The 144179-nt window shown below is 35.1% G+C and overlaps 4 protein-coding genes and 1 pseudogene across 4 annotated transcripts; all 5 read left to right on the top strand.

Annotated features, from left to right (window-relative positions):
• The first annotated feature begins 54259 nt into the window (after positions 1–54259).
• si:ch73-311h14.2 lies at positions 54260–62550 on the top strand. Its single transcript, NM_001281973.1, has 4 exons — positions 54260–54537; positions 54704–54816; positions 55129–55223; positions 60880–62550. Exons 1-4 carry the CDS (start codon positions 54337–54339, stop codon positions 60993–60995), a joined length of 525 nt encoding a protein of 174 aa, NP_001268902.1. The 5' UTR covers positions 54260–54336; the 3' UTR covers positions 60996–62550.
• On the top strand, positions 61228–62251 carry LOC147833575 (uncharacterized; annotated as a pseudogene).
• A 2381-nt stretch (positions 62551–64931) lies between the features above and the next one.
• Positions 64932–82553, top strand: mrps22 (mitochondrial ribosomal protein S22). Its single transcript, NM_001098735.1, is given in 9 exon segments — positions 64932–65067; positions 65386–65543; positions 65748–65912; positions 67446–67589; positions 67671–67754; positions 70803–70948; positions 73892–74000; positions 82137–82247; positions 82359–82553. Coding segments are annotated over 8 exon segments (1023 nt in total). The 5' UTR covers positions 64932–64940; the 3' UTR covers positions 82227–82247; positions 82359–82553.
• A 2351-nt stretch (positions 82554–84904) lies between these two features.
• ech1 (enoyl CoA hydratase 1, peroxisomal) lies at positions 84905–104284 on the top strand. The gene is given in 10 exon segments (NM_001006068.1): positions 84905–85151; positions 89781–89949; positions 90208–90296; positions 90712–90836; positions 91446–91494; positions 92673–92737; positions 92916–92986; positions 93079–93150; positions 93530–93680; positions 103755–104284. Coding segments are annotated over 10 exon segments (927 nt in total). The 5' UTR covers positions 84905–85120; the 3' UTR covers positions 103860–104284.
• Positions 104285–123635: 19351 nt separating this feature from the next.
• Positions 123636–138692, top strand: prss16 (serine protease 16). Its single transcript, XM_087283564.1, has 11 exons — positions 123636–124175; positions 124420–124519; positions 130355–130484; positions 130558–130681; positions 131195–131272; positions 133540–133587; positions 133657–133932; positions 134301–134433; positions 137712–137891; positions 138275–138426; positions 138546–138692. The coding sequence occupies exons 1-11, from the start codon at positions 123933–123935 to the stop codon at positions 138597–138599; spliced, it is 1518 nt and encodes a 505-aa protein (XP_087139690.1). The 5' UTR covers positions 123636–123932; the 3' UTR covers positions 138600–138692.
• Positions 138693–144179: the final 5487 nt, after the last annotated feature.

Genomic DNA, 144179 nt, shown 5'->3' with positions numbered 1-144179 from the left:
CACTAGTTCCTGTTAGTATCATTGATCCGGTGACTTACATTTTGCGTCAGTCATTGTGGGTACTGAGTGGCATGTGAGTACTGAGTGGCTCAGAACGTCCTCCACGGCAACAAATCATCAAACATAGTATCAATCATGGTGGTTAAATGAGCTACCTGAATGAATATCCTGATGGAGATGCAAAATCCTTACTGCTGGATTCATGTGTGGCTGAGTCCTCTGTAATGACTGAGGTGTGGATCCAAATGCAAATTTATTTAAGAATAATCAGACAGGCAAGGTTCAAAACAGGGACAAATGGAAGCATAAGGGGAATCCACAAGAATAGTTGTAGTCATAGTCAAAGAGGTTGAGGCAGGTGGCAAAACAACGTAAAAGAGTAAACAAGCAATGGGTAAAACACAGCAAGACAACCCAGGGAAATTGCTTTTAATGTTTACTCTGGAAACAAGATCCGTCATTGCATAAGTGTCACGGTCAGTGGTGGGGAAAGGTTGATGACTCAAGTGCAGGACTAAATGATGGGTATTTATTATCAATAATATACAATAAACAGCAAAACAAACTCCCCTGATGGGGAAACATTAACAAAACAAATAAACAAACAAACTTGACTGGGAAGGCAGGCAGGGATCAGGGTGGAACACATGACAGTACAACACAAGGCAATAAATTACGACGAACTGGCACAGGACAGCAGACATGGTGAGACTATAAGCAGAAATAATTACCAAACTAACAGGTGAGCTTGATAAACTTATAATGTGATTTACAAGCAGGGTGGGACTAGACAGTAACCAGTGAGCACATGACACAGACAAACACAAGCCATGTGCTCACTTAAAACAAGACTAGAACACAGCCAATGAGAGAACTTATTAACCGCATTCACATGAAACACTAAAGCACAACCTCAATGTAGACACCGAGCCACATGCTTAGACAACACCAACATAAACACAACGCAAGACACGAGCACACAATAAATGAAAACAACGTGCGCTCACACATACTCCATGCATGTTTTGATTCCAGCAGCAACCGAAACCAGCTAAACTGGAGCACTGAGAATGAAACACCCAAGAAAACTTGAGCTGAGCACAATATATGAGACATGACATGACTAGTGTCTGGACTCTGCCACCAAAACAAGAATTAAAATAGGAGTGGCAGAATCCTGACAATAAGTGTGTGATATATATATATATATATATATATATATATATATATATATATATATATATATATATATATATATATATATATATATATATATATATACACACCACAGTAATCAGTAGGGATGTAACGGTATTGTAAATACCGTCATACCGCAATATTAATTTTTTTCGATATTAGCGAAGTCGCATGACTCGGTAAAACTATAGGTCTTCTGAGAAAATTTGCTCAGGCGAATGAAGCGAACGGGAGGTAGCGAAAACTACAATTCCCATCAGACCATGCTTGACCATCATCCCTTGCGGTCTGTTGTCGCTACAGATCCAGTAATGCGGAAATGGAGTGTGCTGCTAGAAGCGGGGATGAAAAAGAGCTGAAAAACTCTAAAGCGGGTGTTGTCGCGGCGCGCGTACTGAATAGCGGTGTTGTCGCGCGAGTTCTTATCAGCTGTGTTGTCGCGCGCGTACTGAATAGCGGTGTTGTCGCGCGAGTTCTTATCAGTTGTGTTGTCGCGCGAGTTCTTATCAGCTGTGTTGTCGCGCGCGTACTGAATAGCGGTGTTGTCGTTCGAGTTCTTATCAGTTGTGTTGTCGCGCGAGTTCTTATCAGCTGTGTTGTCGCGCAAGTTCTTATCAGCTGTGTTGACGCGCGCGTACTGAATAGCGGTGTTGTCAGCACACTGTTCAGATTGATGCAGACATGAGATCTCTATCTTACTCATGGTTTGTCCTCTCAAGTGGGGGAAAGACAATGCACAACGTTACCCACTGCTGTCAACCTGGGCCAAGTCATATCTCTCTTGTCCCAGAAACCTCAGTCCCAAATGAGAGGGTTTTTTTCTGTTGCAGGGGACATTGTAAATGCCCAGAGATACCAGCTTTTACCAGATTATATTTATATGATAATTTTCCTTTAAACCCATCTCTATCTAAGTGAGTGAGTGATTAATTGTTGAATGTGATGAGTTTTCAACAATACTAAATTGAAACTTTATTTTTTTTTACATGGTTTAATATTTTTTTGTTATTAAAATTGAAGTTCCTGTTTCTAAGCTTACAGATAGATGGCTAATTTGTATGTCATTGACACTTTTGGCACTTTTTTGGAGTATTTTCATAAGTTTTGTTTTTTCCTGTAAATGATTCAATAAATACCGTACCGTGACATTCATACCGAGGTGTTACCGTACCTTGAAATTCTGATACCGTTACATCCCTAGTAATCAGTAATGATGAGCCTAAGCTGTGTGTGTGTAATGAAATATGTAGTTCAGAAGAATGAGTGTTCTCCAGAAGCCTGAAAGGGCAACGGTGCTGGTAATAATAACAATTCTGCATACTATTTTATTATTGGTGAGTGCGGGGGGAGCAAACTGACATGATCTAGGTTGGATATGAAGTTAGGGGTTCAGGGACATATGCAATACCACAATGTAATGGCTCCAGTGTCAGACCTTTTTTTAAAGTAGCAGTGTTCTTATATACATCAAGTCAGTTTTCTGTATCTAAGTGTCAAAGGATTTCTTTATGAAGGGTGTCAATGTTTGTAAATCACTTTTTTCACATAGAATACTGACACGTAAACAGCCATCTCATCCGTAGATGTTTCGGTAACTACAGGTTTGCATTACACAATCTGCTATCAGTCATGTTTTCCCACACACAGTGCTAAAACAGAAATGCAGTTGTGCTTCATTAAAGAACAGACATGGATCTAAAGAGATGGATTCTGAAATGGACAGCCTCAAATCAAATACAGGTGCTTACACTTCCTGTTTTACCAAGCTCTTTCCTGTTCACCTTCCTATGGCTCTGTGCAGGAAGGCTTTTTTTTCTTTCCAAAATACTCTTTATGTCCATGGTATTCATCTTGTAACCATTTCCAACAATTTTGAGTTTAGTTCTTTCTTCTTAGTGTGGTTTGATGTATCTTCCTCTATTTTTTATCTGCATATAAATGACAAGATTCTGGCTGCAAACTTAGTGTATGCATGCTCAGACATGCACTCTCAGGAACATCTACGCCTAACCCCACGCCTAAGTAGCATGTAGTTAGTTTTAGGTCATCTCACAGAAACAAACGTCATAAAGTTTTGTTACCTCTATGCCACACAACCCACAGGTTTAATCATGCTGGCTGAGAATTCAACTGAATAAAAAATGATGATGATAAAGAAGTTTGAGTGTGTGAAAGCAGGCTCTCCCTTCTACTCTATCAGATTGTTGACATGTTCAGACACACACTGTCTATAAATATTTGTATGTTTGTGACACTGAGTATCCAGCTATCTTTTGCCTTTCCTTCACAATATTCTCAGGTCAGGCCTTCAAAGTATTCACAGGTCAGGCTGCTACTGTGCATGTAAAGGTTAGTTGCTGTTCTTGCTAGTTTATGAAGATTATAGTGGGGGTTAATGAAATTTAAAACACTCCACTGACACTGCAAAACATCCAGCTTATTTTTTAAATAGCATTTGACCGATACAATAAAAATAGCAGATTTTCTTCTTCTTTTTTTTTTTTTAGAAATAGATCAACTAATAAACAAGTAATTACATTTCTGACTACCTGAACTTCAGTTTGCTTCAAAATATAGAATTACTGCATGAGTGCATTCCAGCTCTTTGGCATTTTCATGAAAATAATTTAAATGTTTTACCGTAATGCTTTTTTATCCCTATTATATAAAGATAAACTAAATGATGCAATTTTGTATGATGCAAATCTTACAAAAATTAATAATAGTAATAATAATAATAAGTACATTGTAAAAAAAAAACATAATCCTTATTTCTTTGAGCTTTTTCCTGTTCACTCAACTTTTGAAACCGTCACCTGCACAGACTTTAAATTATTTATTAGTAATACAAAAAATATTTAGTTGGGTTCACATAAGATTATTAGTTCTCTGGAGAGGTAAAGTTGAACCAACAGAACATTTTTGTCTGCAGAACTGAAATGCCTGAAGTTGGGTGAAAAAAAATTAAAACTTAACCCTCATTGCCTTTGGCTTTTTCTCGTGTACTCAACTTTTGAAAGATCAGCTGCACTGACCTAAAATGTCTGAAGTTGAGTAAAAAACAAACAAAAAAAAAAACACCATAATCCTTATTCCCTCTTGTTTTTTCTCATTTACTCATTTTTTGAAAACGTCAGTTTCACTGAACTAAAATGTCTGAAGTTGAGTGAACAAAACTCTTTAGGAAACTTGTACTAAGAAATAATACATTATCAGAAAAAACTAACGTAGTTCAATAGAAAAAAAAAATGAATACATAAAACCGAGACAAATGTTAACAGAACATTTATTATACAAAGAATTAGAGACCAGACAGAAGGCAAAACAACAATCGGTAAGTAAGAAAAGGATCAAAACATGGCAGGGCAAACAGGGAAAAACAAGACTCAGCAAAGGGTCTGTGTGAATGAGGTATCTTTATAGTCCAAATCAGGGCATCATGAGCTTCTAGTTGTGTGTGTAACCAGAAACTGGTTTCTTCATTTGAATGATAGTTTGAGCATTTAGTTTGTCATTTAATTATTACAGGATTTTACTGAGTTGTTCATTAAAATTAAATATCAAATACATTTGATTTCTCATTTGAGAATGCATTTTGATCTATCCCACAGGGAAAGAACCTATATAAACATATATGTTTTAATATAGGTGTTGATATAGGTTTTAATATATGTGACGTAATATATGTGACATAACTTTTTTTAAGTTAGATTTTTTACAGTGTCTGACTGTTGATAGACTGTTTGGTAACACTTTACAATAACAGTACATGAATAAATTATGTATTAATATGTAAACTAAACATTAGTTTATTATGAATTAATAATGAATTAATGTATGCACTAATCATGAATTAACTTTAACTACAACATGAGTCACATGAGTTCATGTGTCAATGAAGGCTACCTTAATTACTTGTTAGTACATGCTTGTTTGTTAATTAATGAATGAATTACCACATTCGTTTATGCTTAATTTAACCATGATGAACTCATCATATGTTAATGTATAATTATGTTGTGACTTTACTTGAAGGGGCACATCGTCATTAACCTATTCTTAACTACTCATGAACTCCTTATGCACGTCCAACTAGCGAGTTTGCACTGAATAACAATAGAAAAGTGTTCCATCAACAACAACATGAACAGGAGTTCATGAGTGGTTAAGGATGAATTAATAGTGATGTGCCCCTCCAAGTAAGGTCATGACATAACTATACATTAACAGCTCATGAGTTCATGTTGGTTACATTTAGCTTAAACTTAAATGTTAATTAATACATTAATTAACAACATGTACTTACAAGTAATTAACGTAGTTGTTATTTACACATGAACTCATGTGTCTCGTGTTGCAGTTAAAGTTAATTCATGATTAGTACATACCCTAACTTATCATTAATTCATAATAAAGTAATGTTTAGTTTACATATTAATAAATCATTATTCATGTACTGTTATTGTAAAGTGTTAACGACTATTTGTATGTCAATTATGGGTACACATGCAAATGCAAAGGACCGGAAATGCACATGCAGATGATTAAAAATTGATACATCACAGTGTAATCGGCTGCAAGAAGATGCTGGTTTCAACCCATGTGGAGCTTGCATGTTCTCCCTGTGTCTGCATAGATTTTTTTCTGGGCTTTCTGGTTTTCCCGAATGTTCAAAGACATTGAGATATGGGTTAGAGTATGGTTAATTGGATAATCTAAATTGGCTGTAGAGTGTGAATGTGTTGGTGTTTCCCAGCGCTAAGAGTTGTCCTCTCAGGTCTGTTTTTTTTTTCTTTTTCCTGAGAAGTCTTCCTCTTTCAAAAAAGACACATGGTCTTCCACTTGGGGTAAAGTCATTATGTTGGCATTTAGATAAACAATAGATTTTAAAAGACTGGAAACTATTCCCTCTGAACGTGTCATGCAGGGGACCAGCACAGTCATGTATACAAGCAGTAATTCTGTGTTGATGATTAGATTTTCATACAGTACAAGCTTTACAAATAGCTGATGATTAACAATTTAGCACTGAGTGCTAAGTAGCAGCTGCCGTAGTTGCACTCACTGCACAGCTGACAGGTGCACAAAATGGCTGTTGACATGTTTTCCTCACTTCACTCTCTCTTGAAACGGCTGAGGTGAAAAGAGATAGTTTAAGTATGAGTGAGTGTGCGTCTGGATGTGGGCAGCAATGAAAGACTGTGTGAGTGGAGTGAATGGAGGGCCATGTCTGGTTCACAGGTTTTTTATTTCTTACTTATTTGGAAGGGAGGGGCTGGAGCGAGTAGGTGTTAACTGACAGACAGCACACTGACTTGATCTGTGTTTAAACAGGGCGATCCGGTGGCGGAAGAGAAATTGGGGTATCACATGTGACTAAACACATAGATTCTGACCCCTGACAATGAAGCGACAGACAGGTTTCAGTGAGACATAATCTGACTGGGCCCTGGTCCTAAACACACAGGCACGCAATACATGCCCCAGAGGACTCCCCATTACATGTGTCATGAGCTTTTTGATTATTTTTATCTGCAACAGGAAGCACCCCTCTAATAATAAACCCTCAGATCAGGCTGATGACAGATCCCAATTAGAGCAGAATGAACAACAAAGGGGAAAGAGAGGGATGTGCTCCAGTCTAATGATTCACTGGGTTGCTTGAAACAAGAAATGGAGAATGATTAGAGCTTTATGAGACCGGAAACACAACAGAACAATTAGGAAATGAATTAGGCACAGAAATAGTTTGGTGAGTAGCAGAAGAGAGTTAGAAAAGAAAAAATAGTGTGCTTCCAAAGACAGAGACTTTATGAAGAATGTTTTTCTAGGGGACTGATTGATTGTGTCAGTTGATTTTGTTTGATGGGAAAGGAAGTGAGTGAATGACGCAGCTCTCTGATTGGACATCCCGCTTGCATGCATGCGTGTGACAAGCCTCTTCCTCCAAACTTCCTCCTTCTCTTTTTTATTGCCTAATTCATTTGATCAAATATATATATATATATATATATATATATATATATATATATATATATATATATATATATATATATATATTCATTTTTATTTTTATAGCACTTTTACAATGCAGATTGTGTCAAAGCAACTACACATAGAAGATTATAGTCAATTGAAACAGTGTCAGTCCAGTTTTCAGAGTTTATGTTCAGCTTAGTTCAGTTCAGTGTGGTTTAATGTTCACTGTTGAGAGTTCAAACACTGAAAAGCAAATCCCTCAATGCGCAGCTCCATGGGTCCCAAGCTATGCAAGCCAGTGGTGACAGCGGCAAGGAACAAACTTCACCAATTGGTGAAACTGAAGAATTAAAAAAAAAAAAAAACAGAAACCAGGCTCAGTTGGGCACAACCATTTCTCCTCTGGCCAAACATCTTGTGCATAGCTGCAGTCTAGGCGCTGGAGGCTGGAGATCGCTGGACGCCCATCGCAGAGAAGCTGCAGGTGGGAGAGGTCAGCGGCTGGTGTACAGGCTGGCCCTTCAGGATCAATGTGAGGACTCGTCTGTCACTGGGGTCTCACAAGGATCAGTCTCATGGTTTCCACTCCTCCATAACCACCAACACAGCTGCTCAGGATACGGCCTGGTCCATGATAATGGAAACCTTGGGAATACAAAAAAACAGACCATCATAAGTGCAGATGCCGTTCAAATTATAATGTCTTTAAGGAAGTGTTCCCGGCTCCGGTTGCCTTAAAGACTAACAATCCTTTAGAGGATTTGGATTTCAACAACATTTGTGTGTTATGTGTATGCTAATGCAAAGAGATGTGTTTTTAATCTAGTTTTAAACTGACAGAGTGTGTCTGCTTCCCGAAGTGTGCTAGGAATGGGTGTTCCAGAGTTTAGGCTCCAGATAAGATCTACCACCTACAGTTGATTTTGATATTCTGGGAATATCAATATTAGGGAGCTATGCCGTTCAGGGCTTTGTGATAGTCAATAAAATGACTAGTACATATATATATATATATATATATATATATATATATATATATATATATATATATATATATATATATATATATATATATATATATATGTGCAATATCACATGAGTAGCAGTGCGATATGGCTGTATATTGGCACTGGTGGCCTCCAATGAACTACCTTAAGACATGTGCTCTTTATAATTGCAGTAAACTGGAAGGATTAAAAGTGTCCAAGATGTCCAAAATCTTTACATGCATTGACCCAGAGACTGTTTGGATGCATTTCACTGATGACCAAAATGGCTTTAAACACCCAGCAGGCACAAGACGTCAACATGACGTCAGATAGATGTTGTACCTTAATGTCATGGACATTCATTTTAGGAAATGAAAATCAGGTTGACGTCAGAACTTAACCTCAGGCCAACATCAATGTCGAACAACCAACCTAAAATCAACCAAATATCAACGTCTGATGATGTTACAGCTTGATGTTGTGTGGATGTTACCACTATGACGTCTATCAGATGTTGGATTTTGGTTACTATACCTGAAGAATAAATGTCAGTATTTGATATGACGTTGGTTTAAGATGTTGGTTCAACGTTGGATTTTGATCAATTTCTAACAACCTAAAATCAACCAAATATCAACGTCATTTGACGTCATTATTGGACATCCCGATTTTGGCTCGCCGACAGGTTTTGAGAAATCGCCGACAAATGCCTGAAATCACAGGCAAATCGGTGCTCATGCACGTGAGTGACAATCACACAGTTTGAACTATCAAAGACGCGATCTGAGAGAATCGCTGATGAGTCGCCGATGCCTGCGAGATATTTGGCGTGCTAAATATCTGGAGCTGTCGGCGATTCAAATCATGCCTTGTGAAATGAGTTTTGACTGAAAATAACATTGGCCATCGCCTACAGCAAATGAGAGAGCAGCATTCACTTGTGTGTGTGTACCTGCAGGCCAGCGGGAGGCTGGGGGAGAAGTTAAAAGTGCTCTTTTTTTTGATAATAAAATTTGTTTATTATCAACGTTGAGGAGAAATGGCTAATTGCCTATAAACCCAGGTGAGCAAATATGTACATTTTCTACCCCATTAAAGGCTTCTTTCTCATTATGTAGTTAATAACAAAAGATATACTATGTGTTTTTGGCTGTGAGACGTAGTTTGGACAAAGTTGTCGGCGATTCTTCCTATAGTAAAGTCATGCAATGTAAAGTCCCTGTCGCCGATCTATCTTGCAGTGTAAACAAAGCAGCGACGAAACGCTAGCCCAGATAGTCATGCGGTGTGAAAACATCTGTGACACGATTACTTAGAAAACCATGCAGTCTGAACTCGGCATTAGATGCTGGACATTGAATTTTGGTCACCTGACATCATAACCTAATGTTAACATCTTATGACGTTGTGTGCCTGTTTGGTAATAACTAGATGCACTACAGAATGTAACGTTTACACACACATGCACAAATTACATGTAAACGCATCAGCTTTTTACAACGTAATACTCACTACTTCTAAGAACTTTTGAAAGGGCTGAAAATGAAAGAGTAACATTCCAATTTGATGGTCCTCTTCGCCATTAGAATATGTATGTATTCACCCATGTACACATAACTCATTTATCTATTAGTTTATTTATTTGCACTAGTTAGAATAGCATTGCATAGATAAATTAACATTTGTGGATTACCAATTTCAGTCGGACCGGCTATTAGGAAAATAGCTCAAGCTTTGTTTGTATTTGCTGCAATATCAAATAAAAATTGTTATATTCAATGTATTTATCTGAATTATACAGGTGTCTGTTTGACATTGGTATGGGTGGAATGTTTACTCTGCCCACATCAGCCATGTATACAAGCTCTTAACACACAGAGAGACACACTGTCCACACCCCATTCAAACCAACACTGACAGACATCCCCCAAATAGCAAACACCTGGACTTGACACACACACACACACACACACACACACACACACACACACACACACACACACACACACACACACACACACACATTCAATCTCTTGAGGGAAGCTTGGGACTTAGCATTAACATCAAACATCAGAAATGAGTGAAAAGAAACCAGCTGCAATATGTAACTCAACAGAGAGGGAGAGAGAGGGTGGGAGAGATTTTAGTAACTGTTTACCTACATCTGTCAATCACACACGGTCCATTTTTAAGTCGTTATTTAGCCATATGTGATATTAAAATTCTGACAACATAGGACTAAACCTTAAAGCCTTGTTAACTAAAATGTAATTTTTTTTAGGATGGTAAAGCTTTTTAGTAACCAGGATATCTACAATATGATTTATTAATTTAAGATGTATGTGGATGCTAGTGTGTTTTAAGTAGATATAGATTTGTTCAGGATATTTGGATCATTGATTACAGTTTTTCTCATTTGTTTTGGCTCAATTCTTGAATTCTTGATTAAAATTGTTACATTTTTAAAGCAATAAGTTTAGATCTCTGAACAATTAGCTTATTGATCACTTCAGATTGGCATTTCAGATTGATTTAAGCAAATTGCAAATGCTTTGGCATGTGGGCGCAAACAGTAATTACAAATTTCTGTAGTTTGGAGAAAATCTGCATATGGCTTGTTGATAAAAACCGATTAAACAGTTCTCATTTAAACTGTCAAACTCTTCACAACTTCACAACTCAATCATTTTACATTGTGTAAACTATCACACTCAAAACTGTTCATTTACTTATCAAACATTTGTATATGCATGTTTACACCATAGATATCTGATGCTAACATTGTTTGTAATGTCTGATAAATTGGTAAATGACCTGTAGTTGCAATACAACTTGCGTTATCTACACTGTGAAAAAAAATCCGAAATTTTATGGTTTAAAAACTGTAAAATACAGAAATTTACCGTAAAATAACGGATATTAAATTACAGAAATTTCCTTCAACTTAAATTTCTGGTAAATTTCTTTAATTTAATTTGTGTTATTTTTTTCTTTTTTTTTCAGGCACCCCAGCTGTATGTATATATATATATATATATATATATATATATATATATATATATATATATATATATATATATATATATATATATATATATATATGGTAGAGCAAATAGAGGAAGGATAATCTCTTGCAAGGCCAACAAGAGTGACAGAATGTGCACCAAGAATAATTTTATATTATTCTTAATTATTAAAATATATAATTATTAATATTTTTTATATGAATCCTTGACTCTTGTGAACAAATATTCGATTTTTTAAACTTCAATTTCCATGGTTGATTGTCTTGGTGAAAATACTTCGATGACACTTTATAATAACTACACACTACAAATCATTTATTAAGCATTAGCTAATAGTGAATTCATTATCTGTTATGCATTATTCTACATTAATAACAGTTAGTAAGCAGTTTATAACTGCAGCTACAAATGCTCTATTCTTGACTTATAAGCACTTTCATAATGTGTGTAATAATTATATTTTCATACTTAGTTAATGATTTATTTTTCATGACTAAATTAAGTATTGCATTATTTACAAACCATTTGTATTTAAGAGTAGTTGAGGGTTTTTAGGATCATTCAGAATAAGTTAGTAAATGATTAAAAAACTATTGAAATCAATGTTTTTATAGCTTATTATTCAGGCCTATAGTAATGGTTATTATGTATGTTAATAAATGCTTTATTAACTCAACTTCATCTAGTTTTGTGAGCTAATCTAAAGTGAGGACTATTTATGTTTTATAAATCCTTTATATGATAAATGACAAATGACATGCTTTTGCAGGTTATCAACTAGGTTTTGCAGTTTGTACTAATTGGTTTGAGAAATGCATTAACTGTTGTGCAAATATAAATAGTGATGTGAGAAATGCACCAAAGTCACTGAGAAAAAATGTAAAGCGAGGACTAAATGTTTAAGGAGAGTAACTACATTTTCTAGACATTAAATAAAGTTTTGAAATTCCAGCAAACAGTTTTCAGATTTGCACTCACAGTTTAGAGAATGTTAAGTCTGTTTTGAAAAATGTGCCAAAGCAATTGAGAAAAACTGTAACGGGGTTTGCAAAAACAACAAACTTTAAAAAGAAATGCCCACTCCTAAATAACTTTCATATTTTATCATGTGTTTTATGTACATAAATTCAGCCACTGCTACGGACGATAAGCACCCTGGATTACTCCACATCCGTAGCACTGATTTGCACACTGATGGTAACATGAGAATGTCAATGTTGATATTCTGAACATAGTGAGCATTGATGCTACATGGTTTAAAAGGTGCACTGGGTAATTCTTCAGAATAGGGAGCTGATATGCTCCCTTGGGCACAATCTCAATTCTATACCTCAAATCTTTCCCTTACCTTCGTTTTACCCTGTCTGGTATAATGTTAATGTTGTTTTGGTGTGTTTACATAGATGAATATGGCCACAGTGTAAATGCACAGTACAGTTACGATCTTATTGCTATGATATCACTATGATAACATGATATCGTTGCCTTCGGTGATTTCCTGAAGATAAATACCAAAAAATAGTGCAAATGGAATAACAACAGCATTCGCGATCGTCAATCTTATATGAAGCAGGAGATAGTGATGACATATGATGATGTGTGCAGGTGTTGTAGTGCTGTCCCATTTATTAGGGCTAAATTTTGAAGCCCTTCCCCTTCACACTCTGTTTCAAGGGCCAAGGGAAAGTGGTACGGGTACAAAAATAGAATTGGGACTTGTTCTCTAGATATGGCCCAAATCCCACATCAATATCCGTCCTAAGGCTGATTTATACTTCTGCGTCAAACGCTGGCGTATGCTACGGCGCTGACGCATAGCCCTTCGCCGTGGCCATCGGCGTTGCTGAAGTGCACCTCTCAAAAATTGTAACTACACGTCGCAATGACGCGTAGCGCAAGCTCTGTGATTGGTCGGCTTGGTAGCTCTGACGAGTCTGGACGGGACCGAGAGCCGTGCGAATGGCGCGAGCTGGACGCAAGCCCAATGGAGCTATTGTTTACAAGTGTGGAGTCCCGTGAAGGAGCTCCTGATGGAAAGTTTTGTTTTGTGTTTACCTCATAGTTAAAGTTGTTGCACGTCCGCCGGTTCCTGCCTCAATATGAGCGAGTTTGAGCCACTTGTACATCCAGGAAGTGTTCAGGAAAAGCAAAACAGCAGAGAAGAAACTCGACACAGAGAAACATTAACATCTCACTGCCCACTAGCGTTGCTGAAGTGTTAATTCAGACCAACAGAGACAGCGAGCAGAAGTATAAATGCACAGATACACGCGTTGCATGCGCCGTGGGTCACTTTCCGCAGAAGTATAAACCAGTCTTAAGACAGTGGTTCTCAAACTGTGGTACGTGTATCACTAGTGGTGGTACGCAGGCTTCCTTCTAGTGGTACACGGAGGAATGAAATATGTCATGCACATGCTACACACATTTTAAAAATTGACCAAAAATGATGTATATAATATGCGATATATGACATATAGCCTATATTTCTGAGGTAATCTGCGTGCGTGTGTGCGTGTGTGACTGTATCTTGTTGGGCCATGTGTGTATACAGGACAGTGTGGCAGTGGGATATCACAGCTGGCAGAGATCTGAGAAAAACGTTCAGCGTTACTTACTCTAATCCAAAAGTATGGAGAGACAGGGATAATGTGTTTGAAAGACATGATTGAAAGTTACACTGTTATCATTTTGCAGGATTAATTAAAGCATTAATAAACCAACCAACGAAGACGGTATTCATCGCTAATTAGTCTCTGTATGTAGTTGTAACATAATAGTCATATGAAGGGGGAGGGGGTGAGTAGAAAAAGGAAAATAGAGCAATCTGAGGATAAAAGGATCTGGTTCAGTAAGAGGACAGAAATTTTCATGCTGGTATTCGTGAGAGAATCATATTCCAGTGCTAGAGCTAAGGGGGAAGGGAAGATCTTTTGTTGTAAATTATCAATGATACATGGAATTACACATTTTAATACCAATGCATCTGCTTAGTTTAGTTTGAGTTTTGTGGTAGAGAAAACAAAGTTTATATATGCTTTTGCATGTGTTAGAAAAACAATGTCTTAATAGTCCTGTGGCAGCAGGAATGAGCCCTGGTGGAGTGGAATGTCTTGGTGAAGAGTGAGAACTGCCATTTGATGTGTGTGTGTGTGTGTGTGTGTGTGTGTGTGTGTGTGTGTGTGTGTGTGTGTGTGTGTGTGTTTGTGTGCACGTGTGTGTGCGTTCCTCCCACTTGTGTGTGCAGTTATTGTTTGTGAATATGAACCTGCTGTGCAGTGTCATTTTAATAGGCTGTGTTGAGGTATTACTGTATAAATAACTTCCGAAGAAACAACCGCAGTCACAAACTGAAATCCCTGTTTCATAGTGATCATGTGGTACAACCTCAGGTGTAATTAGTGTAAACGATAATATTTTTCATGAGTGCAATGCCTAATTCATGCATTATAGCTACAGTATTTTAGCGCTGTTCATTTTCATGATGAATACAATACTGCAAACCCCAGCACACTCTTATTCATCTTATACTTTATGGACCTTAACATAACACAAAGGCACTAAGATAAGTTGCAAATGTTCTAATGCATTGTATAAAGGTATTAAAACAAGAGAAAATAATAAGTTGTTGATGCACTTTAAATGTACAGTTGAAGTCAGAATTATTAGCCCCCCTTTTTTAAATGTTACCCAAATGATGTTTAACAGAGCAAGGAAATTTTCACAGTATGTCTGAATATTTTTTCTTCTGGAGAAAGTCTTATTTGTTTTATTTCAGCTAGAATATAAACAGTTTTAAATTTTTTAAAGACCATTTTAAGGTCAAAAATCATTAACCCCTTTAAGCTATTTTTCTGATAGTCTACAGAACAAACCATCATTATACAATAACTTGCCTAATTACCATAACCTGAGTTAACCTAATTGACCTAGTTAAGCCTTTAAATGTCACTTTAAGTTGTCTAGAAGTGCCTTGAAAAATATCTAGTCAAATATTATTTACTGTCATCATGGCAAAGATCAAATAAAAAAGATATTAGAGATGAGTTATTAAAGCTATTTTGGTTAGAAATGTGTTAAAGAAATCTTCTCTACGCTAAACAGAAATTGGAGAAAAAAATAAACAGGGGAGCTAATAATTCAGGAGGGTTAATAATCCTGACTTTAACTGTACATATATATTTATATATTTACTTTATATATTATAACAGAGATGATTTTTTATCATCAATATTTGTTACTGATTTAGATTTCGTTATTCCTATAATTACTAGACAGTCTGTTATGACAGAATGAATGTATATAGATATATCAATGTGTGTCCTACATTTGGGAATGTTCAGTATTTTCGAGCTCATGTGGGTGTGGGTTTGAGAATGTTCGTGTCTGTTTGTGTGTGTGTGTTTGCAGGACAGTACGCTGTTTCAGCTGTAGGTTATTGTCGCACTGTGATTCTCCCTTACTGAGAAAATATTTTGGTACATCTGTTCACACTTAGCCTTACCACACACACATACACACATAGTGAGAGATTAGAGATCAGATGAGAATCTAAAATACTTTGGGGTGTTTTTATTGAACTGAGGCAAGAAATGATGATCCTAGCATTCACACACCATTAAATGTCATAATGCCCATAGAAACCACTGCCACACGTTACTGTATATAATATACAGTTAAAATGTACTTTAATTTAACCTGACAAAGCCAGACTGAATAAAATAAATAACATGTGTCTTGACCTGTTTGGATAAAAGCTACTTTGAAGGACACACAGACTAGAATTCATGATAGCTCCAAAAAGCTAAGAATATTCGTAAAGAAAGAGTATATTCTCTCTATTTTTGGACTTGTGAAGCTGCGCATCGATAGATTTGCTCTTCAGTGTTTGGACTTTCAGCAGTGAAAATTATACCACACCGAACTGAACTATACTGAAGTTCAACTCTAAAGACTGGACTGACACAGTTTCAATTCACTAGAACTTCTATGTTAAAGCTGCCTTGACACAATCTACATTGTAAAATCGCTATAGAGATAAAGATGGTGTAACACGAGAAGTGACAATGACAATTGAGGTTTGGATCCAAATGCAGGTTTATTTGAAGTCAGGCTAGCAATGGTAAGAATCGTAGTCAAACACAGGCAAGAGGTCAGAAGGCAGGCGGCTAAACAGGAGAACTGGATAAACAAGGCTAAGATCAAAACACGGGAAACCAAGACTAGGAGAACGCGTTGTAACGTCACTAACAGTAAACAAGACGCGGCAATGTGAATGTGTGTGTGCGCTGCTTAAATAGGCTGTTTCTCAATTCCAAGAATGCAGAGAACTGACTTGTGTTCTTGTGGAGATCGGTCTTGCCAGGTGTCAACAAGAACGAACTCATGAGACCGCGAGGGCAGAGAACGTGTCCTTTGAGAATTGAGATGCTGCGTTCTTTCTGATGGTCACGTGACCTTCACGTGTTTTAAATGGTAAATTATTTAAACATTACAGCCTTCATACAACGATTTATTGTTTTTCCCTTTTTCAAAATATATACTTTGCATAAAAACATTATAAATATATGTTGCACAATATAAATAAAACAAATTTTAATACGAATTTCAGCAAACAAACAACCTTAATTTGTTTATTCCTTTATTAAGATGTCCATGGTAATGTTTACTTTCACCGTTTCATTAAGGGAAACTCCTGAGGTAAATATCTATGAACTTTAATAAGTAATCTAGATAAAATGCAGCGCTTCCCACCTCCAGTCGCAATGACTACTGGGACTTCCAGAGCGAGTTCGGTGCTCAAGTCTGCATCGGTGCGTCCTCGATATCAAGAACACATCCGGGAAGTTTCACACGTCCTCCGTACTTGCCATCTTGAGTATTGGAACTGAACTTAGGCAGCTGATGATGACGTTTCACGAGAACACGAGGACGCAAGACCGCTGAAGAACGCATATTGAGAAACCATAGTGTCTGTATTCAGTCTTTGACAATCCTCAGGTGGTGCCAGTGTAATCAGTCTAAATGAGGAAGCAGGTGTGTGTGTGGGCGAAGTGCATGTATGAAGTTGTAGTCCATAAACTGGCGGATTTGTGGTTTGTATGTTATTGTGAGTGATATCCAGCAATCTTATGAAGTACGATCGCTGATAATCGTGACAAATAGATTGAATTGAATATTTTATTATTTCTTTTATCTATAATATTTAATTAATCGTATTTTTTTCCTTGTTTAAATCCACCCATACCCTGCTTTAGTACATTGAAAAAGTCCTTTTGTGTTTTTGTATTTATGTTATGGTCCATGAAGATTGTTTGCTGGTGTTTTTAGATTGATAGGTCTGATAGGAGGTCTACTTGCCATCTGTTAGCATTAAGAGTGGTATAGTAATTATTAAAGCAATTCTATGAAGCCTAATACATTTTTTCAAATAATGAAATGGCTAAAAAAAAAAATCATTCAAATAATGTGCAGTGCAGAGTCCTAATACAAACACGAAATCCTTGGAAAATACTCACCACATTTGCTGACCTACAAATCAGACTGGAAGAACAGTTATGTCCTAGACTAGTGATCTTTGTGAAAGACAACTGATGCCCAGTGAGAGATTATAGTGATGCCTTGTGAGAGACTACTAGTGAGACACTAGGATGTTAGATAGTAATGTTTTGTGAGAGAATAGTTCGATGAAAGCTTATTTATCTAGCACTTTTCACAACATTTATTGTTTCAAAGCAGCTTTAAAAAGGTGCACAGTGAAATTTAAAAAGGTTATTAGTTACCATAACTTTATTAGTTACTACTAATTTTAACTAATTATTCAGTAAGTAATAACTTTTAACAGTCAAAGTTATTATATACAAACATAGTTAACCTGCAGACAGTTGAAGTCAGAATTATTACCCCCCTGTTAATTTTTTCCCCAATTTCTGTTTATTGAAGATATTTTTTCAGCACAATTCTAAACATAATAGTTTTAATAACTCATCTCTCTGATTGATTTTATCTTTGCAATGATGACAGTAAGTAATATTTGACTAGATATTTTTCAAGACACTTCTATACAGCTTAAAGTGACTTTTAAAGGCTTAACTAGGTTAATTGGGTAAACGAGGCAGGTTAGGGTAATTAGGTTATTGTAAAACGATGGTTTGTTCTGTAGACTATATGGAAAACAAATATAGCTTAAAGGTTCTAATAATTTTGACCTTAAAATGTGTTTCAAAAATTTAAAATGGTTTTCTAGCCAAAATAAAACAAGACTTTCTCCAGAAGAAAAAAATATTATCAGACATACTGTGAAAATGTCTTTGCTCTCTTAAACATAATTTGGGAAATATTTAAAACGAAAAAAAAAAAAATCAAAGGGGGGCTTATAATTCTGACTTTAATAGTATATTGGTAATGTCTATGATGTTCTATTGTATTTGTGTATAAAGTGTATGTGATGTCCTCAAAGTTTTCGGTGGTTGGCATCGTCTCTTTGCAGGTCTTGGATCTCATTAAGTGGTGCTGCACAATCCCTTGAGGCCACAGGATGGGCATCTCCAGTTGGAAATAGAGAACAAAGAAAATAATAAGTTAGCTGCTGTTCATAATGTATTTGAACAGAAGGTAAGTGGAGGGATTCAGATGTATCTGGATAGTCATGTTATGATTAATAATGTGCTGTGAGAGACTAGAGAAGTTTAAAGCCACAGATGTGCTGCAGGACCTGTACATTTCCTACTGGTTTATTACTGCTGTGATCTAATTGTATTATTATTATTATTTTGTGCTACAGTTGTTGCTTTTCTCCAGTTATGTTCAGACTTATTCAACAGAAAGCTATCCCACTTGTGTTTAGTATATCTCCATATTCATTATATTAATTAATGTGCTAGTTAAAGAAACTATATTGAAGATTACTAAAATGACTTAACAATAAAGCCAGCTGACCTTCTTATTTATAAAGACTTCTTATAGACATTATAACTTTTATGCTGTGCAAACCGTCTCTCCTTACCCCAGCCCTACTCATAACTCTCACATAAAACATTCTGCATTTATACATTTAAAAATGCTTCATTCTGGAATTACAATACTTGTGTAGACATTTGTTCCACCTTTATCCTGCACACATGTTGGTTTCTATATTTGATGGGCACATCCTAAAGACATTTTGATTTTCGTATTGCAAATTCACTGTACACTCATCTTATCCCAACCCTGCCTGTAAATCTCTCTATATGTTATATGTGGTTATATAAATATACTATTATAAATACTAAATACACTATTATGATGTTATAAATGATTATAAAGTGATGTATTTATAAGTAATAAGATAAGCCTCTGGTTTTACTATACTTTTAGGAAAGAATACCAGGGACACACATACTGACCTCCATGTGTTGAGTGTATGAGGTGTCACAGCAGAATGACCTTCCTTATTTCAGATGTGGTAACTGTATCTGCACTGACCCCTTCAACCTTTCCAAAGCTCACCCCCTGCCATCTCTGCCGCTCTCACACACACGACCGGGGCAACCCAGTCCCTTATTTGTTCAGTATGCTGGACTAATTTTTCGCATGTAGCGAGTGCACAAGTTGTGCGGCTGACCGATCGCAGCCCTCTACTTACCTTATGGAGTTAGTTACTGTCACACACAGTTCAACCCTGACACTACCAATCCAATCATGCGCTCTGACAAAGAAAGAAAGAGATTGCTTGAAGGGTTCCAATGTCTTTCTAGCCAGTGTCTCACCCCCCTGTTTAAAGTTCTGATCCTTATCGTAATTAATTCAATAAACCCGCAATGTGCCGGCAACCTCTTAGCCCTTCTGTCAGACATGGACATGGATAGGCTTTCACTATTCGTGTGTGTGTGTGTGTTTGTGTGTGTGTGTGTGTGTGTGTGTGTGTGTACAAAAAGCAAGCTGCTCTCCAAGAGGAGTATTTAGTATGAGCTAGCATCTCAGCAATTGTGTCTAAGTGTGTAACTGGAATTGAATTGGGTGTGTGTGTGTGTGTGTTTGTGTGTGTGTCTATGTGCATGTTAATATCAGGGATAATCAGGAACAGACTATTCACCTTTTTCTTGCAGTGGGGCAAAGTATGAAGGTTTAATTACATTTATTTTAGACTTTAAAACGACTCACTGAGGTTTGTCTTAATAACTTAATAAAAAGTGGAAACCAAGGTCAGCGTCACTGCAAACATTTTCTGTGTGTTTACGTGTGCGATGTCTGCATGCGAAATGTTGTCTTTTTTTTGTATCCATAAAATATGCCTTGTCTTCTGAATGACTGTAGTTTTTGGAGATAATTTAGGTAGCTATACACAAATTACAAAAAAAATGAACTTGGTTTTATATTACCTGAATAAGCATCATGATGCTACTGTATACACTTTTTTTAAAAGAATAAAAGTTGACACAAACATGACTGCTGTGTCTCACAATTCATTGTGCTGATTTAGTTGTTCAATGCTGTTAATAATAATGTTCTGTTTCTGTTGCCTGCTTGTTTGTAGCTCTAGCTTAGATTTGCTCTGCCTGAAATTTCAAATTTATTGCCAGATAGCAACTACTTTTGGGCCAATTTTGGCTAAAATATGGCACTGTTGGCTTAGTCTTGGCAAAACCCTTCTGGCTGATTGATGCAGTTTTCGCTATGGGCCGTTGCTCTGTTGATTTGTTCTACCCTGTCAGATTTTCTTACCCCTCATTCCCTAAGTAGGTATCACATTTTGATGATGAAATATGCTAAAACTTGCAGTACAGTTTATAGAATTACTGGCGAGCACACTTTAAATTAATAATTATTGTGCTGTAAAACTAAGGCCTATTTAAACCAGTACCTTTTAGTTTTAAAATGGCGTTTTAGAATGAAAACGATCCGCGTCCACACTGGCGTTTCACCCAGTGTTTCTAAACAGCTCTCCGTCTACATTACCCCGCTGAAAACGCACATTGCGTGACCACACACACACACACACACACACACACACACACACACACACACACACACATACACACACACACACACACACACACACACACACACACACACACACACACACACACACACACACACACACACTCTGGTATACGTTGCAGCATATCTACCCAGATGAAAGCTGTGCTCGTCAGACTGATCATAAAGGATCTACCGCTGGATCTAGTCTCACTATATTTGTTAAAAGTGAGATCAAATTCATCTTGTTGTCTATATATAACAACATATTCCCAGACTTTGGTCTTTTGAATCAATTACTTGCTCTCAGGTAACGTGTTTCGGCTCGTTCGAGCGCAAAAAAAAGTTAATATATTAATGTAACCGGTTTCAAAACGCTCCGTTTTCATTGCACTGTAAACAGGGCCTTAAGCACATTTGTAATAGTTAATTAACAGTGCACTTGTCAGTAATACTGTAGTAATTTCCAAATAATACATTTTACAGCATTTTTTACGGTGTATGCTACCAATCAGATTGTGCCCAAACCCCAGCCTAAGAACCATTTAAATACAGTGTTGTTAGCAAAAACCGATGGTTAGGATAAGATGTCAGCATACTGGTCTTGTCTCAAAGCTGTTGTACGCATAATAGGTCCACTCTATGTGTAGTTGTGTGTATATACATTCAGTCGGAGTTTTTTTTTTTTTTTTACCATGACATGTCCGCTCTTTATGTAGTAATGTGTTTCTTTGGCTCGAGTTTGACATTTGAATTGTAATCGGTTTCAGGTGTTAGATTGAGCAAGGAGGATTCACTCATTGATCTGGCCCACGGACCAAGTCTGATAGTGTTTGTGCCACACTTGGGCTACATAAAACCTTATGTTATTTTAAAAGTGGATGAGCCAGATCCAGGATCTAAATATATGTATGGGTTTCTAATGGGTGTGCCTGTTTTGGGTTAAGGACCCAGGCAAATAGTGAGCCAAAACACTATGCCAAGTTATAGCTGTTAGGATTGGGAGTTTGCTCCCAACGTATTATCAACAACTTATTAGCAACATTGCCAGCAGCTAGCTCTAAGCAACTCTCACATGGTCGCCCACTGAAGCAAAGCAGGTCTGCGCCCGATCAGTACCTGGATGGGAGACCACATCAGAAAGCTTGCTGCTGGAAATGGTGTTAGTAAGGCCAGCCGGGGGTGTCCAATCTATGGTCTGTGTGGGTCCTAAAGGCCCAGTATAGCGACGGGGATACTATACTGCTTCAGTGAATGCTTCTTATCCAGTTTTTTGGATGAGTTGTTAAAAATCCCAGGATGTCATTCAAAAAAGAGTAGGAGTTTAACCCCAGCATCCTGGCCAAATTTGTCAACTGGCCTCTGTCCATCATGGCCTCCTAATCCTCCCCATATCATAATTGGCTTCATCACTCTGTCTCCTCTCCACCAATCAGCTGGTGTGTGGTGTGTGGTCTGGCGCAATATGGCTGCTGTCGCGTCATCCAGGTGGATGCTGCACACTGGTGGTCACCTACAGTGAAAAAAAAAACTTTCACATCCAGAGGACCATCATCAAAAGAGCACACATTGTTCAGTAACCTCTCTGAAACAGGGTAACTGTAGAGCCTAGCTCCGAAGCAGGCTATCTTCAGAGAGTAAGTTGTTAAGGTTACTTTCAAACCCCAACATTAACCTCTGTTTTTGGAACCCAAAACTAAGGTTATCCACCTACTTAGGCTACTTTTAAACTTACCTGGGTATGTCACATAACTTGCTTTCTGGAATACCACCTCAACAGCTTCAGCTGTGTGTGTACAGTCAAGGGCGAACTGGAACTTGTGTGAGTGCAGTGCATGACAAGATTTGTAGTTAGGTGAATACACACACACATACATACACACAGGTTAAGTCTTATTTACCTGTAATGGCCCGTTTCCTCTGAGTGGTGCGATACGATACGGTAGGGTTTGGCACGCTTTTTTGTTTCCAAACAAACTGCCATGTTTAACTATTATCATCACCTTTTAAACTATTATGAACTCGGAACGACAGAATTACTTTCTAACAAGAGGTTACATTTGCTGCTGAAGATTAAAGACAGATGGGAGGTTTGCACTGACTGGGCTATATGTTGCATGTTATTTTTGAACCAAAATGAGGACTTAATGTATGCTGTGTGTAGTTTTTCTGTAATTGGTAAAATATCGAAGACTGTAAGGGACTGTATGTGTTCATACATGTTGCATTTATTTATTTATTTTATAGAATTGCAGACGTTACAGTTGGATTTTTCATTTCAATGATCTGTAGTTATGAATAAATCATGATTATGGAAAAGTTAGTAATAAACATTTATACACAAGTATTTATGTGTATAAAGCCTTTGTTTTGTGACAAGTGCTTCTCATATGATTTGTGAACGACCCGTAAAGCTTTACTTTGACATTTCCTAGAGCGAGAATGATGGTGACTAAAACTTTCTGTTGTACACCATGCCCAACAAGCGTACCATTGGTACCCATTAGGCAGTGGAAACGCAAGCCTGTCTTGCCTTTCTGCATTTTTGACCTTTGCTTTGATTATTGTTTATGTTGTTTTGCCACCTGTCCCAACCATTTGCCTGTTTATTTCACCATTCGCCTGCTCCTGTCTGTTCCTGTTTTGACCTTGCCTATATGACCATTTTGTCTTAATAAAGCAGCATTTTAGTCCTCACGGACTCATTACACCTATAGAAATAAAGATTAATTAAATTCAATGCTTTTCGCTTTAAAAAGGATTATTTAACTCAATTAATATTATTGCTGTACAAAATAATAACCTGGAGATTAAGCTCTTAACAAGCTGGTCATGTAAAATGATTTGTTTATAATGATCATACCCACATGCCGCAGTTAATTACGGTACATGACTGGACCAAGTCTAGCTTTCAAACAAGGGCCAAACATGGACCAAGTGTCAGCCAAGTTAATAACCTATAACTAAACTGGGCTACATGTATTGGTGTCAGGACTGCAGTAAAATTTAAAAACTTCTTAAATCCCTGCACTTTAAGCCTGCTACCGGCTTGCTTTTTCTCGAAGCGAACTGATTAGTAGATTTTTTTCCTTATTTGAAAATAATTTAAATGTATTTTAAATGTGGGTCAAGATAGGCCAAACTTATATGGCCCACATATAATTTTTTCAACATCTAGGCCAGATTTTACATCTGTCCCAAGTATTTTGTGCCACCTTAAGGATGGTGCCACCACTGCCAAACCTGGGCCATATTTGGCCTACATACTGTATGCTAGTGCCGGATGAGTGCCTGCTGGGCCAGATTTATGCCAAATCTGGACCAGAATTCTTTACTTCCTGGGGAATGACAATGTGTATGTAATTTCATTATTTTACAAAGTATACAAATTTCTATCATTGGTTATAAAGCTAGGCGAGGCAGTGGCGCAGTAGGTAGTGCTGTCGCCTCACAGCAAGAAGGTCGCTGGTTTGAAACTCGGCTCAGTTGGCATTTCTGTGTGGAGTTTGCATGTTCTCCCTGCCTTCGTGTGGGTTTCCTCTGGGTGCTCCGGTTTCCCCCACAGTCCAAAGACATGCGGTACAGGTGAATTTGGTAGGCTAAATTGTCTGTAGTGTATGAATGTGTGTGTGTGGATGCTTCCCAGAGATGGGTTGCGCCTGGAAGGGCATCCGCTGCGTAAAAACTTGCTGGATAAGTTGGCAGTTCATTCTGCTGTGGCGACCCCGGGTTAATAAAGGGACTAAGCTGACAAGAAAATGAATGAATGGTTATCAAGCTGATTTACTGTATACTTGAGGTGGTTCAAATGTTACACTTTTAATAGGAGTGTTTATTTTTAAAAGGAGCTTCATTAAGAAAACAGCAAAAATCAATTTCAGTGCATTAGGCCTATACCATTCCACTGACTGCTGGTTTTGTGACGATTCACCTCACACAGTATATTTCCTATTTGTTGAGACCCTGCCAATATTTTTGGTTAATCACATACAGCACTTAACGTTTCAATCTTCTTTCAGGTTTTAAGACCAATGCTGATTAAAGCTCTGGTAACCAGACACACCAGCACCTGGCTTAGCCTGAGCACTTTGCAAAGGTAACTAAACACTCCAATAGCATTACCTATCAGGAAGGAAATCAGGCAGCACAGATGCATGCAGATCACCTCATGGCTACACCAAAAACATAAGCTACAATAATATGAACGTTTTTTATGTAAACAGACTGAATGTCATCAAAGAGATTTTCATTAATTGACAGGGTGATATGGATGAACATAGAACAAAGATAGTGTTATGCTTTGTTTTGCTAGGAAGTTTTTTAAGCTCTAGGTTTTGCTAGTTAGGTAGTGCTTTTTCTAGACAAGAAGCAGATTTGCTCAGTGCTCAGTGGAGCTTAAGTATATTTTGTTAAGGCTCAGAGTAAGCTGGGCAACATAAATCAAGCGCATGTATTTCTTTTGTTCAGTTTATCTGTTTACCTATAAATTTTACACTTTTGTTTAGATTTGTGTACGCATTTGTTTCTTTATTTCAGTTTAAGGCCAATGTTCAGTTTTTGTCCACAATCCATTACCAAAAGCAGTTCAGCTTAAAAGTTACCAGTAAATGAGAGCATTACTGCATTATCATTTACTTGAGCAATATCAGTCTGCAAATACTTTATGTGTACATCACACATCATGTATGTACAGTTGAAGTCAGAATTATTATCCCCCCTGAATTATTAGAACCCCTGTTTATTTTTTCCCCAATTTCTGTTCATCAGAGAGTAGATTTCTTCAACACATTTCTCAACATAATAGTTTTAATAACTCATCTCTAATAACTGATTTGTTTTATCTTTGCCATGATGACAGTAAATAATATTTTATTAGATATTTTTTTTTCTAGACACTTCTACAGCTTAAAGTGACTTTTAAAGGCTTAACTAGGTTAATAAGGTGAACTAGGCAGGTTAGGGTAATTAGGCAAGTTATTCTATAATGATGTTTTGTTCTCTAGACTATCGAAAAAAAAGGTTAGCTTAAAGAGGCTAATAATTTTGTCCTTAAAATGGTGATTAAAAAAATAATAACTGCTTTTATTTTAGCCGAAATAAAACAAATAAGACTTTCTCCAGAAGAAAAAATATTATTAGACATACTGTGAAAATTTCCTTGCTCTGTTAAATATAATGTGGGAAATATTAAAAAAGCAACAAAAATTCAAAGGGGGGCTAATAATTCTAACTTCAACTGTACCTACAAATCAACAACTATGAATTTCCCAAATGTAAGGTGTTGCTAATTCACTGCCAAGAAAACAGTGCAAGTGACAAAAATGAAATCTGTCCATAAAAAGAACACAAGTCAAATACAAGTTCAGTGTGATGCAGCCATTCTGCGGTCAGCATTTATTACATTTCCCGTTGACCCACGGCCCCACCGTCAGAGTGACCGCCATTGAATAGGGTACGGAAAAGGTTTTCGGGGGGCCAATGCACTCAGGATATTTGACCAGAATTTGCCCTCTGCTGCACCCCCACCCGCCCTGTCCTCTCCGTTCCCCCTCAGATCAGTCAAATTGGATCAAGATGACACCAATAATTGATTCAAGCTGCAGTCGTGCTCAGACCCAATGATCCATATCTGAATGCGTTTGTAGCTGGTGTCTGTGTTCACAAAGCTCCGTCGTGGCTCCATGCAGCCCAGTTTACCTTGGCTGGGCCCAGCTATCCTTTCAGGCTGATCCCCCTTAGAGAGTCCTTGCGCCATGACATCATGAGAGGAATGGTGAGGTTACAATTTTCACAGATATCTGAGAAATCTTTTCAGCAGCTTTTCATTTAGGCATACACATGTGTGCTCTCGAAAACGGACAACTGTGGTCATTGGATGTTTTGTGATGCAAATAGAGGATGTAAACAAAGAGAGCAGAAATTTTAAAGATTGAAAACATAGTGATACAGTGATGGCCTCACATAATGATATGGCACTTTGATATACTATTTACTACAGGATTACATTAGCCCTATTATTGCTCTATTGTATTGAAATGTTAAGGTTTGTCAGAGTGCATTACATTTACATTTACATTTAGTCATTTAGCCGACGCTTTTATCCCAAGCGACTTGCAAATGAGGACAAGGAAGCAATTTACACAATTATAAGAGCAACAATGAATAAGTGCAGTAGGCAAGTTTCAGGTGTGTAAAGTCTAAGAAGGAAAGCATTAGTAAATTTTTTAATTTTTATTTGTAGTAAGTGGAGGAGTCAGAGAGGGAGTTGCGTATTAGTAAGGAAAGTGGAGACTCAATAGTTGAGTTTTTAGTCGCTTTTTGAAGACAGCGAGTGACTCTGCCGTTCTGATGCAGTTAGGGAGTTCATTCCACCAACTAGGCAGTTTGAGTGCAAGCGTTCGGGAAAGCGTTTTCTTGCCTCTTTGGGATGGAACCACGAGGCGATGTTCATTCACAGAATGCAAGTTTCTGGAGGGCCTATAAATCTGCAGAAGTGAGAGCAAATAAGAAGGGGCGCAGCCAGGAATCGATTTGTAAGCAAACATCAGTCCTTTGAATTTAATGCGAGCAGCAACTGGCAGCCAGTGCAAACGGATGAGCAGCGGAGTGACATGTGCTCTTTTAGGTTCATTAAAGACCACTCGTGCTGCTGCATTCTGAAGCATCTGAAGAGGTTTGATAGAGTTAGCTGGGAGCCCGGCTAGTAGAAAGTTGCAATAGTCCAGTCTGGAAAGAACAAGAGCTTGAACAAGGAGTTGAGCTGCATTTTCAGATAGGAAGGGTCGGATCTTTCTGATGTTGTAGAGTGCGAATCTGCACGATCGAGCTGTTCTAGAGATGTGGTCAGAGAAGTTTAGTTGGCTGTGTCTGTGTTTTCCAGTGGTATTAAGTAACAAATTGCAAATACTCAAATTACTGTAATTGAGTAGTTTTTTTCATAAACTTTATCTTACTAAGTAGTTTTCAAAATGTGGACTTTTACTTTCTCTTGAGTACATTTTAGTGCAGTATCTGTACTTTTACTCCACTACTTTAACCTGCAGTCACTACTTTATTTTTTCTTGTCTATGGGGATTAAAAAAAATCAGTCCTGTGATTCCTGTCCAATCAAATCGCACATAGAAAGTAGATCGCATCATAATAAACATCCTCAAGACATGCTTTATAAATGCAGCAAACTGTTTGGAAGCATTAAAAGTGTCTAAAAAGATGTCCAAAATCTTTTACACACATTGACCCAGAGACTGTTTAGATGCATGTCACTGATAAGAAGATGACGGATGTTTACTGTATGAAGACCGAAATGGCCTTAAACACCCAGCAGGCACAAGACATCAACATGACGTCAGGTTGACGTTGCATTGTGTTTGGAAATGGAAATCGGGTTGACGTCAGAACCCAACATTTAAACTAAAATCAACCAATTATCAAATTCTAATGATGTTACAGCTTGATGTTGTGTGGAAGTTATCATTATGTTGTATATTGGATGTTGGATTTAGGTTGCCATACCTGATGAATAAATGTCAGTATTTGACAACAGTATGACGCTGGTTTCAGATGTTTGATTTTGGTCACTTTATAACACACAATAAAATCAACGTAATATCAACATCATTTGGTGTCATTATTGGACATTAAAATAATGTTGTCCTTAGACACTTGCTAGACAATGAATTTACCTGTTGTCATGACCTAAATCTAACTTTATATTAACATTATGTTAATGTGCCAACATTATGTTGTGTGCCTCCTGGGAAATACCTAAATGCACTACAGAATGTTACGGTTACACAAATCCACACCCACAAATTACATGCAAATGCATCAGCTTTTTACAGAGCAATACTCACTACTCTTGAGTACTTTTAAAAAGTCTTTTTGCTCATACTTTGAGTAATGTTCCCAACAGATACTTTTACTCTACTTGCACTACATTTTTAGGCAAGTAATGGTACTTTTACTTCCCACCATTGGTGTTTTCATACCAATGCCAATGCAATGTCATGAAACTCTAGTGCCCAAACAATTTTATCTGAAATTCTAGTTGCTCCAGTGAGAAAAAAAGGAGAGACAAAGTTCAGATAGTCTGTATAGATTAGCTTGACAGTATTTGTTCGGGGTTTCAAATATTTTCCCACCACTAATTAGCAATTTTCAGCCTGCTTGAGTCCAAGTAAAATGTTTTAAGTTGTAATGAACCTAAATTAAATAATAACAGAGCAAAGAGAGATATGAGAATGCTCCCTCTCTCTTTTTCTCTTTCTCACTCTCTCTCTTTCTTCCACATACATACACACACGCACGCACGCACGCACACACACACACACACACACACACACACACACACACACACACAATAAGAGTGAATGTGAAATCTTAACTGGCAATGACATATTTATTTTCATTCCACATCTTGACTACTGAAACCTTCATCACCCTACACTGCTGCTGCAACCTCAGGCTCACATATGCAGGGACACACATAGAACTGATTAGCTTGTTGGACGGTCATCATAACCACGTTTTGATGTGCCAGAAACATTTCCTAAAGATTTAGAATAAAGAAATATAAAAACAATACTTATTTTTTAAAACACAAATATATTACATCATATATCAATTGAAAAAATAGGAATCTGTTAAGGTTTTGAATTAAAACTGGCCTATTGTCATTTATTCGGCAAATAACAAACTGGCCGGCACACTCAACCTGCCTCAGTAAGAATTTGGGACGCAGAGTTTGTCACATCAAAATGGTAAGAAACACCGAAGCAACAGCCAACAAAGGATTCCGCTTGGTCTTAAAAGCTTTTTTTGATGGGTTATTGTCATATTGTCATAGTTATTATTTTTTTTACAATTTATTATGGCATAACAGTTAAAACAGGACAAATGAGCTCATGTATGGGATAAATTCTGGACCTTGTCAGTGATATATATATATATATATATATATATATATATATATATATATATATATATATATGTATATTAGGGATGTAACGGTATTGTAAATACCGTCATACTGCAATATTAATTTTTTTCGATATTACCGAAGTCGCATGACTCGGTAAAACTATAGGTCTTCTGAGAAAATTTGCTCAGGCGAATGAAGCGAACGGGAGGTAGCGAAAACTACAATTCCCATCAGCCCATGCTTGACCATCATCCCTTGCGGTCAGTTGTCACTACAATGCGGAAATGGAGTGTGCTGCTAGAAGCGGGGATGAAAAAGAGCTGAAAAACTCTAAAGCGGGTGTTGTCGCCGCGCGCGTACTGAATAGCGGTGTTGTCGCGCGAGTTCTTATCAGCTGTGTTGTCGCACGCGTACTGAATAGCGGTGTTGTCGCGCGAGTTCTTATCAGCTGTGTTGTCGCGCGCGTACTGAATAGCGGTGTTGTCGCGCGAGTTCTTATCAGCTGTGTTGTCGCGCGAGTTCTTATCAGCTGTGTTGTCGCGCGCGTACTGAATAGCGGTGTTGTCAGCACACTGTTCAGATTGATGCAGACATGAGACCTCTATGTTACTCATGGTTTGTCCTCTCAAGTGGGGGAAAGACAATGCACAACGTTACCCACTGCTGTCAACCTGGGCCAAGTCATATCTCTCTGTCCCAGAAACCTCAGTCCCAAATGAGAGGGTTTTTTTTCTGTTGCAGGGGACATTGTAAATGCCCAGAGATACCAGCTTTTACCAGATTATATTTATATGATAATTTTCCTTTAAACCCATCTCTATCTAAGTGAGTGAGTGATTAAATGTTGAATGTGATGAGTTTTCAACAATACTAAATTTAAACTTTATTTTTTTTACATGGTTTAATATTTTTTTGTTATTAAAATTGAAGTTCCTGTTTCAAAGCTTACAGATAGATGGCTAATTTGTATGTCATTGACACTTTTGGCACTTTTTTGGAGTTTTTTCATAAGTTTTGTTTTTTCCTGTAAATGATTCAATAAATACCGTACCGTGACATTCATACCGAGGTATTACCGTACCGTGAAATTCTGATACCGTTACATCCCTATATATATATATATATATATATATATATATATATATATATATATATCTGATTGGTTGATAGCCGTGTGATATTCTGCAATATCAGAACTCCTGCAGCCTCTTTACCCTTTGTGTATTACTCCGCCCACATACAGCCAGCAAAAAGCAGACACTACAGATCTTAAGTTTAAAAGATGCACGCTCAACTGTTAACTGTCAGCTTATAATTTGAATCCGGAAGAAAGTAGTTCCTCATACAAAAGGGTTTTTGAGACTCTCCATGTTTGATTTTGTTTTTATATACACAATTATGCCGTCAAACTGTTGTTTAAACGCAATTTCACACGAGTAGCAGTGCGATATGGCATATATATACTGACTGGCACCATTGGGTGAAAAAAACGCAGATTAACAAGATTGCTTAATATTGAACCTGTTTCAACTGATAAACGTAACAATATTATGGATAAATAATAGTAGCAATAACTGTCATGCTTTTGAGAGTCAGTTTATGAACAAGTAACAAAATTAAAAATATATCTAAATATATCAAAAATATAACGTGACCAGATAAAATAATAATAAAAATATCTTTAGTGAAGTTTCACAAACTAATTTTGAGAGGAGCACGTGATAGGATTGACTACAGCTGATCCCTATCACTAATCACTAACTAGCCAATCGGATCTTTCCAAATTTTATATAATATCCAGCTTAAACTTCATTTCTCATCTTCGTTTTGAACCCCACCAAGTTCAAATCTCAAGAGCAAATCTCTTGGTAATTTTTGATCCTGTTGTCCAGCTTAGATTTCTTTTCACAGTCTGGAATGTCCAGTCTGAACAAAGGTGAACATTACTGTTTTACTCAAAGCCATATACAGTACATATAACCCTATTTTGCCAGTATATGTGTTCCCTGGCTACTGAACCCATGACCGTGTGACCTCTAACCTCAGTATCAACCAAAAAAAGCTTCATTTTTTGTGTGTGTTTTGGTGACACTCATCTTACATCATAATGCAGTCCATTCTGATGTTGATACCACAACACAAAGACCATATCCTTCTATTGTGCACCCCCCATCCCCCCCCACACACACACACTAATACATAAAATCACACACACCCACACATGAACACGAACATGCACTCCAACATAGAGACTACAGTTAATGTCAGAATTATTAGCCCCCCTTTGAATTTTTTTTCTTTTGAAAATATTTCCTAATAGATGTTTAACAGAGAAAGGAAATTTTCACAGTATGTCTGATAATATTTTTTCTTCTAGAGAAAGTCTTATTTGTTTTATTTCGGCTAGAATAAAAGCAGTTTTTAATAAAAAAAAAAAACATTTCAAGGACAAAATTATTAGCCCTTTTAAGCTATATATTTTTCCATAGTCTACAGAACAAACCATTGTTATACAATAACTTGCCTAACTACCCTAACCTGCCTAGTTAACCTTATTAATCTAGTTAAGCCTTTAAAAGTCACTTTAAGCTGTATAGAAGTGTCTAGAAAAATATCTAGTCAAATATTATTTACTGTCATCATGACAAAGATAAAAGAAATCGGTTATTAGAAATGAGTTATTAAAACTATAGAAATGTGCTGTAAAAAAACTTCACTCTGTTAACAGAAATTGGGGAAAAAATAAACAGAGGTGCTATTAATTCAGGGGGCTAATAATTCTGACTTCAACTGTATATTATCTACTCAATGTGACTATAGGTCATGAAGATTTGAAAATAGAAATATTCAAATATTACATGTATTTGATAAACTCTCTGAACTCCCATCAGTACTTCTATTACAATTACCAATTAAAAATATTCAAGTCACTTTTATTTCTGAAGTGCTTTAACAATGTAGATTGTGTCAACGCTACTTTACAAGAATGAGAAGGAAAATAATAAAAGTCAGATAACAACATTTTATTTTTGCAGGACATATATAAAGCAGGCAACAAATAGTTTGCAGATTGCTGGTGTAGTTCTGGCTAGTTCAAATATTATTTAGTTTAGTTCAATACATTATAGTACAGTAGCCCAGGGGTTCCCAAACTTTTCAGGCCGCGACCCCCAAAATGACAATGCCAGTGAGTCGCGACCCCCAATATACTCTGAGGTGGTTATAAATACATAAACCTTGCATGCAATGGCGCACACACACCAATGGACCCAAGTCCATTCAGTCTTCTTTTAATTTTTTTAATGTATGAGAGCTGGAAATGGGCCACAAAGTTTAACCGGGTGTTATGAAATCTGCTGCATCTGACGCTATTGCTGTGTCTTTAATACAATGTAATTACCCCAGGGGTTGCAGTCCAATAGAAGTAGTAACTATAAGCTACTATAGTAAATATGGTATAAACGAATATTTTTTTTCTCTTCAGAAGGTTATGGATAAAATATGGTAATTCTTAAGGTTTAATAAAAATAAATAGATTTTTGGAAACCACCAGGCGACCCCCCTTCATTGTCCCGCGACCCCTCGGGGGGTCCCGACCCCCACTTTGAGAACCATTGCAGTAGCCTAGTAAAATATAGCAGTGTAGGCTAAGATATATATAATTTCACATCTTCTGTTTCCCTTCCTCTCTTCCATCAATGAATTTGATGAGTCCATAACTCTACTGCAGGGCAATACATTTCTAAACTTGTTCTAAACTGGCTTTCTATGTCTATAGGCAGGAAGTCAATATGGCGTCAGATGGGGATGTTGCATTTTGTTTGGAAATGAAAATCTGATTGACCACAGAACTCAATGTCAAACCAACGTCAATGTCCAACCTAAAAACAGCTAAATATCAACATCTAATGATGTTACAGCTTGACGTTGAGTGGATTTTACCACTATGACATCTATCAGGCGTTGGATTTTGGTTGTCATACCTGACGAATAAATGTCAGTATTGGACGTCAATATGACGCTGGTTTAAGATGTCGACTTGACATTGGATTTTGGTCATTTTCCGACGCTACCTAAAATCAACAAAATGTCAACAGCATTTGGCATCGTTATTGGACATCAAAATAATATTCTCCTTAAATGCTGGCTAAATCGAACCTGATATTAACATCCTATGACGTTGTGTGCCTGCTGGGCAATAACAAAATGTACTACAGAATGTTTCGTTTACACACATCCACAAATTACATGTAAATACATCAGCTTTTTTCACCATAATACTCACTACTCACTTCTCTTGAGTACATTCGAAAGGGCTACTTTTTACCGACACATTGAGTAATATTTACAACAAATAATTTTACTCTACTTTCACTACATTTTAGGCAAGTAATGGTACTTTTACTTAAGTAAGATTTTTCAGTACTCTTTCCACCACTGAACATAGCACAGCATATCTTGTCAAAAACTATATTGGCACATACAGGAAGTCTATGCTATCCTTTATATATAGGAGGCAGCACAGTGGCGCAGCGAGTAACACAATCACCTCACAACAACAAGGTATCTAACTAGGCAGGTTAGGGTAATTAGGCAAGTAGTTGTATAACAATGGTTTGTTCTGTAGAATTTTCAAAACAATTGCTTAAAGGGGGTAATAATTTTGACCCTAATTTTTTTTTTTTAACTGCTTTTATTTCAGCCAAAATAAAACAAATAAAACTTTCTCCAGAAGAAAAAATATTATCAGACAAACTGTGAAATGTTCCTTTCTCTGTTAAATATAATTTGGGAAATATTTAAAAAGAATAAAAAATTCAAAAGGGTTTTAATAATTCTGATTTTAACTGTGTGTGTGTTGTGTGTGTCTATATATACAGTTGAAGTCAGAATTATTAGCCCCCTTCTGATTTGTTTATTCTTTTTTAAATATTTCCCAAATGATTTTTACCAGAGCAAGGAAATTTTCACAGTATGTCTGATAATATTTTTTTCTTATGGAGAAAGTCTTATTTGTTTCATTTCGGATAGAACAAAAGCAGTTATTATTTTTTGTGACAAAATTATTAGCCGCTTTAAGCTAATTGTTTTATCGATAATCTACAGAGCAAACCATCGTTATATATACAATAACTTGCCTAATTACCCTAACCTGCCTAGTTAACCTAATTAACCTAGTTAAGCCTTTTAATGTCACTTAAAGCTGTATAGAAGTGTCTTGAAATATATCAAGTAAAATATTATTTACTGTCATCATGACAAAGATAAAATCAAGCAGTTATTAGAAAAAAGTTTTTAAAACTATTATGCTTAGAAATGTGCTCAAACAATCTTCCCTCCATTAAACAGAAATTGTGGAAAAAAATAAACAGGGGCGCTAATAATTCAGGGGAATATATATATTATGTATATATGTATGTATATATATATATATATATATATATATATATATATATATATATATATATATATATATATATATATATTATATATAGGGAATATTATATTTTTAAAACATATGCTTCATGTTATACTTTTCAGATTGCATTCATTTTTGAAGGTTCACACAACAATACAAGTCTATAACATAACAATAGCCTTTATAGTTGATGTCTTAGTTGAGACATTTGATATGTCTGCCTGTCCCACTCTGAAATGCACTCTGAGTCTTTCACTGAGCAGGCTCTGAAACACAAGTTGCCTTTTCAGTGTAAAAGTGCAAGACATTATCCTCACTCTTCTGTAGTTAAAGTTAAAGAGCAATTAAAACAACACTCTTAATTTGGAAATATTAATTCAGCATTTTAATTTATACATTTAATCTGAACCAATTTGAGCTTTCCCTTACTCTTACTTATGAATGAAGAAATAAGGGTTAATCAGTTCCACAAACCCAAACCCTTCCACGGATGACTAGGGTAAAGTGCCAAAGATCACAGCCACCCAAGAGCTAGCTTCTAAGGTTATGTCCCAGAGGCTGTTGCTTTGGCCACTCTCCACAGTCATAGCCATGTCACAAAGGCCAGCCACTTCTCTAGCCATGTCACAGAGACCTCTCCATTCCCTGTGTCAAAGGCAAGTTTACTCATGCTGCTAAATTCCCTATTCTGTCAATGTTGCTTCTAATCTATCTTACTTGAACACACATGTCTCTGAGAATATTCAAGATCCTTGAGTTCCTATCAAGGCTGATGCTTCCAAGGTTCCTGTAATGTCTGGTGCCCTTTTGAATTTCATGTCCCTGAGCTCTGTCTACACTAATATTTTGCTGTATAGGTTATGTTGGGATTGCCGCATTGTTCACTGTAGCCCTTATAAACGTCATAGTTGATGCAAATGCAGATAGCCATGCTTGATCAAAAACAGTTATCTTTTGTCATTAAACCTTAGCCAATATTCAAAGGCCAAAGTTCCACCATGGATAGTTCTACTTTAATGGAGTGTCATAAGAAATAAGAATGCTCAAACTCTGTCAAGGAACAACTAATCCTGTTCTTTCTAGACACTAATAACTGCACAGTATACGATAGACATTTCCAAAATGCTATTTGGCCATTGGTTCAGTAACTTTACTATATATTGCAAATTGTTTCTGGATTGTATGCTGTGATACCAATCATTACAAAACTCTGTGGGCCCTATCATACACTCGGTGTAATGAGGTGCAAGACGTATTTGACATGTGCTATTTTCAGACCAACGCAACCTTTATTTTCTCTTTTTCCGCCAAGTTGTTTATATAGAAAATATATTTGTGCCACTTTGTGGACTCATCATACACCCGGCGCAATGCAAATGTTGTTTGCTAATTTCAGCTTGGCGAAGAAGTCGTTTTGATGTTTAGCACCACGCTGTTTAAATAGCAAATGCATTTACGCTCATATGTGCACACATAGGCGTTTTGGTCTAAAAAAGGAGGTGTATTAAGGCGCATTGCTGGCGCGTTGCTATTTTGAGGAACTAAAATAGTCTGTTCAATAGACCAGATCAAAGCAGGTCTATAGTCCAGCGTAGAGCGCGTTAGTTGTGCGCCTCACTGACACATTGCTTAATACATACAGGATGTAAGCAATATGCAAATATCTTTACAAATGAAAAACTGTCAGGTTTTAGACCAAATGGGGCATAGCATGTGTATTTGGATATAACTCAGTTTTTTGACCACACTTCCTTATTGTTGTTCATTTATTAATTAAAACGGAATTTAGAAATAGTTTTGAAACAAATCTTTGCGCTTAACAAACGAAAATAATTATGTAGGCCGATGAATGTTTGTACATACAACTTTGTTTCTATATCCACGAAACACAGAAAAAGAAATTGAAAGTTAAGGTTGATTAGAGGAGGCTCATTCTTTATCCTCATGCTGCAGATGCTCTGTTTAACTGTTTTCTCACTGGTGAAGCATTCAGTTGTTCTACTTACAAAGTCCACCATGTAAATAGCAAATTCGCCATAGCGCAATGCAACTGACACTTACAGGGAATGGGAGACGAGACTCTGATTGTCACCCATAACTCATTAAGAGAATAAACACAACCCTGTTAGACCATGCGCCACAGCGTAGAGCGATTTTTTTTTTTTTTTTTTTTTTTTTTTTTCGTCCCTAAAACAGCAAAAATGGATTCGGACATGCCCCTTAATGCTTCTGCACTTTAGACTTTGCAAGATCGTTGAAATAGAGCCCCAGGACATTGGCGCATTCTGCAACCGTACATTCAATACAAGAACAATCCAATTCAAATATGGATGTATGCATCAGTTATTATTTCATTACATTCCACATTTTAGCCTAAAAAGTAGACCACTATGGGACTAATTATGAAATCACATTTATAAATATCACTACTGTTTATTTCTAGAGTATTTAGGGTAAAATCATTTTCCCTAAATTGTTTTGTACATCTGACCTTTGACCTTTGTTTGAATTTGCCATAACTGACTTTGTCCCATTAGGGTAAATAATTTTTGGAAACTTGTCTGAAATTCCCAACACAATCTAACGGCAATTCGTAACTTTTTGATTTAGTGGCTAATTCGTATGAATTAGTACGATCTAATTCGTACATTTTAGTATGATTTGCTCATCCCCCAATGACAGTTAGGTTTAGGGGTGGGGTTAGGTGCCACACCTCCTTTTTAAAATCGTACAATTTCGTACGACTGAACTCGTGCGAATTCGTACGAATTAGCCACTAAACTGGCAAAACGTAAAATACTTACGTTTTCTTGTGAGATCAGGCTGGAAATTCCACACATTTAAACAAATTTTCTCTATCTAGAAAGAAGTCAATCAATGTCTAATGCTGCGTTCACACCAGACGCGGAACGTGCGTCAAGCGCGAGTGATTTACATGTTAAGTCAATGCAAACGCGCGAATAGACATCCTGTGGCGCGATACGCGTGAATGGCGCGGAGCGAATGACGCGATACGCGCGAGGCAAATTGAGCTCGAGTTCGAAAATCTGAACTTCAGCGGACATTCGCGCCACGTTAACCAATCAGAAGCTTGCTCTTGTGTGGGCGTGATTGTGACGTAGAACCTGTTGATGGTGTCCCGGGGGAAATCCTCCAAGCGACACTGACAACAAATCATCAAACTGGGCTTGGCTCAGTCAGAGGCACCGCTGAAAGTCTCCGTCATCCAGGTTTAGTTTCTGGAGGAGTTTATGAGCTCACAGAGCTGGATGCACCTCTGAAAGGATGCAGTGGACTCAGACACGACCCTAAACGTATCAACGCTGTTTTTCAGTCTCCATAAAGCACATTAATACTGTTATTTTTTTAATAAAATCCATGTTAGCCATTTAGCTATGAAGCTAGAGTCACCGGGCAGACAGAAGCCCTGCCCATCACGTGAATCCGCGTCTGTTTTTGAAGTGAATTTGAATCGCGATTGAAGCGGATTTGACACACAAATGAAGAGGGGGTTGACGCGCGACTGAAGCGAGTAAACTAAAATGTTCACGCGGCTATTTACGCGCGAATATCGCGATTTATCCACGCGTACCGCGTCTGGTGTGAACACAGCATTAGTGTTTCAGAAATATGTCAAAAACTTTTTTTTATATTAAATTTCTTCATTTACCACTACATTTGTTTTAAAGCTTATGTAAAATTTCCTGGAATTCATCACTACAAACATAGATTAGTGTTTTAGAAACAGTTTTCAAACTATGTTGTAGAATTTTAAACAGTATTTAAACAATATAGTTTTGTTTCAAAATCAGTTGTAACCAATATATATTTTTAGTAGTGTAGCAGTGTCTTTTTTCAAACACAGTAGTGTAACAATGTCTTTTCACAAAAATTCATTCATTTTCCTTCAGCTTAGTCTCTTTTTCAGAGGTTGCCACAGCGGAATGAATCGCAAACTATTCCAGCATATGTTTTATGCAGGAAATGTCCTTCCAGCTGCTTTCTTCCACACACACTCAATCACACACACACTCATACACTATGGACAATTTAGTTTATCCATTTCACCTAAAGCGCATGTCTTTGGACTCTGTGGGAAACAGGAGCACCTGGAGGAAACCCACGCCAACATGGGGAGATCATGCAAACTGTACACAGAAATGCCAACTGGCCCAGCCAGGACTCGAACCAGCAAACATCTTGCTGTGAGGTGACAGTGCTAACCACTGCACCACCATGCCGCCAGAAGTGCAACACTCTTTTGTTTTACAAAAATAGTGTAACAGTGTCTTCATGTTAAAAATCAGTAGTGAACCATGTTAAAGGTGCAATAGGTGATTGTCTTCGGAAACATGTTTTGTTGTGCTGGTTGAAAGTCTCTTCACTTTCCGATAGTAATGATTAAAGTAAATGATCTAAGTGTATTTATATGTATTTTTATATTCTGAATAAGGCATAAAACTAAAATTTTTTTATCCAATTAAATATTGTCTGACCATCAAATAACTCAACTACAACAGGTATCTCAACTTTCATTCAACAGCGCAGGCTCTTTAAGCAGACAGATATGTCACTCACGCGCACACGTAAAGTAGAGATCTACAGCTGAGACAAACACATCATCCTGCAAACTCTGCATCAACCTGAACTTCTTTCTGAAAGACCAACGTGGCCTTGCATGAAAAGAAAGATTGTTTCTGATAGGGCTTCTGCCAAAAATGCAGAATCAAAACTTTTCTAAACCCTGAATCAATATCGGAATTACTTTTGCACACTGGAGGGAAATGATGTTATGCAGTTCAAAAAGCAATCTAAAGGGTGACACCACAGCTGAAGTATTACATTTAGACAGGTATGTGTTAAAACTATTTTAGCCACGCAAAGCTTATATAAACTGTGTTCTTGTATATGAATGGGTTTATATGCACGGAAGTGTTGTTCAGCCACTGAAAACATCTGGCAAAAGATTGGCTATTTTTAAGTTTATGTAGTACCTTTTATAATATAGTCGGTTAAATATACCTGAGCATTCGTTTAGTTGTTCAAGAAAAAGGAGATGAAAACAAGCGATGTACAAGGATCAGCAAGCACAATTGAAAATAAAAAGTCACCCGTTGTCTTGGTAACGCAAACATGAGTGTAATGTAAATAGATGACAGGATAGTTCTGTTTTTAGTATTCCTTTAATCTGATCTGATTTTTATTTAATTTAATAACAAACCATTAGTAAATGTGCTCTTCCGCCTAACCAGCTCTACTGAGGTGAAGTTTGATTTATATTCACACATTTGTTCATTTTTGAACAGTATATCAGCCTGTGACACAGTTTTGGGGATATATAATCCAGCACCTGCTGGCCTGTCAACAACTTCGCTTGATAAAGTGTGTGTCTCCATTGAGTTTTCTAACTGGTGAATGACATGATCTAGTGTTATATCTAATCAGTGCGCGTTCGCGGGTTCATGACTTAAGGAGGAGTGGCTTTGGACTGAAGAGGAGGGTCATAAATTAGCTATTATTCTAATGCTAGCATTCTGGCAGATTACCTACTGCACCTTTAAACAGATTTTAACATCATAAGTTTGTTTTAAAAAAGTGTAAATGAATTTTTCAATAACAGTAGTGTAACTAACTAACTAACTAACTAAATAACTAACTAAATCTTACTAACATCAACCTAACACAGATTTAAAAACTCTTACACTGCCTCAAAATACTAAACAATTTTGACTGCTATGGAATTATGTATCCCTAAAAGGACCTTGTCATTTTTACATAATGCACAGATTTTTGTGTTTTGGAGTTATTGTTTTTCTAAAATGTGGATAAAAAATTACACAAATCTTTAGAAAACGTCCAAAATTGTACAATATATTTTTTTATTTAAGATTTTATAGTTAAAAAATGAACTCACCATGCTGATGTCTCATTTAGTTTCTGTTTTCCAATTACTTAAAGCAAATGGCAACTATCTTTTAGTTATATTGGCTAAAGGAGATGTCATGTGACATTACTAAGATTGATTTCTATTGGTTAAATATCATTAGTTTAAAAAAAATGGAATCATCTTAGTGTCATTTATAATTGACGATGCCTATAACTCTACAGTACACATTGCATGTTACTTAGCCACTGAGAATGATCAACGACTAAAATTCTTCAGACCGCATGATCAGAGAGAAGGAGAGATCTAAGGAGGGAAAGAAAGAGAAGAAGGTCTCCTCCACACAGCTGTCTTATTATCAGTGTGTGTCTGTGTGTACAGTTTGCGCTTATCTTCAGGGTCACTGTGCACTGCTGAGATCCAGCTGTTGTATGTGTGTGTGTATGAGAAAGAGAGGAAATTCTGTGAAACAGCTCTTCACATAATAACTCAACTACTTCATTTTAATCATAACAACAATATTATACACGCACTACCATTTCCCTTTTTGTAGGTGTAATCTCATTCCAAAGAATTTCTGGAGCCGACAGTAATAAACGGGCATCCTTTCCTCAGTTTCTGACTAGTCTGTGAGAATTAGGCTGCATTTAAATGAGGTCTGTAATCAGCGACCCTCCCATTCATCAGCTAAATTTGCACTGTGTGTTTATATTTGTAAGAACTTTCCTGTATTGTGATCTTTTTGATTAGTCTTCCTTGTTGTCACCGAGTTACAGTGTATGTAACAGTGTTTGTGTTTGGACACAGCATGGTTTCTAATTCTGAATTTGCTGAGACTTTTTGTTCTTCGGGTTCAGTCATAGGACTTTTTCCTCATAGCCACCATATTTATAATGTTAGTTGCATGAAAACAATGGCTTAGAATTCTAAAACATTTGACAGTTCAATTAGGAAATAATGTTGTTCATTGTTTTTGATCTATACCAGGAAAAAAACTCAACAGAGACAGTATAGATATTGTCAAATATGACATTTGCAGATATGTACAGTATATTAATCCACAAATCATCTTTGTGTGTCAGAGATTACAGAAAATGTGAGCATTGATAACCCGCATACAGATTCCACATGTATATTTTGCAGTTTTTTTGTCAGAATAACCAGTCTGCATGAAGATTGGTTTTAAAAAAACACACAGAAGCCAGCCAAGCATGCTATTGCTAGACTGTAAAACACAAAAGTTAGGGTAACTCAAACCATTGAAGGAACGGATTTCAAAAAAAAAACATTTAAGTTCAACAACTAATCCTAACGAGTACTGTGAACTTAATCCATTTGAGTAAACAAAGCAATGTGTGCTCAGTAAAACCCAATAAATGAAGAGAACGCAAACCAACTGAGTACTGTAAAAACCTAATAAGTTAAGGCAACTCAAACTGTTTGAGGAAACTGATTGAAACAAACCGTTTAAGTAAAAAAAAATCTGTATGAATACTGTGAACTTCCTCCATTTTTGTTGGATTAATGAAGTATTTAAAGAGCCCATATTATACATGAAATAGGGTCATATCTTGGTTGTAAGGGTCTCCAACAACAGTCTAATATGCATGCAAGGTCAAAAAACACTTTCATGGTCTTGTAATCTGCATTTATTTTTACCTAATTATCCCAGCGACTCCTGTATGAATCGTTCAGGGATTCATTTGTTCCCAAACCCCTCCTTAGCACGAAGCTAATCTGCGCTGATTGGACCGATGACAGTCTGTTGCGATTGGTCGACTGCCTTCAGTCAGAGAGTGTAATGCCAAACAGCTAATCAGCAATATAAAAGTAATCACAGTTCATACATGTTTGTGGGTGTGTGTGTGTGTCTGGGTTTCTGCGTCAGAGGGCGGGGCCTCAGGTTTGAAATCTCCCGGGTTTGCGCGTGCACGTGAATAACTTGGTTTCGTTAGTACGTCATGGCGAAACACCTAACGACTCGGTATCAAGGCGACTCTTTTGAAGCACTATGAGTCGACTCTTTTTTTAGATGAATCAACCGTTTTAAACACTGTACTCTTACAGATTTAAGCCTTAGCTGGATACTTCACTTCACTTAGAGCTGTGTTACACACTACATGGAGGGGAATTTTCAAAAACCCATAATATGGGCTCTTTAATAAACTCATTACTTTCAACACGGAGTTTAAAACTCTTTTCAAATGAGTAGAATTAACTTTCAGTAATTATCTACACTCAGTTCATTTGATAAGTTGACTGCTGGCTTATATAGTGTATAATTTTGAATCACACATTAATTTATTTTATGTTGTTATTCGTTAAATAAGTGTCTATTTGCAATGTAATCTCTAACCAAATGAGTAAACAGTGATTAAGCGTTTACGGTTAAATGCAGTGACATGACATGAAACAGACTGGCCAAAAGCTTCAAATAATTTCATCATAAAATCAGAAATTATCAGGAGAAATGAACAATAAGGTTACGATAGCAAAACTTTTATTGTAATTAACTCGATTCTGCTTAATTAAATTATGTAAAAGTACATAAACATACAGTTGAAGTCAGAATTATTAACCCTCCTGAATTATTAGCTCCCCTGTTTATTTTTTCCCCAATTTCTGTTTAATGTAGAGAAGATTTTTTTCAACACGTTTCTAAACATAATAGTTTTAATAACTTCTCTCTAATAACTGCTTTATTTTATGTTTGCCATGATGACAGCATTCCCAGTGATAGTTGCGACTGGAAGGGCATTCATTCCGCTGTGGTGACCCCGGATTAATAAATGAATGAATGAATGATGACAGTAAATAAAAGTTTACTAGATATTTTTCATGACACTTCTATACAGATTAAAGTGACATTTAAAGGTTTAACTAGGTTAATTGGATTAACTGGGCAGGTTAGGGTAATTGGGTAAATTATTGTATGAAGATGGTTTGTTCTGTAGACTATCTGAAAAAAATATAGCTTAAAGGGGCTAATAATTTTGACCTTAAAATGGTTAAAAAATAAAAATAAAAACTGCTTTTATTCCAGCTGAAATAAAACATATAAGACTTTATCCAGAAGAAAAAAATATTATCAGACATACTGTGAAAAATTCCTTGCTCTGTTAAACATCATTTAGGAAATATTAAAAAAAAAGAAAAAAATTAAAAGGGGGTTTATTAATTCAAATTCACCTGTATTTAACTTTGCATGTTAGAGTCATTTTCACTTGCAGCATGCAATACTCTGTTTCAAGTAAATTTTATGCTGTATGTTTATACATTATAATCAAAAAGTATAGCACAGCTTTGATTTAAGATTTAGCATAAATGTGAGATTAATGCATAAACAACTGACAAAAAAAGCTAACTCATAAATGAATGCTATTTGTGGAGTGATAAGCTGAATGCAAGGTGATAACCATGTAGTATACTGGTGTCAAGTGTTTCACATAATAATTAAATAGGTAATGGACTAATAACATATGGTACAAGTCTCTGATTAAGCACTTCTTTCATTTCTTCTCCTGATTTTTTAGCTATAATTTATGCTTTTTTCCATTGTATATCAATATTTTTTTTTTATGAAAGTAGAACTGTAATGTGAAAGGGGTATGAGACTGATGGTAGTAAGAACTAGAAAAAAATAAGAGAGAGTAATTATGTTAGAAACTAGATAGAGGTTGAGTGTCACTATGCCCTTTTCCAATCTCTTCTTCACTTTCCTCCCATTGAAATGAGAAATACCGAAGCTCTAGTCCTTGAAGCTGTATAACTGCTTCAGATCACACGCACACACACACACACACACGCGCTCCTTTCTATTTTCTATGTAGTTTCCTGAAAACGTTTTTTTTTTTTTTTGGGCTAGTATGAACTTTTGAAACCAAAACGCCTATTAGGCTTCATGCACAATAAGTGTGCATACATGGGGAATAAGACAACCATACACATTCCCCATGCCGTCATTCATAGGTCAAGCTCTGACTTTCCTGGACACATAATACACACATAGAGACACATATGTTTGCTTACCTAAATGTGGACATTCCATAGACCTCTATTGTTTTTAAATACAGCTAGTTATAAATACTACAGCTTAACCCCAACAGAAAACGTTCTACACAAGTCCAAAAAGGTTTTAGCAGGTTTTGTTATAATGACCTAACAATAATTTTACCCGCTAAGCCTAAATCCTTACAGAACATATTATGAAGTATTTGTGATACTTTATTTATCTTCAAAAATATCAGCTTTTACTACTCTTAGGGACATTTGGTCCCCACAGTGTCTTAGCAAAACCTTGACCTCCCGTTATACCCACTTAAATAATATCTTAAATTCCGTAATCACATCATAATGCTGCGCAGAGATGTTAAATATGTGTAAAACGCGCGTGTGTGTGTGTGTGTGTGTGTGTGTGTGTGTGTGTGTGTGTGTGTGTGTGTGTGTGTGTGTGTGTGTGTGTGTGTGTGCACGCCTGGCTTAATACTGAGACAGCTGTTGCTTGTTGAAAGGCTAAGTCTTGCCTCTGGTGACTATCCTGCACCATTAACATGTTCACACACACGCACACACATGCAACCCCACCCACCCACACACACAGACACACACACACACACACACACAGACACACACACACATATTGTAGCTAACTTAGCCAGCTGACTTGATTCCTCGTATACATTTATGTGTAAAATTAAACTATAGCATAATTTCCAATATACACACTTGAATTTTTATTCAATTTAATTTATCATTTAAAAAAAAATCTTACACTTTCATTCATACTGTTACTTAATTGTTTCCATTATGCTCCTTGGTATTTATAAGTGGTACTTTATGCTGTTTATATACTGAAATTTAGTATTTTTAAGTGTTATATTTGCTGTTATTAAGCACTATGGAAATTGTCAGCATACATCAGCTAAAAATTATATGAGGAAGCATCAGCAAGAACATAGCAACAACCAAATCACTGCTTTTGCTTCATACAGACAAGCACATAGCTGATTTGTGCATACTGTGGCTGAAAAAGTAACTTGCTGAATGCCATAGTCAGCTGATTTGGACTTTTGTTAATTTAATTTATGCACTGTAAAACCAAACAGTCAACTTTATCAAATAAAACGAGTGTAATCTCAAATGAGTTAATTAAATACCTCATTACTCCAACTTAAATGGAGTACTTTCTTTGCATACCTGAAACTTGCCTACTGCACTTATTCATTGTTGCTCTTATAGTTGAGTAAATTGCTTCCTTGTCCTCATTTGTCAGTCGCTTTGGATAAAAGCGTCTGCTAAATGACTAAATGTAAATGTAAATAAGTTCACAGTACTCGTAGATTTTATTATTTTTTTTTAACTCAAATGGTTTGTAGCAATCGGTTTACTTAAATGGTTTGAGATGCCTTAACTTATTGGATTTTGCAGTACTCAGTTGGTTTGAGTTTTCTCCATTTATTGTATTTTACTGTGATCAGATTGCTTCGTTTACTCAAATTGAGTAAGTTCACAGTACTCATTAGGATTAGTTTTTGAACTTAAATGGTTTGTTGCAGTTTCCTCAAATGCTTTGAGTTAGCTTTACCTTTTGGGTTTTACAGTGTGTGTGACTTTACAAATTATACAGTCCTACACAGAGCTGTGGTGGATGAGCAGATATGTAGCTACCATAGATTGTATAAAATAGTTACTGTTTTTCCAACTGCTTACACACATTTTCAAAACAGGTCCACCTTTTTTCAAAACTGTACACAATTCCCAAAACTTCACATTAAAAATGTATCACATTTCCTTTTAAATGTAACACTGTATTCAAAATGCCATAAACACAAGGGTGTAGAATTAGCATGGACGGAGGGGACGTGTCTCCACTAATATCCACAACTTGTTAAAATGTCCCCTCCAATAATTTAATCGCCTCCAAAATAAAATAATGCTTTCTTGAAATTTTCCAGTCAGGCTTACTGTGCAAGAGTCGGTGAGACCGGCATATAAGCAGCTACATTTTAAAGAAAAGTGTCCATCACTTCAAGTTCACTGTAAGTCCACCATAATAGTAACCATGAATGTGCAATTAATAAAAAAAAGTTTTTTAAAAAACAATAATTGAGAAAAAATGGTTATTGTGCCATTTGTCTCCCCCTTTCCAGAAGTCTGCATTAATTCCTTGTCAAAGTAAAATCATGTAAATTTACTTTTGCACCATAAGACATGCTTGATTTAATGCTGTTTTCATTAATAATTGTATTGGATTAGTTAATTTATTAAAGTTTTTAAGTGCGAAACAGAACATGTGGTGTTCTGTGTGCATGCTCAGCGAAGGAAAAGGACATGGACATGTCAAATCATCTTTTAGCTTAAAGTGCGTAAATGGCAATATTATACTTGCATAAAGTGTTCAGATGCGGTGGTGATTAAGCACAAAAAAGAATAAGTCCTCAGTAAACAGAAGTCTTTACTAAACTACCTTTCTGTCAGACATTCCATTTAAAATTTGAATCTACATTTAAATTTTCTAATTGGTGGGGGTTGGTGTCAAATTAGGTTCCTACCAGTATCAAAAGCAAATCTACGCCCTTGTATAAGCGTGTCAGAATGAAGCATTTGCATCAGATGGCCAACACTTCTTTCTTATTTGTAAAGGTTTGAATACAGCATGTAAACACGGCTGTTAAAGCGCTTTGCTCTTCCATAGACATATATCTGTTACAATACAGTGTTCTACAGTGAGAGTAATCTGCTGAAAGGAGTAACAGGTACACTATAAACACAAATGAAGGCCTGAATAAACAAAAATATATATATATTTACTAGTCCAAACAGTACTGGTGTATACAGTAGCATACAACAAACTTACAATACACTTACAGAGAAGAATTGCTCTATTCTTTTTAGAGAAATTTAGAATTTTGAAAAGGTGAATATAGGGTAGGTACAAAATTGCACGTAGGGTGGCAAACCAGTCTTTATAAGTTTTTCCAGCTCCTTACACACAAAATCTTTTCATTTCACATAAATTCTGAAACTGCTCATTCAAAATGCAAAACTACACAGCAAATCTCCAAAACCAGAAGCTATTTCTCAGCCTTGAACTCATTATTAAATTGCATAAAACACTTTTTAAAAACCTTTACACACAGTTTTCTAACTAAAACACAAAATCTAACAGGAAGCCACTTGCCTTCCTTTTTCTAAACACAACCAATCAAAATGCTACACTTATTCACCAAGTCACACACACACACACACTCCCCAAATGTGGAAACACTCATTTCTGTACTGATCACCAAACAATCACTGCTTTACTGTCGTATAGGCCTATAAATGTCAAAGGTGACAGGACACTGGGCTGCTCTGGGCCAACAGAACAAAACCCTATTTACAATTTTTACTTTTGTACCTATACTCTCATATTCACTTTTTGTAAATACCAAATTCCTCTAAACAGAATGGAGAGAATTTGCTCAGCCTGGCTCTCTGTAAAATATGTGATTGCCAACCCTATGCCCAAATGACACTTCTCGAGGCAATGGACGCTTTTCTCTCTTAAACCCTACAAACAGTTGTGTTCTTTACTATATTCTAAACAATATACTTTTGCTTTACGTATATATATATATATATATATATATATATATATATATATATATATATATATATATATATATATATATATATATATATATATATATATATATATATATATATATATATATATTTTTTTTTTTTTTTTTTTTTTTTTTTTTTTTTTTTTTACATGTGTTTACAGTGTTTATGGGTTTGTTGTTTTCTATTGTACACAACAGTAATGAATGGCCAAATAAATATTTTCTGTTTCAACATTGCACTGATGTTTACAGTACATGTTCCCCTTCCCAGCAGATTATTTTCACTGTAGAGCTTATGAAAGAGCAAAAACCTTTAGATTTAAATTTAAAACAACAGTGTTTACACGGTATATTCAAACATTTACTATTATGAAAGAAGTGTTTGCAATATGATGCAAATGCTTGATACTGGCAAGTATGGCATTTTGAATGCAGTCTTACATGTTAAAGGAGATCTGAGGCATTTTGCATTTTGTGTGTGCAGTTTTGGGAAGTGTGTGTAGAGTTTTATATATAAAAAAATGTGACACTGTTTTGAAAATATGTGTAAACAGTTGAAAAAAGCTTTTTTTTGGATTAGAACAGCAGCATTTTAATTGGTTGCGTTGGTAAAGGAAAGCAAGTTTTAGGAAGAGAGTTTGTGTATTGTTTTAAAAAAAGTTCAGTTCAAGGCTGAAAAATAACTTCTGGTTTTGGAGATTTGCTGTGTAGGTTTTCATTTTAAGTGAGATGTTTCAGAAATCGTGTGACAAGAAAAGATTTTGTGTGTAAGCAGTTGGAAAAAAAACTGTAATACAAGCGAATTGCATACCTCTGGCGCCATCTGATGGCTAAACGTTTACATAGTTGTGGCAATATTATGTTGGCCCGTACTGGTACAGATGTGTGCAGGCCAAATATTTCTTTTATATTCTATTCTAAATGATAATCTAATACACTGTTACGAGTTTTAAGGTTTTTAAACGTTTCTAAAATATGTTTTTGCACTTGTTTGCATGTGTGTTTTTGTGACACACCAGGACACAAGTGTAAAAAATGACATGGGTATGACACAGATATTACAAGGATATGGTGATTTATGAAACAAATAAAAAGCAAACAAACAAACAAACAAACAAAAACACACTGTGTCTGTGTGGGTGTCAATTGAGATTAGACCTAGTTCTCGTTGTTAAAAATACAGCTGTATTGAAAATCCTCACTCTATCTATCTATCTATCTATCTATCTATCTATCTATCTATCTATCTATCTATCTATCTATCTATCTATCTATCTATCTATCTATCTATCTATCTATCTATCTATCTATCTATCTATCTATCTATCTATCTATCTATCTATCTATCCATCCATCCATCCATCCATCCATCCATCCATCCATCCATCCATCCATCCATCCATCCATCCATCCATCCATCCATCCATCCATCCATCCATCTATCTATCTATCTAACTTAGAAAAAATGCTTTAGTTTGGAACACCTTTACTGAAAAATAAATCAGGGACTAAAAAAAATTAAAATAAAAGAACGAATGAATGAAAGCGATGTTCTTAATTGTTGTTAATTTTTTGCTGTAGCACAACATCATCAACTGTGACTGAGAATAAGATAGCATTATTTTGTAATAAGATACAATTTTCAGATAGGAGAAATATAAGTCTAATATCAAGGGCTTATATATGCCATCATAAAAATTTTTGTTAATGTAGACTAGCCCATAAATTCTCAACCGGTGGGCCGCGGTACACTAGTGGGCCTCAGCAATCTTGCAGGTGGTCCGTGAGATTATACTTAACTCTCAAAATTATACTATAATTTTTGGATTTTATCATTACAGTTTTTCTCAGTGGCTTTGGTGCATTTCTCACAAGACTATTTACATTTGCACAACAGTTAATGCATTTCTCAAAACATTTAGTTCAAACCGAAAAACCTATAACCTGAAAAAGCATGTCACTTGCTCAAAATGGATAGCTCATAGCTCAAAAGCAAGTATTCGTGTCAATAAAAGTGTCAGTGCCATTAAGTTGAAAAGTCCTGACACCATTGTTTATGAACAAGATAGTCAAATGGCTTTGTCATGTTTTCATTATGACAGTTAAGAATTATCCAATGCAAAAAAGTCAGATTTTGATGACACATCCTGAAAATGTTCAAGACAGCACTACAGTACATGCACAGTCATTTGAAAACTACAATAAAGTTAGACATCACTGCATTTAGTGAGGTATTTGAGTACAAGAAACTGAATATGTTTTAGAAATATCAATTTATCTAGTTTCAAATCAACAATAAGCTACGTATAACTGAAAAGTTATATTCTTTGGTTTTTAATAATATCATTTCATTAACAGCCCAGCCATGAGAGACTTCTGACAACAGGATGAGCAAGAGTGATGCAAACGCTTTGGTCAGGCCTTTAACGACTCTGCCTTTGTCTTTGGGCCTTTTGTTGATTAACTCATCTTGTCAGTTGCTGGGCAGGTTTTTAACACCTACATGCTGGTTATCATGCTGACTCCAAAACTGAAGGCATTATAGACGGAACATCTTTGTCTTAATTCAGATTTGTGATAAAACTAGCAGACAGCAGACCTCCAGTAGACTCTTGCAGACACATGGACTTTTTGAAGACGCTGTATATGACTGCAGATTAACCAACACATCTCAATAAAGGAATTCTGCGTGTTCAAATCTCCTGAACTGGGTTCTCTCTTCTCTTCTTCAATTATTTTTTTTTTACAACAACGTGTTTCACATTTTTATATGCTCTCTGCAGTTCTAATTTATTTACAGAATTGTGCAAAAGAATAATGCAGCCTTATTTACAACAAACATAAAGTTCCTTTGGGTAGAGATGTGCACAACTGTAAACAATGTTGCAGTACATATTGCAACTGAACCTACAAAACACATGGGTCTGTAAATCATTCATGAAATTGTTCAATTTGAAGACATTTTCAGCAAAAAAAAAAAGATTTTTTTTTAATAAAATTTGCTAGAAAGAGTTTGAAAGTAGTTTAACATTTTTGTACTGTAATAACTCGAGTGATAAGGACTATTAGTTTTATATGAAACAACTATATAGCAGAGAATTGTATGGAAGCAATTGATGTGTGTCCAAAAGCATTTTGGAAGGAATGTTGGAAGGAATGAGAAACCGCTACTATAATGTGCACAAATAACTAATAGTTTTGAGAAAGGCATTAACTGTTGTGCAAATGTAAATAGTGTTGTGAGAAATGCACCAAAGCAACTGAGAAAAACTCAACATCATCAACTGTGACTGAGAATGAGACAGCATTGTTTTGTAATAAGATACCATTTTCAAATGGGAGAAATATAATAAGTCTCATAATAAAGGATAATATATTCCATCATGAAAAAAGATGTGGATTAGCCTGAGAGACGCTATAATACTAGCAAAAAGGGCAGAAGTGTTATCCTGTGCATTGGTATCACGGAACATCAAGAACAGTGCGATATGATGGGTTTCTCACTTGCAAAGAGTGTTAGTCTTGAAGGAGAATAACCACATTAATGTGTAATCAGCTAATCAAAGTGTTGCTTGCTGGTGTCTTAAATTTTACTTGATGTTGTTAAAACAAATCACAGATGTTTTCGTCTGTCTTTTAGATATTTAGCCATTGGTGAGTCATCAGGGCCCTGTTGGTGACGACGTTATAGTGCAACCTCTGCTTTGTGTCGGATTAATATTTGCTGATAGGGAAAATCTGTTCCCTTCTGCTATTTATACTTTGATTTGCAATTCAATTTATTAATTTCTTCCACTTAACAGTAAATTAGAATGGAAACTGTAAGAGCACACAAACATACTAAGAGTTATAGATACGGTACATTGTTATGGGTCAATGATGCTAATATTCTGCACAAATCCATAAATTTCCCCATTTCAGGCTGTTCTTTCTATGAATTAATGATGTAGAAGCTCTGTCCATGCTTGTTTCCTCGTCGGTTAGTAACGCTATATTTCATTGCACAACATTTAATATCAGGCTTTTTGGCTAAAAAAGGGAACTTACGGTTTAAATTGTTATTATTTGATTATTTTTAATTTAACCTCTCCTGCTGTGCATAAACTAAGCTGTTGAATGGGTAGAGTATGAGGCGGCTAGGCTAACCTAGCATCAATTTAGATTAAATTATTTTCTAATCATTGCGTATTATGTCGTGACTATACCCCTGCAGCGCATACTGTAGTCCTTTTTTGTCTGGCTTTCTCGGATATTTCACCTGTTCGCCAAAAACTAGTAACTATATGCCTGGGAACAGGGGCGGACTGGCCATCTGGCAATTCTGGCAAATGCCAGAAGGGCCGGACCATTTTTTAAATGTGGGCCGGTCAGCTATTTTATTATTTATTTATTTTTTATATGTATTGCTTTTACCTGTAGGCAGCTTTTGATTATGGTAATAGTAAGAATAATTATAATAAATGTTAAGCATTGGCCCAATCGGCAATGACCGGCTGGTTTTGAGATGGACCATCCTAATCAGAGGTTACGCGGAATGTAATCAAAATCTGGCAAGAATGTCAAACAAACAGTACGTGCAACACAAGCTAATTGTCAGAGATGGACCATAAAAAAGGAAAGGCAGTGCCGAAAAGCTCAAATAAAGCAAAAAAAAAAAAAGGCTCTAAAATCAGATATTGCCAAATGCATATCTGAACTGAACTATTCTCAAAAGGGGGCAGTGCAGTGGCGCAGTGGGTAGCGCTGTCACCTCACCTCATAGGTGAATAGGGTAGGCTTAATTGTCCGTAGTGCATGTATGTAAATGTGTGTATAGGGGTTTCCCAGTGATGGGTTGCAGCTTGGAGGGCATCCGCTGCGTAAAACATATACTAAATAAGTCAGCGGTTCATTCTGCTGTGGCGATCCCAGGTTAAAAAAGGGACAAAGCCGAAACGAAAATGAATGATTTCATATATAAATTTGTTATAAATGGGTTGTTTTTGTTCCAGTCACATACATTAAATGTTTCAATATCTAATACATATGGTACTGCTTATATTATTTTACTATCTGTACACCAATATAAGTATTGAATGTGCGTGTCCATGGATGGGGCTGTGTCAGTGTAGTAATGTGGGCTAGTGTGGCTACAGTGCCAGGGCTGATTTAAAGTCCCAGTCCCCTGCCTGGGAATGTCTGTCATGTGGCGCATACATGCCATGCACGAAAGCTTGACAGGCGTAACAACAGTAACTAAGGAGGGCGGGGCTTAGCGAAGGCCCTTCGCTAAGCCACGCCCGAAAACCTACAGGCCACCAGTCGTGCTACAGCTACAGACCAGTGGTTTAGCAGCAACAGCTTTCGAGCGACGGAAACATGCCGAAGCGTTGTGCTTATGTATTGTGCAAATCTGACACCAGGTATCCTAAAAGATTGGAGGGCGAGGTGAAATTTTTTCCCTTCCCAAAACCTAAAACTCAAGGGGAGAAATGCCGGGCTTGGATCAGGCAGTGTGGGAGGCCGCATTCACAACTAAACGTCGACAGGATTAACAAAAACACCTACATATGCTCCAAGGTAAGAACACTCTTATATTAGCTAACTAGCTATCAACACAGCATTGCTTAGAAATAATGACGGCTCTTTGTTTAGAAAGCCTATAATTAAACGTAAAATAGAACGATTAAAGGGAAGACGGAGGCTGGCTGACATAACGTTAACGTTGTTTTTAAATATATTTCAGCATTTTGTTAACGGGCGACCTACCCCCGAGTACCCCAATCCGATCGCAGCTCACCCGGAGTTAGATCTAAGAAGGGAACATCAAGGGGCTTGCTGGACATCTCCAATAAAAGAGTTGGTATCTTAATTAGTTCGCTACCAGTAGTCACTTATGTAGTGTCATAACTTACCTGTTTACTACCGTGTAGACCCTACTTGGCAGCAAGAATTTTTAAAGAACACTGCTTGCTTTAAAAAAAAAGTGCATTTCATTTGTTTCTGGAAAGAAACTAATACAAGAACAAAACCCTAACAAACAGTAGTGTTATAACATTTTATTAAATAGGGCTATCAAAACTTAATTTATTAGAATTCTGTGTTAAACCTTAAGGAATTTATGAAGACAACAACTTTTAATCTGATTGTTTAATAAATCATGTGTAACAGGGAGCCAGAACCCCAAACTCAGCAGGAAGCCAGCACCTCAAACTCTACAGTGAACACATTTTACAGTACATCACAACAGAGTGGCTCCAGCTATGGTAAGTGTAAACTGTTATTTGTATCTTTATTTATTGACTGATTTTAACTGGGAAGTAAGTAATCAAAGAAAAACAAAATCTAATTTGTCTTTCCAGGAGTCATACACATTTTTTACTTCAAAAATGCCAGGACTTTCAAGTAAATTTTCATGACCTAATGTTTCATGTAATGTCTACGTATACGTGGTAAATCATAAGAAAAAAACAATGAACATTTAAATTTATTACTGCATATCATAAAACATGCAACAATCTCTTTAGTTTCAGTAAATTGTATATATCTATGTAAAATTGATTATGCTTACACTTAAGGCTGGGCGATATGGGCAAAATATCATTATATCTTGTTATTTTTAGGAGGTATATGATATACATCTGGTATTTTCCCAAAAATGATTACTTAAAGCATTTATTAAAACTTTATTAAACATTTTTGAGCCAAATAAAATTCAAACGCAGGAGTTCCCCCCTGTCTACAAATAAACGGCTGCACAAAATCTTTGGTAAATAAAATACAGTACAGGTTTTCTCCTGCTTAAAACTATAAATTGCACAACATTTAAACTTGTATACAAAATCTTTGATAACTAAATACTGTACAGGTTTTTTTTCCAGCTTAACACTATACACAGTTCTACGGTGCTGTTGTGCAAATAACAAAGTAATCAGAACCACAGAAAACAGCTACCTCGTCAGAGCAAAAAAAAAAACACACACACACTGAAATAGTAGCACAACAAAAAGTATTGTTGGATAGAAAAGAACCACATTTAATGTAAATATGAAATGCACAGTATTGTGTCACAATTACAGGGTTGTTTACGGTGTAAACGATTAATTAATTTTGACACCCCTACATTCCAGTATATAGATATTTGTCAAACTAATTTTAGATTATGTTAACAGTTTTTAAACTAATAATAGTAGGTAAAACCACTATTGTAAAGCCGCGATCACACTGCACTTTTCGCACCATAGACTTCCATTCATAGGCATGCGAATGTGGCAGACCATAAACGCAAGCACGTTCGACAAGTTTCGCATTTCACTGAATTCGAAAGTTCAAGCTTTGTGAATTCTTACCTGCGAAATCACATCACATGATTGCGTTACAACTGTAAGGTCCACCCAGTTGGCCCCATGGCGGTGTCCACTTGTGGTTGAAGGTTCACTGCCTGTTCGGTCTTTCCAGTGGACAATGTTGATTTACCTCAAATTTAACTCAGATCTGACTCCAATTTGAATATGGGGTGGTTTTATTATATTAATATAGTTATCTTTCATTTTATTTGACTCCAATCATAAAACATTAAGAAGATTATATCAATATATAATTTAGATAAATGTTTGAACCTTTTATCTTCACGAGTCATAACTATTACATTTGTTCATTCGTGTTCTCATGTCGCTCAGAAAAATCGCCCCGGCCGATGGCATCCCTCACAGTCACACTCTTGTCAGTCTTGAATATTTAACAGAGGTAGATGATTACTACTTTTAGATGGTGGCTCCCATGCTTGCTCATTCTGAATTATTTTTAATTAGTCTTCCCGAGATGTACACCCTTGAGTAAAGACAATATAATTTTCATTCAGAGGTTAGGGCCATTATAATAAATGTAACCATCTGACTACTGTACTCTTTAATAATTTTGGTTTAGCCAAGCCCATGGTTTCCCATATGACCTTAATTTAGTATAACGTTACTTTCAAACAAGGGTCGGGTACCCAATCTAGGTTAGTCCTAGGGTACTCCTTGTTGTCCTAGATGGAAGTTAACGCTCTTCCACCTAAGTACACTTGAGTCAATATCAAGAATCAATCGGATCCCTAAAATACAATTAGTGTGCCCAATGCTCTATCTCAACTGGATTTTAGTCCGTCTACTGACCTGACACAGTAAGTGCGGAAACAAGGATACAGCGTAATCTACTAGAATGAATTATTACAGAATAAGCAAAATATGTTCAAACATAACAATTTAATAGTCAGTTAAATATGTATTATGCCAATTATTTATTCAATTCATAAACAATCAATACAAGACATCAAGTTCTTAAAGATAGATCCAAGATCAGATGATGCATACCTGACTTCAAAATATACATAGTATGGAGCGTGGAGCTCCACACTATGGGCTCATCTAGTTATAGAATCGCTCTGAACATTTAGAAACTTTCCTTTAAGTACAAAATCCAAGAATCCCCTCAAGGAAAGAAGTGTGTGAATTACAAAAGGCATGTGCATTAAGTGCAAGAGTTTCTGCCTATAGGAAAGGCACACTCTTCACAGTGGTTCAAAATATATCTGAAGTTATTTATCTATTGTTTTGATTATGTCTATTCCTGAGGGAATGAGACCATTGTACCAGTCGCACTGAGACATTTCAAATGATATCAAACATGATAGATAAAGTCACTTGTATTGAAAATTCATCCTTTAAAATGACCATTCTGTGTGAGTAGAGTAAAAAGGGGCTGGGTGACCAAGATGGGTTTCGGGAGATGTTTCAAATGTAAATGGAGGAAAGGAGGAGAGCTAGTTTTCCCGCATTCCCACCTGGTGGGTTGTTGAGCCGATTGTCTCTGTTTTCAGCTCATATTTGAATTTGTCAAAGAAATCAAACTATTTGTGGTATATCAAATGTCTTACACACCAATAGAAGACAATTTAACATTAGAAATGTAAAATATGGAGCAATCGCTCACTTTTATTAATGTCTAATCATATTGTCTAATACCACCCCTTTTCGCAGCGCCATACGACAGAATTTTGTAAGCTCTAGTGTGACCGCAGCTTAAGATACTTTGGACAAAAACGTTTGCTAAATGACTAAATGGAATTGTAATTTCCATGACTTTTCCAAAACCTTTTTCTGTTTTTCCAAAACTTTTCCAGGCCTGGACAATGCCATGTCAAAATTCCATGACTTTTCCAGGTTTTTCATGACCGTATGAACCCTGTCTTTTATCTTACTCCACTTTTCTACATTGAGGGTGCTTTCACACCTCTGAATCGATTCAGTTGTTCCGAAACAGAGATTAAAATTGTTACATTGTTGCTCTTTGCTCTTGGAGCGGTTCGCTTTCACACTGCAAAGTTTCTAATCGGACCGAAAGAGCTAAAACAAGTCACGTGCGAGTAAACTCTCCTTACATTGGTCAGAGTGTCAGGGTTTATTTTGCAGCGTCCCGCTCAGCTGTCAGGAGAGGTGGTGGTTTGGTGGTGATTGACAGGGTGCGCGCGCGTGACGTGTCTGAGGAGAGACACAGTGGGGAGGGGTGAGAAGGGTGCGCGACGATGCCTATTTGAGGACTGGGAGAGAGACGCGAGATTACCGGGAGATCATCACTCGTTTGCGGGCATCCGGAGACTCGCGAAACTTCCCGTCCTACTCATAATTCTCTCTTCATGTAGCCGTAAGCCTATTACATATCCATAAAACACTGTAATATAACCGCGCTCGGATCGGATCGCTTTCTCACTGCAATCGAACCGCTCCAGGGTTCGTTTCAATCGAGCCGAGACCACCTCATTCAAGCGATCTCGGAGCGATTACTTTGGCGCGGAACAGAGCGCGATTGCCCTGTTCACATATGCCATTCGAACCGCGCTAACTGGGCAAACGAGATACGTTCCGAAACAAAAGTGTAGGTGTGAAAGCACCCTGAAACATATTTACTGCAAGTGGTAGTCTTCTGCACACATTACAAAGAAGTCGCACCAAGGCATGCTGTTATTTGGTAGTAATATGTGTGGGATTCCTTTAGCTTGTAACTACCCTCTGCCTGTCTTTGGAGATAGGGACAGTTTTGGCAGCTATTCTTGCTGGACATTTAATTTCCTAAAGGCCAAAGCTTGTACTAAGTATGACTTTCTTGTCTGGGGGAGTGCCAAGGTGTGGAGCATGTGGGTTCACCACAAAGCCGTCGGGGTATACCAGATCAGGGGTTTTCAAACTGTGGGTCGCACACTGAACAAAGGTGGGTCACACAACGTCACATAGCGGCAGCTATATTTACATTGCGGTGAATCAAAACCAGTACGATTGACGGCAATAACTCAAAAACCTCTTACACTAAAAATATCGAAAGTGTGTTTCCTACAAAAAGACAAAGCTGGTTATGTTTCGCTCGACATTACGAGCACTGCTCCGTTTGAGCCCTCGCAATCTGCGTTTAGCTGGTAGAACTCACGCTGAGTGGAGGTCTCTGTAAGGGACCGTCTGAAAAGTCGTTCTTTTTTTTTCGTTTTTATTTTTTATTTTTTGCTCCGTCCTGCGTGTTTTATTTTAACCCTCTCAGGCTCAAATTAAGTTTTAGAAACAGGAGAAATCTGATATTTGGGGAAAATTATCATACGGGGTAGTACAATAGAATCCTGACTTCTTTTTTTTACAGAGACCTTCACATGCAAGGCGTTCTGAGATGTTGCAGATTTGCAACATTGGCCCAGTGTGGTAATTAGACACTGACGACTGAATATGATATGAACAATAACTTTTTACATACAACTTTTCAAACAATGTAACAAATAGCTTTTTTTAGTGGCAGAACGACAACAAAAACAATATGGGGTCCAAATCCAAAATCTCAAATCCTTATTGAGTAGGTCATGTTTCCAAGTCACTTTGTCATGTGGTACTCCAAGAAACAGTTTTTGCCTTTTGTGTCATCTGGTGAGGAAGTGGGGAAACTGTTGGTTGCTAATGGACAACCAAGTCCTGCAGTGGTACTTCTGAGTAAAAAAACTCATAAAATATGTATCTGGAGTTATAAGGTAGTTAATTTTTAACTGTTGCAAATCTGCAACGCCTGCCTTGAGAGGGTCACTTCTAATTTTCTCTTAAATGAGCACAAACAGTTAATAAAGTAGTCGAATGCTTTCATTATAGATCTTTGCATTCTAACATTAACAAAGGGGTTTGATCAAAGGTTGATCATATTCTCTTCTAAAAAAAAAGAAGAGTATCTTTTTCAACAAAAAAAATGATCACAGTTACAGCCAGCATCCCACAAAAAGCACTTTGAGCCTCATTTTGTGCATTTCAAATGGCAAAATCCAAAAAGCCACAGCCATATATTTTTGACTGCTTTGAATGGATACATTTTTTCACCAATTTTTCCATATTAAAATATTATGGTGGGTCTTGAGAATGAATTACTTGCCTAGGTGGGTCCCGGAACAAAAAAGTTTGGGAATCCTTGTACTAGATTCCCTGTTGCTTTTGAATATTGCTGCGGTGCCACAGATTCTAGCTCTACCCCTCTCCTCATTGTGATTTACTCTTGTTTCTTACAGCCAAGGAGTCAAAGTCTGCTTTCCTAGAGCACACTGTTTTGAACACACTTGATGTTAGTCTTGGTGCCCGGGCAAGATGCCAGATGTAATTTGTATCTTGTTGTCTGGTTTCTCTATTTAAAGCTAAAGACTGGGATGGTGTGACTGTCAATTTTCTATAACTACACATGCTTTTCATGCAGCACTGTACAGAAATTTAATGCCTGTGTTGGCAAAGAGGAAATCTGGGAATTCATTTGACGGCTGATTTGCAGATGATGGTCCTGCAGAATCAAGAAGAGGAAGCTGTAAAACAGAAAAAAAATAGCATGCATTTGTAACATTCCATGTTTCTTTTCTCTTTATTGTCATTACAGAAGAACATGATATGGGTGACCATAAAGAGGATCTAAAACCCCTGAAGGAAGAATTAGCCTATCAGGAGCAGGACATCTTAAATCTGAAGATTGAAATCAAGACAGAGGACGACTAACTCTATCATCTTCAAAAGGAACTTCCGAATCCACGCTCCTGAGATGCTTTAAAAGCAAACTCGTGTGTACTTCTCCACAGGGTTTTCATATGAGCAGTTTAACAGCTTGTGTCATTTTTTTGTGTCATTGTATCAACATTCCAGCTGATTCAAGTGCACAACAAACATTCCTCTCTCATACAAATGTATCAATTATGACATCGAAATTTGTCGATCTGTGTCAGCACACTGATCAACTCCTGGGTGGACTATATTTATATATGACAGTTTTTGGCCACACAGGGATGTTATTTCTGAGAACATGCCTGCTAAATTTAAGGAAGAATTTCCAAATACATTTGCCATCATAGACTGCACTGAACTGAAGATTCAGAGATCAAACTCATTAGTGTTGCAGAGTCAGACTCACTCCACCTACAAGTCTTCTATCACACTTAAGTCCCTAGTGGCCTGTGATCCACGAGGCGCAGTCATTTATGTTTCTGCCCTTTTCACTGGAGTAATTTCTGACGAAAAGATTTTCAATGAGTGCAACATCCTTCACATTTTGAAGGAGAACATTAAATGTGGAGTACATCTCAATGTAGGAGATGGCTTAATGGTTGATAAAGGCTTTCTAATTGAGAAGGAAGTTGAGGATTGGTTTGCAACTTAACATTCCACCTTTTGCAAGAGCAAACAGACAGATGCCACATGCAGATGCCACATGCAGATGCTACATGCAGATGCTGAAATGACCAAAAGAATAGCAAAGCGCAGGGTTCGTGTTGAAAGAGCTATTGCACAGATAAAGAAGTTAAAAATTGTGTCATGTCAATCCTGATTTTCCAGCTTGTGAATGTGAACATAAATCAGGAGCAGCATGGTGGTGCAGTGGGCAGCACAATCGTCTTAACAGCAAGAAGGTCGCTGGGTCTGACCCCCACTGGGTCCGTTGGCGTTTCTGTGTTTGAATGTTCTCCATGTGTTGCCGTAAGTTGGTGCTCCGGTTTCCCCCACATACCCAAAAATGTGGTATAGGTGAATTGGGTAAACTGAAATTGGCTGTAGTGTATGTTTCCCAGTGATTGGTTGAAGCTGGAAGTGCATCCGTAAAACATATGCTGGATAAGTTGGTGGTTCATTCCACTGTGGTGAACCCAGATTATCAAAAGAACTAAGCTGAAAAGAAAATGAATAAATGAATGAACATAAGTCAAATGTGGTATGTAGCCAGCATGCTGTCTAACTTCCAGCCACATATAATCAAAGATTAAGGTTGTCTGTGTGCAAAAGAGATGAGGGGTCAAGCAACATCATGCTATCGTCCTGCACTGCCTCGTTGGGTGAATTTTATATAACGTGCACAATACATGCACTTTAATACTGCCTCATCTAATTCTTTTACTTGATGGCTCAAACCACTTTCTAGTGGGTGTCTCTCGCCTCCTACAGTTATGTCAGCGGGGTCTGTTTACCAAGTAGCTGATGGGTGCTTCTGTCTGCCTTTTTAGTAAAGCAATTTTCTCTTCTGTAACTGAGAAAGTCCTGAAAAATAAAACACTATCAATACAAAGCTTTGGGTTTTATATGTTGAGATGTTTCTGTACTAACAAGCCTGCCTCTGTAATGTTATGATATGTATATTATAGTATTGCATCTTTTATTAGGCTCTAAATTTTATTGACATTATTGTTTATTATTTCTATTCTTAATGTGGTCTTACCAACATTTTAAACATGTTCATTGCTAATTGTAACTATCTTATTGTTTTTATTTACATGTCTCTTTGGACAAAAGCATAAAAATAATAATAATTTTAACGTACCTTTTTCTTGTATACTTACAGTCGATTGGTCCCCATGATATTGGCACTGCCCCTATTTTGTTCCCAATTGGCTTGTGCCACTGTTGTGGTGGACCTGTGCAGGAGGAATTTATTTGTGTATAGATGTCTCGGGTTAGCATTAGGCATGGGCTGGTATGACATTCTGATGGTATGATAACCTTGGATAAAAATTTTGGGGTATCACGGTATTGTGATCACTTCTCTAATATATATTGTTTTTAAATGTCTGGGTAAAAAACTGCAACATTTTTACCTATTGAAAACTATATATACATATTCATTTTACAAAATATTTATATTTTGGAACAGTAGCTTTTGATGTAGAGGTTGCTTTTCAGCTATAGAAAAGAGACTGTTAGAGACTGTTGCTCTCAAAAAACTAAATAAAATAGTTGTTAAATGTAAAAAAAAAATTATATATATACACATACATATACACACACACACACACACACATATATATATATATATATATATATATATATATATATACATACACACACACACACACATACATACATACATACATATATATGTATGTATGTATGTAAATATATATATATATATATATATATATATATATATATATATATATATATATATATATATATATATATATATATATATATATCATAGGAACGGTATAACAAAGTTTGTCAGTTTTAAAACCTTGACGTTTCCAAACCACGATAAACCTTGAAAATGGTTATCGTCCCATGTCTAGTCAGCATCACTGGCTCTTGCCAGGTCTAAGGTAAAGATTAGACCCACGATGTGTGAGCAGTAGCCTGATGCGCTAAAAACATGAGCTGGAAGATTTTACCGCAAAGTAACGTTAGTCAGGCTAATGTCTTGTATTTATTCCACTAGATTTATGGGTAAACTTTGATTTATAATTCTTAGATTAGTTGAATTTTTTACTTTTCTCAGTGAGTCGTTGCAGCTGGAAGGGCATCCGCTGCGTCAGACATGCTGGATAAGTTGCTGGTTCATTCCTCTGTGGTGACCCCAGATTAATAAAGGGACTAAGACGAAAAGAAAATGAATGAATGTTGTACTTACCCTGCTGTGCATGAACAAAGCTGTGCCTCTATTTGTGTTTCCCTGACTTGAATGGTCAGGGTATAGCTGGCTGCTGCTTGTGCTGTGACCTATAAGCTTCAGCTTCCATTTTGATTGAATTATTTTTTAACCGGTTGCATATAGTGGATATACCCCTTCAATGGATACTGCAGTCCCCTTTGTCTGGCTCTCTCGGATATATCACCAGTTCGCCAAAATTTTTTTCCTTGGGAGTCTGATACCGGTGCATACATACTATAATAGTCGTGACGGGCAAAAGCTTGACAGATGTAGCAACAGTAACCAAGGAGGGCGGGGCTTAGAGAATGGTCTCAGTAGGTAAATAGGGTCTATGGAACTTTGCTAAAGGAGATTTAATTTGACAGTAACCTGGTTTAATCGCTTCTGGTGAACTATGCTATTACAAAATCAGCACGTTTAAGGTCTGTTTCTTTAAAACTCAGCTATCTCTGCTTGCTGAGTTATATCTGATATAAAGTGGAAATCAGATTGTACAAGAAGCACTGCATTAAATAAAATTTTCCCCACCATGTCTTAAAAATATGTACATTTATTTTACCCCAGTATAGTTATTGGAGCTTTTGCACTAGCCTGCTGATTCTGATGGGGGTGTGGGTGTAAATGGCGTTGTGTCTCATTTTACATTTAAGCAACTAAATGAATACCAAAGTCTGTTTAACTGATTGTATTTTAATTACATTACAAAATCGATGCTATAAAAGGAATCGTATAAAAATGAAAAAGTCACAGTAACTGTTCACCGGAGTTTATCAGAATAGGAAAAACACTAGCTCCGCATATACCCTTATTGACCAATCACTTTTCTGATAATTGTTTTTCAGTAAATGACTGCTTTTATAACATGGTATAGATTTTAGGCTTTAAAACGTGTTAGTGAACGAGTCCCTACCATAGACCGATCCCTACCGGAGATTCTACTGGGGCCTTGTCCCCTTTTACTACATTTCCCAGCATTCCTAGTAGTTCTCTGAAAGGAGGAAGTTCGAAGCACCCGTAGTGATGTCATATACAGCATGGCTGCGCTCAGCGTTACGAGGTGTTTAGTACGGTCTTACTTCTGCGTTCAATCTGCTCATAAAAATGTGCAAACTTGTTTGCAGACAAGCACACGAATCTTCAGTGTGTCGACAACACGCAATAGTAAGTACAATCACTGTAAACGTGACGTTTACGGTTTCTTTTTTCACAATAATGTGGAATTGACCTTGTATTTCACGTTTGATGCTTAGTTGTGTCTTAAGTGTCATGCGTTTACAAAATATTGTAGTTATGAAATTATTGAAACAGATAAATACCGTGAATAACAAAAGTGCCACGATAAATTAACGATATTGTGTTATTTAGTCTTGCAATTAACGTTATCAATAATAACGTTATTGTCATGTTATGTACAACATAGAAACATAAGGAGAACAAAAGCATGTTAGTGTCATAATTTCTTTCTATTTGTGCACCCAGACTCTGAGAATGTTCTGAAAGCTCAGTTCACAGATAAAGAGGTTCAAGATATTCTGACTAAAATCACTGGTCTCAAACTGGACAAAGTATTTCGACCCATAATCCAGCAACTAACACCACCTAAATACAAGCTTTTGACAGACACTGAGTTAGAGGAGGTGAGTTTTTTTTTTACACGTGTTTTTTGTATTCATGATGGATAGGAAGCTAATGTTATATATGTAGGTATGAGAGAGCGGATGGAAATTGAAGGTAATATGGTATTTAGAAATAACGATTTTCCAGATTCATGAAATATATTTGATGTGATTGCGGTTATTCTACTAGAAGCAATCATAAGTTATTTTTAATAAATTTTCTAGGCAGTTCATAAGGCAGAGGAACATGCAAAACATTTGCTGGAAATGCCACCCATTCTGCCAGAGAGGAAGCCAATAGATGATGTGCTGGCTGAAGATCGAATACTGGAGGGCATGGACACTGCTAAATATGTCTTCACTGACATAAACTTTAACATCCCACATAGAGTAAGATAATGTTTGGTAACACTTTACAATAAGAGTGTATTAGTTAACACATAAACAGGCTAATTAGTTCATGTTTATTTACACATATGCTATTACATTACATTCATGGTTTCAGTAGCATAGCTAATTAACATGTTAGTTAACACATTATTCATTCATTTTCTTTTTGGCTTAGTCCTTTTATTAATTTGGGGTCGCCACAGCAGAACTGCCAACTTATCAAGCACGTTTTTACGCAGCGGATGCCCTTCCAGCCACAACCTATCTCTGGGAAACATCCACACACACTTATTCACACTCATACACTACGGACAATTTAGCCTACCCAATTCACCTGTACAGCATGTCTTTGGACTGTGGGGGAAATCTGAGCACCCGGAGGAAACCCAAGCGAATGCAGGGAGAACATGCAAACTCCACACAGAAATGCCAACTGACCCAGCCGGGGCTCGAACCAGAGACCTTCTTGTTGTGAGGCGACAGCACTACCTACTGCGCCAGATAACATTAGTTAATGCATTAGTTAACATGGGCAAGTTTTAGTACCACATTATATAATGTTGTGTAGGGTTCCTAATTCCCTTAACAAATGCTTTGCTTATGACAAATCAGGGTAGTAGTTAGTTAACAAACATGAATATCATGCTGCTTTTGGAGAGTTCAAATGGAAGCCGCATCTTTAACTTGCATTTTGTTCATGTTTAATAATGCTTTACTAACATGATTTCTGAATTAGGGATGTTATTGTAAAGTGTACACTCTTCTAACATTATCTAATATGTTACTAACATTTGATCATTATTTGGTATTATAAACTAATGCATTAACTAATGTGCTGCTAACTAATGAATTAAATAACACATTAATATATGTTAAGTTTACTCAACAGATTTAGTTTTGCTGAATAAATGTGTTGCATTTTTAGGTCATGCTATCTAATCCATGAACAAATGTAATGTATGTAAGTTAACATTAATAATTAGACTGTTAATGTAAAGAGATTAATTGGAATGTTAGAAAGGTAATCTAATGCTGAAGTCTTGGTTCACCATTAGTTCATATTAACTTATGCATTAACATGTTAGTTAACAATAACAAAGATTAAGTAATGTTTACCAGATCTGTTGTTTACTGTTAATTTATGTTAAATAACATTAACCAATACATCCTTACTGTAAAGTGTTAACAATTTTTTACATATCTGTGTAATGACCGTAAAGGATAGTTCACCCAAAACTCATTTACTTACCTGTCACTAGTCACAAACAAAGTTTTTTTTTTTCTTCTGTTAAAGTTATTTTGAAAAATGTTGGAGACTTGTAACCATTATCTTCCATAGTTTTCCTGCTATGCATCAATGGTTACTGGTTTAAAACTGTTCATTTTTTGGATGAACTTGAACATTTCTTTTAAATGATAATACATTTAATTATGACATTTTTTATTAATGTGATTTCAGATCTGATATAGTGTTAAGTGATATATCATCACTACTTTGCTTGCATTTCTGTTTCTTTTACTGTTATTCCAAAGGAAAGATTCATAGTTGTGAGAGAGCCGAGTGGAACTCTGAGGAAAGCGTCATGGAATGAAAGAGATAGGATAATACAAATTTACTTTCCTAAAGAGGGTCGCAAGGTCACACCACCACCTGTCTTTAAAGAAGAAAACCTCAGGGTATGAAAAACGTCAAAGCTTATTATTGTTTGACAATTCACAAACCTATACGTCTTTGACCATTTTTTCTTGTCTGTGCAGTTGGTTTTTGAACAGGATAGACATGAGGATGTGCTAAACCAATGTGTTGTCCAGTTTGAGCCAGACTCTGCAGAATTTAACAAAGTGAGTTTTTGTGTGTGTGTGTGTGTGTGTGTGTGTGTGTGTGTGTGTGTGTGTGTGTGTGTGTGTGTGTGTGTGTGTGTGTGTGTGTGTGTGTGTGTGTGTGTGTGTGTGTGTGTGTGTGTGTGTGTGTGTGTGTGTGTGTGTGTGTGTGTGTGCGCGCAAAATTTTAGTAAAACCTTATTAAAATCTCATCCAATTTCTGTGCTCATCTGATTGAAATTTAACAAGTAAATGGCACACATCAGATGTTGTTTTGTTAAAAAAATGCTGTAATGTGTTTGCAGAAATTAGTTTGGTGCAAAGAAATTTAATTTAAGGGTGCAGTAGGTGATTGTCTTCTGAAGCATTATTTGTTGTGCTGGTTAAAAGTCTCTTTACATTCCAATAGTAATGATTAAAATAAATAATCTAAATGTGTTTATATGTATTTTTATTTTCTGGGTAAGGCATAAGACTCAAAAAAATTTCATCCAATTAAAACTTGGCGGGCAGATAATTCCCATAATTCTAATAAGTAGCCCAAATTGCAAACAAATGTAGATTTTTACATCTGCGCATCCATGAGAGTGAGTGAGTGAGTTACAGCAGTAAAAAAAATGCTGACTCAACTTTTTAAAACCCTGAATCAATATTGGAGATACCTTTGCACGCTGGCGAAATAATGACATCATGGCTGAAGTATTTCTTTTAGACACGTTGTTATAAAAACTTTTTATTCACGCAAAGTTTATTTAGATTTTGTTGCTTTACGAATGGGTTATATGCACAGAAGTGTTATTCAGCCACTGAAATCTTCCGGCGAATGATTGATGTGTCTTTTCAATTTCATAAGGTACCTTTTACAACATCGATTATGCAGAATTTTTTTTTTATTTTAATAATAAAACATAAGTAAATAGCTCTAGTCTGCCTAGCATGCTTTACTGAGGTGAAGTTGGTTTTATATTCAAAGCACATTGGTTCATTCTTAAAAAGTGACAACCTGCGACACAGTCCCTAGATTGTTTACCATGCTACTTTTGATTATTCAGTCTGAAGTAGCATGCAAGTATGGTTTAGTCCTGCACCCTGTCGTCCAAACACTATAGTTGCTTTAGGAAAAAGCGCATGAGAGACTGAGACCAGTGGTCCTTGCATGCATGAAAGACTGCTACACCGCTGAAAACGTGATAGAGTTAACACAGTTTTTCATTCGGAATTAGTATTACAGTATATAGTATTATAGTATATAGTATTATAGAGTACTATAAAGTTTTTTAACTGGCAAATGATATGATCTAGTGCAGTGGTCCTTAACAACTGCATACCGGACTGGTACCAGTCCTTGGATCAATTGGTACCGGGCCACACAAGAAATCATTATTTCTGTTTTATTTTTTATTTGTCTGAATTGTCGTTCAGAGTCTGAACAATCTTTTGATCAGCTTCAACTTGTAGGGCGTATACACATTGTGGTAGACTAATTATCTCAGACAAACACAGAACACCCAAACACTGCCATGCTTTGTAATTTTTCTCCATAAATAAAACTTGTATCAGAGTGACAGCAATGTTTTGTCAGATTGTCATCCTCTGAGAAAATGGTTAATGGTTGCCTAGCAACCTACGATCCACCGCCACTCACCACCACCCATCCCGGTATGCGGTAAAATTGTCAAGCGTTGACCTGTTCATGGTGATAAGGTTGAGGACCACTGATCTAGTGCATTGTCTACTGTCATCTTTATGGTGCGCATTCGTGTTTCAGGAGGCATGGCTTTGGACGGCTAGGTAGGGACTGTGTTTTCAAAGCTATTATGCTAACGCATAGCATTTTGGCAGATCACCTACTGCACCTTTAAGTGGAATACTTCTAGTCAGTCTTTGCATGCCTCTGATTTTTTTGAGACCAAAGGATATGGTAGCATAGAATAAATCATTGTTTACAAAATGTATAATAATTTGGTAAGCTGTCATGCTAAAAAACAGCATTTGTATTGCAAATCATGCTCCAGTTGTTGTTGTTTCATACCATCTCAGTCATTGCCATAGAAACCAATGCAGATATTCTTTGAAATCGAAAGAATGTTTTAAGTCAAACTATTGCTGCACTGTTAAGGCTGATTTATACTTCTGCGTCAGGTGCACGCGTATGCTCCGGCGCAGCCATCGCGTGGTCGCATAGCCCTCGCCATGGCTGATGCTGACACTGATGCGCTCCTCTCAAAAAATTTATCTATACGTTGCAACGATTCGTAGCCTAAGCTCTGTGATTGGTCTGCTTAAAAACTCTAACAAGTGTGGGCAGAACCGAGAGCCGCACTAACCTGTTTGAGCGAGTGTTTATAAGTGTCGAGTCCCATGAAGGAGGTCCAGATGGAAACTGTTGTTCTTTGTTTACCTTATTGTTGTACCTTATAAGTTGCTGCATGTACGCCAGTTCCCGCCTCAAAATTAGTAAGTTTGAGCCACTTGTACATTAAGGCAGTGTTCAGAAAAACACCCGCAAAAAACTACACAGAGGAACATAAAAACCTCACTGCTTGCTAGTGTTTTGGAAGTGTTTTTGCAGAGCAACACAAACAGCGTGCAGCAATATAAATGCATGGCAACGCATAAAGCATGCGCCGTGGATCACGCCTACCACTTGAAGCAAAAGTATAAACCAGGCCTTAATCATAGCATATTTTGTGTGCATTTTGTCAGTAAAGCTGGCTCTGTAATCAGCAGTATGCCTCCAGCACACATATATTGGCGGTTTCCATGCGAAAGCGCCATCTGGCCTATGAAGAATATTTTCTACTCCTTACAGAGCCATGGTTTCCTCCACATGATTTCATTTCGATTAATTATGCAGCCCTAGATGAAACCAAAGAAATCCATACAATTGCAATAACACAGCTTGAACAGTCAGTGAATTAAATCTGAATAATAAATAAATAAAATATAGTTTTCAAATAAAGACAAAACTATTCAAAAAGTACATAATTGGATTTGTACTCTCAATGCTACATTTGAAATAGTTGTAGTTGGACTGACTAATAAAGGTTATTTGGTTCTGTGTAAAAGGTGTTCATGCTGACCTATGAAGACATTGACAAGCATGGCAAATACGATCTACTCAGATCCACGCGTTTCTTCGGTGGTTTGGCCTGGCATATGGTTAATGAACGCCGAATTGATGGCCTTCTTGTGGAAATGTTGCAGCGAGACCTGTGAGTGGTTTTTTTTTATTTTATTTTTTTTAACATTTAAAAGGAGAAGTTATTTACTTGAATTAATCCCTAGTTATGTCTTTAATGTTGAAATGACATGCATATAATTTTTTGGTCTGACTGCTTTTCTAGGTGCTTAAACTGATTACAGTACTACATTGCTCATTAATTATTCGATAGTTATGTCTCCAGTGTTGAAAATTCAGCTGTGACTGCTTTCTGTGTGGTTAAACAGATTAATATAAAATTATATTTACTGATATTCAATATTGCCAAAACTTTTGGGACTTTACATGCGCATGAATTTTAATGGCATCCTAATCCTAATATATAAAGTTTAATAGGAAGTCAGCTACCCTTTGCATCACTTATTTTGGTAAGGCATTGGAGTGTTTCACAAAATTCTTTAAGAGGCACATTTGTAAGGCCAGACAATAAGGGCGTACTTGCACTATGTACAGCTGCCTTGAACCGGGCCGAAGCCCGGCTTGTCCCCCCTCCCGTCTTCCCCGACGGCCCGCACTTACATTGCATTCACATGCTTACGTCATCGATGATGTGCTGTTCATTAAATAGCATTCTCACACAGCACAGTGGAGATTTCTTTAGTTATAATGCTTTAGTTGTTTGGGATGCGGTGAAACAGATCAGCCACTTTTGACGCTCATAAACAATCATAAAGTCCTCGTGCTGTAGGAATTAGGAGGTTTGCTAAAGGTGCAGCTGTCATGCAGTGAGGGGTTTGCGTCTTTAATAAACTAAGACCTACTGCGTTCATTGAACAGTAAGAATGATTAATAAATTTGTATGAAGCCCCTGAAATGTCACATGTCGACTTCAGTTTCGGGCTCAGGTATGCTTTGCACTCACACTACAAGCGCCCAAGTGAACATGCACACCTCTTCCAACCAGGGCCGGCCAACTGAACTGCGCCTGAGCCCGATTCAGAGCCCTCACACTTCTCAAACGATCCGGGAAACGGGCCTGGGCAAGCCTCAGATAGCATAGTGCGAGTGTGCCCTAACTTGAAAGCCTGGCTCAAAGAAAGACGTTCTTTCTACGTCCAGTCAAGTCACAATAAACTTGCTCATACATGGACCTTGGAAAAGGAAAGGGCTATTTCAAAACTGTTCCCTCAAAGAATGGTCCAAAAATATTGCTTTCCTTTCATTTGAACTAAGCAGCCAAGCGCAACCCCAGAAAAAACATCTCCACACAATAAATTCCTCCATCAAACTTGTCTGCAGAAAGACAAATACTTTTCTGACAACTGCCAAAACCAGACTTTTCTATCAGATTCCCATACAGAGAAACATGATTCATCACTCCAGAGAACAGCTCTCCACTAGAGTCCACCAGCGATCTGTTTTACGCCACTGCATTTCACGCTTTGCATTGCTCTTGATAATGTATTGTAAGGCTTGGATTAGGGATGCTCATTTCGATTAATTTTACCAACCGACAACCCCAGCTTGTTAACCGGATATTAACTGTTAGCCGTTAACAAATTAATATTTAAATATTATTTCATAAAAAAAATTATTGACGTGTCTATTTTGTGACACATTAAATATTGCATTTTGAAATACTGAATTATTTTAAAGAGAGCAAAGCATCTTCACGCACCTGCAGTGTTTCCAACAGCATAGAAAAAAGAATAAACTAAACAAAAATAATAAAATAAACAGGCCTGCCCTAGATATTTTTCACATAAATAACAAATTAAGTTTACAAAACGAAAACACTGATTGAATCCTTTTTAAGAACTGGCATAGGCTGTTTTTTACAATCATGTTTATTTTCTTCCGTCAAATAAAAATATCAGGCTATCTTAAATCGATCAGAAATATGCATTTAATTAATGCTCCACTGTTATTATTATTTCACAAAACCCCTTTCAACATTTTTAATAGAAGTCATTTGTTTAAAAATTATGTCATAATGACTTATTTCCTCCGTCTCACTCATGGTTCTTGTGCGTGCCCACTGCATGATGTATCGGTGCGTTTGATGATCGGCCCCTTATGTAGCCAAACAATATGAAGTTAAAAATATATAAAATAATATTTTGTAATCGTTTAACCTATGCCATTAAGTGGTTACAAACGCACCCTTCCGGTTAACGGTTAATCAGTTATTTTGAGCATCCCTAACTTGAATGCTATGCTTTCTATGGAAACCCATTTTATGAAGCTCTCTAGACCCTGTTCTTGAGCAAATCTGAAGGCCACATAATGTTTGGACTATAGCTATACTGACAGTAGAAAGTATGCAGCTTCTGCATACTGTGCACCTCACCTTTGTGATTTTACATGGCAAATCACTTTGGGGCTGAGTTGCTGTTTTTCTTATTACATCCATTTTGTTATACTACCACTTTTGTTATACTACCACAAACTAACTCACTGCTCGGGTGGCAACCTATTATTGTACCAAGCTTGAACTTTTGTATTTAAGAATCTTAAAGGGTAGTTCACCCAAACATGAAAATTGCTATCAGTTACTCACCCTTATGTCATTCCAATCTCCAAAGGCTTTGATTAATTTTCTGAACAAAATTAAGATATTTTTAAAGAAAACTGAGAGCTCTCTGATTCTCCATAGACATCAATAGTCCTGAGACATTGAGCCCAGCATAGTAAGGTGGTGACACGACGGCTTAGTGGTTAGAATAAAAAAGTTCAATAAAAATAGTTGGCTGTTCATGTTATGGTGTCGACCCCTAATAAATAAGAGACTAAGCCGAAGGAAAATTAATGAATATCTTGGGTTGAACTAACCTTTTAACTCCTGAGAGATATCACTGAAATAACTGTTTTACAATATCACACAGATTTCTGAATTAAAGATACTTTCTTTAAAGTAAAAAAATCTGATTCTTTAGTAAATTAAAGATTTTGTTATTTTATTTGTGTGATGCTTACTATGTTTTCATAATTGCAGAATGCAGGATGCGGTGAAGTTGGTGCGTCTTTTTAATTTAGTACATCCTCAGAGTGAATCTGCAGAGCATGCTCAAAGACAACAAGCCGCTGACCTGGACCTTCTAAAGGTGAGCACACATGCATGTAATCATTACATTAAAGACATTAACTGTCAACTGATTTGTTGTTGTTGCTGTACATTCCACATCCTTGTCTGCCAACACAAACTTCAACAGCACATACTGTAAAAAATTCAACAAAACTGAATATTGAGTGCATTACTGCCTGTCCAGATTTTTGACACATTGTTTCTGGCAATATTTTCTTTTCATACAGGTTGTTTTAAAAAGTGTTAGAATCTTGTACACTTTTATTTGAAGCAAAATAATATTTTAAAATCTGACTAAAATAACATTAGTAAAAGATTGTGTACTTAACAGAGTTAGTGAGAGAAGTTTGAAAAAAATCATAACGAGAATTAATAGTTTTTACTTCCAGAACCAATACAAGTGTGTCTGTTTAACAAAAACCTTCAGACTTGGGTTAAGACTTTGAGCCATATTATTATTTAATGTGTTCGAAAGTTATGTATTTTTGGTAACTAATTACAGTATAAGGATTATAAGTTGGTGGATGAAGTTTTACTGCGTGTTCTTTCTTTTAGTGCACAAAGTAATTAACCGTGAATATAATAATTACCCTTATAACAAACTTTTTATGACCTCAGGTTTTGGGTTAAAATGCACATTGATTGTTGATCTTTTTTTAAATAATTTCCAGTGCATTTGGTTATCTTTTTAGCTCCTTGTTTCAGATTTAATGTTGCTCACACTTACACATTGATCAGTCTTCAGAGTGTCCGTAGGGTTGTAAAACGTAGTAAATTAAATTAGCCAAAATTAAGGGCATTAAAAAGTAATAGACGTCATCTAATAAGGTATTAAATATTCGTTTTAAATATTTGTTTGCGTGCACGCTGAAACAAACTGGGTACCCGCTGACATTAAAGATGTTTTTGAAGATATTAAAAAAGGTAGTAAAAGGTATCAATACAACTTAAGAAGTTCTGTATAAACCCTGGTCTTGTTTATTAAACCGAAGTAATTGGCTAAAACTTTAGATGGCAGCTTTTGCTCATTCTTAAGTGTCCTGATTGGTACCTTTAGACCAGGGATGGCCAAACAAGGACCTGCAGGCCAAGTTTGGCCCACATTAACCTTTGAGTGAGGAAGAATAATGGGGATGGTTTAAAGGTTGTCATTTTAAATCTATTGTAACGTTTTGTTTGTTTGTTTATTTGTTTACTTTTTATAAGCTAACTGAAAAAAAAATGTTTCATTTAACTGGTGTAAATTAATCAGATTTAGTTTAAATGTACATACTGTCACCCGACAGAGAGGACAAATCAAGGCAAAGGCAGATTCTGCTTGAGTAGTGGATTCATCATGGACATCCACTGTGTTATAAATGTTTTACTGAATTAGTTACTCTGATTGAAAGTAATGCTTTCTGTTAACTTTTAAATCTTATGAAACAATTTTGAAAATTATATTTACCTCCGGCCCATGGCTCTCAATGATATTTTGCTTTTGGCCTTTTATACGAAAAAGTTTGTGCACCCCTGCCTTAGACGTACTGTACACCTATGAACTAAATTCAGACTTATTTCTTATCAGAGGTCATGACCAAAATTATAAATATAAACCAAACACTGTTCTCCATAATAATTTTGCTTTAGTCAAGCTCCTTCATTCCAATGTACTTTTAATTAAAATAACATTACAGTTAAAAAAAAGCAGGCCCGTAGCTAGCCTGGTGTGAGGGGTGGTTATTTTTTCTTAAAAGGTGGACCTTTTTACAGTTATTCGTCCAATTTTCTATTTAATAACTGAATTTAGGGGACATTTTAAGCAGTATTATTATTAAGCAGTTTTATTTTTAGCTGTATTAGCTTTTTAGATGGTCATTATAACCACACTTTTTCATGTACCAAAAATATTTCCTAAATATTTAGGATAAAGAAATATGATGAATATTTGTTTTTAAAATATAAATGTATTTTTATCAAATTATTATTATTATTATTATTATTATTATTATTATTATTATTATTATTATGTATTAATAGAAAAAAAAGTTTTCAATGATAAACTGTAGCCAAGTGTAATTTATTAAGCAAATAACAAACTGGCCAGTACATTTAACTTTCCTCAGTCAGAATTTGTCCATTTAAATGATAAAAAACTGAAACATAATCATTTTGTGCTTCACAATTTTTCTAGCCTCTCTTGTACAAGTGCTTCACACAATTTTTTGGTCATGTTTTCTTTTCATAAGGTCCAAGATTTAGAGAATAAAAGTTTTCTCTTTTTCAAAAACAATACAGTAATGAAAGATGACTTCGCTTATGTCAGATGTTTCTAGCACAGCTGGATGTTGGAGTCTTGAAAAATATTTATTTGCATTGACCAAAACTGATTAACTGAAATCACACTAGCATTCTGCTGGGTCTTAAAGCCTTTTTCAATGGGTTATTGCCACTATTTATGATGGCATAGCAGTCAAAATAGGATAAATGAGCTCATGTATTGGACAAATTCCGCACCTTTGTCTGTTCTTCTTAACCACCCGAACCCCCCAACCCCCTTCCCCACAACATCTTATTACCTTAGATGGAAAAGGAGTTATTTCCATCTAAGTACAACTGAACTAATATAAAGAGTTAGCCAGATATATAAAGATATATTTAGTCTGCCCAACACTCCATCTCAACTGGCCTTAGTTCCATTACTAATTCAATGCACAGAATGTGGCAATAAAGAAACAACAGTCAAAATTTGGCAGTATACCAGGATAAATAAAATGTAACTATTTATTAGCCACGTAAACATTTTGGCCATTATAGTAATCAATACAAAGATCCACTGATCCTTTTCAAATGGTATCAAACATGATGGTTAAAATCACTTGCATTGACTTTACTTTGTGAGTGAGCTGAGTGTAGAGGAGGGTGGCTGAAGGGAAAGTAGAAAGGGGAGACTGGTCAAATATAAATGGTTGTTTGGTCGATAAGCTGCATAATAGAACTGCAGAATCTGAACTGAATATTTTTTTTAAATAACTAGAAATACACAAACATTCAATCATTGCTAACTGCTTGATATTTTAAATATGCTCTACAATGTGAAATGTATGGAAGGTAAATCCTGCCAATTTTAAATAAATCAAGTAAACATTGGAAATGAAATGAAAATGAAAATCAGATTAACAGTTTCATTTTAAAACACTGTTTGCCAAATATCTGCCCACCGAGGAAGCCCGCGACTCCTGCTGCGGGACGGAAGTTTGAGGTTTGGTTCTCCTGTGTTCCCTGTTCCCTGTTCCTCTTGCTGTACCAATGCAGCAGCTGCTTCACGTAAAAGCTGACTAACAGTTTTTACCATTTTACCTCTGTTATGCTGTATTTACACTAGTAACTCACGCTGTCCCATCCATCAAAACTGTGCTTCTGCCCATCGGGCTCTGTGTGTGAAAGCACTCGACGTCACTTGAATACACCCCTCCCACTGATTAGCATAGGCTTTGCATACAGCTTAAAGTTGAAAATGAAATCGAAAATGAAAACTGAAATGAAAAAGTGACAATAAAAGGAAAGCTTAAATTTACATTTTCATTTGAATTGTGTCACTATTATAGCGTGAACATTAATAACTCGCTTTGTAAAAATTGTGTTTGCATTTTGTTTTTCAGTTTGGCTTTTTCAATTCAATTCAATTCAGCTTTATTTGTATAGCGCTTTTACAATGTAGATTGTGTCAAAGCAGCTTCACACAAATGGTCATAGTAACTGGAACAGTGTGGTTCAGGTATTAGTGTTTAAGTTCAGTTCAGTTTAGCTCTGTTCAGTGTGATTTAATCATTACTGAGAGTTCAAACACTGAAGAGCCAATTCATCGATGCGTAGTTCTACCAATCCTGAACCATGTGAGGCAGTGGCGACAGCGGAGAGGGAAAAAAAACTTCACCTGATGGGAGTGAAGAAAAAAAACCTTGAGAGAACCAGACTCAGTTGGGCACGACCATTTTAATTTCTCCGCTGGCCAAAAATCTTGTGCAGAGCTTCAGTCGCCGTGGTGGAGGCTGGAAGATGGCCTCAGCGAAGACTCGTCTGTCCCTGGAGCGTCGCTGGAATCAGACTCATGTTCTCCACTCCCCATGAACATCAGCGCAGCAGCAGCTCAGGATATGGCCTGGTCCCGGATATGGAATCCTTGGGATCATCTCGTCGCTGGTCTTGGATCCAATCAGTGACTCCGCATAATCTGAGGACCTCGGGATGAGTATCCCCAGCTGAAAATAGAGAATAAAGAGAATAATTAGCGTAGCTGCTGTTCATAGTGTATATAAACAAGATGCAGAAGCCTGTGTGGAACCCGCTAGGTGATGCATTAAGTGTATGCTTTACTAAACAGATAGGTCTTTGATCTAGTTTTGAACTGGGAGAGTGTGTCTGAGCCTCGGACGTTATCAGGAAGGCTATTCCAGAGTGTAGGAGCCATGAAAGAGAAGGCTCGACCTCCTTTACTTGATTTTGCTATTCTAGGTACTACCAGAAGCCCTGAGTTTTGAGATCTTAAAGAGCGAGTTGGTTTGTAGCGAGACAGAAGGTTGGTTAGATAACCAGGAGCTAGATTATTTAGAGCTTTATAGGTGAGAAGTAATATTTTAAATTCAATACGAAACTTAACAGGCAGCCAGTGTAAGGAGGATAAAATTGGGGTTATATGATCATATTTTCTAGACCTGGTCAGAACTCTGGCTGCTGCATTTTTTACTAATTGAAGTTTGTTAATAGAGGATGCTGGGCAGCCAGCAAATAGAGCATTACAGTAATTCAGTCTCGAAGTCATAAAAGCATGGACTAGCTTTTCTGCATCTGAGATGGATAGCATATTTCGTAATTTAGCGATATTTCTCAGATGAAATAAGGCAGTTTTTGTGACATGGGATATATGGTTTTCAAAAGTTACATTGCTGTCTAATATGACACCCAAATGACTTGACACACAATTTTTATTTTAATATTGGCAGTCTTGACGTGGAAATGCAGTGAAAATGAAATGTTAAATTGGCAACCTCATTTTAATTATCAATTTGACAGGGACGATGTGTTGTCAAAGTGAAAATGAAAATTAAAAATAGTTTCATTTCGTTTTCAATTTTGGCAGATATTTTGCGAACAGTGTTTTAAAATGAAATTGTTAATCTGATTTTCATTTTCGTTTCCAGTGTTTATTTATTTTATTTAAAATTGGCAGGATTTACCTTCCATAGAAATGTTCTCATCTGACTATTATTTAATAATTGCCTGTTGATCCTTGTACAGCAGCTTTGACACAATCTACATTGTGCGAATCACTTTATAGGCTGTCCGCAGGGTCTTAAAAAGTATTAAAAGTTGCTAAATAAATTATGAGAGTTTAGGCTCTTAAAAAGTATTAAAAAGTCTTAATCGTGTTTTTATAAGGTCTTAAGTTTTGTTCAAGCGTTGTTCAAAGTGTTTGACTCCAAAAAAGCAGAAATATATATATATATATTTTCCTCCTAATATTAACAACAGCGTGCTCCATCCACACGGTTGGTTCGGGCCAGGGTGCGTCTGACCAGGCTCCTCTGTCTGGGTAATGTCATTTAATTAGCGACAAACGCGGGGAGGTGATGTGACGCTCTCCACCTGTAGTGAAACCATTGAGCAAAACAGACGGCAAAATGGGAAAATGTACATTTGCGTACTCCTGTTTGGAGAAAGACGAGTTGTCGCTGAAAACAATCATGTAATTTATTCTTTTTAGCTTTGTTTCTTCCGAGCTTTTCTGAGTTCTGTTGCATGGATTTGCTCTATTGATTTATTAAGCTACAAACTGTTTATGAAGTTAAAGGTTTGATACTGAATAGAAGTAGAAGTGGCGATGAGCTCTTAAAATATTCTTAGAAGATCTTTAAAAAGTTATTGAAATTATCTTTAGGAATCCTGCATATCCCCTGCTATAGAAATAAAGGTGACTTCACTTAAAAAAGGTGAGCATTAACAATATGTGCTTTTGACAACTTTGGAAACAAGGATTCAGGTTCAGCCCCAGGTTACATCACTTCTCATTAGTTCATGGTTAGACCTTTAACCCATGTAAGGATGTCATTCAGAGAGAATAGAATAAAGAAGGCCTAAAATTCTTGTTGAATTTTGAGATGCCAGCAATAATTTGGTAGAGATGGTAGAGTGACAGGTTTTAATGTGTGTAGGAGAGAGTGTGTGTATTCAATTCCTTGAAAGGAAATGGGAAAGCATGGTAAACTTGATGAGGGGCCACAGTTTAGTCACGGTTCTTGCTTAGTGCACACTCTGCTTAACCTTATGTCTTATGTCACACTGGCCTTTTAACCCCATATCAGGAAGTTGAGCTGGTTGAGGAATCGAGTAAACTTCAGACTCAGAGGTGCTTTGAGTATTTTTTGCCAATTGAAATTTGACTGAAGGAAATTAACAGCACATTTACGAAATATTATGGAAGTTATTTAAGCTCACGCTGGACTTTTTTTTTGTAATTCTGCACAAAAAGGGTAATCCCCTGTATATTTTCATTGTCAAATACATAAAAATAAGCTACTATGTAAACTTGCAGCAGTTATTCCCAAAGTTAAATCTGAAGCAATAAAAATCATCAACTGAAATTTAATGTTTGTTGTAAAACAAAACTCAAAGTATTGTGAAATAAAAATTTCTCATAAACTAAATGAAAAAGCACTTTACTTTATGATATGTTTTGCTCATACACTTTAACCAAAGACTATAGAATACAAAAGATGTGTCACTCGTATTCTTTTGAATGGGGAAAACTGTAACTGTCAATATGGTGAATGAAGCCCCGCCTTTAAGTACACAAGCCAATCAGCAATCACTATATGGTGAATAAAGCCTGCCTTCTAGTACAAGAACTAATCAGCGATCGATACAGACTGACATTTCTCAGGGGGAGGGACTTGGTACAGATGTGAATTTTTGCAGAATTTGTGTGACACAAACATTAAGAAATGAAACTAAAGAGACAGTTGTTGCTTAATGTAATTGTTGTTTCATAATATGAGTTTTAACCGTAAGCTTGGCATGCAGTTTTGGAGAATTTGATGTTTTCCCATTCAAACAGAATAACCAAGCATACTGCCTGAGAGGCGTTTCAAAGATGGCCACCGAGTGAAAGGACTTGCCTTAAAGAAACTTTAACTCATGTAGGAATATGGAACAAAAACAATGCCAAAAGTATTGAAATAAAAAGTTTGTCGAATAGCACAAACTGAAAAAAAAAAATTCATTTAATTAACAGGTGCTTGCATTTTTGTGACTTGAATTGCCAGGGTTTGTATTTTTAGGTCCTGAAATGTAACTTAAGCTGCTTAAGCTGTGAATATTTCAATTAAACATATTTAAACACATTTTTATGCTTCAATAGTTCATACTCAACTGATTTCAGATTTCACTTCCAAAATATTCAAGTTAATTTTAAAATACGATGTATAATATTAAAATGGCAATTTACATTCAACATTACATCCGGGAACTGCAGGAAAAGCAATAAATGACAGATTGAGATCTCCAGCTGCTTTTTCTTCACCGTTCACTTGATTTGGATGTAAATACCCTCAAATTAAAGCTGACAGTCTGCAGTTAATGCACGTCTTGTTCGTTTAATTTGTTTAATGTTTGTCTGTTTAATCTTGTTCATCAAATCCACTGTGTTGGTGTACATGTATATAGATAGATAGATAGATAGATAGATAGATAGATAGATAGATAGATAGATAGATAGATAGATAGATAGATAGATAGATAGATAGATAGATAGATAGATAGATAGATAGATAGATAGATAGATAGATAGATAGATAGATAGATAGATAGATAGATAGATAGATAGATAGATAGATAGATAGATAGATAGATAGATAGATAGATAGATAGATAGATAGATAGATAGATAGATAGATAGATAGATAGATAGATAGATAGATAGATAGATAGATAGATAGATAGATAGATATTATTGTCTATACGGAATACACCACTGTTGTCCAAAGACTTGCCTAATTAACCTAACTTTTCAATTAACCTTGCTATTTTAGTTAACCTAGTAGTCATTGAGTTTGTACATGAACATGCATGTGCTTTCTGATGCATCTTCTTTCTTTGTGTTTCCCCTAATTTTTTTTAGATCTATGCCCAGTATGAGTCAAGTAGAGCTGGATTCATTGAGCTGGCTGTGCAGACCTATGAGCAGACTAAAGCACTGGGCTCTTTTTGAATGCCTCAAAGTGTTAAAGGGGTAATGCACACAAAAATATCAAAAATGTAAAAAAAAGTTAATAAATAAATAAAAACCGGCGTTGTGTTTAATTTTTTCATGATTTTTAATATCTTCTTTTGTGTTCGACAGAAAAGAGAAACTTCCCATGGTTTGGAACTGCTTGAGGTTGCCTAAATGAAGAGTGATATTTCAGTTTGAGGTGAACTATCCCTTAAATAAGGGGAGCTAAATAGTTGTTATGAATGGAATTATCTGTCATATTTCAAATGTTCAAGTCATTTGTATCGTTCTGTACATAATAAAGAACTTTTTGTATAAAAGCCATCTTTAATTATTGTATGTCCTAGTTTATCAAATGTAGATTGCTTATTCAGTATTTCCTCCCACACACTAACAGTAGAACGTATAGCTATTACTTTTTCTGTACATCAGGACTTGTTGAAAATGCTTGTGTAGAGTTGTTGAGTAAGTCAATGTTAGTCATTCTTGAAGCTGTAATTAAATTTAATTTACAAATGATTACAAGGGATAAGTAATTATTAACATAATGTCAAGGGAATATTGACTTAGGCTTATGTGCACTGTTTTTCCACTTGACTGCTGTTAGAGTTTGAATGAATTTGAATAAAATGTAATATTTTATGGATTGATGTAGCCAAGCCTTTTGGATCCATGGCTCAGATGAATACCTTGGGGGTAAAATGCAATGCCTATGAACAAAAGAGTACCATATTCAAAGTTGGGTAAGCTTGTTCTAGGGATAATTTGCTATTGCAAGTCTAGATCAGACCATAACGCCAAAGACTGTAATACTTTTTAGCAGCACAATCACCCCTAAATACATACAAATCCAACGAATGATGGTTCAATACTGGTTTTGTGTCATCTGTTGAGTAATTTTTCATTTTAAAAAATTGCGATAAAACTTTAAGAAATCAGTGGCAATGCAATAAAAGAGTATCAATTGTCATCTAAAATAAGGCATCACCAAAAAACTCCAGAAGGCATTTGTTGGATGTTATAAATAATGTGCTTTAAAAAAAATAATATTAATAAAAAAATTTTGGGTGTTGGATAATTTAGCAATTATTCTTTAATTCATGAAGCTAAACAAATAAATAAAACTGTACAAGAGAGGTCTAAAAATAAAATCTACAAGCTGAATGTAAACACAGAACCCCTTTCTGGATGCAGACCGAGTGCAATTCCAAGCTGAGATGCATGCAAGGCATTTAATGCGCACTCCTAACAACACCCCTAACCCTATCCTTACAGTGTTGTCACTAGCTCCTCTGAGTGCATTGTGTCTGACATATCATGTCCACTTGCAAATCCAAGTCTGTAGATACTACTGGCTCCTTCCCCTCCAAGCTTGCATACAAATTTGATATGTGCTTAATATACTAGGACTGTTGTTTATAAATAGGGGTCCAGAACTGCTTGTAGAAAACACACACACGCACACACACACACACACACATATATATATATATATATATATATATATATATATATATGTATGTATGTATGTATGTATGTATGTATGTATGTATGTATGTATGTATGTATGTATGTATGTATGTATGTATGTATGTATGTATGTATGTATGTATGTATGTATGTATATATATATATATATATATATATATATATATATATATATATATGTATATGTGTGTGTGTGTGTGTGTGTGTGTGTGTGTGTGTGTGTGTGTATAGTGTCCTTTGATTAAACAATTTTGGGAGAAAATTCTCAACTTTCTCAACTATGTATAGCATTAAAACAGGATATTTCCAAATGCCCAAAACTGTGTATTCTAAGTATTTTTCCTTCTACAAGTACTTTTACTAGTTCAGATAAGAAACTGTTAACTTTCTGTTTTTTACAGGCAAAACTTATAATAGCTTGATTTTGGAAAAATACAGAAAGCCCGCATTTTGGACAATGGTTGCGGGAATTGTCTTAATGTTTGGCTTTAGAAAAATGAACTTATATAGTCAAGAAAAAAAACAGAGTTTTTTTTAAAATTTGGAATCCCTTTCTAGGTGTCCTGAAGGAAGCTGATACTAATTTTTTCTCGGTATAACTTGTATTACCTGCTATTGATATACCGTTGTTGTTAGGATGTATCTTTATATTGTAGGTGAAAGTACATGCATTTACAATTATGTTTCTATTATTTTTATTACTACTCGTGTATATATATATATATATATATATATATATATATATATATATATATATATATATATATATATATAGTTTTATTTTTCATTTATTATTTTTATTATCATTTTGTATGTTTGAATCTGATTTCTGTTGTACATGTTAAAAGCTACTCAAATCAATAAAAACGTGTTAAAAAGGCAAGTAAAAATGTACAAATACATGTGTAAATAGAAAAAAATAATAATTGCATGAGTAGATAAAGATGTAATAATATAATATAATAGTAAATATGTTTGACAAATTAAATTATTACTTTTTTGAAAAACAAAACAAACAATGATATCATTAATAGCGTTAGTATGACATTAAATAAATAACTTAGAAAAACCGTGAAAAATAAACAAATGTTTTATAACACTGCTATTCTGTGATTGGTTTACAATGCACACGTGATTCGAGTTAAGCATTGTCCTTAACGAGCCACCGTACGTCAGGGGAAAAACGTGGTGACGTCTTATAGAAAAATAAAAGCTGCAGAATAAAACAACCATACATTATAAAATTGTGCCAGATTTGAACGGTTTTTTCATCTGATTGTGACGATAACTTTTTTTAACTCGTTACCACTATCAGATAAAGTTGCTGAAGCTAAGTTATATTATATTCATGATAAACAGGTCACCAACTCTTTGATTGCAACTATATTGGTCAAAGGGCACCGATGGCATTAGTGTTCAAGTCTGCTTTCAGAAGTAAGTGACAGTTTACGTGCGTTTGAAATACCCACATTAGCAATACTGAGCGTTTTTGTTGTTGTTGTTATGTTATTGTGTTTCGGTCGTAAAGAATCAAACGCACAAGTTTTGTAAACCATTTTGATGTAATAGACGTAAATTGCAATTGAAGAAAATACTACTGTGTATATGTTAGTGAATGTCATTGCACTTGCTAAATTTGGGTAACTGGGTGAAAGGTCAAAGTCAGTAATATGTTTTTTTTGTGTGTGTGTGTGTTAAATTACATAGGTTTAATAGATAACGTTAAATCAAATATTTAAAAAGTTCATTCCAGCAATGCAGCTTTTATCTCGTTTTCTATAATTGATTTGGGTGCTTGAATTTTAGCCAATTATATAAAATTAAGAACATGTTAGCATGAACTTAAAAAGCATCTTAAGCAGATCATTATACTTCGTTATGTTACTGTAATATAACTGTATGGTAAGGTAACTGTAATATAGACAGGATATCTTTCCAGAGAAGCATGTGGAAAATGTTCACCCCGTTTGTTTTTCGAATAATACGTGATTGAAACTATAGTAGTAAGTTTTGGGAACAGACTGCTTCAAGTTCAAAAACGGTGTGAAGGCACTGAATTGCATACGTTTTGCATGTAGTTTTCTCAGACTAAAATATTTAGTAAATTAACATTTTAATAATATGATTTTATAATTTAAGGTATATATTTTATTTTTTATTTGCATTTATACATATACTACCGGTCAAAAGTTTGGGGTCAGTGTGATGTTTTTGTGTGTGTGTGTGTGTGTGTGTGTGTGTGTGTGTGTGTGTGTGTGTGTGTGTGTGTGTGTGTGTGTGTGTGTGTGTGTGTGTGAATGAATTATTTAATCAAAAATACAGTAAAATTTGTAAAAGTGCGAAATGTCATTGCACTATAAAATAACTGTTCAAACGAAGTTTATAATTTTATTTAATAATTTATTCCAGTATTTTTAAAGATTCATTTTCACTACGCCAGTCTGAGTCACATGATCCTTCTGAAATCACTCTAATATTCATTCATTCATTCATTTTCTTGTCTGTTGGTCCCTTTATTAATCCGGGGTCACCACAGCAGAATGAACCGCCAACTTATCCAGCAAGTTTTTACGCAGCGGATGCCCTTCTAGCCGCAACCCATCTCTGGGAAACATCCATTCACACACACACTCATACATTACGGACAATTTATATTACCCAATTCACCTGTACCGCATGTGTTTGGACTGTGGGGGAAACCGGAGCACCTGGAGGAAACCCACGAGAACGCAAGGAGAACGTGCAAACTCCACACAGAAATGTCAACTGAGCCGAGGCTCGAACCAGCGACCTTCTTGCTGTGAGGCGACAGCACTACCTACTGCGCCACTGCTTCGCCCCACTCTAATATTAATTAATTAGTTATTATTATTATTATTATTATTATTATTATTATTATTATTATTATTATTATTATTATTATTAATATACAATCTTTTGATAGTGTATATTGTATTGCTTATAAAACTGCACAGGGGTTGGACAATGAACCTGAAACACTGGCCAATTAAGTTTTGGAGGGTTCATGGCTTAATTTGACCAGCCATGTGGCCAATGTTCCACCAGTAAGACCAGAGTGTGAATATTTAATTAGCGGAGTAATATCCAGGGTAATGTCAGCATACCAACAAGAAGGACGGACCAATCCCCAACAACAGAAACTGTTAGCAAGAGAAAGCTGTCTGAAAGGGATATAGAGGTGCTAACCCGAATTGTATACAGAAAAACATAAAACCACAGCTGCCCAACTCACTGCTGAATTAAATGTGCACAACTGTCTTGTGTGTCTGGAGCTCCACAGGGTTCAAATACATGGCCGGGCTGCCATAGCAATTTTGATCACTTAAGCCAATGCCAAACGTCTGTTTAAATGGTGCCAACAGTGAAAATCTTGGCCGGTGGTTGATGTGAAACATGTATTGTTCAGCTTGGGAGAGTTACGGTGTGGATAAGCCCCAAAGACGTGTACCTCTCAGAGTGTTGCATGCCCAGAAAAAAATTTTGGCTGCAATATCATGACATTCCATAGGCCTAAAGTTTGTGCTAGATGAGCACTTCACTGCCAAGGTCTACTGAACCATTCTGGAGTACCATGTTCACCTAATGGTCAATTATTGTATCCAGGTGGTGCCGTGAATCAGGATAATAATGCATCAATATACACAGCAGGACTGGTGTCAGAGAGGTTTGATGAACATAAAAGTAAACTTGAACATCTCTCATGGCCTGCACAGTCACCAGATCTAAATATTAATGAGCCGCTTTAGGTGTTTTGGAGGAGTGAGTCATGAAACCTTTTCCTCCACCAGCATCATGTAATGAACTGGCCACTATTCTACAAGAATGGCTCAAATTCCTTCTGGCCACTGTGCAGGACTTGTAGCTGTCATTCATAAGACAAATTGATGCTGTATTGGCCACAAAAGGAGGCCCAACACCATAGTAATGAATTATTATCGTCTAAAACCAGGTGTTTCAATCATTGTTAGCCTATCAATAATTATAATACAAATCCAATTCGATAAATCAAGAATATGGGACCTAGTTTTTTTCTTGTTTCTAACTTTTATTTAGTTGAAAAAAGCACAAATAAAATGAGTTCAATGGTTTTACTGACTAATAACTGTAATATTATGGGACAGAAGCAAGATAAAACGGAAGAAGTATAGAACATCTAAAATAAACCATTTTAAAAAAGGTGTACATTTTCATGTTTGTGTATATAAGCAGCTTTTCAGACTTTGCAAGTAAAGCGGTACAATTGCTGATCATTTTGTGGCAAAAGACAAGCTAATTAAATTATCAACTAAAATTAACATTTCTAATTTCAAAATTGTTAAGAATGTAGGTCATTCATCAGCTAACATAAGTTGAAGTAAGAATTATTAACCCTAAAAATACCTTTGATTAATACTTTTTTTTTTTAAAGTTATTTATTTATTTTAATATTTCCCAAATTGGGCGAGGCAGTGGCGCAGTAGGTAGTGCTGTCGCCTCACAGCAAGAAGGTTGCTCGGTCGCTGGTTCAAACTTTGGCTCAGTTGGTGTTTATGTGTGGAGTTTGCATGTTCTCCCTGCGTTCGCGTGGGTTTCCTCCGGGTGCTCCGGTTTCCCCCACAGTCCAAAGACATGCGGTACAGGTGAACTGAGAAGGCTTAATTGTCCGTAGTGTATGAGTGTGTGTGTGTGAATGTGTCTGTGGATGTTTCCCAGAGATGGGTTACGGCTGGAATGGCATCCGCTGCGTAAAAACTTGCTGGATAAGTTGGCGGATCATTCCGCTGTGGCGACCCTGAATTAATAAAGGGACTAAGCCGACAAGAAAATGAATGAATGAATGAATGTATTTCCCAAATTATGTTTAACAGAGCAGGAACATTTTCACAGTATGTCTGATAATATTTTTTTGTTCTGAGAAAGTCTAATTTGTTTTATTTCGGCTAGAATAAAAAGTGTAACATTTTTTAAAAAAACATTTTAAGGTCAAAATTGTTAGCCCTTTTAAGTTTTTTTTTTTTTTTTTGATAGTCTACAGAGCAAACCATCATTACACAATAGCTTGCCTAATTACACTAACTTGCCTAATTAACATAATTAACCTGGTTAAGCCTTTAAATGTCACTTTAAGCTGTATAGAAGTGTCTTGAAAAATATCTAGAAAAACATTAATAAAATAAAATAAATCAAGTATTACAAACGAGTTACTAAAACTATTATGTTTAGTGTTGTTTTGTTATGTGTTGAAAAAAATCTTGTCTCCATTAAACAGAAATCGGGAAAAAAAACGCGTTCTAATAATTCAGGGTGGATATTAATTCTGATATCAACTGTATGTAATATTGTGAAAAATTAAAGGAATCTGGAGAAATCTGTGTAAGGCAATGAGTTGAGGGTAGTTGATGTGAGGGGTTGTAATGTACCAGGACTTCACTCAAATACTGGGAAACCAAGTCATTTAGGGCTTTGTAAGTAGTAAATAAAATTTTAAATGTTTAATAGGGAGCCAATGCAAAGCCGACAGAACCGGACTAATATAGTCATAGTTTTTAGTTCTAGAAAGCACTCTAGTAGCTGCATTTGGAACCAGCTGAAGTTTGTTAATTAGGCCTACAAGCAACCCCGAGAGGTCATAAAAGCTAGAATAAGTTTTTCCACATTAGACATTAATAGCATATGTCAAAGTTTGACTACTGTTCATCAAGTGACTGATGAGCATCAGGGGTTCGTTTCAGAAAGCAGGTTAAGTAAAAAGTGAGCATGTTTAGTCTGAAATATGTAAAACGCTCTATTCTCCATTTCAGAATAGAATATAGTTCAAATCTGGGAAAGCAGTAAAGCCCATTTCTAAAAGGGTGGTAACTCATACTCAAAGTCAGTTGCCGTTGAGTATATATACCCGAAATTTCACCTGGTTTGTCTCTTCTTCAATTCACAATACATTTTTGAAAAATGTTCATTTAAAAACATTATATCTAACAGAAGATTAGATGGGTCTGTATGTGACAATTATCAGAATTATTCAGAAGTGTAAACCTGTGTATTTGACCTGTGTTTTGTGATTAGAACAGGGTCTGTTTGTACCGTTCCTGAATGCTGTGAGAGGAATGTCTTCATCAGGAGGATCCACCCCTGCCTTCACAACTCTGTCAATAAGCCAGCCACTTGACACCATCACTCATGTTGAGATCTCTCGTCCGGAGAAACGCAATGCCATGAACAAAGCATTCTGGCTGTATGACCTACACTTTGGTGTTCAATGAATCTTTTTGTATTATTATTATTGATATCATTGCTTCATTTCCTGTAACATTTCCTTTTAGACTTTGTAAACTAATTTCAGAATAGTAGAGTGGCATGAATAAATAGTAATGTTTATAAATGAAATTTGATTTCTATTAAGATTTTATGTCATTTCTATGGTCGTGTAAAGTGTTTTATTTGAATAGCAATACGTGATCAAAGTAATCAGTGTTTGTTTTTTGACCTACAGTGAAATGGTTGACTGCTTTAATCAGATAGCTGAAGACCCAGAATGCCGTGCTGTAGTTTTCTCAGGTGCTGGAAAACTGTTCACTTCTGGTAAATCTATCTCACGTTACTATTGCAACATCTTACAAATTATTACCAGTCAAAAGTCTAAACTGTTCAGTTTCAATTTTGCTTGTGATTTGTTGATTGGTTAGACTGTCTCTTATAATATAAAAATGTTTTAACAACCTCCTGCTAAAAAGCTAATTCCTCGTTGAACATTTAATTCATTATGTTTTTTATAATATCATCTGTGAGACAATACATGTGTGTCATTAAAAAAAAAGTTCACTCAGAAATGAAAATTTTGCCATGGCGACAGAAATTCAAATTTTGGGTGAAGTGATGTCCCTTTAGGACTTGAATTATAAATGTATACAGTGTATGTAAATGCTGCTGAATTAAATTTATTTTTTATTCAACTTTTTTATGACTACATGGCATTTATAAATGATTTATTGCAAAGGTATTGACCTCATGGGCATGGCCGGTGATATTCTGCAGCCTGTAGGTGATGACACTGCCAGGATATCATGGAATTTGCGTCGCACCATAAGTAAATACCAAGAGACCTTCTCTGTTATTGAAAAGGTTAGTATTTCATATCTTGAATACTGTATACTGTAAACCAATACAATAAATAAATATATATATACAAAACAATATATATACACACACACACACATATATATATATATATATATATATATATATATATATATATATATATATATATATATATATATATATATATATATATATATATATATATATATACATACATATATATATATGCAATTGTTTTGCTTGCTGATGATTACCCTGGCATTGTACAGTTCTGTCTTCTTTCCTTGTCTTTGGCTAGGCAGAACCTCGATTTTTAGCACTACATAGTTTTGAATCTGGTAATCAAGGAACATTATTTCTTATACATGACCACAAAGAACAAAACTGTAGGCATTCAAGGACTCTCTCTTGTAAAAACAATTTCAATAAGATAGTTGTATATTTCGGGCTGGATGCTTGGCCATTTTTGTTTAATTAAGTGAAAACTAAAAAGTTTATTACATCGATGTTCTCTAATTTTTGTGTGCTCTTTTTAAAAGATCTAAAGTTTTTTTAATACTCTGCTTCAGAATATTCCTAAAGTCATAAAATATGATAAAGAATTCATCTTGTCTCTTGTGTTTCTTTGCACAGTGTCCAAAACCAGTGATTGTAGCCATTCATGGTGCATGTATTGGAGGAGGTATGTTTCTGTGGACCAAGTTTCCAAGTTTTATACTTTCCATACTTTCTAGTTTTATTTATTGAAGAGACAGGATTTTGGTTTAGTTTGTTTAGTTTGTTTAGTTTGTAAACTGTTTTAATTAACAATTCTTAATCCTACCCAAAGCCAACTTCTACCTTACAAACCAATAATAAACAGCTAATTAGCAGTTTATTAAGCTAATAGTGTTAGTTGATAGTTTAATGCTGTGAATTGTGACCTAAACTAAAGTGTTGCTGCATTTATTAATCACAGTTCAACATTCATTCATTCATTCATTCATTCATTTTCTTTTCGGCTTAATCCCTTTATTAACCTAGGGTCGCCACAGAGGAATGGACCGCCAACTTATCAAGCATATGTTTTACGCAGCCCTTCCAGCTGCAACCCATCACTGGGAAACAGTTCAACATTAACTAATGTATTATTAAAATCCAAAGTTGTGCTTGTTAACCTTAGTAAATGCACAATAAGTTAACATGAAGCAACAATATTTAACTTAAATTACATCAACGTTAACAAAGTTAAATGTAATAAATGTTTACTAATTGTTTGTATTTACATTATCAAACAACGAATGGATCATTATTTTAAAGTGTTGCCAAACAATGAGACACCACATAGGCCCTATTTGAGTCTTAACCTGTCTGTATCATAAAATGACAGGTTGAGAACTAATTGATATGATTAATTGCACTCTCTTTAAACAACTTTGTACTAGTGAAGTTAGGTTCTAAACTATTTAGCTCCATATGAAAGAAAACAAATTGTTACCAATAAATTGTATGTGGGCGACGCAGTGGGTAGCACGTTCACCTCACAGCAAGAAGGTCGCTGGGTTGCTGGTTCGAACCTCGGCTAAGTTGACGTTTCTGTGTGAAGTTTGCATGTTCTCCCTGCGTTCGCGTGGGTTTACCCCACAGTCCAAAGACATGCGGTACAGGTGAATTGGATAGGCTAAATTGTCCGTAGTGTGTGTGAATGACTGTGTGTGGATGTTTCCCAGAGATGGGTTGTGGCTGGAAGGGCATCCGCTGCGTAAAAACTTGCTGGATAAGTTGGCGGTTCATTCTGCTGTGGCGACCCCGGATTAATAAAGGGACTAAGCCGACAAGAAAATGAATGAATGAATGAAATTGTGTGTGTGTGTTTTACAGGAGTGGACTTGATCACAGCATGTGATATACGCCTGTGTACACAGGATGCCTGGTTTCAGGTCAAGGTGGGATATTTTTTTGTAGATTGTTGTTGTGATTTTAAATGACAGCAATTATGTTAAGCTCCCTGTAATCACAATATGAACTCATCTGTGTTCATTCGTGTAAAATGATTTTAGAATAAATTTGCAAACTGCATATGTTCATATATTTAAATGCCTGAACTAATCTTTTTCTGTTCAGGAAGTTGATATTGGTTTGGCTGCTGATGTTGGGACTTTGCAACGCCTTCCCAGAGTTATTGGAAGTCGAAGGTATTTACTTAATATTAAAGTTTGTTAAAAATTCAGCAGCAGTTTTTGTTTTAATGCACTTAATTGTAAAATATGCTGTCACTCACTTTAAGTCTAGTGAACGAATTGGCTTTAACTGCAAGGAAGATGTATGCTGATGAAGCCAAGAGCTGTGGATTGGTCAGGTGAGATTTAAGCACGATGACATGCTATAATATAAATATAGTATGTATTATAAAAGCTTTCTTGAGGGCTTGGGTTTTACAATATAAACTTGAGCCTGAATACATCAAAAATGCATTGGAAAAAGCAGACTGTTTTTGTAAAAACAGACTGAACATAACTTATTTTTTTGGCTTGTCTCACATGAAGTACTGTAAATTTGTAATTCCTCTACATGATTGCTCAGAGTTACTGTAGAAAACAGAAAATTTGTCATGCACTTTACAGAATTTTACATAAACGAACAGCAGATAAATCACACACTACATCAAGGTAATGTACTAAAAAGAGCAAGGACATAATGCATTTTAGTAGACATGGGTTCTTTCTTCTTCCATACAGCCGTGTGTTCCCAGATAAAGAGACTATGATGGCTGGAGCTCTGGAGATGGCACAAGAGATTGCCAGCAAAAGTCCGGTAGCAGTCCAGGGAACCAAAGTCAATCTCATTTACTCCAGAGACCACAGTGTTCCAGATTCTCTGAATTATATGGTAAGATCTGAACTGTTAGTTAGATCATTATTACTAATAAAAAACATTGAGTAATAAATGAACATTAAACATTCCTTTATAATAACTAAATAAATAAAAAAAGTAAAGGGACTAAGCAGAAAAGAAAATGAATGTATGAATGTGTGTGTATGTGCCATCGATCCGTCTCTTCTTGTCTTGTTTCTCTGAATTAGCAGGATTTGAACGCGGGTAACATAAGACAGTCCAGTGATGTCATTTCGAACATGTTTAATAACAACTTAACTGAACTATAATACACGGTCAAAAAACTGTCTTGCTTCCATCTTCATGACACAACTTCTTCCTTACCGGAAGTGACATCAGCATATACTCTATATTAAAAATTAAATTACTTTTAGTAATATATTTTCAAGTTGCTTTTTACATTATTATCAATTTAACATAAATAAAACAATGAACTTATGGCTCTTATATATCCGGCCCCTAATTGTATGGACAGGAGACCAAACAATTATCATATACATATTTAACTTCTAAGAGCCATTAAAATTTAAACATCAATAAGAAGCATAGAAATTCAGTCATTCTGTAAATGTAGTCCTTTCACATTGTCTTTGTTTCACCTATTCTTCTTAAATTGCTTCTTGAATCAAGCACAATTTGTTTACAGGTCTCTCTAGAATGCTTGTTTTGGTTTGTAGCTTCACACGGCGTACAGCTCCACTGGAGTCAGGCAAGGTTTGAACTACTTTTCCCATTATCCATGAATTGCGGGGAGCAGAACTCTCCACAATTAGCACTACATCGCCTGGCTCAAAGTTCCTTTTAAGTTTTGTCCATTTACTGCGTTCTTGAAGAATGGGCAGATACTCATGAGTCCATCTGCTCCAAAACAAATCAGCAATATATTGGACTTGTCTCCAACGTCTTTTCATATACTGGTCTTCTTTTTTGAAGACGCCTGGTGGCATGTTGGGTTGAGTTTTTAACAGTAGTAAATGGTTAGGTGTCAGAGGCTCAAGGTCATTTGGATCCTCGGATGTGGTAGTTATTGGCCTGTTGTTTATAATGCTTTCCACCTCACACATGATGGTATGAAGACTGTCATCGCTGATAGATTGTACCTTTAGGAGAGCATTAAGTATCCTTCTAACTGTACGGATCTGACGCTCCCAAACTCCTCCCTGATGGGAGGCAGCTGGGCTGTTGAAGATCCATTTAATGTTTTTCTGCAACATGGCCTGTTCTATTGTGATGTGGTTCAGATTTTTCAGTGCTTCTCGCAACTCTCTTTCTGCACCAACAAAATTTGTGCCGTTATCTGAGCGCATGACAGCGACTTGTCCTCTTCTACTTATAAAACGCCTTAAAGCGTTAATGCAAGAGTCAGTGTCCAAACTATCAGCCACCTCAATGTGAACTGCTCTAATCGTTAAGCAAGTGAACAACACTCCGTACCTTTTTACAGTACTCCGGCCCCGTTTCACTTCAAAGGGTCCGAAGTAATCAACACCCACGTTTGTAAAGGGAGGTTTATCAGGTAGCAGACGGTCCTCTGGCAAACTTGCCATTTTCTGTTCTCCAACTCTTCCATTAAGCCGGCGACAAACTGAGCATTTATGTATTAATTTTCGAATGGCTGAATTAGCTTGGGGAATCCAGAATTTTTGTCTGAGAATGGACAATGTGTAGTTTCGACCACAATGTCCGTATCTTTGATGAATGTCACTTAAAATGAGTGTTGAAATTCTGGAGTATTTTGACAGAATTGCAGGATGCTTGGATTCATTTGGCATGGCTGCTTTGTTAAGTCTACCACCCACTCTTAGGATCCCATCCTGGAGCACAGGGTCAAGCCTGTACAGCTGACTTCTTCTCTTAATAGTCACATTTTGTTTGATAGCCTCAATTTCTTCCAGGAATTGTTGTTTCTGACTGTGCTGAATAAGAAGAATTTCTGCTTGGTTTAAATCTTCCAGACTCAGTGACCTTTTCTTTATTTTTGATTTGAATTTTTGCATTTCAGTTTGTAGAAGGGATGCTTGTTTTTCTGGGTCTTTCTCAGATGTTTCAATAGACGCCTGAAACTGTTTCCTTGCCCTACATAACTGTAGGAGTGTCTCTTTTAGTCTTAGCATCCATGCCACTGCCCTTTTCAGACGAAACCAGCTCGAGTAGTAGTCAGTTAACCTGCACAGGATGTCGTTTTCATTGACATTAAGAATGTTGACTTTGGTTTCAATTTTAATTTCAGGGTCTTTTTGTTGATATTGATTAATCTGATCTGGTCTTTGTGGCCATTCTTCTTCTGATTTCAACAAAAAGTTTGGGCCCTTTGTCCATGTTTCTGCTTGTAGAAAGTCCTTTGCCTTAATACCTCTAGTAGCTTGATCTGCTGGATTCTGAGCTGACCTGACAAACTTCCACTGTAACGGAGTGGTGGCATCCCGTATTAGTGAAATCCTGTTGGCTACAAAGGTTTTGAAGCGGGCGCTCTCATTTTCAATGTAACTCAGCACCGTTGTGCTGTCTGTCCAAAAAATAGATGGCTGCAGTGGCATTTGTAGTTCTTGTCTTAGTATCTTGTCCATTTTGACTGCTATGGTTGCGGCGGTCAGTTCCAGTCTAGGAATTGTGATTTGTTTAAGTGGGCTTACTCTTGACTTCCCCATCAACAATGAGCAATATTTCTGATTTTGTTCATTTGTAAGAACCAGATAAGTTGCTGTGCCATAAGCACTCTCACTGGCATCAGAGAAATGATGCAGTTGAGCTTCTGCTGTGATGCCAAACTTCTCTGGCTTTAGACACCTTTTGAACTTGACATTTGAGATCTGACTTAAATCTTCTAGCCATTTAACCCACTGATCAGCACGCTTGTCGTCAATCTCATCATCCCAGCCATATCCTTGTTTGCACAGATCTCTTAAAAGTAACTTAACTGGTAGTATGAGTGGAGCCAGAAAGCCAAGAGGATCATAGATTGAATTAACCACTGAGAGGATACCTCTTCTACTCGACGGCTTCTCTTGGACTTTGATATGGTATGTGAAGGTGTCATCATCTGTGCACCACTGCATACCCAGTGCTCTCTCTATAGGCAAAGAGTCCTGATCCAAGTCAAGGTCTTTTACTCCACTGGCCCTTTGATCTTCTGGGATAGACAACAATACTTTCCTATTATTGCTCACCCACTTCGTCAATCGAAAACCTCCTTCCAGACACAAATCTTGAATTTCCTTGACAAGGTTGATTGCTTCTTGCTCATTGGACACTGATTTTAAACAGTCATCCACGTAGAAATTGTTCAGAACTGTGTCCACAGCCTTTTGCGATGCTACATGTTTTCTGTCCTCTGCTGTCTTTCTCAGTGCATAGGAGGCACAGCTAGGAGATGAGGTGGCACCAAATAAGTGCACCGTCATTCTGTATTCCTCTATAGGTGCATTCAAATTGCCATCTGGCCACCAAAGAAAGCGAAGTAGATCTGTGTCTTCCTCAGGAACTTTCACCTGATAGAACATTGACTCCACATCTGCCATCACAGCGATCGGTTCTTCTCTAAATCTGGTGAGTACACCAATAAGTGTGTTTGTGAGGTTTGGACCTTGAAGCAATTGGCTGTTCAGAGACATACCTTGAAAGGAAGCAGTACAATCAAAAACCACACGAATTTTGTTTTTCTTCGGGTGATACACCCCATGGTGTGGAATGTACCACACCTTGTTGTCGTTGAGATTAAGATGTTCAGTGGGAACTCTGACAGCATATCCTTTTTCTATTATGCTCTTCATGAACGTAGTGTAGTCATCAAGCAATTCTGAGTTCTTTTGAAGCTTTCTTTTTAGGTTAGCTGCACGTATTTCAGCAACACATCGATTGTTTGGCATGTCAACTGTTTCATCTCTCAAGGGTAGCTTCACACAGTAATGTCCATTCTCAAATTTAGTCTTTTCCTGCATTAACTGCATGAATCTTTTGTCCTCCAGTGACTTTTCCTCTTTCTCCTCATACAGGCGTTCTGGAAAGTCTGAGTTATATTGCTGAATCAACAATTTTTCGATTTCCACTACTGAGAGACGATTAACTGTATGATGTGGCAGTTTGGACCTTTCTGCATTGTTTGTTTTCTTAATGGTGCCATTTACTACCCAACCTAGTGCAGTTTTAACAGCGTATGGTCCATCTTGTTGGCTGTTTATAATGTGCCATGGTTCCATTGCCTTTGGATTGTTTGCACCAATCAGAAGCCCCACATTTGCATCAATACAGGGTATGTTCACTTCACTTAAGTAAGGCCATTTTTGAATGTCTTCCTGTTTAGGAATGTTCTCATTTTGAACAGGAATATTGCTGTGTGTAAAGACTTTAGGTAGTTCAATATACTTGGTGTCGTCTAGCCCACATACTTCCAGGTCGGTGAGGATAAAACTGCTCACTAACTTCTGTTCACCTGGCTTGTCTTGACACATAGTGCTCAATAGAATCTGAGTTGGCTTTCCTTTCAGTTTCAGTTTATTTCGCAGCTCCTCTGTGCAAAATGTTGCTGTACTTCCAGCATCGAGGAAAGCATATGTTTCCACATATCTGTCACTTTTATTTGACTTGACTTTAACTGGCACTATTGACAGCACACAGTTATCTCCTCCAGACTCTGTGTAGTTGCATGATTGGTGACTTAGGGAGATCTGGGCACATGAGATCTCTTTGTCTGGTGTCTCAACCTGCTTCGTCACTTTGCGATCTTCCTTCATATGTAAAATGTCTGGATGCCTTTGAGAGCATTCTTTACATTCAATTCTCTTTCTGCACATCTTACTCAAATGACCTCGAGTTAAGCATCCAAAACATAAGCCTTTTGACTTCAAAAAGTCCACACGTATACTATGTGGCTGCTCTTTGATTTCAGTGCATGACTCAAGAGTGTGACTTTTTGAGCAAAACATACATGGCTTTTCAAAAGCGCTTACCATCTTAGCTGGACTGGCAAGTTTACTTGATGTATCTTGAGGCCGTCTTTCCTCCATGCATATGTTGGTTGCAAAGCTGCTCTTTTTTATTCCCCTAGTAGCAGGAAATTTCTCCTTCTGATTCACCTTTGCAGTTACAGCATTGCGAGTGTCCAGTATGTCTCCAAAGAAGGGATCTGTGACCACTTTTGCTTGACGATCAATAAAATCCACCAAATGAGTAAATCTAGCTCTTACTCCTTGTCTTTCCTTGATGTCATATGCTTCTGATCGCCACCTTTCTTTCATTTTGTATGGTAATTTTGAAATTACATCTCTCATATTGGTGGGACTGTCCATCTCCTCCATGGACTCCCCATCTTCCAATGTATTGCGACATCCAATTAGGAATAAAGCATAAGCACTCAAGGCTTTGCCATCATCAGACTTGATTTGAGGCCACTTTTGAACTTTATCAATAAAAGCTCTTGCTATAATAAGCTCGTCTCCATAATGCCTTTCGAGCAGTCGCTTTGCTTCTTTAAAACCTCTGCTTAACGGCATATATTCACAGCTTCTGACAATCTCTTGAGGCTCTCCTGCAGTGTATTGTTCAAGATAATACAACTTGTCTTTTTCATTGTCTGTTTTATTTTCAATGGTATGCTCAAAAGACCTGATAAAGGATCTATAGGTTAATGGATCCCCTCTAAACACTTGTATATCTTTACTAGGAAGCTGAATTTGTCTTTGTTGTCTCACCAACAACTCAGTCAAGTCATTTTGTTTCTGCATAACTTGAATAATGCTGTTGTCTGCTTGTGGATAGTCACTGTGTCCAGGTACTTGTATGTTCAGTTCTGTTGCTGGATGTATCTTTGGACTTGAGACAGACTTTGCTTTATCCTTCGCCACAGTAGAATGAGAAGGTGAGCTTTCTTTCTGCTCTGTTTTCAGTTCAAGCTGTTTATGGTGGATTCCTTTTCTTTTCTTTGACCGCACACTACTTTTTCCATCCTCTGAATGCTCATATTCTTTCAGAACCTTTAATTTGGCATCACTTTCTGCAAGCGCTGTTTCTATTTCAAGTTCCTCCATTTTTGCCTTTATCTGCATCTCTTCAATTACAAGTTGTTGTTTTTTCTTTAATGATGCTGCCCTTGCTAGCAAAGCTGCACGTTTTGATTCTTCTTGTGCATATGCAGATGATACAGAGGAGCAAACAGATCCACTTGTAACTGAATCACACCGCTGCTTAAGCTCATTTTTGTTCAAAGATACCTGTGAGGCACTGTCATGAGGCATAATATCATCCTCCATTTCCACATTGTCATTTTTCTCATTTTTCTCAGCTACAGCAGCTATCCAGTTTTCTGTTTTATTCCTAAAAATATTCACAGAGTCCATTTTAGGCTGAAACCAGTTTTGTTGGTCTGCAATCCTTTCATCTTCAGACAAAAGATCTTGAACTTGAACATTTAAATCATTAAACTCTGCTAACAATTGTGCAAAGTCAAGTTGCATTAAATCGTGCACATTCTGCAGATTTTCATCATCATTCATCAACCTTTCTAGGGTTTTTATATTACTGGTAAGAGCAGATAATTTAGCTCTTCTCAATCCAATAATTCTGTGCAATTTCTCCTCTAAAGCCTTTTCAGTAGGTTTAGGCGCCCTCTTGTGTTCGAAAGCTGCAGTTTCACTTTCGCTTCCTTCAGCCATCTCCATTTAATCAATGCACAAACTGTTTGCAGACGATTAAAAGTACACGCAATACTTTTCTGCATCAACCGTATGCATTTCAGCTTCTTCAAATATGCATTGAGTCATCATATAGCCGAATCAGAGTCCGTTACCTTACTGTTATGCAACGTTTCATACGTGTCAGTCACGTTCCTTCCTGTAAAACAGCTTTAAATCCACCGGAGAAATATCATCCACTATTTATAATCCACGATCGCGAGTCATTTCAGATCACTCAAAGACGATAGTTTAGAGATGAATCTCCGTCCGTCATAACGTGCCACGTGCGCTCCTTCATTTCCATATCCATAGAGCAAGTTTTTTGACTAAATTGTATGTGCCATCGATCCGTCTCTTCTTGTCTTGTTTCTCTGAATTAGCAGGATTTGAACGCGGGTAACATAAGACAGTCCAGTGATGTCATTTCGAACATGTTTAATAACAACTTAACTGAACTATAATACACGGTCAAAAAACTGTCTTGCTTCCATCTTCATGACACAACTTCTTCCTTACCGGAAGTGACATCAGCATATACTCTATATTAAAAATTAAATTACTTTTAGTAATATATTTTCAAGTTGCTTTTTACATTATTATCAATTTAACATAAATAAAACAATGAACTTATGGCTCTTATAGTGTGTATGTATGTGTGTGTATAATTGTTTTTGCCATTATTAGGGGCCAAGAACCAAAGGTGTGTAGGCACCTATTGTATGCTATCTTTTTCTTCTTCTTCCTTCTTTCTTTCTTCTGCGTCTTTTTCTTCTGCTCTGGGAGTCTTTAGCACTGATAGAGGACAGTCTGATCTTCAACCACAACAAATATAGACTCTCTAACTCAAACTCACTAACAAATTTCACTAATGTTTATCTTTATATCTTTTGATCTCAATAGGCTACAGTCAAAATTCTTTTTCCTCTGATTCCTTGGCTCAGTCTAATTCCTCCTATGATGTCATTTCCCATCATGAAAATTTTTTCGAGATTTCGAATTTTTGTAAAAAACTATTTGAAAGAAATCGTCCTAGGCCTTTTGACCGATTTTCACCAAAATTGAATCACATGGGCGAGGCAGTGGCGCAATGGATAGTGCTGTCGCCTCACAGCAAAAAGGTTGCTGGTTCGAACCTTGGCTCAGTTGATGTTTCTGTGTGGAGTTTGCATGTTCTCCCTGCCTTCGCGTGGGTTTCCTCCGGGTGCTCCGGTTTCCCCCACAGTCCAAAGACATACAGTACAGGTGAATTGGGTAGGCTAAATTGTCTGTAGTGTATGAGTGGGTGAATGTGTGTCCCATGGATGTTTCCCAGAGATGGGTTGCGGCTGGAAGGGCATCCGCTGCTTAAAAACTTGCTGGATAAGTTGGCGGTTTATGCCGCTGTGGCGACCCCGGATTAATAAAGGGACTAAGCTGACAAGAAAATGAATGAATGAATTGTATCACATGATCTACAGACCATGCTGACCAAAAGTTATGGAATTCAAGGAGATTAGACAAACCGTTTTCAATTAACTTGCGAACAAATTTGACATAGAGCTTGTGAAGGTTTACTTAAGTTGTTTCCTTCATAACGCATTGATGTATTCACACCAAACTTGGTATGTGTTATCACAGCCATGGTTTGGAGTGAGCTTCAGTGTTTTGGTGCACTGCCCCCTAGTGGTCGGGAGATTTTTTTTTTTAAAAATGCTTTTTTTGCATATAACGTCTCAACCCTTTTTCAAAATTCATAAATTTGCTCTCTTTACATCTGACGGAGCATGTCAAATTAAAAGATGTCTGATTTTCCCAGGTCAGTGATTTTAGAATAACTTTAAAGATTAATATTTTGTCCTGGCGAATTGTTATGAAAAGTCAGTATGTGTCTTCGGGACTGTGCCCTAAAGGTGCTCAAAAAGTTTGTCACAGCACCACCTTTTGGTGAAACGTTATAACGATATTTCTAAAAATTGCTAATATCTTTGGATTAATTATGCCTGTTGTTATGTAAATTGTCTTGATACATTCCTTGGGTTGTCCTGAGAATATTTATACCATTAATTAAATTAACTTCCGGTCCACCATAGCCTTAAGTGAAAAACTCCTACATTGTTTGGCTGATTTAATTCGGATCATCTTCAGACCATGCTGACAAAAGTTATGTAATTTGTGTGGATAGAGGGGTAATGGTTTTTGGTTACTGCACCGACAAATGTGCTGGCATGATGCCAAACTACATCTAAGGCTCTGGGATTAAATAAAGATAATGACACTAAATTTTAGGTCTGTCATTTTTGCCTCACACTGACCACACCATAAAAATTTGGTGACAGCACCTCATATGGGCCAAGAGTTCTAAGACATTCATTAGCCATCATTATATAAATGTCTCAAATTATTCTTTGGTTCTTGCCGACAACACAGATACCAATTATGCCATAATCTGCCAAATGTTCTGTCTGCCATTTTGATTTTGTTCAAACCATTATTTTTTAACTCCTCCTAGACCGTTGGTCCAATCTTCATTTAATTTGACTTAGAACATCTTCAGACCATGTAGACCAAAAGTTATGGAAGTCATATCAATAGACAAAACTGTTGTCATTTAGCATATGCGCAAACTTGATGTAATGCTGCCAGATTACATTACAGGCTGAATCACAGCAATGGTTTGAAACCAAACTTAATATGAGTGATCTTGTTCTGACTTTGACCAAACTACGTCAGTTTGCGCCACCTTCTGGGTAAAATGGACACAATTAATATCAATAGACTACTATTAATAGAACTTAAACTATCAATAGAAATTATACAAAATTTATCAAATGACTTTTGAATAGTTTTGTTTATTGTTATGAGTCAAGATTCCTTGGATCGTACAGAGAACATTGATATAACTTATTCCCTAATTGACACGACTTCCTTTCCATCAAGTTGAATTCGTTTGAAAATCTGTTGTTTTAAACTCTGTTTGCCCAATTTCTACCAAATTTTTCTCAGACCTTGCTGTAAAAAAAGTTCTAGAATTTTCCAGTTGCTCTGTAGATTGTTGCCTTGCTTGTTAATGATGTGGCCGATGGACTGCTTGGCCTCGATAATTGCTGTTTGCAGCTATATTTATTATTATTAATAATAATAATAAAAAACACCCCTCAACAAGGCAGCTCATTTTAATCATTTAAACTGCAAATAGGAGAAACGCATACAGCAAAAATAATAAACAATGTTGGTGGGTTAGTCAATCATACAGTGTTTTTTTTAAAACAGTTAGTGTGTGCAATATACACTACATATGAAATTATGAATATGCTCATTTAATGCTGTATGTCAAATCAAATTATAAGACCTGTATGAAATGATAACTTTTATTTTTTTATGTAATTATATCTTTGTGTCCTGTTTCTGTTTGTTTCTGCAGAACACTTGGAATATGAGCATGCTTCAAACCCAAGATTTAATGAAATCAGCTCAGGCAGCGATGGAGAAGAAGAACCTCAAAGAAGTTATTTTCTCAAAGCTCTGAGATTCCAAGCACCAAAAAAAAAAAAGATTATAAAGTTCATTGAACGCCATGTCCTGAGATCAATTTGATCTGCTCATCTTAATTAACATGATTTTTACAATTGAAACATGTCTATAGCGATGACATATTTACATTCTGTCTTCATTTTCACTGAGTACATATCTGCAGTTTGAAGATAAGTCTTTCTGGGTCAAGCAAGATGAATGTTTGATTTAATATTTTAATGGTTGCCTTCAATACTGATTCACAAATGTTAATTAACCAAAAAGCTGCTAAGCCCCTAAAAGCTTAACACCTAGATAAAGATTCATACATAATCAGATTTTAACTGATTTTGTGATTCAAGACTTCGGCATCAAACATGTAAAACTGTGATGTTTTCAATTGTGATATTTTTTGCATCTCAATAAAAAAGCTAATGCTCAGTTTAGTGTATAGTCAGCTGAATGGAGAGAAACTAGCTTGGTCTTGTAATATGCACATGATTGCAGCGTGGATATCATATGGGCTTCTGTGAGTCCTGGTTTCAGGTTTTCATAATCATACATTATAAACGCTATAGAGGCATGTGCAAACTTTGGACATCATATCAAATTATTGGCTACACAGTTGGGTATAAAAATGCTGATCCAACTTGTGTATTCTAAAATCGTCCAACACAACTAAACCAGAGGGATCTTTTAGACATCTGCACGATAATCAGCAATCATGTCTGTGATGAGCTGCGTAACTGTGATTCTGCTGATCGACCTGGTTTGCTCTGGTAAGATTGGTTCTGCTACCTTAAACTCTCAGGAATGAACTAGAATGATAGTTTTCATAATGCATATTTTTAATTAGACCAGAGATTTCCAAACTTGGTCCTGGAGGGCCGGTGTCCTGCTGAGTGTAGCTCCAACGTGCTTTAACACACCTGCCAGGAAGTTTCTAGTATATCTATTAAGAGCTTGATTAGCTGATTCAGGTGTGTTTAATTAGGGCTGGAGCTATACTCTCCTGGGCCCGGTTTTTCAAAAGTAATCCACTAGGATTTTGGATAAGGGATTGGATCAAATCTTGAAAATGGGTTTTTCAAAAGAAAAAAACAGATTACATAATCGGATTAGATCACGTAATCCAATCTTGGTTTTGATCCGGATCAAACCTTTAGTTTGGGTTTTTCAGACCTTTCTTTTTAGGATTTGGATCACTTTGATCCAAAAAACCTGGATTAAACTGATCCCATCAGAAGGGTGGATTTAGCATGAATTTCATGCCCAAAATGTAATGAAAACTGAAAAAAATTATTAAATAAAAGTTTGGCCTCATAAAATAATCCCCCAAACAGCTGTCAAAATTTACCAACAACAATACATTTTATTCTGTTACTAATTGATAATTTTTATATATATATATATATATATATATATATATATATATATATATATATATATATATATATATATATATATATATATATATATATATATTCGTATTATACGTGGATTGGTCAGGTGAGATTTAAGCAAGATGACATGCTATAATATAAATACAGTATGTATTATAAAAGCTTTCTTGAGGGCTTGGGTTTTATAATATAAACTTGAGCCTGAATACATCAAAAATGCAATTAGTATTATATACTAATTGATATATATATATTTATCACAATGGAAAATATTTTTATGTTTAGAATATTTATTAGTGATGCATGCAATGATTACGGAATAACAAAAAAATGCAAAGAATGGCAATGCCGGATTTTTGAAATCACTTTCAACAATTGCAAAAAGAGACTGGGCAGAAGTTCAGCTTCATTTGGCAAAGGAACAACTGACCGACCAAACTGCAGCAAACCAAGACCACACTTGAGATCTGCCTCCGAAAGAATACGCTCAGACAAGCTGCTCCCTCCACATCAGATGAGGAAGTCTGACATTATTGTGGAGGTTTCAACATTGTCTTTTTTTTATTCAATACATCTATATTTGAAACTTATTATAAATATCCTCAATGTACAGTGTTGTAGATCTCGGATGAGCGGACTGCTGGAAGAGGATGGGGTGGGGTTTTTCTTGCTTTTATTATTTATTATTATAATTATTTTATTATTTATACAATTTTCTTAGTTTTCATTTCAAATAAAAATAAAGTTATATTTACCCCACACTGGCTATTCTACTTGTTGCTCTTTACATAGGCCTATCTATCCATCTACGTTGTGACTGAGCACTGGTAATCCAGATTTAGTGATCCTGAAAAGTTCCTATCCGGATCAGATTGATCCAATCCAATGTTGCTTTAAAAAACTGGCTCAAAAAGTAAGCTGGATTACATGATCACGGATCGCAAAAACAGGATTACTAAATCCGGATCAATTTTATCCGGATTAAACCTTTTGAAAAACTGGGCCCAGGACACCGGCCGTCCAGGATTGAGTTTGGACACCCCTGAGTTAGACCCTCCTTCAGTCTGAAAGAAATCAGCCATGTGTGACCATTAATTCAGTGTACAACTCATTTTGAGGTTAAACAAACAAACTACAAAAAGCTCATTTCAAAAATGTTTATAGAATTTCTCATAGTGGCTGCTCAGTGGTTACCACTGTTGCTGTATATGGGTGTTTCCCAGTACTGGGTTGCAGCTGGAAGGGCATGCGCTGTGTTAAACATGCTGGATAAGTTGGCGGTTCATTCCACTGTGGTGGCCCCTGATGAATAAAAGGACAATGCAGAAGAAAAATGAATGAAATTGGCCGAAGTGTTTGCATGTGTGTGTGAATGAGTGTTTATGGTTGTTTCCCAGTATTGTGGCTAAAAGGACTTCCACTGAGTAAAACATATAATGGAATAGTTATCGCTTCATTCCACTGTGGCAACCTCTGAAATGGAGATTAACCTGAAGGAAAATAAATTAATTTCTCATACTGTCTAATCTGTTTTTGTGGAACACTACTCTCTAGTGCATAGGTCTCAAAATCAATTCCTGGAGGGCCGCAGCTCTGCACAATTTTGCTCCAAAGCAAACCAAACACAGCTGATACAAATAATCAAGGTGTTCAAGACTACTAGACACTATTACGCAGGCGTGAGTTGGAAGTCGTTGGAGCTAAACTATGCAGAGCTGTGGCCCTCCAGGAATTGAGTTTGAGATTATTTCTCTAGTATATTGTACATCACTGTTTATAGCTTCAAAAAGGTGTAGCTATCATGTGTTAAAGTTATTGTATACCTAGCATAAACAGTTTAATCATGGTTGACAGAGTTGGGACAGCCACTATCACAAAATTCATTTAAAAGCTTGTCATATTAACAATGTACAATTTTATTTTATTACAGTTTCAATGTACTTTAATTTCAAATAATGGATTCTTTGATTAATTAATTCATTTCAAAGTTCAAAGAAATATTTTTGTAAAGGTTTAGTCTAGATATTGTTAAAATATTTTTGTTCAGTTTTTGATAGGTCTGATAAATGACTAAAACATGGTTGCTGCTTGTTCTTTTAGAAGTCTGTATTTATATGACTAATTTAACCAGTTAGTCACCTCAGAATTATAAGATTCTATGTGACATTTCTTTTGTCAAAATTGAGTTATTCACTTATAAAATAACAAATAATTTAAATTGTGAGGTTTTTTATAAGTTGTTTACAATTTTAAGACTTTTTATTTAAAAACAAAAAAGGTGTTATCTACAAAGTCAAACTTTAGCTTGGCTCTAAAAGGTTCTTTCTATTAGCCAACCAGCATTTCATATGCATGCACGAGGGCCAATCATGATCAGCTTTCTTTATCATTTGCCGCATTGCTCAGTGGAAACGAGAACAAAGAAAAACAAAATTGATGGACTAAATAATGCCGCACCAAATACAAATAAAAGAAACCTGAAACAAAAAAAGTTTAAATGTGACGATTTAGAAGCGTTTTTCACATTGAGATTTACATTGTTGAAAAAGAAACAGTTTTAAAATGTAATATATTAAATGTAAAACATTTTTGTTTGAGTATATAGTCAGTGCAACATTTTTCTGTGTTTATTAAACTCATTTGCTCATTGTCTGTTTTCTTTTAAAGAGTTTTCATTTCATAAAAATTTTATATAAAGTATATAGTTATAATAAGTATATAAGTATATATTAATGACATAGAATTAGCTGCACTGGACAAATATTAAGCACAGCCTTATATGCTTAATTTGAACAAGAAAAAATATTTATCCTAAAACATTAATTAAATGTTATAGAAAGCAAAAAAAAAAAAAAAAAAAAAAAAAAAGAGAGAGAGAGAACTTTCTCTAACATCAACATATTGTTAACCCAACAATTTTTTTTTATCTTTTTTGTTAAATTAATAAGCAGACTGATTGTGTTTCTTGATTAGTAATGCTTCAATGATGAAGTGAACCTTATAATTCCAAGTGGAAAATGACTCTTTAGAAATAGAAGCTTCTATCTACATTTGCTCTGTTTTTTATACCCCAATTTGTAAATTTAAGAAAATTTTGATAATTTACATTTAGAGTATATTTAGGGTCTCTGTCATGTTAATGTATGAAATAGAACTGTCACATGCATACTGTTTGTTATATGGAATACATAAACTTTAAAGCTCGATATCGCAAAATCATTTAGAACGCAAATAGAACCTTATAATTTTAAGGCGATCATATGCAATAACAAACTTTTATTTTGGATTTATTGACATTGTAATAACATTGTTATAACATGGTAATAACATCTGAGATTTAGAATGTAATTAGATTTTTATTCTAGTATGTAATTACTGTGTCATTACATTTTAATTACTATGTCATTATGTTGTAATTACATTGCTATTACATTGTAATTATATGCAAGATTATATTTATAACCGTTTCTTTGTATATTTCAAGTACTCTGTGTATTTATATGCAAGTATAAACAGTTCATATGTAGTTACAAACTTTTAGTTTGGATGTAATGACATTGCAATTAGATTGTTATAACATTTTAACTACATTTGAGATGTAATATGTGATTACAAGTTTTTGTAATTGTACTTACATCTAAGGAAATATTTCTAAGTTTGTATTTTTATTTTTCCTGTTTTTCATGTACATTATTTGTGTATTTATACTTAAATATTTGCAGTAAATACGTAATTACAAACTTTTTTAGATGTAATTACTAGGTTTTTTATTGTAATTATTACATCATTACATGTAATTACATTGTAGTTACTTTCAAGATAACATTTATAAATGTAATTATTTCTTTGTATATTGCATGTACAGTATTTCTTTGTGTTTGTCTACAAAATTATATACAGTACACGTGTATTACAAACTTTTATCTTGTGTTCAATTACTGTGTTGTTACATTGCTATTACATTGTAATTATATCCAAGATAATATTTAAACATGTTTCTTTGTAAATATCAAGTACTGTGTTTGTGTATTTATACGTACATATATGCAGTACATTTGTAATTACAACCTTTTAGTTTGGAAGTAATGACATTGTAAATACATTGTTATAATACTGTAGTTACATCTGAGATGTAATACAAACTTGTCTTGTGTGCAAGCACTGTGTTGTTACATTGTAATACTATGTCATAACAGAGTAATTACATTGCTATTATATTGTATTGACATCCAAGCTAATATTTATAGCCATGTTTCTTTGTATATATCAAGTACTGTATTTGTGTATATGCACAGTACATATGTATTTACAAACATTTTAAATTTGATGTAATGACATTGTAATTAGATTGTTATAACACTGTAGTTACATTTGAGATGTAATATGTAATTACAAGCTTTTGTCTTGTGCAGAAATACTGTGTCGTTACATTGTAATTATATTGAAGTTACATCCAAGATAATATTTATGCATGTAAATGTTTATTTGAATATTGCATGTACAGTAATTGGTTATCTATAGTTGTATGTGTAAATATACTCAGCTTTTACAAACATAACCATGTCATTAATTTGTAATTACATCCAAAATAATATTTATAGCTTGTGTTTCTTTGTATATTTCAAGTACCGTATTTGTGTATTTATACGTAAACATATGCAGTACATATGTAATTACCACCTATTTTTGTAACTATACTATGTAAAAACATTGTAGTGATGTTGTTATAATATTGTAATTTGGATTACTACATTGTAGTTACGTTGTTAGAACATTGTAATATGTAATAAAAAATTATCTTGGACATAATTACTTTGTTTTCACATTGTAATTACTATTTAATTACATGTTATTACATTGTAGCTACATCCAAAATAATATTTATAAATGTAAATATTTCTTTGTATATTGGATATACAGAATTTATTTATATTTGTATACATAAATATACACAGTACACATATAACAAACTTTTTTCTTGTGTGCATTTACTGTGTTGTTACATTGTAAATATGATGTCATAACAGTGTAATTACATTGTTATTACATTGTAACTACATCCAAGATAATATTTATAAAGGTTTCATTGTATATTTCAAGTACTGTGTTTGTGTATTTATATGTAAATATACACAGTCCATTTGTAATTACAACCTTTCATTTTGGATGTAATGACATTGTAATTATATTTGAGATGTAATATGTATATACAAACTTGTCTTGTGTGCAATTACTGTGTCGTTGCATTGTAATTACATTAGTTTTACGTTGTAATCACATCCATGATAACTGTTTATTTTTTTGTATATGTCAGTACATTGTAAATACATTTACATGGTTACATGTTAATTACATTTTAGTTACATCCAAGATAATATTTTGAATGTAAATGTTTCTTTGTATACTGCATGTACAGGATTTGGTTATCTATATTTGTAAACATAAACATACACAGTAAACATTTAATAACAAACTTAATTACCATGTCATTACATTGTAATTTCATTGCTATTGCATGGTACTTACATCTAAGATTATATTTATAAGCTGTAGTTACATTGTTATAACATTGTGTTTTGGATTACTACGTTTTAGTTACATTGTTATAACATCATAATATGTAATTACAAATGATGCAATATTATATTATTATATTATGTAATACTTGAATGTTATTACTATGTCTTTACATTGTAATTACTATTTCATTACATGTAGTTACATCCAAAATAATATTAAAAAATGTAAATATTTCTTTGCATGTTGCATGTACAGTATTTCTTTATATTTGTATATGCAATTATATACAGTACACATGTAATTAGAGAATTTTATCTTGTGTGCATTTACTGTCGTTACATTGCTAATTACTATGTGCTAACAGTGTATATACATTGCTATTACATTGTAATTACATCCCATAATATTTATAAACATTTTTCTTTATATATTTTAAGTACTGTATTTATGTATTTTTACGTAAATATATGCAGTACATGTGTAATTAAAACTTTTATTTTGGATGTAATTTCTATGTAATAGCATTGTATCTACATTGTTTTAACATTGTATTTTGGATTATTACATGGTAAATTACACTGTTATAACATTTTAATTTGTAATTACAATCATTAAACTTGGATTTAATGCTGTGTCTTTACATTTATTAATATGTAACTACATGTAAGTAATATATATTTTTTGTAAATATTTCTTTGTATATTGCATGTACAGTATTTATAGTTGTATACGTAAATATATACAGTACAGATGTAATTACAAACTTTAATCTTGTGTGCAATTACTGTGTTGTTACATTGCTATATCCAAAATTATATTTATAAACATGTTTCTTTGTATATATCAAGTACTGTAATTGTGTATTTATATGTAAATATACACAGTACATATGTAATTACACACTTTTAGTTTGGATGTAATGACATTGTAATAAGATTGTTATAACATTGTAAATACATTTGAGATGTAATGTGTAATTACAAGCTTTTGTCTTTTACGCAATTACTATGTCATTACATTGTAAATACATTGTAGTTACATCCAAGATAATATTTATGCATGTAAATGTTTCTTTGTATATTGCATGTACAGTATTTGGTAATCTATAGTTGTATAGATAAATATACATAGTACACATATAATTACAAAACTACCATGTCATTACATTGTAATTACGCTATTATTGCATTGTACTTACATCCAAGATAATATTTATAAGCTTGTGTTTGCAATACATATGTAATTACAAACTTTTATTTTGGAAGTAATTACTATGTTATAGCATTGTATTTACATTGTTACAACATTGTATTTTGGATTACTACATTGTGAATACATTGTTATGACGATGTATTATGTATTTACAAACATTTATCTTAGATCTATGTCTTTGCATCATAATTACTACATCATTAATTACGTTGTAGTTACATCCAAGAAAATATTTATAAATGTAAATATTTTTTGTATATTGAATGTTAAGTATTTTATATTCATAGTTGTATACCTAAATATATACAGTACATGTAATTACAAACTTTTATCTTGTATGCAAGTTATCTTGTGTACTGTGTCTTTACATTGTAATTACTATGTCATAACAGTGTTATTACATTATATTTGTGATTATATTATATTACATTATATTTTACATTGAATATTATTACATTATATTTGTGTATTTATATGTAAATATACACAGTACAAACTTACAAACTTTTATTTTGGATGTAATGACATTGTAATTACATCTGAGATGTGATATGTGTACAAACATGTCTTGTGTGCAATAACTGTGTCGTTACATTGTAATTACATCCATGATAATTGTTTCTTTGTATATGTCAAGTATTGTATTTGTGTATATATAGGGTAATATACACACTTCATATTAATTACAAATGTTTTAGTTTGGTTGTAATGACGTTGTAATTAGATTGTCATAACATTGTAATTACATTTGAGATGTAATATGTAGTTACAATCTTTTGTCATATGCGCAATTACTGTGTCGTTACATTATAGTTACTATGTCATTAAAATGTAAATACATTGTAGCTACATCCAAGATAATATTTATGCATATAAATGTTTCTTTGTATATTGCATGTACAGTATTTGGTTATCTATAGTTGTATGCGTAAATATATTCAATGTAAAATATATAGTACACATGTAATTAAAAACTTAGTTTCCAAGTCATTACATTGTAATTACATTGCTATTTAATTGTACTTATATCCAAGATATTTATAAACATATGCATATTTCAAGTACTGTGTTTGTGTATTGATACGTAAATATACGCAGTACATATGTAATTACAAACATTTAATTTGGATTTAATTACTATGTTTTAGCCTTGTAATTACATTGTTATAACATTATAATATGTAATATTCTTTGTATATTGCACGTACAGTATTTGGTAATCTATCATTGTATACATAAATATACACAGTACATATGTAGTTGCAAACTTAATTACCATGCCATTACATTGTAAATACGCTGTTATTGCATTGTATCTACATCCAAGATAATATTTATAAGGTTGTTTCTTTGTATGCAGAACATATGTAATTACAATATATTGCTTATGTAATTATTATGTAATAACATTAGATTTACATTATTAGAACATTTTGAAGATGTAGTTACATCTATCTTGGATGTTACTGCTATGTTTTTTCATTGTAATTACTATGTCAATACATGTAATTACATTGTGGTTACATGCAAGACCATATTTATAAATGTAAATATTTCTTGGTATATTGCATGTACAGTATTTATTTATATTTGTATATGTAAATATATGCAGTACATATGTAGCTACAAACTTTTATCTTGTGTTCAATTACTGTCATTACATTGCTGTTACATTGTACTTACATCCAAGATAATATTTATAAACATATCTTCCTATGGATATTTCAAGTACTGTGTTTGTGTATGTATATGTAAATAAACACAGTACATTTTTATATACAAACTTTTGTTTTGGATGTAATGACATTATAGTTACATTGTTTTAACATTGTAGTTACATCTGAGATGTAATATGTAATTGCAATTTTGTTTTGTGTGCAATTACTGTGTCGTAACTTTGTAACTACTATGTCGTAACAGTGTAATTACATTGTTAATACATTGTAATTACATTCAAGATAATATTTGTAACCATGTTTCTTTGTATGTTTCAAGTACTTGTGCATTTATATGTAATTATACACAGTACACAAATATTTACAAACTTTGAGTTTGGATGTAATGACGTTGTAACTTGATTGTTATAACATTGTAATTACAGTTAAGATGTAATATATAATTACAAGCTTTTGTCTTGTGCACATTTAATGTGTCATTACAGTGTAATCACTATGCCATTACATTGTATACAGTTACAGTTACATCCAAGATAATATTTATGAATGTAAATGTTTCTTTGAATATTGCATGTACAGTATTTGCTAATCTATAGTTGTATACATAAAAATACACAGTACATATGTGGTTGCAAACTTAATTACAATGCCATTACATTGTAATTACGCTGTTATCGCATTGTACTTACATCCAAGATAACATTTATAAGCTTGTGTTTCTTTGTATGCAGTACATATGTATAACAAACTTTTTTGGATGTAATTACTATGTAATAACATTGTACTTATATTGTTTTAACATAGTATTTTGCATTACTACATTGGATTTACATTGTTATAACATTGTATTTTGGATTACTACATTGTGATTACATTGTTGTAACACTGTAATATGTAATTACAAACAATTATTTTAAATGTAATTACTATTTCTTTACAACATAATTACTACATCGTTACATATAATTACGTTGTAGTTATATCAAAGATAATATTTATAATTGCAATTATTTCATTGTATATTGAATGTAAAGTGTTTTTTATTTGTAGTTGTATACATAAATATGTACAGTACACATGCAATTACAAACTTTTCTCTTGTGTGCAATTACTGTGTTATTACATTGTATTGACTGTTAAAACACTTTAGTTACATTGCTATTGCATTGTAATTACATCCAAGATAATATTTATAAACATGTTTCATTGTATATTTCAAGTACTGTATTTGTGTATTTATATGTAAATATACACAGTACATATGTAATTACACACTTTTTAGTTAGGATGTAATGACATTGTATTTGCATTGTTTTAACATTTTAATTACATTTGAGATGTAATATGTAATTACATTTACTGTGTTGTTTTATTGTAAATACTATGTCATTACTTTGTAATAACATTGTATTACATCCAAGATAATGTTTATGAATGTAAATGTTTCTTTGTATATTGCATGTTTAATATTTGGTTATCTATAGTTGTATGCGTAAATATACACATTTAATTATCATGTCATTACATTGTAATTACATTGCTATTGCATTTTACATATATCCAAGATAAAATTTATAAACATGTTTTGTTTTTTTTTTGCATATTTCAAATACTGTTTTTGTGTATTTATATGTAAATATATGCAGTACTAATTACAAACATTTATTTTGGATTTAATTTCTATGTAATAACATTGTAAATACATTGTTATAACATTGTATTTTGGATTATTACATGGTATTTACATTGTTATAACATTGTAATATGTAATTACAAACATTCCTGGCTTTAAATACTATGTCTTTACATTGTAATTACTATGTCATTGCATGCACTTACATTGTAGTTACATCCGAGACAATATTTATAAACTATTTCTTGTTATAGTAACTATTTCTTGGTATATTGCATGTACAGTATTTATTTATATTTGTATATGTAAATATAAACAGTACACATGTAGCTACAAACTTTTATCTTGTGCTCAATAACTGTCATTACATTGCTTTTACATTGTAATTACATCCAAGACAATATTTATAAACCAATCTTTATTTGGATATTTCACGTACTGTTTTTGTGTATGTATATGTAAATAAACAGTTCATATGTAATTACAAACTTTTGTTTTGGATGTAATGACATTATAGTTACATTGTTTTAATGTTGTAGTTATATCTGAGATGTAATATGTAATTGCAAACTTGTTTTGTGTGCAATTACTGTGTCATTACATTGTAAATACTATATCATTACTATGTCATAACAGTGTAAATACATTGTAATTACATTCAAGATAATAGTTGTAACCATGTTTCTTTGTATGTTTCAAGTACTTGTGTATTTATATGTAATCATACACAGTACACAAGTATTTACAAACTGAGTTTGGATGTAATGACATTGTAAAAAGATTTAACATTGTAGTTACATTTGAGATGTAATATGTATTTACAAGCTTTTGTCTTGTAGGCAATTACTGTGTCGTTACATTGTAATTACTTTGCAGTTACATCAAAAAAATAATATTTTTAATGTGCATGTTTTGTATATTGCATGTACAGTATTTGGTAATCTATAGTTGTATACATAAATATACACAGTACACAAATATTTGCAAACTTAATTACCATGTCATTACATTGCAATTACACTGTTACTGCATTGTAACTACATCCAAGATACTATTTTTAAGCTTGTGTTCCTTTGTATGCAGTACATATCCAATTACAAACATTTTTGGACGTAATTACTATGTAAAAACAATGTATTTACATCATTGTAACATTGTATTTTGGATTACTACATTGTAAATACATTGTTTTAACATGTCAATATGTAATTACAAACATTTATCTTGGATGTAATTATTGTGTCTTTACACCATATTTACTACATCATTACATATAACTACATTGTAGTTACATCCAAGATAATATTTATAATTGCAAATATTTTATTGTATATTGAATGTAAAGTATTTTTTATTTGTAGTTGTATTTGTAACTATATACAGTACACATGTAATTACAAACCTTTCTCTTGTGTGAAGTTACTGTGTCGTTAAATTGTAACTACCATGTTCTAACAGTGTAAATACATTACTTTTACATTGTAGTTACATCCAAGATATTATTTATAAACATGTTTCATTGTATATTTCAAGTACTGTATTTGTGTATTTATATGTAAATATACACAGCATATTTGTAATTATAAACTTTTGTTTTGGGTGTAATGACATTGTAATTAGATCGTTATGACTTACATTGTTATGACATCTGAGATGTAATGTGTATACAAACTTGTCTGCAATTACTGTGTAGTTACATTGTAACTACATTAGTTTTACGTTGTAATTACATCCATGATAACTATGTTTCTTTGTATATGTCAAGTATTGTGTTTGTGTATATATAGGGTAATATACACACTTTATATTTAATTACAAACTTTTTAGCTTGGATGTTATGACATTGTAATTACATTTGAGATGTAATATGTAATTAAAAGCTAGTTACTATGTCATTACATTGTAATTACATTGTAGTTATATCCAAGATAATATTTCTGAATGCAAATGTTTGTATATCGCATGTACAGGATTTGGTTACCTGTAGTTGTAGACTTTAATACAGTACACATGTATTTACAAACTTAGTTACCATGTCATTACATTGTAATTAAATTGTACTTATATCCAAGATAGTATTTATAAGCTGTAGTGTTATAACATTGTATTTTGGAATACTACATTGCAATTACATTGTTATAACATTGTAATATGTAATTACTAGGGCCAGACAAAATCTGCGGCAGTTTTTTGCTATTTCTGCGGAGAATTGTGATAAAAATCTGCAAAATTATTTTGGGAGTATCATAACTAAAATCTTAATATACTAAATAAAAATAATAACTTTTTAATTTTTATTTAATGTTTAAAATGTAAATCCAATTAGATTCACTTTATTTGGTAAATAAAGCAAGTTTGTCATATAATATATCTTGTAAAAGACAGAAAATATTACTGTACAAACTGCATTATACATAAATCAGACGAACATTTTCACATTAGTCAATAATATTAATGAAGTTAATAAAAAAACTGAATAAATATAGTTTACACACATTTACTCAAGTAAATAAATAGAATTATTGATGGGCTAAAAATCTGCGGAATTGCGGAATTGCGCACGCAAGTTCCGGGTGGGCCTAGTTATTACAAACATTTATCTTGGATGTTATTACTATGCCATTACATTGTAATTACATCCAAAAATAACATTTATAAATGTAAATATTTCTTTGTACACATGTAATTACAAATTTTTATCTTGTGTTTAATTATTGTGTCGTTACATTCCAATTACTATGTCATTACTATAACATTGTAATTACATCCAAGATAATATTTATAAACATGTTTCTTTGTATATTTTAAGTACTGTATTTGTGTACTTATACGTAAATATATGCAGTACATATGTAATTAGAAACTTTTATTTTGGATGTAATTACTATATAATAGCATTGTATTTACATTGTTATAACATTGTAACTACATTTGAGATGTAACATGTAATTACAAGCTTTTGTCTTGTTTGCAATTACTGTTGTTACATTGCACTTACCATGTCATATTTTAATTACATTGTAGTTACATCCAAGATAATATTTATGGATGCAAATATTTCTTTATATATTGCATGTACAGTATTTAGTTATCTATAGTTGTATGCTTAAATATACTCAGAACACATGTAATTGCAAACATGATAACCATGTCATTTCTTTGTAATTACATTGCTATTGTATTGTACTTACACCCAAGATAATATAATAAGCTTACGTTTCCTTGTATATTTCAAGGACTGCTCTTGTGTATATGGAAAACTATGCAATACATGTGTAATTAAAAACGTTTTTGGATGTAATTACTATGTAATAACTTTGTAATTACATTGTTACAACTTTGTATTTTGGATTTTGTATTTTGTTAAAACATTGTAGTTACATCTGCAATGTAATATGTAGTTACAAACTTGTCTTGTGTGCAATTACTGTCATTACATTTTAACATGGTCAAAACAATGTATTTACATTGCTATTACATTGTAATGACATCCAAGCTAATATTTATAACTATTATTCTTTGTATATTTCAAGTACTGTATTTTTGTATTTTTATGTAATTATACACATTACATATCTATTAACAAACTTTCAGTTTGGTTGCAATGACATTGCAATGACATTTTTATAAAATTGTAACTACATTTGAGATGTAATATGGCATTACAAGCTTTTGTCTTGTGCACAATTACTATGTCATCACATTGTAAATACATTGTAGTTACACCAAAGAGAATATTTATGAATGTTAATGCTTCTTTGTAAATTGCATATACAGTAATTCTTTATTTATGTTTGTATACGTAGATATATACAGTACACATATAATTACAAAACTTTTGCTTTTTGTTCAATTACTGTGTTGTTACATTGTAATTACTTTGTCATTACATTACTATAACATTGTAACTACATCCAAGATAATATTTATAAACATCTTTCTTTGGATATTTCAAGTACTGTATTTGCCTAAGTATATATGAATATGCACAGTACATATGTACAGCAATTACAAACTTTTAGTTGCGATGTAATGACATTGTGATTAGTTTGTTATAACATTGTAATTACATTTGAGCTGTAAAATGTAGTTACAAGATTTTGTCAATTACCAATTACTGTTGATACATTTTAATTACTAAGTCAATTTGTTGTAAATACATTGTAGTTACATTCAAGATAATATTTATAGATGTAAATTTTTTTGTATATTGCATGTACAGTATTTATTTATATTTTTATACTTAAATATATACAGTACACATGCAATTACAAACTTTTATTTTGTGTTCAATTACTGTGTCATTACATTGTAATTACATCCAAGATAATATTTATAAACATATTTCTTTGTATATTTTAAGTACTGTATTTGTGTATTTATATGTAATTATGCACTGTACATATGTATTTGTAAACTTTTAGTATGGATGTTATGACATTGTAATTGCATTTTTAGAACATGGTCATTACATTTGACATGTAATATGTAATTACAAGCTTTTGTCTTGTGCACAATTACTGTGTCGTTACATTGTAAATACATTGTAGTTACATCCAAGATAATATTTATGCATGTAAATGTTTCTTTGTATATTGCATTTACAGTATTTGGTTATCTATAGTTGTATACATAAATATACAAAGTACACATGTAAATACAAACTTAATTACCATGTCTTTACATTGTATATGCATTGTACTTTCATCCAAGGTAATATTTATAAGTTTGTGTTTTTTGAATATTTTAAGTACTGTATTTGTGTATTTATACATAAAGTTATGCAGTACATATTTAATTACAATCTATTTTAGAAGTATTTATATGTAATAACATTGTAATTGCATTGTTATAACGTATTTTGGATTACTATATAATTACATTGTTATAACATTTCATACAAACATTTGGAAAGTTTTTACATTGTAGTTACTATGTCATTATGTTGTAACTACATTGTAGTTACATCCAATATAATATTTATAAATGTAAATGTAAATATTTCCTTGTATATTGCATGTACAGTATTTCTTTATGTTGTAAACATAAATATATACAGTACACAAGTAATTACAAACTTTTATCTTGTGTGCATTTACTGTGTCGTTACATTGTAATTACTATGTCATTGCATTGCTATTATGTCCAAGATAATATTTATAGCCATGCTTCTTTGTATATTTAAAGTATTGTGTTTGTTTATTTGTATGTAAACATACACAGTACATATGTAATTACAACCTTTTATTTTGGATGTAATGACATTCTATTTACTTTGTAATAACATTTCTTGATAATTGCATCTGAGAAGTAATATGTAACAATAATATTGTCTTGTGTGTAAATAATGTGTCGTTACTTTGTACTTATTATGTCATTACATTTTAGCTACATCCAAGGTTATATTTATAAATTTGAATGTTTCTTTGTATATTTCATGTGCAATATTTGATTATCTAAAGTTAAATACGTAAATATACACAGTACACATGTAGTTAAAAACCTAATTACAGTTTCATTACTTAGTAATTACATTGCTATTGCATTTTTCCTATGTTCAAGATATTTATAAACCAGTGTTTCTTCATATATTTCATGTACAGTATCATGTCATGTATTTGTGTATATGTAAATATACACAGTAAATTTGTTATTATAAACTTTCAATTGGTATGTAATTACTATGTAGTAACACTGTTATAACATTGTAATTACATTGTTATAACAATGTAATAACATTGCGATTACTACATGGTTATAACATAATAATTGCATCTATGATAGTATTGTAAGTGTGTTTTTGTATATTTCATATACAGTACAGTATTGTCACCTTAGAATTATAATAAATATATAATACAAAAGTTATTCACATAATCTTATTAAATGACATCTTATTTACATTGTGATGTTTTTTTTATAAATTGTTTAAATTTTAAGACTTTTATTTAAACAAAAAAGGTGTTATCTACGAAGTCGAACTTTAGCTTCGCTCTTAAAGGTTCTTTCTATTAGCCAATCAGCATTTCGAATGCATGCACGAGGACCAATCAGGTTTCTTTGTCATATGCTGCATTGTTCTGTTGACAGTGGGAAAGACCAGAAAGAAACACAAAATCAGAATGAACTAAATAACGCCGCACCACATAAAATTAAAAAGAAACCTGAAACTAAAAATGGGTTTAAATGTGAGGATTAAGAAGCGTTTTCCACATTGAGATTTACATTGTTAAAACAGAAACAGCTATTTAAAATGTAATATATTAAATGTCAAATATTTTTGTTTGAGTGTATATAGTCAGTGCAACATTTTTCTGTGTTTATTAAATTCATTTGCTCATTGTCTGTTTTCTTTTAAAGTCTTTCAATTTAATATTAAGCCTTTAAGGGCAAATACTATTTTATGGGGCAAATAAATCAATAAATATAATTTTGTAATTCACATAAAGTATATAATTCATATTAATTACATAAAATTAACAGCTGGACTGGACAAAATATAAAGCACAGCCTTGTATGCTTAATTTGAACATATTTGAAAAAAATATTTATCCTAAAACATTAATTAAATGTTATAGAAAGCAAAAAAAAAAAATAAAAAGAAAAAAAAACTTTCTCAAACATCTACATATCAAACAAAACCAATTTTTTTTAATTATTATTAAATTAATAAGCAGACTGATTGTATTTCTTGATTAGTAATGCTTCAGTGAATGATCTGTCAAATAGAACTTTATAATTCCAAGGGGAAAAATATTTTTTAGAATTAGAAGCTTCTATCTGCATTTGCCGTTTTTTTTTTTCCCTATTTGCAAATGTAAAAATTTTTTGGTAACACTTTATAATAACTACACACTATAAACCATTTATTAAGCATTAGCATCTAGTGAATTTATTATTTGTTAAGCATTAACTCTACATTATTAAACGCTAGTAAGCAGTTTACAACTGTGAATACAAATGCTGTATTCTTGCCTTACAACCACATGTATAATGTGCTTAATAACTGTACTTTCATACTTTGTTAATGATTTATTTTTCATTACTAAATGAAGTTTTGAATTATTTACAAACCAGTTGTATTTAAGAGTAGTTGGAGGTTTTTAACATCATTCAGAATTAGTAAATGATTAATAAACTGTTGAAATCAAGGTTTATACATCTTAATATTCAGGCATATGTTAGTATGTTAACAAATGCTTTATTAACTCAACTTCATGCAGTTTTGTGACCTAATCTAAAGTGAGGACTATTTATGCTTCATAAATCCCTTATAAATGATAATTAAAGGTTTGGTATCAAATGAACAATAATCACTGCAATCTTTTCTGAATTAGATATTGTAAATATTGAACATTGCTGAATAACAGGAGTGTCAAAATACGACATAAAATTGTATAAAACAACAACATTATAATAATTCAACAATAAAAAAAAAGATGCAATGTTTAAACTGTACAGTCATTTTATTTTAGATCAGGTTGCACAGATTTACTTTTCATTTGATACAGTTTTATTAGTGTATCTTCAAATGAAAAGAAATTAATAATGTTGTTTATGTACTTCTTTCCTTTTTAGAATTTAACTGACTCTTCAATTATCATTTATAAGGCATTTATAAAGCAAGAATAGTCCTCACTTTAGATTACGTCACAAAACTGGATGAAGTTGAGTTAGTAAAGCATTTATTAACACATTAGTTAAGTATAAATATTTGCCTGAATAATAAGATATATAAATGTTGTTTTCAATAGTTTATTAATCATTTACTAACTCATTCTGAATGATCTTAAAAAACCACCAACTATGCTTAAATAACTGGTTTGTAAATAATGCAATACTTTATTTAGTAATGAAAAATAAATAATTAACAAAGTATGAAAGTACAATTATTAAGCACATTATAAATGTGGTCGTAAGTCAAGAATACAGCATTAATAGATGCAGTTATAAACTGCTTACTAATGTTTATTAATGTAGAGTTAATGCTTGACAGATAATGAGTTCACTATTTGCTAATGCTTAATAAATGATTCATAGTGTGTAGTTATTATAAAGTCTTACCAAATTTTTTGATAATTTACATTTAGAGTATATTTAGGGTCTCTGTCATGTTAATGTATGAAAGAGATATGTTACACGCATACTGTTGTCTGTTTGGAATGCATAAACTTTGAAGCTCAATATCTCAAAATCATTTAGAACGCAAATAGAACCTTATAATTACAAGGTGACGACTTTACATGGTCTGTTTGCCAAAAAATCTAAATAAAATCCAACCTGATATTTTAGAATTTTTTTTTATTATAACATTTCAATAAATGTTGCAACTGTCCCTGTGAGTAACTGTCCCTTTACTTGTGGACCCCAGCTTGAGGTCAGTTAATATAATACTGCATATGTTATCATATATATACACACATTATAGCAATGTACGTTGGTGTTGGATAGATATGGGTTCATCATATTAAAACTTGCACAAAAAAAAAAAAAAACTGTCTCTGAGAAACTGAAGGAAATGCAAAAACTGTTGCAACTGTCCCAATATTAAAAACAATCAACCATGCACTGAAAGCTTTGGTAAGCCAATACAAGCCTAATTTACCAGTTTATAAAAAGTAGCTTCTACTGCAAATCCTAAAAAAATGGCTGAAGCACTTATTTCTGTTCTAGCTGAAGCAAATGTTTTTATTCTCATCCCACCTTACATAACCAAACTCTATACCGTATATATTTTAGGTCAAGTTCTTTGGAGAATAAAGGATCATGTGCATAACATACAGCAAGCCAAAGTAAAACAGCATTTGACACACGCTACTCCAAAAAAAGGCACAATTCACCAACCCGTGGACCACTTTGACAGGCAAAATGACAAAACCTTACCACAGGTAATAAATACAATCAGACATGCCTTGCATTCACAGTCTACTTTAAATGTCATGGTTTTTTTAATATGATCAAGGTGGCTCAAGACCTAATGAATATTTCTAGAACAAATATTTCTAATAATAGTCTAATAATAGACTATTATAATGAACAACCTGTGATTCCTTTATATTAAAATGAAGAAATGATTTGTACCTGTAAACTTCTATTGACATGATAATATATTGTTTTTCCTATTCTGCACAGACATATTTTGTGAATGACGTGTATTGGCAGCGTTCAGACGGGCCAGTGTTTCTTTATATAGGAGGAGAAGGCCCTCTATCCAAATTCTCTGTGTTATTTGGTGAGCAACAGTTTTTCTTGCTTCAAGTCCCAACATTACAATATCCATTGCTAAAGCTGAAATACAGTTTTCTACAATTGTTTTGCCACAAAATTCAGAACCCTGGTGTCAATTTTCTAAACTCGAGACACAAAATTCACAACTATTCACAATTAATATTGCACATTTTTGTAAAACTCTTAATTTTTTTTTCCCAAATGCTGGGATACAGTACACAAAGCTTGATACTTTGTTCACTGAACTAAGATCACCTTTTCAAAGTAACACAATTAAACATCAAATTGATCCCATCTTAAAACGCAACTTACACATAACATTTGAAATAACGGTGTGTTGGCGAGGCAGTGGCGCAGTAGGTAGTGCTGTCGCCTTACAGCAAGAAGGTCGCTGGGTCGGTGGTTCGAACCTCGGCTCAGTTGGTTTTTCTGTGTGGAGTTTGCATGTTCTTCCTGCCTTCGCGTGGGTTTCCTCTGGGTGCTTCGGTTTCCCCCACAGTCCAAAGACATGCAGTACAGGTGAATTGGGTAGGCTAAATTGTCCTTCAAGAGTTCACACTTAGCTGATGATTGATAATAAAGCTAGTTTGGCATGCTGTCCTGGGAGAGAGCCCTAAGCTTATAAGATCTTCGAGCCCTGGGTTCCCTCCCGTTGCAAGGTGAGAGGGGAGTGTGAGCTCAGGTAGATCTCGATGACTCCCCCTCTTGCTTGTTGTAGCCAAGTGTCAGATATGGATGCTGAAAGGTGAACTCAGAGTTTAGCTAAGGTATTTGGATTAATTGTTTAGAGTGCTTGTTTTTGAACTGTGGGAGGAAACCGGAGGACCCGGGGAAAACCCACGCGACCACGGGGAGAACGAGCAAACTCCGCTCAGAAATGCGGTCTGGATTGGAAGGAATTAAACCAGGGGAATTCTTGCTGTGAGGCGACAGCGCTAATCGTTGGCCACCGTGACGCCCGTTTGAAAGGAGGGAAAGTAGAATTGGGTGGGGGGGTTTCTTCAAGACGAAGATATTGAGATGAGAAAAGTCTGGTTATTTATAGTGAGTTAAGGATCGTCTGATAGGATAATCAGTCGTTAGCTAAAGTTGGAACAGCTGTGAACAATCATAAGCACGTGATCCTCTCGAAATTTGTTTATAAATAAACTTCACGTAGTGTATGAGTGTGTGTGTGTGTGTGTGAATGTGTGTGTGGATGTTTCCCAGAGATGGGTTGCGGCTGAAAGGGCATCCGCTGCGTAAAAACTTGCTGGATAAGTTGGCGGTTCATTCCGCTGTGGCAGCCCTGGATTAATAAAGGGACTAAGCCGACAAGAAAATGAATAAATGAATAACCGTGTGTTCATTTAATTACCATGATGTAACTATCCACTGATACAACTGTTGCATTACTCCTGATGCATGTTTAGATGATGAACGTTTCAGGATAGATAAAATAACAGCCATTACCACAGAAGATGACCCAACTGATTTCATCATTCCATATTTATTGTTTCTTTGTCCCATGTACACTTTTACAGACAGCGTTTTCATATTTGGCTTTACTGTATGCAAGCAAGTACATTCAAAGCATACTGTAAGAGCAGACCAGTGTCAGGCCTGGGTTTACAGTGACAGAAGTTCTTTCCATGATACTTGACTAATGAAAACACCACTGTAATGTGGAGAACCTGTGATCAAATCCACAAGACCAAACTGATGGAAACACAGATGCCAAAATACAAATCTGACATATGAAAATACGGATTTGCAAATTACATTACATATGTAACATACTAGTTCAGATAGATTTCACAGATATAAAATATTTCATTTTTCTTTTCGGCCCTTTATTAATCAGGGGTCGCCACAGCGGAATGAACCAGCAACTTATCCAGCACAGGTTTTATGCAGTGGATGTCCTCCAGCCACAACCCAACACTGGGAAACACCCATACACTCTTGCACACACTCACATACAATACGGACAATTTAGCTTATTTAATTCACCTGTACCGCATGTCCTTGGACTGTGGGGGAAACTGAAGCACCCGGAGGAAACCCACGGCAACACGGGGAGAACATGCTTCACACAGAAATGCCAAGTGAGCCAGCCGTGGCTCGAACCAGCGACTTTATTGCTGTGAGGCCATTGTGCTATCCACTGCACCACCATGCTGCCCTATATAAAATATGTCATGTCAAAATGTTAAAAGAGTATTACCTTTTTTAATCATTAGAATTACAAATATGTACATGTATGTTACGTAAATATATTACCTATAATGTTATATATTTTATCTATGAAAATATTACGTATACACAACCACACACACATATTTGCATATATGTACATATATAGTCTGTGAAAATCCAATTGTAATTTGCATATGTTGCCATATATCAGCCTTCAATATGGAGACATGAAGTAAGAAACACTTTGGTTAACATTTTTTTAACAGTAAACCTACATTATGATTGAATGAATAAAACTTTTGTTCAGTGTTTGTACCATTCCCTCTACATTTATGTATAAACCATAATGAAACCAATATCATATTTTTAACAACAATATTGAATTATTGTGAATGATTGTTTTTATAACACAACACACTCAAAATCATTTTTATGACTTGTTCAAACTATTTAAAATGAGCTGAAACAACACAATCCTTGAGATTTCATTGGAACAACTTAATTTTTTTAAGTTCAATCAACATAAAATAGTTAAAAGTGTTAAGTTAACTTAATCGATTTGTGTTGGTACAACATGAAGGAATTGTGTGGGACCCTGCATTTTTTACAGTGCATGCAGAGTTTTGAATACTGGAGAGTCTCTGATAAAAGTTTTGGATTTTTGTGTCTAGCACTTTGAAAATTGACATCAGGGTTCTGAAATTTGTGACAACCATTTTAAAAAACTGTAACAGTAAACCTACATTATTACTATTATATTGAATTAATAAAATTAAAAAAATTCCCTCCACTTTTTTAAATGATTGTTTATTGAAACGATGTGTATCTTGAGTGCTGGTTATCTAAAGTGATGTTCCTGTAGTATTTGTATGATAAAAGGATTACAAAAAACTGTAATTCCCCCTCCTAAATATCATTGCTGCGTTCATTTGAAATGTCCACCGGGTGGCGCCAAATAGCAGTTTTGTTCGTGTGGTTTGAGTAAAGCCAGCAGTGGAGGAGAAGTGTAGTCTACAGATAAAGTCTGCTGGGGCGGTGCCTTCTTAAAATGTATCTTTTTTTTTTTACACAAATAAGCACCTGTTAAAAAAGTTACCGCCCCAGTAACAGGTTTTGTAGCTTTATTTCTGAGAGTGTGTGGGTCCTTAAGTCCCAGTAGTGATGGGGACATTATAATCTTTTATGAGACATTAAACCAAGGTCCAGACTCTCTGTGGCCATTAAAAACATCTCGTGGCACTTTTCGTGAGGGTGTAACCTCGCTGTCCTGACCATATTTCCTCCATCAGCCCTTACGCATTATTGAACTTAATTGAATCTCCGTCTCTCCACCTGCAGATGAAGTGCACTAGAGCCGTTGTTTTGTAGCTTCCCTTTGCATCATCCAGCTGCATGCTGCACACTGGTGTTGATGAGGAAAGACCCCTCATATGATTGTAAAATGCTGATGGCAATACACAGTAAATTGGCCAAAAAATTTATAATCTGCAGCCTAAAAATCCTTTAGAGGATTTGGATTTTGAAAGTTATGCGTGTTTTTTGTGTACGCGAATGCAAAGATATGTCTTTAGTCTAGATTTAAACTGTCTGCCTCTCTGACTATGCTGTAGGAAGGCTGTTATTGAGTTTAGGTGCTGGATATGAAAACAACTACAATCAGTTTTGATTATAGGAATAATCAGTTGTCCATAATTAGTTGAGCGTAGCAAATGTGAGAGGCTGTAATACACCAGGAGCTCCCTCAAATACTGGGGATCTAAGCCATTTAGGGCTTTGTTGTCAATAAGATTTTAAAATGTAAATGATGTTTAGAAAGGAGCCAAAGCAATGCTGAAAGAACCGGAGTAAAATGATCAAATTTCTAAATTCTAGAAAGCTGCATTTTGAACTGGATATGGGTTTTTAAATAGGCCTCCAAAACAACCACTTAGTAACAGTAATTACAGTAATCTAACTGAGAGGTCATAAAAGCATGAATAAGTTTTCCGTATTAGACACTGATAGCATATGTCGAAATTAGGCAATCTTTTAAGATGAAATGACACATTTCAAACAACTGTAAACCTGTATTGTCATAAATCACCTCTTACTTTTTGACTGAAGAGAAGAACTGAACTGCAAAGCCATGAAGGGTGAGACAGTATTCTAGGTTTTTGCATGAGAAGTTTTGGGCTCTAATAAGCAAGACCCCAGTTTTAAGTTTTTGGTCATCCAGTTATTCATATCATCTACACAATCTGATAATTTTGTGAATTCATACAAATTATCAGGCTGAATGGAGATGCAGAGTTGTGTATCATCGACATAACAGTGCAAACTAACTCCATGTTTTTAAACATAGATATATACACTAGATATCGCATAGGGACCCTGAGCATGCGTCAATAGCACCGCCACATTGGTACAGTGCTCCCAGGACAAATGTCATTCAACCGCACTAGTCAAGACAGTGTTATTACGTGAAGACCCGGGACTTTAGCGCTGTCTACAGGTGTAGTAACGAGCAAACAAAGAAAATAAAGCACAAAGGCAGAACATTTCATAGGTAATATTATGTTTTTTTCTGTTTTTGTTTGTTCTGAACTTGTGTGCAAATCAGGTAACGTTATTGAGGATAACAGTCACTTACTGCATTCACCATACGGCAAAGCAGCTCCAACTCGCACTAAACACTCGGCTTATGCTAGTTTTGTTAAATAAAATCAGCAAACAATGCAAAAGAAATATGACAGCGAGATGCTGCGCTGCCAGAAACTTGTATTATTGTCGGCTAACGTTAGTGAAAGAGTCGTTCGGGGGATTCATTCACAAACGAATCGCTCACTCCGTCAGTATGAGAAGTGAACGCAGGAGAGGAGGTGTGTTTCAGGACATGATTAGATTATATTTAACAGGGAGGGTGAATAGTACATTTCTGTACACACAAACACAAGCTTTTTGTCAGGAATGCCCGTGAGGTCACTGATCCATCAATGTAGAAAAGTGATGTAAAATTATAATTTTCGTAATTAGAAAAAAAAATTACATACTAACATCCAGGAAAACTCCCGATCATAGATATATGTGTATATGTGTATATCTCTGGCTTTGCATGGCCACAGTCCTCAACTGTACCTTAGTCCCGCATTCATTTCAAAGGGAGCGCTACCCTGTAGCAAGATGGCGGCGCTATTGAGGCATTCCGTCCGATAGACAACAATAGGCCAGGCGACATCTAGTGTATATATCTATGGTTTTTAAAGATATCACCTAGTGATAGCATATATAATGTGAAAAGTAAGGGACCAAGAAATGAGCCTTGTGGGACTCCACATCGTAATCAAAATGACACTTCTTTTTTTAACTAATACAAATTGATAAACATCCGATAGGTAAGACCTGAATCAAGCCAATGCAGTTCCTGTAATACCAACATCATTTTCAAGCCTATTAAGGAGAATATTATGATCAATAGTGTCAATCAAATGCAGCACAGAGGTCCAACAGCACTAAGAGAGAAATGCAACCACGATCGAATGACATAAACAAAGAGAAAATACAGGGATAAAAAGATGGTTTATAACAATTTTTTGAGGTTCTACTATAGAATCAGGCTGTTTTAGTTATTTTTGATAAATGATGATACAGAAATCATAATTCTTTCTGTTGAATCATATTTCAGGTCATCATGTGGAGATGGCAGAGAGACATGGAGCACTGCTGGTGGCTCTAGAGCATCGGTTCTACGGGGAGAGCATCAACCCAGATGGTCTAGAGACAGACAAATTGAGAGATCTTTCCAGCCAACAAGCGTATGTGATGGTGACAGACATTTCTATCACCACAATGACATTTATAACATGTTTCATCTCCTTCCTGTCTCAGTTTGGCAGATTTGGCTGCTTTCCATCATTATATCAGCCAGCGTTTCAGCCTTTCTCATAGGAACACCTGGATCAGCTTTGGGGGTTCCTATGCTGGAGCTCTCTCAGCTTGGTTAAGAGGAAAGGTTTGTTCTCCAACCTCTCATCGTTGTTCAGTTTAAGAATTTTACAATGGTTTACTTTATCTAGATTTTCAGCTCAAATAATCCATATTAGAGTATGAAATCTCCACCAAGATTTATTACCAGAATCAACAAGGTAAGATTTCACAATTGATTCATTTATTCATTCATTTTTTTTTTTCAGTTTAGTCCCTTTATTAATCAGGGATCGCCACAGCCGCAACCCAACACTGGCAATCACCCATACACTCTTGCATTCACACACACACACACACACTACAGCAACTTCAGCTTATTTCATTTCACAGTCTTTGCACTTTGGGGAAACCGGAGCAACTGGAGGAAACTCACATGAACACAGGGAGAATATATCTATAGATTATCTTACAGTGCCCACGTTAGACATCTTTATTTATTAATAAAATAAAGACTTAAGTTTTATCAAATTCTTTTATCAGTGTAACCCTGAACAATTTATATATTTTATTCAATAACTTTTTTTTGTTTCTCTGGTAGTTCCCTCATCTTATCTATGGAGCAGTGGCATCATCTGCTCCCGTTTATGCTGTTTTGGACTTTAGCTCTTACAATAGGGTAAGTTTTCATCTTGCAATGCCAGGAGATGTTATCCATTTGAGCATAAAACTTACAGTCGTTATTGCATTATTTGTACAGTTTAGCATTTTTGTTTAGGCATCGGCATTTAGAAGTTTAGGTCTCCTATGATTTTTATAAAATCTTATTTGTTTTATTTCGACTGGTAATATCGTACAGATAGCAGTGCGATATGGCTGTATATCAGCACTGGTGGGAGGCGTGCATTGGCCTTAGTGTCCCACCAGTGCTGATATAAAGCCATATCACATGGCTACGAGTTGGACGGCACAATCGTGTATATAAATAAGAAAACTAAACACGGAAATTCTAAAAATCCTTTTGTATAAGGAACTACTTTCTTCTGCCATTCATTCACATCTGCAGCTGACGTCAAAACAGTAGAAGCCTTTACTAATTCACCAACGTCACTTTAGATCTAGTATTTGAATGACTCTCTATAGTGTATTGTCTAAAGTGATGACAAGGCAGCTGATTTTGCTCACACTGTAAGATTATAAGGCTGAACGTGACATCCCAATTGCAACAGAGAAAACTGTAGACTGTGGCATTGTAAGAAAATATCTCTGTAGATGGATGGCATTTCATGTCACGTTCAGCCTTATAATCTTACAGTGTGAGCAAAATTAGCCTTCAAGAAGGCAACGCAATCACTACCAGACTGCTGTTGTGTTTGAGATAAGAAAAAACGCTTAACACATGCAGGCTTTCACATGCAGACATATATTTTTTTCTTTCTGCCAACACAACACAAATTCCTGATATGTGAACAAATCAGCATAAATACAGCACTACAACATACATACATACAAAAGATTGACTTAGATTAGCCCCTTTCACACATACAGACCTTTCCACAACAAAGGTTGTATGTGTGAACAGGTCCTTTTTGAAAATACCGGTAAATTCGTTCTGGCTATTTTCCGGAAAGAGAAGTTGTAACATTACCGGCAATTTGCCGGAATGCTGCGCTGTGTGAATGCAGAAGGAAGATTGCCGTAATAAGCGCGTGCACGTCTAGAACGTGCTGACGTGAGGCGTCTGCTTTAGCCAATCACAACAGTCAGACGCATTTACGTCCACGCTGTTTGTGAGAATAAAAACCTTTGAATATTTTTCCAGACACATTTAGCTGCTAGAAGTTAGTCAGATCACGTTTATATGTTCTTCTTTATGCCAACTGTGTAAATAATCATCGATGAGATGCTTATGATAAGCCGTTGTTTGTTTACCTTCAAGCTTTGCGTGTGCCTGTGAAAGAGCCTGTGAGCGCCTGCACACGCACATATTATAAACATCTCGACATGCGAAAGTGATCCTGCGAAAGTTGTTCACAATATTGATCATCCACAGAGTTTGTAATTTAGTCAAATGTTTACAAATACAAGCGCAGCCGTTTAAAGCTCATTTGTGGTGAATGATGTCAGAATTTACCGGTATTTTGGAATGGATGTGTGAATGCTCTTTTCCAGAAAATTTCCGTAACGTCCTCGCCTGTGTGAACAGCGCTTTTTTGAATATACCGGTAAAGTCGTTCCGGAAATTTTCCAGAAATTTACCGGTATCACTGTGTGAAATGGGCTAATATCACTTACCACCATACCTGCCAACATGTCTCTGAAAATCCGGGAGACCGGGTGTTCTGGGATGAGGTCTCTAAAGGATGCAGCGGGTTTGGGTGGCCACTACGATCGGGTACTGTACTAAAGTTAGCAACCTGGGGGTGTTTACATACTGCACCAAAAAGGGGGGTGAAATTATGGGAGTTGTCCGGAAGAAATAAAAAACGGAATGGTTGCGGGAGATTGGTCTGAAATACGGCATATTCCATGAAAAACAAGAGTGTTGGCAAGTATGCTTACCAGCTTACCAGATTTCTCAGAAATTGTAAATATTTTAAATAGGCATTATCCTTACAATTAAACTGCATAGTTGCAATCGAAATAACTACATTCTCGACTAAACAAGGCTCAAAAGTACACAGCAGTAATATTTGTCAAACTGTAGTTTCTCTCTGGTCTCTGACTCTATGTGGGCGGAGTATTTCACAAAGGTGAAGGCTGAAGAGGCCTTTGTGTGATGTTACTGGCAAAATATGCACGACTATCAGCAAATCAGATTCAAGAAGCAGACAGAACTGTTGTATATATATAAACAACTATATATATATATATATATATATATATATATATATATATATATATATATATATATATTTTTTTTTTTTTTCTTTCTTTTTCTTACAGGTGGTTGGTCATAGTCTAACAAATGAGGCAGTGGGTGGCTCTAAAAAGGTAAGAGCACATTTAATGTCATGCTGAATTTGTGTTTGTTTGCCTATGCATCTGAGTGTGTGTGTCCAGTGTGTAGCAGAAGTGAAGGGGGCATTTGCAGCAGTAGAAGCAGCTCTGCTTATGGGAAATGAGACAGAAGTGGGAAAAGAATTTGGCTGTTGTGAGACTCCTTTGAAACTGGAGGACAAGACAGAACTTCTGCACAGCTTGGCCGATGTATTTATGGGAACTGTCCAGTACAATGAGCAAGGTGTCGCATTCAGCATCGCGGAGCTTTGTGACATCATGACCAATAAGAGTGATCCAAGGGAGGAGGCTTATGACCGTCTGGTCAAACTAGTGATGGTAACAACTTTCAAATTTCAAAGTGTGTGTGTGTGTTGTTTCAATGACATTTAAGGGCACACATTTAAATAATAATATGGGTATGTAGTATTTTTTCCAGAAAGTTTCCTAAGGGATTGAGTTAGGTGTAGTATAAGTTTAATACAGTATAAAAATCAGTTCACTTATTGGAAGTTGGCATAAAGATGTGTGTGCATAATTCAGTGTTAGTAATGTGTGTTGGTGTGTGTGAGTGAAGCCCAGTTAACACTGATTGTCCTCATAATCCAGTGTTGTTTGTGTGTGTGTAACACTCATGGCTGTCCTCATAATGCATGGTTAAATCAGAAATGCCCATTTTTCTATGTTTGGCATACATGTATCTTCAGATGTATCGTGCCAGAGAAAATCTCCCATGTCTGGATGTCTCTCATGAGAAGCTTTTTCTTGAACTCAACAACACTACAGCTACATCTAGTTACAGACAATGGTTCTACCAGACCTGCACTGAGTTTGGCTTTTGTGAGTATTGGAAGTCTATTCTTTTTGGTCATTATTTAATGTCTAGTTCTCAAACAAATACCCAGTTATTCAAATATTCACACACACACACACACACACACACACTCACACACACACTCTATGAAGAGATGTCTCGCAGTCATCACACAGAAAAACATATAAACATTGAAGCTGGAAACAGAAAAAATTGAAGCAGCCCTGGTTTAGGATTCAAATTCATGGCGACAAAGTTGTGGCTAAGAAACCATAGTCCATGTAGAGTAAAAGAGACTGAAGAAACGCTGATCAAGATCCCATCAGAGGATTGTATGATATTATTGATGTCGGTGAGTGACTAGTGATAGATCTGTGAGAAACTATTAAACAGTATGTATGTCCTGTGAGAGATTAGTGATGTCTGTGAGAAACTAGTTATGTCTTTGAGAGACAATCTTAGTTGGACTGGGGATGTGATGGCAACAGAAAATAATTGATTGGTGATGTGCCATGGCTAGAAGAAGAACTCATCTCCTTAACCAGGGGTGCGTTTCCGACAACCATCGTTTGCCAACTAAGGTGGCAAGTAGCGTCTTTACAAACATAGTTTGTTGATTTGGCATTTGGCATTCGTTTGGCAAAATTTGCTTTCAACGCATTTTTAAAGTTCAGTTTCAGCGAACTTCATGTTTATAACTGCTCTCCCTTCGCAGTAAACACTGAAAACATTGATTGATGTCATTTTGAACACAGCCGTGGCTCATGATGAAAGCTATAGGTGACCTCTGATTTAAAAGCAGAATATATGTTATGTCTTCAAAGCTTGTGAAAACAAAAAACATAGTAAACGTTAATCATTTATATTTATAGTAGGTTATTCATAAAGTATCTGTATGTATATGTCGTGGGCCTGTTGGCTTAAAAAAAGAAAAAAATAAATAAATAAATAAATATATATATATATATATATATATATATATATATATATATATATATATATATATATATATATATATATATATATATATATATATCCTACTCAATAATAATATTAATAATAATAATAATCATCGTCATCATCATTTAAATTATTATTAAAACATGATTTTTTAAATTTCCAAATAAATAATTAATATTACATTTCATTTCTTAATAAATAGCCTCATAATATATTTATATGATTTATATATGAGGTTAGAATTTGTGTTAGCTTTTGTAAGTGGTTTTATGTTCATTTAGATTAGAATTGGTAATATTCTCAATAATATTAGTAAAGGAAACACAGGCCCTTTGTGTGGCATTTACATATTATTCAACTAATATAGAAAGTGAGTGCATGTTTTTACCAAAACTAATATTGGATTTTTTTATGCCAGTGGGTGTAAAACAATATAATTTGCACAAAGAAATGATTGGGTTCTTCTCTAAAAAAGTAGTTACTCCACCCTGTTTAGAGCATCATTATGGGCGTTTCATGTTATAACTAACGTGGCTCAAACGATGGATATGCGACAGAGAAACTACGGGTTTTGGAAAACACTCGTCACAACATCATTCTTTTCCCAAGTGATGCATCATATGATGCATCAATAGTTTAGCCGCGAGTTATGTTGTTGTTTAGGATACGCACCCCAAAATGGCTAATGACTTAACAAAATCAAGGTAAAAACTAGAAAAAGAGAAGTTAATTTGCATAAGTCAAATATAACAATGAAAGGGGACAAAATAACAAACAAAATAGAACCAATTCCTAAGAAAATCTCTTAAGAATCTGAAAAGAAAAAACAAAATCATAAACTAACTTACTTTACTGGCAGAAACTGGACAAAAATAGTTATTCAAAACAAAATGGCACCCATACTCAATTCTTAAAAGAAACAAAGTAAAGATAAATCAACCAAACTCACTTCTCTTTGCGTGAATTGTTAGATGTTGAAACATCATTAACAATAGAAGTTCTACTTCAACAGTCTCAACATAAATGAGCTACTTAAGCTAAATCAGATCTTTTAAGCGCTGGAACACAACAGGTCTGGATGCAAAGAAGAGCTCAGCCCCCACATTACCTGGCCACCACCAATGCTGGCTTGAGAGGCAGCTCAGGTTAAATACGCTCTCTCCTCTCCTAACAGCCAATAACTTCAAAGATCCAATGATCCCTACAGGGTGAACACAATTACCTGCAGGGAGACCGAAAGAGAGAGGGAAAAACAAAATTAAGCACACTAGTTATGTCCTTTGAGAGATTATAGTGATGTGCTAAAAAACTAGTGACGTGCTGAGAGACTAGTGATGTCTGTGCAGGACTAGTGATCTAGTCAAGACTAAAATACAGTTCCTACTTATTTAGGATTCTTCAAAAAGGTCTAATGTTATCTTTCTTTCTGTTACAATCATTACTGTTCTCTAAATTTGATCACAGTTAGTGCCTTGCTTATTTTGTAAAAAACATTTCACAGCGTAGTACAAAAAAAGAATGATCAATATTTAAATCTTCTGGAAAAAAAACCACATGTTTATTGTTTTGATTTCCACTGTACATAGTCTTTATCTTGAATGGTGAATCTGTTATAATCATTGCTTATAATTTATAATCATTGCTTATAATTTGTGTCGGTGTTACCTTTAAAATAAATGCCATTTCAAGAGTTTACACTTAGCTGATGATTTAGAAAAGTTAGTTTGGCATGCTGTCCCGGGAGAGAGCACCGAGCTCAAGGGATCCTCGAGCCAGGGGCTTCCTCCAGTTGGCAGAGCGAGAGTGGAGCCTGAGCTCGGTGGATCTCAGAACTCCCCGGCTGCGATATCGAAGGGAACAAAAGTGGTTAGACAAATGCTTGATTGTTATGCATGTTGAATGTCTTTGGATGGTGGGAGGAAAACAGAGAACCCGGGAAAACCCATGCGGACACGGGGAGAACATACAAACTCCTCACAGAAACGCCTGGAAAATGGGACCAGGGCCGGCAGTGTTCTTGCTGTGGGGCTCAGTGCTAACCACTGGGCCCCCGTGCCGCCCGATCAGAGGTAAAGGAGGAGAATAAGGGAGGAATGGGGGTTTCTTCCAACCGAAGATAAAGTGAACTGAAAACTGTGGTTATTTATAGTAGCTTAGGGCTCATACAATTGGAAGATAGTGATTAGCAAATACGAGACCGGCCGTGATAAATCATAAGCACGTGATCCTCTTGAAATTATTTCATGAATAAACTTCACTTATTTTTACATCTAATGCAATGAAATTGAATAATGCCTGTTAAGAGTGAAGTAACTGTGTACCTTTTTATTGATTTATGGAGCAGATCAAACATGTGAGGACGATAGCTGCCCATTCTCCCGTAGGTTCACTCTTCAGTCTCAGACTGAGCTCTGCTCTCGACTCTTCAACATCTCTCAGGACAGTCTGCTTGTCTCCATTGACTTTACCAACCAGTACTATGGAGGAAACCAGCCTCAAACTCAAAGAGTGCTTTATGTCAACGGTAAACAGGGTTGTAAGGGCTTTTTCAAAAAAATGTTTACGAATTGTAAAAAATAAAATAAAAAGGTCTGTTAAAAAATATGAGCAAACTAAGAAGAATTTAACTCACCTTTTATGGTTGTATCAAGTAAGAGTAATGATATTTAATGCTACTATATCATGACTGTGATTTTATATAGAACAACATATGCTGTACTGCCATAAAATATGCATCTAATAACAATAACAACATAAAAATAATGAATAAAACTGTAAAGAAGTATGTTTGTGATAATTCTGCCTTACAGTATGTATAATTAGATCAACTATAAAATATATGTTTGAGTTAATTTCTTTAAAAAAGTACATCATCAAAAGTCATAAAAAGCTATTCTTCTGATCAAGGCAACATTGATCCATGGGCAGCGCTAAGTGTGGTCTGGAATGAAACTATGGCGGACAATGACAGAGTCATTTTTATTAACGGCACTGCTCACTGTATGGACATGAACTCAGAAAAATCAGTGAATAAACCTGCACTGCACCAAGCCAGGAAGGTAAAAACATAATGGAGTTTATAGAAAAACACAGATAATGGAATAATTAGTCATTATTTTAATTGAGGAAAAGAGCTGGGATGCCTTTCACACAAAATGTTCCTTTTGTTTTTCCATAGAGGATTGAAGAACGTGTGACTACGTGGCTCAAAAGTGCAGCACTGAAGATTTAAACACATGGACAAAACCCTTTTTGTTTTTATTCAAATACGTTTTATGGATTTTCATTACTATCATGTTTGTTTTTGCCTTTTCATTCATTCATTTTCTTGTCAGCTTAGTCCCTTTATTAATCCAGGGTCGCCACAGCGGAATGAACCGCCAACTTATCCAGCAAGTTTTTACGCAGCAGATGCCCTTCCAGCCGCAACCCATTTCTGGGAGACATCCACACACACACACTCATACACTACGGACAATTAAGCTTACCCAATTCACCTGTACCGCATGTCTTTGGACTGTGGGGGAAACAGGAGCACCCGGAGGAAACCCACGTGAACGCAGGGAGAACATGCAAACTTCACACAGAAACGCCAACTGAGCCGAGGCTCGAACCAGCGACCCAACAACCTTCTTGCTGTAAGGCGACAGCTCTACCTACTGCACCACTGCTTCACCTCTTTTCATACAATGTTTGTTTATTTTTCAAATATATATTTTCCATTTGATTGTTAATCATTAGGTCACAAGATAATATAACTTCTGTTATAGTTTTTAAATATACATTCATATATAATTATGTAATTAATTACCACATGACCAACTACTGCTTACTGCCAAAGCTTCATTTTAGAAATATAAATATATACAGTTAGAGTCAGAATTATTAGTCCCACATCAATTTTTCTTTATTCATTTTTTTCGTTTTTAATATTTCCCAAATGATGTTTCATATTTTTTTCTTCTGGAGAAAGTCTTATATGTTTTATTTCAGCTAGAATAAAAGCAGTTTTTAATAATAATAATAATAAAAAAAAACATTTTAAGGTTAAAATTATTTGCCTCTTTAAGCTATTAAGCTTTTTGAAAATCTACTGAGCAAACCATCGTTATACAATAACTTGCCTAATTACCCTAACCTGCCTAAACCTAATTAACCGAGTTAAGCCTTTAGATGTCACTTTAAGCTGCACAGAAGTGTCTTGAAAAATATCTAGTAAAATATTAACTATTATAGTTTTAAAAAATCTTAAACTCTGTTAAACAGAAATTGGGGAAAAAATAAACAGGAGGGCTAATAATTCAGGGCGGCTATTCTGACTTCACTATATATATATATATATATATATATATATATATATATATATATATATATATATATATATATATATATATATATATATATATATATAGTTACATATCCATACATACATGCATAGACAATGAGTCGTCATGTCTCCTGTTGACTACAATAGGAGGCGCTGTTGGTATACATGCTACTTTTTACAATCTTCACCAGTTAGACACGTGATAAGGGTTTGACTGTTACCTCTCAGAATTTAAATAATGAAATTAATAGCTTGCCTGATTTATGGCTTAGTGCAGGTGCTTCCCATGAAATTGCATATGATATTTGTGTCTTACAAAACCTTGTATACTGCACATTTAATATGCACTTCCAGTATCAAGAAAAATAAGATGCATGATGTTAGAAACAAAAAAAGATTATCTTGGAATTCACATATACAGTTGAAGTCAAAATTATTAGCCCCCTGTTTCCCTCAATTTCTGTTTAACAGAGAGAAGAATTTTTTTCAACACATTCATAAATAATAATTTTAATAACTCATTTCTAACAACTTAATAATTTTATTTTTGTAATGATGACAGTAAATAATATTTGACTAGATATTTTTCAAGACACTTCTATACAGTAGTGACATTTAAAGGCTTAACTAGGTTAATTAGATTAACTAGGCAGATTAATTAGACAAGTTATTGTATAACGTTTGTTCTGTAGACTATTGAAAAATATATAGCTTAAAGTGGCTAATAATTTTGACCTTAAAATGTTTTTTTTTTTATTAAAAAACTGCTTTTATTCTAGCCAAAATAAAACAAATAAGACTTTCTCCAGAAGAAAAAAATATTATCAGACATACTGTGAAAATTTCCTTGCTCTCTTAAACATCATTTGAGCAATATTTTAAAAAGGAAAAAACGCATAGGGGATTCTGTAAAATTCCAATAATTCTGACTTCATATATATATATATATATATATATATATATATATATATATATATATATATATATATATATATATATATATATATATATATATATATATATATATAACAATTGATTACTCCTTTAACTTTATTGTACAAGTCATGCAACAGGAAATTATATATATATATATATATATATATATATATATATATATATATATATATATATATATATATATATATATATATATATTGTTTCTTTGCTAATAACTCACAGAAAGGGACATGTGAAATGCTGTCTGAACAACAGCAGAAACAAAAAAATCAATTACACTCAATCTGTGAATCTATGAGTGCGTGTAAGGTGAGCAAAAGCTAGTTGTTACAAGGCCATCTGCTTAGCACCAGTGTGTGTGTGTGAGGGGGTGGTTTAGGGGACAGGGGGTGTGTTCAGCTCCTGCTGTTTGGTCCTGCCTCTTGCTGATTGATGATCTCCACTCCCCCAGGGTCGACTAGGTCATGACCTCCCACAAGTGACCCCCCCTTCAAGAGAGCTCATTCAGCACCCTGCCATGACACACACACACACACACACACACACACACACACACACACTTCTATCTATTTGGCTATCTTTGCCTCTATTTGCTTTCAAACAGCCATGGATTCATTTATGCATGCTAAGACATCTATACTGTTCTGTTTTACTTGTACAGTATTACTACAAGGGTATTTAAGTGAAAGGTTGATAGTTTTATCTGTAAACATTAATATCTGAATTTGTTTATATTTCTAAAAATAAAAGTGTTCATTCATTCATTCATTTTTTTTTCAGCTTAGTCCTTTTATTAATAAGGGGTCGCCACAGTGGAATGACTTATCCAGCATATGTTTTATGCAGCGGATGCCTTTCCAGCTGCAACCCATCACTGGGAAACATTCATACACCTACACTATGGACAATTTAGCCTACACCAATTCACCTGTACCGCATGTCTTTGGACTTGTGGGGGAAACCGGAGCACCCGGAGGAAACTCACACCAACACAGGGAGAACATGCAAACTTCTCACAGAAACGACAACTGACTCAGCCGAGGCTCAAACTAGCGACCTTCTTGCTGTGAGGCCAACGTGCTTACCACTGCGCCACCATGCAGCCAATATGGAATATAATAGCGTATAATCCAACCACTCATAACACATAATGTTAACACTACTGTATCTCCCACTTAGCTTTTTGTTGTTAACATGTTAGATTAATTCATTTATATTCAAATGTAATGTTTTTGTTTTATTCTTTTTGTTCATTTTTGCGTCATTTAAAGAATTGAATTTTACAATCTTATCTTTTCATTTATTGCGGTGGCCAAATGATTTCTAAAAAAAATAAATAAAATGTATGACTAACTCCGGTTATAAATAATAACATAAAGCATAATTCTTGTCTCCTGCATGTAATCTTGTGCATGTGTGTATGCTGCACTTTAAGATGAGGTTAGAAGTTTCTGTCATTTTTAATGTTAAAATGTTTTACAACATTAACCTTAATATTGATTATAGAAACTTAGTGCTCCCAGTTGTTTGTATATATGGCGACTGTTATAGAGTCATAATGTTGGAAACAAATACCTCTCTTTCCTTATAAAAGTTGGATCAAAGAAATAATTTGTAAAAATTAAGAGTAATAGAGAAAATGATTTAAATAATCAAAAGGCTTATTTTTATTTTAAATGTTACTTATTTTAACTAAGTATTATTTGGTCAATATACTGATCTTTGTCACAGTGGTAAAACTCAAAGGTTTTGCATTATATTGTAGACTCTACTTATTTTTTTAGCATACAGTGAAATATATAATATTGATTTTTACCAAATTAAAATAACAAGTTCTATAAACTTACAAAAACTAGTTGGAGAATGTTGCCTTATTTTTTTAGTTTAATCTAAGTAATAGTTTTTTCAGTGTAGGTCATTTTTATGAAAACGTTTTTTACACATTGTTTTGTCTTTTGTTGTTCAAAATAACGCCTAAAATCTACAGTATAAAAATGTTTAAAAAACAAAAAACAAAAAAGAAAACACGTAATTTGCAACTGTTACGTTAAATTAATTTTTATTCATTCATTTTCTTTTCGGACCCTTTATTAGTCTGGGGTCACCACAGCGGAATGAACCACCAATTTATCCAGCATATGTTTTATGTAGCGGATGCCCTTTCAGCTGCAACCCATCACTGAGAAACACCCATACACTCTTGCATTCACACACTTACACTACTGTCAATTTAGCTAACCCAATTCACCTACAGCGCATGTGTTTGGACTTGTGGGGGAAACCAGAGCACCCGTAGGAAACCTACACAAACACGGAGAGAGAATGCAAACTCCACACAGAAATGCCAACTGACCCAGCTGAGGCTTGAACCAGCGACCTTCTTGGTGTGAGGCAATAGCACTACCCACTGCACCACCCTTAATTTTTAGAATTATGCATATAGTTTATTTAACTCATTTACGTAATTGATCTGAACTGAGCCGATTTAAGGGGGTCGCACACAGAAGCACTGCTTGCCAACCCATTGTGCCACGCAGCGCCGTGCATTTCAGAATTCTAAACATAAGTTTCTATTAGGGTGCACACACTGGTGCTGCAAGTCAGTTTCATTTTAAATAACATCCGAATGTGCGCGTATGGTGTGCGATACTTCCAACCGTCATGTGTGCGCCGTGTCGCAGCGCCGAGCTGCGCATCCGGTGTGCAACTTGCTTAGCTCTCTTTATAAAGCAACTAATAGATTTATTCATTCATTCATTTTCTTTTTGGCTTAGTCCCTTTATTCATCAGGGGTCACCACAGCGGAATGAACCACCAACTTATCCAGCATATGTTCTATACAGCTGATGCCCTTCCAACTGCAACCCAACACTGGGAAACACCTATACACTCTTGCATTCACACAGACACACACATACACTATGGCCAATTTAGCTTATTTAATCTGGAGGAAACCCACATGAATAAAGGGAGAACATGCAAACTCCTCACATAAATACCAAATGACACAGCTGAGGCTCGAACCAGCAACCTTCTTGCTGTGAGGTGATTGTGCTACCCACTGCACCACCGTAAAGCCTAATCAATTTTAGTGTAATAAAAAATTATTTACAGAAAATACATATATCTCTTCTATGTTTCTAATATTATCAGCATCAGTTTTTGTTAGCGTAAACTTGATATGTTCTACAGTACTCGACTGCATTTGTTCTTAAGAAAAACTTTTGCATGAGTCAAATACAGATATAATACAAATATATATATGAGCAATATCACACGAGTAGCAGTGCGATATGGCTGTATATCGGCACTGGTGGGACTGGTGCCTTAGTGCCCCCACCAGTGCCGATATACAGCCATATCGCACTGCTACAAGTGTGATATTGTGTTTATACAACAGTCTGACGACTTAATTGTGTATATAAAAACAAAATCAAACATGGAGAGTCTCAAAAACCCTTTTGTATGAGGAACTACTTTCTTCCGCGTTGGATTCAAATCATAAGCTGACAGTTAAGCAAGCTGAGC

The sequence above is a fragment of the Danio rerio genome, chromosome 15, assembly GCF_052040795.2.
Source record: "Danio rerio strain M-AB ecotype USA chromosome 15, GRCz13ab, whole genome shotgun sequence".
Classification (NCBI taxonomy): Eukaryota; Metazoa; Chordata; class Actinopteri; order Cypriniformes; family Danionidae; genus Danio; species Danio rerio.
This window is presented reverse-complemented; position numbering and strand designations above follow the sequence as displayed.

What these genes read in the sequence shown, in the direction of transcription:
- si:ch73-311h14.2 (NM_001281973.1), top strand. Translation starts at nt 54,337, where the DNA reads ATGCCGAAGCGTTGTGCTTATGTATTGTGCAAATCTGACACCAGGTAT. An exon ending in TGGACATCTCCAATAAAAGA is followed by an intron (nt 54,817 to 55,128) that starts GTTGGTATCTTA and finishes CATGTGTAACAG; the next exon opens with GGAGCCAGAACCCCAAACTC. An exon ending in ACAGAGTGGCTCCAGCTATG is followed by an intron (nt 55,224 to 60,879) that starts GTAAGTGTAAAC and finishes TTGTCATTACAG; the next exon opens with AAGAACATGATATGGGTGAC.
- prss16 (XM_087283564.1), top strand. Translation starts at nt 123,933, where the DNA reads ATGGCTGAAGCACTTATTTCTGTTCTAGCTGAAGCAAATGTTTTTATT. An exon ending in CAGTGGGTGGCTCTAAAAAG is followed by an intron (nt 133,588 to 133,656) that starts GTAAGAGCACAT and finishes GTGTGTGTCCAG; the next exon opens with TGTGTAGCAGAAGTGAAGGG. An exon ending in CACTGCACCAAGCCAGGAAG is followed by an intron (nt 138,427 to 138,545) that starts GTAAAAACATAA and finishes GTTTTTCCATAG; the next exon opens with AGGATTGAAGAACGTGTGAC.